This window comes from Anolis carolinensis, chromosome 2, assembly GCF_035594765.1.
Source record: "Anolis carolinensis isolate JA03-04 chromosome 2, rAnoCar3.1.pri, whole genome shotgun sequence".
NCBI classification, from domain to species: Eukaryota; Metazoa; Chordata; class Lepidosauria; order Squamata; family Dactyloidae; genus Anolis; species Anolis carolinensis.
The window spans coordinates 197163348-197270234 of record NC_085842.1 but is presented as its reverse complement, the minus strand read 5'-3'; the positions used below and the strand labels follow the sequence as shown (position 1 = coordinate 197270234).

At 42.1% G+C, this 106887-nt stretch overlaps 2 protein-coding genes across 2 annotated transcripts; both read right to left on the bottom strand.

Moving 5' to 3' along the window:
• Nucleotides 1-8594: 8594 nt before the first annotated feature.
• Nucleotides 8595-63184, bottom strand: il27ra (interleukin 27 receptor subunit alpha). Its single transcript, XM_008103722.3, has 15 exons — nt 63036-63184; nt 57686-57767; nt 42735-42867; nt 39390-39556; nt 36883-37037; nt 35727-35880; nt 27679-27758; nt 23132-23327; nt 19995-20192; nt 18444-18545; nt 16745-16906; nt 15112-15240; nt 11874-11967; nt 11604-11718; nt 8595-9811 (listed from the first exon to the last, which is right to left on the bottom strand). The coding sequence occupies exons 2-15, from the start codon at nt 57750-57752 to the stop codon at nt 9656-9658; spliced, it is 1908 nt and encodes a 635-aa protein (XP_008101929.2). The 5' UTR covers nt 57753-57767; nt 63036-63184; the 3' UTR covers nt 8595-9655.
• Nucleotides 63185-75977: 12793 nt separating this feature from the next.
• Nucleotides 75978-85303, bottom strand: rln3 (relaxin 3). The gene is made up of 2 exons (XM_003216768.4): nt 85031-85303; nt 75978-78944 (listed from the first exon to the last, which is right to left on the bottom strand). The coding sequence occupies exons 1-2, from the start codon at nt 85188-85190 to the stop codon at nt 78688-78690; spliced, it is 417 nt and encodes a 138-aa protein (XP_003216816.1). The 5' UTR covers nt 85191-85303; the 3' UTR covers nt 75978-78687.
• Between the last annotated feature and the right edge of the window lie 21584 nt (nt 85304-106887).

The window sequence follows — 106887 nt, the reverse complement described above, 5'->3', positions numbered from 1 at the left end:
TCCAGACCTGAGATGGTTTAAAGAATGAGTTATTCACCAATACAGTGTGTTAAATATAAGTTGATTTTATAATCATAACATATAAGGGACTACATTACAATAGATGTGTGTGATAATAACACAACTTACCTTGTATTATATTACATACCATACTTTTCCTTTTTTGCTAACAGTGGGAGCTCACCCCGCTCCCCGGATTTGGACTGCTGACCTTTTGGTAAGCAAGTTCAACAGCTCAGCAGGGGCTCAATTTATATTATAGCATTTATATTATGCAGCATTTTACAAATGTTGGTAAGCTTTACAGCAGGGATGGCCTTTCGGATGTTTGACTGCAGCTTCCATAATGCCGCACATTACTTGTATAATTCATATCACCACCACCCCCATCCAATTGACTATAGTCAGGTGAAACCCTTTATCTAAGGGAAATGTGAGAGAAAGATGTGTCTAACAGAGAACAGCCCATTGGAAAGTTCTGCCCAAAACCCCATAAAAATGGAGCACCAAAACAAGATATAGTGATCTTCCCTCCTTGTCAGTGGGACATGTGCAGAGAAAGAGGCAAAAACCTAAACCAGGATTTATGCCAGAAAGAGGTAGTTGATTCGGTTGGGTAGTCAGTTCAATTTGATTCCTTGGAAGAGGAAAACCTGGCATCAAATTCTCACATAGGCACAGACTGAAGTAGTCTGGTAATTTGACAAGAGTGAGATGTGAAACTGATCAGGCCAAGCTTTTGTTCAGTGCCCAGTGAAGCAGAGATATCAGCAGGCTTGCCAATTCTGCAGTGACAACAACTGATTTTCTTTCTTGCTGAGATAGAGAGGCTCTCATCTCATAGACAAAGGAGAGGATGTGACATGTCTCTCTTTAGTCCTGCTGGAAATAGTAAGCACAGACATCCCACAGAAGTTGCCAGACCTCTCCCCCCCACCTTGTTGAATTGAGTCCAACTACTTCTGCACTTTGACTTCAGTTTGCAACAATTGAAATAAGATGAGGATAAACAGGAAAGTGGAAGGAGTAGAAAGAAACTGGAACATTTTAAAATCAACTGAAAAAATGGGATGAAAGAGGATCAAAGAGTGCAGCCCAATGAAAATCAGAGGGCCATACAGATTTCCTCTCTGATTTATTATAGCTGTAACTATTTACATATTAATTTAGCCCAAATTGGTTTAAAAAGGACAAAGACTGCCCTGAGGTTTATAGTCCTTCAAAAAAGACACAACAAAGAAGAAGTGATGACAAAGAAAAAGGAAAACACACGCAAGCAGTGCTAAAGTTACAAACAAGATAGGTTCTGTAGGTTTGTTAAGTTGAATTTGTTTGTAAGTCAGAATAGATACCTTTTCAAAGTATAACTCCAGCCACACACACACACACACACAAAAGCTTGGGTACCTGGCATTGCCCCCGTTATTTGAAAAAAATCAATGTTTGATTGTACAAAATGCATAAGGTTGTGGGTGAATTACAACCGACATCATGCCAGGTTAAGCCTGAGAAACTCCATCAGTACTTAAAAGTTTGTTACGTTGGGCAAGTTTGCTCCGGATGCATCATCGGTGGGGTTCAGTGTTCTCTCTGGCTGTAGGGTAAACTACAACTCCCACTATGGTGAGTCAGTCCCCTCAAACCCCTCCAGTAGGTTGAGTTAGTAGTCATGAGGATTCTGTGTGCCAAGTTTGATCCAGGTCCATCATCTGTGGAGGTGACATTTTTCATGATTGTGGGTGAACTACAACTCCCAGAAGGGAAGGGAAGTTCCCCCAAAACCCCTCCAGTAATCAAATTTCAGTATATCAGGTATGTGTGCCAAGTTTGGTCCAGATCCATCGGTGTTTGGGTTTACAGTGCTCTCTGGATGTAGATGAACTACAACTTCGTCCAGTCAAGGTGAATTTTCCCAAGATATCTCCAGTATGTTTTGCTGGTCACAGGGGCTCCGTGTGCCAAGTTTGGTCCAATTCCATCTTTGGTGGAGTTCAGAGTGCTAATTGATTTCAGGTAAACTATACATCCCAGTACTTACAACTCCAAAATGTCCAGGCCAATTCCCCTCAAAACCCACCAGTATTCAAATTTGGGCATATCAGGTATGCATGCCAAGTTTGGTCCAGATCCATCATTATTTGGGTTCATAGTGTGCTCTGGATGTAGGTGAACGACAGCTCCTATAAATCCCTCCAAAGACCTCCAGTATTTTTTTGTCATGTGGGTTCTGTGTGCCAAGTTAGTTCCAGGTCCATCCTTGGTGGAGTTCAGAGTGCTCTTAGATTGCAGGTAAACTATGCATCCCAGTCCCTACAACTCCTATAAATCATAGTGACCTCTCCCCAAACCTCTCTAGTATGTTCAGTTGCTGATAATTTCCTCTGTTTGTTGTGTGCCATAGAAAAGAGTAGGAAAGGGTTATGGGAGAGGCAGTGGATGGGGTCATTCAAATTCAATGGAGAGAGTCAAAAACACTTGGGATGTCTGTGGTGGAAGAAAAACAGTAAATCTAAGATGAAATTGTCCCCGTATGAAAGCCTTCACTTGGGTGGTGGGCTGTATGGTGTTTGGGGAGGACTTTGGCAGGGCTCTTGGACATGTTTACAGCGCTCTCTACAACCTGCAATGTCATTTGAGGGCTATTGATGTCTCCTGAGTAGTGGGAGCTATAGCTATTTGTGAAAGCGGGAGCTTGTCTTTTTTTTTTTTTTTCGTGTCAGGAGCAACCGGAGTTGCTTCTGGAGTGAGAGAATTGGCCATCTACAAGGACGTTGCCCAGGGGACGCCCGGATGTTTTGATGTTTTACCATCCTTGTGGGAGGCTTCTCTCATGTACCCGCATGGAGCTGGAGCTGAAAGAGGGAGCTCATCAACGCTCTCCCTGGGTGGGATTCGAACCTGGCAGCTTTCAGGTCAGCAACCCAACCTTCAAGTCACAAGGCTTTTATCCCCTAGGCCATCGGAGGCTCCGGGAGCTTGTCTCTGTAAGTGGACACACATACATACATATTTTCACTTTTATTGTATGTATAGAATATAGAAGATATAGACAGCCCCATAGCCAGAGGGGAGGGTTTAAGGTTTCACCCCCAAAACGTGTCAGGTTAAAAAAAAAACTTGATTTACTCATGAATTGGTTAACCAGTGAAAACTCATGAGTAAACCAGTTTTTTTTTTCTCCTAATGCATTTTGGGGGTGGGGTGGGGTGTTTGAAACCTTAAAAAAAAACCCTCAGGCTATGAGCCTGGATATAGATGTATGATGTAGATAGCATAGGAAAAGGTTAACACCCCTGTGCTGTTTGTTCAGATTTCCTATCAGTTTCTGTCCCTGTGATCATTGGATTTAGAAAAATTGGGCTTGTTGTAGAAACAAGAATCAGTGAGAAAGCTTCAGTGGGAGGCCCCTTTTCCCCATTATAACTCTTCCCGGAATGAGTTTCCTTTCTGGTAACTCGGGGAATCCTTGTACATCCAATACTCAATTCTTGCTATTACCTGCATTCTAGAACAAGCTCCACATCTTGTTAGATGCTTCCTTTTGTCATGGAGGGGTCGTGGGTCTGATGCATCAATCACTATCCTAGTACTTTGTCAAGGTACAATTTCTCCTGCCCTCTGAAAAAATAGTTATTGATATGTGATCGTGTAAAGTCATGTATAAATATGTGAGGGGGAAGTCATAGGGAGGAGGGAGGAAGCTTGTTTTCTGCTGCCCTGGAGATTAGGACATGGAACAATGGCTTCAAATCACATGAAAGGAGATTCCACCTGAACATGAGGAAGAACTTCCTCACTGTGAGAGCTGTTCAGCGGTGGAACTCTCTGCCCCGGAGTGTGGCGGAGGCGCCTTCTTTGAAGGCTTTTAAGCAGAGGCTGGATGACCATCTGTTGGGAGTGCTTTGAATGTGATTTTCCTGCTTCTTGGCAGGGGGTTGGACTGGATGGCCCGTGAGGTCTCTTCCAACTCTATGATTCTAAAGTCTGTGAAAAAGTAGTGTATCTACTCAACAAAATACTTTTTTCCCTTAGTTTTAGCTCTCTGAGTTCATGCTTGCCAAGCAACACTGGGAGGTAAATGAGATCACAGCTGCTATTTGAAATGTATTGTGTTCACATGACATTTGGAGGAGAAAGGAGCTATTGCATCGAGTTTGATTTCTGCTTGATGATTTATTTTTTAAAACAATATTTACTTTTTATTTTAGACAGTTGAAAGTTTAATTAAGATGATGGCTCAGTGAGTTAAACTTCTCAGCATATCTATCTATCTATCTATCTATCTATCTATCTATCTATCTATCTATCTATCTATCTATCTATCTATCTATCTATCTATCTGTTATCTCAGGTCTTGGAAACATTACCTACTCCAAAAAGTCCCCAGCATATTCATGAGACATAAGCTTCATTAAAGGGATACTGCTGGGGACTTTTTGGAGTAGGTAATGTTTCCAAGACCTGATGATCCCTCTGGACTGATAACTTCTGAGAATTAGTCTTGGCAGGTGACTTTGCCGCCATCCTCCCTTCCAGTATTTTCTGCTGGTCATGAGAGCTCTGTGTGCCAAGTTTGGTTCAATTCCATCATTGGTGGAGTTCAGAATGCTCTTTGATTGGAGGTGAACTATAAATCCCAGCAACTACAACTTCCAAATGACAAAATCAACCCCCTAACCCCACCAGTATCCAAAGCAGTAATGCAGTCCCCTTTGACAAATATGCTCAGAACAAATTTCTTTAGAGGACTTCAACAAATGAGAAACAGAAAAACAAAAAACCCTGTAGTCAGCCTGTGTCTCCAGCCAGGGATTCATCAAATTCATTACAGTGCTTGCCCTATCTCAGTGATTCACAACCTTCCTAATGCCGCAACCCCTTAATACAGTTCCTCATGTTGTGGTGATCCCACCCCCAACCATAAAATTATTTTCATTACTATAATTTTGCTACTGTTATGAATCGTAATGTAAATATCTGATATGCAGGATATATTTTAATTCACTGGACCAAATTTGACACAAATACCCAATACACCCAAATTTTAATACTGGTGGGGTTGGGAAGGGATTGATTTTGTCATTTGGGAGCTTTTTTCTCCAGGGGTATGTGCTCACTTCCAAAACACCAACCTTGTTCTCATATAACTGAAGAAAAAGATTGCATACATGAAGATAATCTTGCATCAGCTACCTCCATTGTAAAGGTACACAAAATGGCCTTTTGTCTGTCCATTATAGCCCAAAGGAGCCCCGAATCGTGCAGCGCATTAAACCGCTGAGCTGCTGAACTTGCTGACCGAAAGGTTGGTGGTTCAAAATCCAGGGAGCGGAATGAGCTCCCGCGGTTAGCCCCAGCTTCTGCCAACCTAGCAGTTCGAAAACATGCATTTGTGAGTAGATCAATCGGTACTGCTCCGGCGGGAATGTAACCACTCCATGGAGTCATGCCGGCCACATTACCTTGGAGGTGTCTACAGACAACGCTGGCTCTTCGGCCTAGAAATGGAGATGACCACCAACCGCCAAAGTCGGACATAGCTAGACGTAGTAAAAAAAGGTAAAGGTTTCCCTGACGTTAAGTGCAGTCATGTCTGACTCCGGGGGTTGGTGCTCATCTCCATTTCTAAGCTGAAAAGCCGGCCTTGTCCGTAGACACCTCCAAGGTCATGTGGCTGGCATGACTGCATGGAGCGCAGTTACCTTCCCGCCGGAGCAGTACCTATTGATCTACTCACAAATGCATGTTTTCGAACTGCTAGGTTGGCAGAAGCTGGAGCACAGCAGGCGCTCACTCCGCTCCTGGGATCTGAACCTGGGACCTTTTGGTCTGCAAGTTCAGAAGCTCAGTGCTTTAACACACTTTACCACCGGGGCTCCATAGCTAGACGTATTCAGGGGAAAACCTTTACCTTTGCCTATAGCCCAAAGAATGTGATATAGTCATCCCGTTTCCCCCAACAATAAGACGGACCGTGAATTGGCCCTTGGCTTAAGAAGTTTTAGGGTCCCTGTTTTAAGGTCTAATTGCTCAGATAGTGCTGCATTGCCTGTACAGTATTTGTTGTTTTCTTGTTTTTTTAGAAGAAACAAGTTTGTTGACCCACTAAAAGTCTGAAATGTCTAGAACCCTCCTGCCCCCTAGTGGGAAAATTGAGATTGTTGCTACTCTTTTTTTTAAACTTTTTTTATTCTCAAAACCACCACAGTATATGATTAAGGGAGATGGCAGATGTTAGGCACAGTATGAATGTAGGAGAAAAAAAATTCTTTTCTAGCCCCCTCCCCTCAGCTTTTCTAAACTTCAATTTTCCCAAAGTGTGCCATTTTTCCAAATTAATATGTTTTTATTTTCAGTTTACATATTTATAAAAAAACAATGAAACAAATATATATATACATGTATATAAAGAAATAGGTACCTTCTTCCACCAGTGGTGGAAATGTAAAAAAGTTAAAGAATATTGGAACAACATACATAAAGCAACACAAAATTTTTTAAAAGTAAACTTCCCTATGATACCAGGAATGTATCTGTTAGGCATTACAAATGTGAAATTGAATAAAAACCAGGATAAAATGTTCTTCCTTATAGGGACAGCCGCAAGACTTGTTTTAGCTAAAGTCTGGAAGCAAAAAAATATACCTACTATCGAAGACTGGATTATAAAGTTGTTTGATCTAATACAAATGGACAGTTTAACGCAGAAACTAAATGACATCAAGGACAAAACAGATTGGTCTGGTTTCAACGCTTTTATCCGAAACGGAGGAAATACTCTCATAATAGACTTATCTGACGTATGAAATCACTAGAATCGAAAGAAGAAAAACTGGGAAACACAAAGGACAATGACAAACCCATGAAAAGTATTTCCCCACGAGGACAATGGGAAGTCATTTTATATATATACCTTTTTTTTTCTTTTTTTTTCTTCTCGCCCATTTTTTTCTCTTTTTTCTTTTGTTTTGTTTTTCATCTTTTTTTTTCTCCAGCACTTTTCCCTCACTATCCTATATTTATTATGTTTTCCTAGCTTTCTCTGTAACCTCACTTATAACATAATAAAAATTATTATAAAAAACAACAACAATGAAACAAATATATATATACATGTATATATGCATGAGGAGCCCCTGGTGGCACAACGGGTTAGACTGCTGAGCTGTTGAACTTGCTAGCCGAAAGATTGGCGGATTGAATCTGAGGAGCGGGGTGAGCTCCCACTTTTAGCCCCAGCTTCTGCCAACTTAGTTCAAAAACATGCAAATGTGAGTAGATCAATAGGTACCGCTTCGGCAGGATGGGAACAGTGCTTTATACAGTCATACTGTCCACATGACTTTGGAGGTGTTTATGGACAACGCAGCTTCTTCAGCTTAGAATGGAGATGAGCACCAACCTCCAGTGTCGGACTCGACTAAATGCAGAGGAAAGCCAAAATATATGCATGAACCAATACAACACTTCCTAAAATATACAATATTCATAAACGGTTATACTCTCCCCTCCTCCCACCTCTCCCAATTTAATGACTTCCCATCCCGTGGATTGGAGACATTCATATATAATTCTCAAAGTGTGGCATTTCTAAGCCATCCAGAACACTTGTCCATCACTCATTTATTTACTTTCTCCTTATGCCAATCTCAACTATTTATCCAAAAACCATTTGCTACGGTAAGTGCATATACATTCACTTTCCCTCAGTCTTTTCCTTTCTAACAGCAAAATTTAAGTGGCTACAGCTCTGAGCTGCAAAAACAGGAGGAATTTATCTGAATACAAACTATGGAGGTAAAAGCAGAGAAGGCTATGCATCTCCTGTTTAAAGGTCCTATGGACATATGATTACAAAGAGCCTTGATTTGAAATGGCAGGATCCCTTGGACTTTGATAACTGCAGACCAGTCCCCAACTTTCCTTTTTTGGGCAAGGCGATTGTTGTTTTTTATACTAGTGGTTTTATTTTGTTTTGTACTGTGTGTTTATTTTATGCATTTTTTTTAGGCACCTTGTGCCATATGTAAGCCACCCCGGGTCCCTTCGAGGAGATGGAGGCAGGATACAAAAATAAAGTTATTATTATATTGAGACGGCAGTTGCCCTCCAACTCCAGGCAGTCTTGGATGAAACACACTTCCTTGACCCATTTCAAACTGGCTTCAGAGCAAGATTCAAAGTTGAGACTGCTGTGGTTGCTTTAGTGTGGTGGTTCTTGGGCGAAAGATTTATACAAACTGAAGAGAAACCAGAGTATGGTGGTTCTTGACATGTGGGTCCTCAGGTGTTTTGGCCTACAACTCCCAGAAATCCCAGCCAATTTACCAGCATTTATGATTTCTGGGAGTTGAAGGCCAAAACACCTGGGGACCCACTGGTTGAGAACCACTGCCTTCGTGGATGATCTCTGTCTTGACACTGACAAGAGGTGTGTGTTCCTGTTGGTGCTTCTAGACCTCTCAGTGGCTTTTGATACTAGAAGGCTTTCCAGAAGGATACCATGTTCACCCTTATCCAGAGAGCCCCGAGCCCAGCCGACAAATAACCCAGCCGTCAAATGCCATTTTCAAATAACCATCGGATCCCCAAGCTAGTAATAATGAAAGAATAAAACTTTATTTGTACCCCATCTTATCACACCTAGGGGACTTGGGGGGTTCCAGTAAAAAAAGGCAAACATTCTATTACAAACCACAGATAAGTACAATGTTTATTTTGTTAAAAACCTAACAAAACTGTTCATAAATTGTAACAAAATTCTTGGGCAAATGAACCAGACCCAAGTAAATACTGTACATACTCCAAAAAAAAGTTCTCCAAAGAAAGCAAAGTTCCTTCAGTTCTTTCCTAAGTCATAGCTGTGGACCACAACTGTAAAGGCTCTGTTTCTAGCAGCAGCAGCTGGTTCTGTCAGCATATGCAATACAAAGCAGGTTTGAGATGAACCGAGTCACTCCCTATGTAATAGGAATCAATGTTGCCCTCAGGACTTCAGATCAAGACAGAATCTATCACAGGCTCAGCAGGTGTGCTGTATTCCTGAGATCTGCCAAGTTCGCCACATCTATAGCTATTTTGAGGCCACCTTGGGAGCAGCAAATGCAAAATTCCCTCCCAAATCCTAAAGACACAGAAGAGCAGGCATGTGAAGCCTCACATCTTGATGACATTATTCATCCAAATCTCAATTCCATGCATTCCCATTCACATACTGTGTTGTGAGACTTGGTTTTTTTTCTTCCCACAATGGAATGTGTTGTTTTGATGGCAGTTCCCCTCACGTCCAAGGTACACACTTTTCTCCATTGATAACAGTGTGTTTGTGCAATTGTACCCATTTTACCGCTTCACATTTTACAACGTGCACACACTTTCATGTACACGTTATTTCTCCAGAACACTCTGTCAGCCTTGCAAACGTATGACTTGTCAAGGCATGGTACACTCCTTCTTCCAACCCATCTCAGGTGCAAAAGGACGACTTTTGTTAAGACTGCTGGATCCGAAGAATTTTTCCCCATCCCAGGTTTGTAAGGCAAATAAACGATCCTTCATTGGTAGATCAATCTGACCTGCAAAGACAAGCATCTTTTCACACGTGAAATACTATGTTATTGATCTCAAGAGGATGAAGTGTGATTTTCTTCCTTTTTCAAGTCAGTCTCTCTATTTCTTCTGCAGTTGGCATGAAATGTTTCTCATAGCCAGAGTTCACCACAGGAACACGGGATGGAGGTGGTGCCGGCTGAGGGGCTAGTTCCTTTATTTTAATAATATCCATACCCTCAGGAGATTGGTCCAGCGTATCCTGCAAGAAATGGAAGTCGTAAGCAACAGGAAACTATGCCTTTAAAAGCCTGACCTGACCAACACAAATGTAAAAACAAACAACAAGCTAAGGATTTCAGAGCCACACTTTTTCAAAAAGTCAAATCCATAGAATTTAACAACATGCATATGAAACTGAGTAAAAAGAAAGCAAAATTATATTTATTCGTCATTTGCTGATTTCTTTCCAGTCATTTCTGGCAATATGGTGATGCTAAGATGAACCCGATCATGGGCCATTGTGTGACTTGTCTATAATTCTTCTTTAAACATGATTAGATACAGTAAAACTCCCCACACATTATCTACAAATAAAATCCCTTATTATTTATTATAAAATTAATGTATGAACCTTAGGTAAAGGTTTTCCCCTTTAGTCTCGTAATGCCCAACTCTGGCGGGTGGTGCTCGTCTCCATTTCTAAGCTGAAGAGTGGTGTTGTCTGTAGACACCTCCAAGGTCATGTGGTCGGCATGACTGCATGGAGTGCCATTACCTTCCTACCAGAATAGTACCTATTGATCTCACATCTGCATGTTTTCAAACTGCTAGGTTGGCAGAAGCTGGGGCTAATAGCGGGAGCTCACCCCACTCCCCAGATTTGAACTGCTGACCTTTCAGTCCGCAAGTTCAGCGGTTTAACCCACTGTGCCACTGGAGGCTCCTTAAATTGACTCCCAAAAAAGTATGATACCAATTCATTATTGAACTAATTATTGAACCAAATGAAACTAAAGTCACTATGATACTAATTACGGTCAGCCTTCCACATCCAAGGATTCTGCAAGGAGAGAGCAAGCCTGCTGATTGTATAAAGTTTTTTTTTACAAGAAGGAAGAAGATATGGACATATTCCAGCATACACTTGATCTAGGGTTGGGGAAGTTTAGATCGATGAATAGGAACTCTAGTCATTAGGATTTTATTTTTATGCAGTTCTTAGGATCTGTGCTGTGACTCTTAACAAATCCTTCAGACTGTAATATTGAGTCAGTGAAAATCACAAAACATCAACCAAGTCATGGAAGCTATATAAAAAAATGTATGTGTCAGCAAGTGAAGAGCGTTAATGCCAAATGCTATCATATAGGTAGAAAATGAAAATATCTAAAAACCCAGGTGCTATTGCACAGACATGCTATATAATTCAGTTTTGAATTATCTTATGTTACAGTATTTCTCAACCTGTGGGTCCCCAGATGTTTTGGTCTTCAACTCCAAAAAAAAATCCTAACAGATGGTAAACTGGCTGGGATTTCTGGGAGTTGTAGGCCAAAACACCTGGGGACCCACAGGATGAGAACCACTGTAATATGTTGTATTACCTGAGGTTCTACTCACATCAGCTTGTTTACTGGGAAACAGTGGATGCAGTAGAGAGTAAACTCACTTATCAGTGTTGGGTTTCTGAATCATTAATGAAGCAAAATGGGCTCCTCTTTTAAACGGATAAAACTTCCCTGCAGCCCAGGAAGATCCTTAAATACAACTAAACAGGCAACAGAGTAGATATTTGCTTGCAATATTTGCTGGCTGGGCAGAGTTTCATTTTGAGTGGAAGAACCTTTAACCCATCCATGTACTCCCATCAGCTTTAGCCCTCAACATCAATCACGAGGGATCAAAGGATCTTAATTCAAATAAAAATAGGGAGCCACTGGTTTTTCCAACTCCATGGCAGAAGGTCATCTTGTCCAGCTGAATCCAGTAAGGCTATTTTGTGTGTGGAAGGGATGAAACAGGCACAGGTGGGTCAATCAGTGGCTTCTTACCATGGCACGTGTAATGTTCTGTTCATCCATCTTTGAGACAACCATGCTGTGCTCTGGATCTGGAATTCTCTCCCAGCACCATAGAGGTAGGATCTTATGGCAGAAATTAAGGACCCTGCAGAGGAGAAATGGCAGAGAGGAGATGCTGTACATGATCTTTTCAAAAGGGAAGGAGAAGTGGAGGGTACTTATGCCTCCTGAAACTTCAGAATTGCCAGGGATTGAGCTCTCCAACTCAATCCTCTCACCTTTTTCTTTCTTTTTACTTACCATCTGTACTTAGCATACACCACTGCAGCAGCCAGGAAAAACAGAATTCCTATCACCACAGTGATGACCACAATGGTCTGCCAATGGGAGATTGCTGGAAATATTGAAGACAATACTGTGGTTAACCTTTACATTCTTTGACAGTTCTAGAGTTTTACTTCCTCCCTTATAAGAACATAGTTATCAGGGTTGTTGTGTGCTTTCTGGGCTGTATGGCTATGTTCCAGAAGCATTCACTCCTGACGTTTCACCCACATCTATGGCCTCGCAATCTCTGAGGATGCCTGCCATAGGTGTGGGTGAAACGTTAGGAGAGAATGCTTCTGGAACATGGCCATACAGCCCGGAAAGCACACAACACTTCTATGATTCCGGCCATGAAAGCCTTCGACAATACATAGTTATCCTTCGCTCTACCAGGACAAAGTACAGGCTAAGTTTCCCTTATCCGAAATACGTTGGGATCAAAGGTTTTTCAGAATGTTGACTTATTTGTTTTTTTAATACTTGTATTTGCATAGGTAAAAGGTAAAGGTAAAGGTTTTCCCCTACGTTAAGTCCAGTCGTGACCGACTCCAGGGTTTGGTGCTCATCTCCATTTCCAAGCCTAAGAGCCGGCGTTGTCCGCAGACACCTCCAAGGTCATGTGGCCGGCATGACTGCATGGAGCACCGTTACCTTCCCGCCGGAGCGGTACCTATTGATCTACTCACATTTGCATGTTTTCGAACTGCTAGGTTGGCAGGAGCTGGGGCTAACAGCGGGAGCTCATTCCGCTCCCGGGATTTGAACCTGGGACCCTTTGGTCTGCAAGTTCAGCAGCTCAGCGCTTTAACACACTGCGCCACCACCGGGGCCCTGTATTTGCATATATGTGGTGAATGAGGAATGGGGCAAAAGGGAGATAGTTACACATCCAGTCCCTGTTGAGGTTCTATTGTCGCTCCAACATAGGGCACTTCCAGACAGCACTAAATTATGGGTTCCAATGAGGGGCAAAAATTCCCGGGACTTCAGAAGAGGTCCACATACAGGCCCGTTAGTCCCAGGATTCCTGCCTCCATTGTCCACACTTGATGCTTTGTTGCAAGGCTCCCAAGATGACCACTGCAGGACACCTGCCAGAAATTTTGGTGGTTTTTTAAAAAAAAATCTCAAGATTCGGATATGTGAATCGCTGCAAAAGTTTCCATTCCTGGCCACAGAAATTTTGCCCTCGACATATTTAATGAAGTTTCTGGCACACAAATAAAGTTTGCAGAGTAAGAGCACTTCTGCCCAAGTCAGCATGACACAATCACACAGGAACACACACTTTCAAGCCAGGAACAGAACTCTGTTATTATTATTTGACCTTACTTCCTAAGGAGCCTCCTATGGCCTAGGGGATAAAAGCCTCGTGACTTGAAGGTTGGGTTGCTGACCTGAAGGCTGCCAGGTTCGAATCCCACCCGGGGAGAGCGCGGATGAGCTCCCTCTTTTAGCTCCAGCTCCATGTGGGGACATGAGAGAAGCCTCCCACAAGGATGGTAAAACATCAAAACATCCGGGTGTCTCCTGGGCAACGTCCTTGCAGACGGCCAATTCTCTCACTCCAGAAGCAACTCAGGTTTTTCCTGACACGAAAGAAAAAAAAACCTTACTTCCTGGCCATCTGTGCAGACAGATTTGGTTGTGTACTTATGTCATGGAACAACAGATTGCTCTTCCTGGGCATGGCTGTTCCTGATTGCTCTTATTGTGAAAAGATGCACAACTTTGTCTTGGCCAGAGAAACTTTATGATCTACATGTTTAATGAAGTTTCTGGCACAAAAACAAAGTTAATGGGGTAGGGCTACTTCTGTCCAAGTCAGCACTACACAAACAGGAATAAACACTTTCAAGCCAAGGACATCTCCCTGTTGTTCTCTGGCACAAGCACACCACAAAACCCGTCTGCACAGATGGCCATACAACAAGGTCTGAGTAATTATAGTAATTATGACATTCTGTTCTTGGTTTGAAAGTGTCTGTTCCTGTTTCATTGTGTACTACTTAATGTGAAAGTACTTGTTGCACCCCAGGAAGTTTGGTTTTTTTGCCACAAACTTCATTAAACAGGTCGAGGACAAAGTTCCTCTTCTCAGGACAAAGTTTTTGCCTTCTACTCAAGTGTAACCTTCTTTTTAGGAACTGACCAATCAAGAACAAACACCTAAAACCCGGGAACAAACCTTAATAAAAAGTCCCATGATTTCTGATTGCAGGGACATACAGACATGCGGAGATCTGCATTTTTGGCTCACAACCGGGATATTCCCACACCTGAAAATTTCACCTTTTTTGCTGTTTGTAACACCTTCTCCCACGTTTTGAGGGAATGGCGTCTGGCCACCCTCCTGTTCGCTGTGGAAGCTCCTGGGATTAAGATACTGTCTGGACAGGCCCCCAGTCAGAAATTTGATGGGAGATAGGAAAGGAGGGAGTTTGCTGTTGGACTTACACAAATCCCTGGTAGAAGGCAGGCATCAGGGGAGGAAAAAGTTCAAATACATCTGATTGCTACAGATGCATTGAATATTGCAAAGATCCCACTGCCTAGTCATTCCATACTGCACTTGCATCTTTTTTCCAGAATGCCAGCTTTTTACAGGGAATTTTTCTAAGTCCAGCAGCAGAACCCCTTTTCTCCCGTAAAATTTCAGACTGTGGTGGAGTGTCAGCTCATTGAGAAAAAATCCCAGTGGTGGCTGGATGTGTTACAAGCCCCTTTTCCATAAAGGTAGTTGGGCGAGGGGGACAAAAGTTTTCATTTTTGTTTTAGTCTTTCGAGTTTCTGGAAAACTCCACACTTTGCAGAATATTTCGCTGTAATGAAAACCCACCCTAGGACACCAGCCATTAGGTGTCTTCAACCCTAGTGACAGGGCTGTGTAAATCCAGACAGACATCCAAAAGTCTTTATATGAACAAAGTATTAAATCCTACAGCTTGGTCCCAACTACATTGCCGTTGAATGGTGGGTTATTACATTAGTGAATCCCACTGATTTTGATTAAGACTCAAACCAGAACCCCGCATCTTCCATTGCACTTCTTCCCCTACTACTACAAGGACAGGTCTTGCTCCACAATGAGAAATTCCGATCCTAAACCTCTCAAGGTCCTTTCTACTTCTGTGTTTGCTCAGACCGTCTCCTGTCTACAAACACAAACTAAACCTCACATGATTTCAAAATCTCCACCACCCCATCCTACCTGGAGTGTTGAAGTGATGTTTAGGGCTGGGCACTCCTTCTCCAGCAGAGGTAGAGCCTGTCATCCAGAGCTCATAAGCTGCTCCAGGTTTAAGATTGAAAAGCTTATAACTCTTCTCAGTAGCACCAACTGCAGTGAGGAGACAAGAGTGCAGGTTATACAACTGGCATTCACTATCCACTGTCCAAGACTCTCAGCTCGTTTCTCAATAGGGACGAGTGGCAGCAGCAGGGGATTAGCATGGTAAAACACTGTGACAGTGGAATATTATAGTCATTGTGTAGCTTTTATATCTTGTACTAGCTGTGCCCTGCCACGCATTGCTGTGGCCAATTGGAATTGCAGTGAATAGCCTCGCTGCTTGAAAGCTTGACCGTTTTCTACATAGGGTATGCTTGCTAGGCCAGGTTGAATGAGATGGAGTAGCCTCGTGGTTTCCAAAGTCTGGCTTTGAAGCTGCAAGGCTGTTCAGTGTTAATCAAGGTGGGCCACAAAGGGGTTGATATATGTGTGGAATAACGTGCAGTGTGGTAGAAATGCCATTCTCCTTTTATATATATAGATTAAACCAAAAAGTAAACACTATCTATGGCAAGCTGTGGATTTCAAACTAGGGCCCCTTCTACACTACCATGTAATCCAAATAATCAAAGCAGAAAATCCACATTCTCTTCTTTGAACTGGATCATATGAGTCTGCACTGCCATATAATTCAGTTCAAAGCAGATAATCTGGATTTTATATGGCAGCATATAAGGGGCCTAGGTTGTAATTGGATCCTTTCATCTTATAGTGGAGGTGCTGTGGAATGAACAGCTTGTGGTCCTCCAGATGATGTTGATTGAAAATCCCAACCCCCCAATGTTGTTAAACCACCACCTGCAGTAAATCTTGTCAATCAAAAGGCTGACAGTTTGAAGCCCGGGTCAGGATGAGCTCCTGGTTTTTAGTCCAGCTTCTATATAACTAGCGGTTCGAAAGAAAAGTGTGAGTAGCTAAATAGGTACTGCTTAAAAGCAGGGAGGTATTTTAAGGCACCCATAAAGACATGCCAGAAAAATGCCGACTATTCGATCAAGAAGGAAGTTTACGAACAAAAGCTCTTCGGCAGGAGATGGCGTGACCGCAACCCCCCCCCCCCCCCCGGTGGCCAGAACCGAGCATCCCAAGCCTCCAAGATGCCAAAGATGGGAAAAGCCGTGAGACTAGTATAGTGCAGTAGCAGACTTGGAATTATGGATAATTGACGACGGAATTGCCTTGGACTATATTTTCGGATGATGTGATTTTAATATTGAATGTAATGTTTTAAATGTTTAATATGTATTCATTTTAAATTTAATTGAATTAAGTCTCTTTTTTTTGTATTTTAAGGCATCTAATAGTTGCCATATGTAAGCCGCCTTGAGTCCCCTTCGGGGTAGAGAGAAGCGAGGTAGAAATAAGGCAAATAAATAAATAATAAGAGGAGGATAATTCCCTACTCCTGATACAAGTAATTATAAGAAAGGGATCAATGGAGGCCACTCTTGAGGGGACTTGGACCTAGTTCTGGAAAACTGGACCTATTTTGTTCTTTCACCCATCTTCCAATTAATTGCCATTTGGACTTGGAGAGGGAGATGCCACTCACTGGACATGCGAATGACGTTGCCAGAAGAGATATGCTTCAGGTAGAGTGTGTAGTGGGTAATGTTTCCATTACGACTTTCCAAAGGAATTTCCTCCCAGGAGATGAGAGAGGCTGTTGAAGTAATGCTTCTGTCCCGCAGTGCCTGGGGACTAGCTGATGGTGCTAGAAAATGGGAGGAGGAGGAAGAAGAATGAGAGACTGGCATATAAAGGAAGAAGATTGTATGTTTTTATACATGAACAAAGTCTGTTTTATTTCTAGGTCTTGTAACAGAACTTGGAAAAATCCTTTTTGGGGACTTAGTAAAAAATAAATAATAATAATTTTTTATTTATATCCCGCCACCATCTGTCCGAAGGGATTCAGGGCGGCTCACAGAAGCACTTTGAAGTGCCGCATATAAACAAACAGTACATGAACATATAAACAGAACATAATTTTAAAAACGACACCCATAACACACATAAAATCCCATCTGTTAAAATTGTACGATTTCTAAAATGCAGTAGAACCTGCAAATAAAGCTGGCTGCCTGAAATTACAAATCAAAGTGCGGAGTGAAGCAATCAGTGAAACCATGCTGGGAGTTATACTCTAAAATTAAAATTCCCAGGCTCTGAGTGCAAATGGACAGTCTTTAATTTGTGAGACATGCAATCAGAATGACAGAAAACTTTCTGAATAGTACAAGAGTTAGTTGGGAATGAACTGGTTTCGGATAATATTCTCAAAATGGCAATTAAGGCCAAAGGCCTATTGTGTAAAATGTGTACTATAAGCTTAGATTACACATAAGAGAAAATATAACATCGTTAATTTACAGATTTCATTGTCAGAAAATGCAGCAGTTTAGATAACAGTCAGGAACTAGACAAAGAAATGGAAGATAATACTGCTATTAGCTGTAACTAGTCCTGAGGGCTATATATGCTACCTCTCAGCTCAGAGGCAGCAGATATTTCTGTGGCCAGGTCAGTTGTTACTAGGAGCCCCTGGTAGCGCAATGGGTTAAACCCTTGTGCTGGCAGGATTGATGACATGATGGTTGGGTTGCCAGTTCAAATCCAACCCGGAAAAAGCACAGATCAGGTTGAAAACCACTGATTTAGGGTGTATGTCCATCACAGTGTAGAAGCTGGATAGCCATCTGTCAGACGCTGGATGGCCATCTGTCGGAGGTGCTTTGAATGCAATTTCCTGCTTCTCGGCAGGGGGTTGGATTGGATGGCCCATGAGGTCTCTTCCAACTCTATGATTCTATGATTCTATATTCCTTGCAACCCAGACAATAAGAGGAAGAATCTAGGTTGATAGAAAATTGAAAAGTAGCTCCTATGAAACGGGCAGTCTCTTCTCTAGGCTCTGTGTATAGCTGGACAAAATCACAACAATATCCAGTGTGTTCACGCTGTGGTCAGCTGAAGCATGCTGATACAAGTATCACAGAAAGAATAAGGTCCCTGCCTCAGCATGGGATCATCTCAGATCAGTTGGGATAATGGTGCCTAAAGTAAGAGAGCTCTAATGAGATCCCCAATTCCCCTTTTATAAACTAAGATTATGGTCAGACCAAATCTTGAAGATAAGAATGAACACCTCACACTGGGAAGGGATGAGTTCTTGCTAAAATAAGGATGAAACATGGGAATGAGAGCAATCCACTGACAGCCCCAGCTTCCCTTTTGCCCCTTGAGTTTACCTTCTTCCTTGAAATATGCTTGGACAGGAACCGAGGTGCTGCTCCCCTCAGCATACAAAGCGGAAACACGCATGCGATAAGGAATTTTTGGTTTAAAGTCACCTGAGATGGGAAGTAACAAAAATATTATCATTAAGCAACTGGAAGATGTACCACCCATGAACAGCACACTATGGGAAAATCCAAAGCAACTTCTGAGCCATGTTATCCCCAGGATTTAGGTGTTATTTTGTGTTTGCTACCCAAATTCCTTCCCATGCCATATGTAAACTGATAACAAGCCGGCATGCCATGTTTGAGGGTATAAAAGAAAGTGAGGCTCAGGTACCTTGAGCTGAGAACTGTCAAAATATGCCCCACAATATTGATGTTGATGTTGATTGTGGTGGTAATAATAATAATAATAATAATAATAATAATAATAATAATAATAATAATAATATATGAAATCCAGCATGTCTATCTTGTTTGCTGTGTCATAAAATAATAATAATAATAATAATAATAATAATAATAATAATAATAACAACAACAACAACAACAATAATTTAGATATTATTATTATTTGTTATCTGCCCCTCCTCAAGGCTTGAGACAGGGTAGGTAAAGGTAAAAGTGAAGGTTTTCCCCTGACATTAAGTCTAGTCGTGTCCAACTCTGGGGATTGGTGCTCATCTCCATTTCTAAGCCAAACAGCCAACATTGTCCACAGACACCTCCAAGGTCATGTGACCAGCATGACTGCACGGAGCACTGATATTTTCCCGCTGAAACAGTACCTATTGATCTACCTGCATTTGCATGTTTTTGAACTGCTAGGTTAGCAGAAGCTGGGACTAACAGCAGGAGCTCACCCCACGCCTCGGATTCGAACCGCTGACCTTTTGGTCAGCAAGTTGAGCAGCTCAGTGGTTTAACCCACTGCACCACCGGGGCAGGGCACAACATAGTTAAAATACATAGATAAAAACGTAAGACCATCAAAACACATATATTAAAAGACACAGGCCTAGGATTAAGACACATTAAAATTATTCATGCCACTAAATGTAAGTCAAAAGAGGCCTCAAAATGTTCCTGAAATAGGGATTTTTTTATTAAAAAAAACTATGGGAAAACATTTTTTTCTATGTCTTTATTGTTTACTCCTGACCCACTAGTGAAAATGGAGTTTTTCAGGTGAGTAGCATGTTTACAAGCATTCCTCGGCTTTCAAACAAGGAAACAAAAATCAGTCAGCAAGTTCATAAACTCATGGGTTTAACCACCAAATGCAATAAGCATATAGAGCTTTTTGTGAATAACAGCCATGCAGAATTATGAGTACTCAGAAGAGAAGGGGAAGCCTAATACTTTCTCTTCCTCCTTCAAAAATTGCCGACACTGGGATTTTAAGGAACACCTCTATTGATACCAGTGGTAACTTCCTTTTTCTGGAAACAGCAGATTCAGCATGGTTATTTTTACTTTACATTGATACTGTGCATCATTGTGTTAACTGCACTCCTATGTTTGACTTCACCTCTAGTTTGGCCCCTGAATTCCTCTCACCTTTCAGCATGGCACTATTATTTCTGCCAGGCCTGCGGATCCAGTTTATTGGGACTTCCTTGCTGAAGAGCTCTTCTCTCCACTCCACAACATACTCCTCGGGCAGAATCCACTGGGGGCTCGTGCTGATCTCCCACGTCACTTTGAGACCCTGGTCTGGTATGGCCACCACCTGGACATTCTCAGGGCTGGGGTGCTCTAGAAAATAGTAAAAATTGATACAGTAATGTCTTTGAGGTTTAGGTTATCATCCACAGCAACTTGCAATCCATTCCTGTCAAGGGATCCTTCGGGGATGGTGCCAAATGGAGGTGCAGACTCCTTGATCTGCATTGAGGTCACACTGGTTGTTGGGTTGGAAAGTCTTATAGCAGTGTTCTCAATCTGGGGTCCCCAGATGTTTTTGGCCTTCAACTCCTAGAAATCCTAACAGCTGTTAAACTGGCTGGGATTTCTGGGAGTTGTAGGCCAAAAACATCTGGGGACCACAGGTTGAGAACCACTGTCTTATAGGCCTCATCTCTCATTAGCAATTTGTACACAATACAATTTGAATTTATCTTTGTATATTTGTTTTTTTTTTCGTGTCAGGAGCAACCGGAGTTGCTTCTGGAGTGAGAGAATTGGCCGTCTGCAAGGACGTTGCCCAGGGGGCGCCCGGATGTTTTTGATGTTTTACCATCCTTGTGGGAGGCTTCTCTCATGTTCCCGCATGGAGCTGGAGCTGATAGAGGGAGCTCTCCCCTGGTGGGATTCGAACCTGGCAGCCTTCAGGTCAGCAACCCAACCTTCAAGTCACGAAGCTTTTATCCCCTAGGCCACTGGAGGCTCCTGTATATTTGTGAGTTTCAGGTTTCAAAAAAAAACCCATGGATATCTGAAACTTTATATTCTGAGTGTACCTATTTACATAGCATAGAACAGATCTGGAAGGGCCTACTAGAGGGGCCACAAACATATCTGGGGTAACGCATATTTTTGGAATATGGGTGACTAAAACTGTGGATATTGAATCTGAATAAACTGATGCATGATAAATCAATGCTCATGTTGATCCCACTGATTTGACTGATTTGCTGCAAGTAGTTTCAAGCTTTAGTTACCAAAGAAAGAAATAATCAAAGGATGAACGAAGGTAATCAACCATTTCTGTGATTCAATCTTCTCCATCTATCTCTGCTTCTTTCTCTTCTTCTCCATTCAATCCTCAATCCTCTCCATCTTTCTTAGCTTCTTGGTAGTAGGGATGGTTGGTTTGGCCTGGGATTGAATTTCCCAGGAGAAAAGCTCTTACATGGTGGAGTTGTTGCTGTGTGCCTTGAAGTCGTTTCCAACCTAACTGAGTCCCTGGGGATGACTCTACCACAATATTTTTTGGGGCAATATTTGTTCAGAAGAGATTTGCCTTTACAGTGAGTTTCATGGTTGAGTGGGGATTCAAATCCAGGCATCCAGAGTCATACTCCAAAGCTCAAACATTATGGCTATTCTGCTAATCACCGGAGAAAGTTTACCAAACTTTTAGAGAACCTTCTGAGGCCCATGTGAATCAGGGCATATTCTTCTTCCCTTGTGGTCCAGCTCAATGCATTTTGAGATATCTGCACTAGATGTTCAATAATTTCAGTTTTTCAGACTTGGAGAGAGCATTTCAATTATATTTTTGGGGTTTTTGTATGTATTCCGGGCTGTATGGCCATGTTCTAGAAGTATTCTCTCCTGACGTTTCGCCCACATCTATGGCAGGCATCCTCAGAGATTGTGAGGCATGGAGAAACTAGGCAAGAAAAGTAAATATATATCTGTGGAGAGTCCAGGGTGTGAGAAGCTTTCTTTGTCAGTTGGAAGTCAGCGTAAATGTTGCAGTTAATCACCTTTATTAGCATTGGAAAGGTTTGTCTCTTGCCTGGAGGGCATCCTTTGTTCAGAGTCATTAGCTGTCCCTGGAGCTCCTCTGCCCTCAGAGTGTTGCTTCCCATCTACTGTTCTGATTTTTGAGTTTTTTAATACAAGTAGCCAGATTTTGTTCGTTTTCATGGTTTCTTCCTTTCTGTTGAAGTTGTCCACATGCTTGTGGATTTCAATGGCTTCTCTGTGTAGTCTGACATGATAGTTGTTGGAGTGGTCAAGCATTTCTGTGTTCTCAAATAATATACTATGTCCAGGTTGGTTCATCAAGTGCTCTGCTATGGCAGACTTCTCTGGTTGAGTTAGTCTTTGCAATAACTGCATTTTTCAAAACAGTGTACTTTTTATCCTTTATGGCATATCTCTCCACTATAACTCCTGTCTCTGAGATACCCAGGATACACTATAGTGTTCCCTCACTTATCGCTGGGGTCAGGTTCCAGGACCACCCGCAATAAGTGAAAATCCACAAAGTAGGGACACTATATTTATTTTAATATTTATACATTATTTTAGTAGTTATACACTATTTTAAGTCTTTATCAACCAATTGTATGTTGATAAATCGCTTCCTTCTCCTACCGTTGCCGATTGGGCTCCTTTTCTCTCCCTTTGGCTTCTCCTTCCTCCCTTCCTTAGGCTGTAAATTGTATTTTTTTATGATTTATAATAGTCTTTTAGAGATTATTGAAAAACCGCAAAACAGCGAACCCGCGAAAAGTAAACCGAGAAGTAGTGAGGGAACACTGTATTTGGGACTTAAGCAGTCTTTCTCCCCCTCTGCTTCTTCACATCAACAGAAGCTGTTTGAATTCCACTAAGTCCTACATACTACCAAGTCCTTGTCAGGCTGTGCTTGGTGTTAAAGTTTACAAAATCCATCTGTATACATAGGGATCTCCCGTGTATGGATACTATTTCAAGTCGTGGCTCCAAACGACATGAATTTGAGTGGTTGAGTGCCTATTGTAAATTCGGCACATATGCAACTATATGCATGATGGGTGGGGAAAGAAAGAAAGGAGAACAGGAAATAATCTGTCTTGTGAGGAGACAGGAGCTTGGGGAGTATATAGGCAGCTGCACCAATATCTTTCCCTTTTGCAGCAGATTGATTCAGTTTTCAGGAAATGAAGGGATGGAAGAAATGGGCCATAAGGGAAAAAGACAGCATCAGTCTCTAGAAGGAAACACCTATAGCTGTTTCCCCCTGCAGTATCAATCCTTGCCTGTTTGCTCCAAGCTGAGATTGGCTGGCAGTGTCTTCGAAATTGAATTTCGTGCTGTTACCCAGGCATATTCGGCTGTGGGAGGGAGAGTAGCATTGCAGCAATAGTACACCATCTTGGAGACCCTTTTGCTAGCGTCCCGGTAGGTGACTTCGTAGTCAAGGATGTCTCCCCGGGCTACTTCAGGGCCCAGTGCCTGCAAAAGAGATTTAAAGAAGGAAGTTTTAAGAAAGAAATGAGAACTTACAAACCCTGAAGTGTTGCCACTGACAACCACACACTCTTGGCACTGCTAAGGAGGCCTGGACCACATTTCCGACACCCACTGTAAATCAGAGTGGATAAATTGATTAATTCTGTGCCTCTTACAAGCAGCATGACAGGACAACAAATGGGAGAAGGCATCGCTTCTCTTGGCAAGGAAATGCCACAATAACAGCATTTGCATCTGCTTGTCATGCAGCCACTAAAGGCACAAAGCTGGCAAGTGAAAGATAAACACAACACAATATTCATTAAAGCAGCTGCACCTTAAACAGTGGCACTGGGGTTTAAAAACTTTTTCACTGACAATAGCAAGACATATGCTCTTGAGCTAGGATTCAATTTTTTTTTGTGTGTCAGGAGCAACTTGAGAAACTGCAAGTCGCTTCTGGTGTGAGAAAATTGGTCATCCGTAAGGATGTTGCCCAGGGGATGCCCAGATGTTTTAATGTTTTTACTATCCTTGTGGGAGGCTTCTCTCATGTCTACGTACGGAGCTGGAGCTGATAGAGGGAGCTCATCTGCGATCTCCCCGGGTTGGATTCGAAATGGCAACTTTCAAGTCAGCAACCCAACCTTCAAGTTATCAGTCCTGCCAGCTGCTATCCTCTATCAGTCCCTTCTCTCAGCTCCAAGTCTGACTACACACTTCTGAAGAAACAAGAACCTAATTCAACAGGATTTAAGTGGAGTAGTGGTAAAATTCAGCAGTGTGAAAACTCAGATGCCCATTCTCACCATTCCCATGGACAGGTATCCAACAACAGTCTAAAATGCAAGCAAGTGTTTTAATAGACATTAACAACCTTTTCTACCAAGGTCCATCTGTACTATGGAAAAGTCTTTGGTAAAGTTAAGATCTAGACAGCCAGTAGTGTGTAGTGGTTTGAGCGTTAGACTAGGACTCAGGGAGACCAGGGTTTGAATCCCCACTTGGCCACTGAAACCGGGTCACCATGGACAACTTTCTCAGCCTCAGAGAAAGCAAAAGCAAACCCCCTAGGAACCTATCCTGCCACGAAAACCCAGTGATAGCTTTGCCTAGGGTTACCCTAAGTTGGAAATGACTTGAAGGCATACAACACCCCAAAAAGTTGTGTGAGACCAAGCCAGTCTAAGATCCTTTATCAGAGCACTATAGCTCACAACTATATACAGGCAGTCTCCAAGTTACAAACATCCAACCTGCAAACAACTCATAGTTAAAAATGGAGCTGAGACAACAGTAAGCGAGAGAAATCTATCCCTAGGAAGAGAAATTCACTCATGGAAGAATTATCATGGGGAAAAGGTGGCTCCACTGAAGCTTACTTACCAATCCTTGTTTCCACAATGAGCCACATTTTTCAAAATCCAATTATCACAGGGTTAGAAAGTGAGGTGAAATCTTCTGAACAGGGGCTCAAACAGCAAACAAATACCACAAGGCTGTTAACCTATGCTATCTGAAGCTAAAATGTGTGTGTGCGTGTGTGTGTATGTGTATATACATATGTGTGTGTGTGTGTGGCTGGAGTTACACTTTAAAATGTACCTGTTCCAACTTACATACAAATTTAACTTAAGAAGAAACCTACAGAACCTATCTTGTTCGTAACTTGGAGGCAGCATACTTTAGATGGCCATATTGGTTATACAGCAAAAAACAAAATCCAAACTCTACAAAAGAGAAATACCTTTGCCGGACAACCAAAATGCACAAAATATCAAATGCATACTTTCGCATTTGGAAAGTCATTTTATTTGGTGAGTGGTGAAACATGTATTACAAATACTCTGGGCACCGCAATAAACTCTTTTCCATTTTACACAAGGCCAAGCGGCAATTTTCAAGCTTTTCTCACTTTCCATTTTTTCCTCTGCAGTCCAAATGAGAACTGGTTCAAAACATGGTGCTGCCTAAAGCAAGGGAGCAAATCCCTAGCCCTCCAAGTCAAAATGCATAATGGCCAAAGACACATGAAGGAGAAAAAATATATCAGAAGCATCCCCAACAGTAAAAATGTAAGAGTAGGTAGTCATACAACTAGCAATTTGCTACTATTTGGGGAAATCCCTGCAGCTTGAGGTATTGCCCTGTGCAATAGTAGTATTGGCCCTGGTGGCAAGAAAAATAGTTTTGGAGACAAAAAGTGGCAGCTTATGGTCCCCATATCAGTGAGGCAATGAATCCTGTCCACGTTTCTATCCAGTCTTTAAAGGGGCTCCCCAAAGTGCTGATGGCTAGCCCCAAACAGATTCAACACCATGGAAAGCTCTGTTCAGGCTACCCACAACCTGGAGAAGATTCACTGCTCCACTGACATGAAAGCCATAAGCCGTTGCTGCAGAAAAATGCTTACTGGAATGTGCTGTTTGGTACTGAAAACAAAATGCCTCCCTTGTATATCTTTAAGATAACATTATTAAAATATTGATCAAATGTTAATAACTGTACAATAAAATCACCTTATATTGGCCCCACACAGCAATTCAGAATCAAAATACTATGTAACAAAATTTGAAAAAAAATCTGTTCTTGGTTTGAAAGTGTTATTTCCTGTTTAGCTGTGCGATACTTGCTTTGAAAGTCGTCGTTATACTTCAGAAACTTCGTTTTTGTGGCTGCCACAAACTATGCGGCATGACATTCTGCAATACTTGCTGAATTGAACACTATTTGAGCCTTAATATTTGCACTAAAATGTGCGATGCAAGGCATATTTCTTTACATGTTCTTTGCAATATGTTCTTTTTACTTGATCTTTATGAAACAAATTGCATTTATTTAATGAGAGATATTCATTGAACAACTATAGCAAAATGTGCTGTAGGATGTCCCGCAAAAACAAACATTTTGCAGTTATTTATTTATTCATTATGTTTATTTATATCCCACTATATCTCTACATATGGAGACTCAAAGTGGCTCACAACTAAAAACATTTCAATACATCTTAAACTATACAAATATTAAAACAGTATTAAACAACATTAGTACAGTAGAGTCTCACTTATCCAACACTTGCTTATCCAACGTTCTGGATTATCCAACGCATTTTTGTAGTCAATGTTTTGAATATATCGTGATATTTTGGTGCTAAATTCGTAAATACAGTAATTGCTACATAGTATTACTGCGTATTGAACTACTTTTCCTGTCAAATTTGTTGTATAACATGATGTTTTGGTGCTTAATTTGTAAAATCATAACCTAATTTGATGTTTAATAAGCTTTTCCTTAATCCCTCCTTATTATCCAACATATTCGCTTATCCAACATTCTGCCGGCCCATTTATGTTGGATAAGTAAGACTCTACTGTATTCAAATAATCCAGGTTAAAACCATAAAAGCAAATAAAATCACATCACAAAACTTTTTCCTTATTTTTATGATAGAACCAATTAGGAAATGACATGTATAACCCTGGAACAAAAATTGTGTTACATAGTGTAATAAAAGAAGGGCAATGTGCCAACCAAAGGGGAAGTAATACTGGTGACCAGCTGTCTCTATTTTCTGCCAGCACAGCAACTTCTCTTTGTTGCTAGAATCGCCATATCTGCTAACAGTCCTCTCTTTATGTTAACTATCCACAAGCTATACACTCCAAAGCAGGACACAAGAGAGTTTCAATTACCAAGGTAATCTTTAGATTTGTTTCCTTGCACAACAGCCACAATTGTATTCACACAGAGCAGCACCAAGTTCCCATTGATAATTTAGTAAGGGAGTATTGTTGAGTTAACTGCAGAGCTTGGAAATACAGCTTTCTGTGTGTGAGAGAGACCCCCCCCCCCCAGCCAGTAGCCAATGAATATCCTGACAGAGGATTCTGGGAATTGCATTCCAAAAGAGGAACTTTTTCAAACTCTTGAACAACTGCTAACAATTACCCAAACAACAAGGCCACTGGTTTTTGAAGCTATGGTTCTTTCTTATTGTCTATGTCCTAAAAGAACAATGCTTCTTATAAGCCATGCTGAGAGAGATGATCCTTTCAATATTGCTGTAGATCAGTGGTTCTCAACCTGGGGTCCCCAGATGTTTTTGGCCTACAACTCCCAGAAATCCCAGCCAGTTTACCTGTTGTTAGGATTTCTGGGAGTTGAAGGCCAAAAACATCTGGGGACTCCAGATTGAGAACCACTGCTGTAGATTATTCTCTCATTCACATTCTGAGCCAAACCCAAAGGCACTGGACTGATTTGTTCTGCTGCCAATAATAATAATAATTTTATTTTTATACCCCGCCTCCATCTCCCCAGAGGGACTCAGGGTGGCTTACAAATATAAACTTACCTTCCATAGAAGAAGAACACTTGGTTTCCCATTTGGTGAAACGCCAACTTCCCGCCAGACATCTACTTGTCCTAATGGAGCTTAAGGTAACAGAAAAATGTTCAGGTATTAGTGTGAACTAAGAAGTGACAAGAATTGTCCCCAAAGAATATATATACAAGTAAAAATAACAATTAGCACCAAACACAATCTGTTTATTCCATCATCATACTAGAAATATAATGGTGGACTCTCAAGAGAAGGGTTTGATTCCACCTAGTGCTACTCTAAATGGATCTACTGGATCCATTCCAAAGGAATGATAACAGAATCTTGGTGGCTCCAAATACTTCAATAATTTAGTGAAAGCTAATACCTTAGACCAAGGATTGGGAACCTCAGTCTCTGGAGCCATAGCCAGCCCACTAGGGATCCCATTCCAGCTATCTGAATTCCTCAAATAAGTATGCCATCTTCCTTTATTTGGTGTTTTATGGGCTTTCATATGGGATTTCACTCCCCTATGGTCCACTGAATGGGAAATCACTACCCTATGGTCCACTTCATGCAGTGGTTCTCAACCTGTGGATTCCCAAGTGTTTTGGTCTACAACTCCCAGAAATCCCAGCCAGTTTACCAGCTGTTAGGATTTCTGGGAGTTGAAGGCCAAAACATCTGGGGACCCACAGGTTGAGAGCCACTGAGTTAATTGGAATAGTGCTTTAAGCTAAAATGTGCTTATATTCTGCCTTCCACTTATCAATGGTTTGCATCCCAAGAACATCTTTCAAAAAGATGTAAGAAGTTCCCCAACTTCACCTTAGATCAAGGACGGCTAACTGCACAGGATCTAGATGGCAATTCACTCCCAATCTTCCTCTATAGGACACACGCCCTCTTGAGAACATGCCAAAATACCTATTTTTCCTTCATTTATCCTTCAAAAATACTACTAGGAATTACTTCCTATCATTGGTTTGGAAGGTAAATGGGGGAAAATCCAGGTGTTGAGAGGATGAGGGTTCTGCATTTTTTGTGTACTTGGGGAGATTGGGGCATTATCATAAAATTATTTACGCTTGAAAATTACTGTATATACTCGAGTATAAGCCTAGTTTTTCAGCCCTTTTTTAGGGCTGAAAAAGCTCCCCTCGGCTTATACTCGAGTGAGGGTCCTGGCTGGCTTACGTTTGGGTCGGCTTATACTTGAGTATATATGTCAAGGACAGAACGCCACAAGATTCAAAGTAACAGAGTTTATTAGATTACAGAACTCAAAAATGCCCGTAAAACACAAAGGGCCAGGCAGTTTTTGCCTTTAGGAGCAAAAAAGGGGCAAAAGTAAATGTTCAAAAGATAAACCGGATTAAACCGGAGTTTAATCCGGGTAAAAACAAACTGCTTGCTTCAGCCTGGGTATAAACGAAACGAAAGCCAAGGAACAAAAGATACAAAGAATGCAACTAATTGGCAGCAGATTCCTCTCTGCTGCCAACACTGTGCTTAGAGTAACTTGCGTCGCTCCCCCACACACACAGCAGACAGGATCTCCAACACGAGTAAATCAGCCAAGGATTGTAGCAGTTGAGTAGACCAGTTCCGTTCCGTAGATCAAAGCCAGAAGCAGACGTTTGTAGTTTTTCCAAGTCCAAGAAGGGGGGAAGACAAGCCGTGGTCAGTTCAGTCCGAGTTCTCAAAGCAGGAGATGGCGTCCGTCAAGAAGACGACGGAAGGTCAAGCTAATAAGAGTAAGCACAGGTTTGCACAAACAAATGCCCACACAATCCCTCCCGCCGTCTGACCCTGGATTCCAATCAACTTACGTCACAGCACAGGAAAGCACACAAGTCTTCAGGGAAGCGTCCCACACACACACGGATCCCAAGCGTTTGCCCAGATTACCTTGCCCAACGCAATTTGCAATTGCTCCCAAGCCCCATTTTATGCCAGTTACAAATCTTCATCACTGTCAGCTGTCCTCCTTAACCCGGGCGTTTCCTCATCACTTTCCTCGTCAGAGCTGGAACACCTCTGACTACGCCCAACAGCATCTCCAGCTGTGGATCCCGTCCCATCCCTCCAGCTAAACCATGGGTCTAATCCTGAAGGTCCCCATTCATCTTCTGTCCCATCATGGCCAGTGGCACCCACTTCCTCCCTTACCCGAGTCCAATCCATCTCATCCTCCTCTGAGCTAACCAGCCCCTCCTCCATTCTCTCCGTAAACCCTTCGAAAGACTCCTCGTCAGATGGTGCTGCAAATATGTCTCGCAGTCTTTTTCTCTCTCGCTCCTCGAGAGTATCTGACTCTCGAGGAGTCTTACGCCCACGTCTGTCAGTAACAGAGCCATGAGGCTCAATCATAACACTATCCCCTCTCACAAAGGCCTCCTCCCCCGATGGCGGAGAAGTGGCAGTGATACCCTCCGCTATAGCACCACGACGACTAGAGGTATCAAGTTTCAACAGCGAACGATGAAAGACTGGATGGACCTTTAAACTAGACGGTAAACGCAAACGAAACGCAACAGAAGAAATCTTTTTAACGATAGGAAAGGGACCCAAATACCGAGGCGCAAACTTTCCCCCAGCCTGTTTAATATGTTTGGAAGATAACCACACCAAATCCCCTTCTTCCAACTCCTCCCCTGCCTGCCTGTGGCGGTCAGCCTGAGTCTTCTGCGTTGCCTTAGCTTCCAACAGTAAGCGACGGGCAACATCATGCAATGCAGCCATTTCCGAAGAGCGGTACACAGGGTCCGAAGAGACCACATTGGTCGACGGCGCCACACCTCCCCGTGGGTGAAAACCATAAGTTAGCTCAAATGGCGTATGCTGACTAGACGTGTGCACCGCATTGTTGTAAGCAAATTCCGCCACCGGTAACCACTTTACCCAAGCCGTGGGTTGATCTAAACAAAAACAACGCAGATACTGCTCTAAGAGCCCATTAACCCGTTCCGACTGTCCATCCGTTTGCGGATGGAAAGCTGAAGACACGTTTAACTTAGTCCCCAAACACTCATGGAAGTGTTTCCAAAAGCGTGACACAAATTGCGGAGCCCTATCTGAAATAATCACCTCGGGTGCTCCGTGCAAACGATAGATGTGCTTTGTAAATAGTAAGGCCAACGTAGGGGCCGCCGGAATGGTTGAACAAGGAATAAAATGAGCCAGTTTACTAAATAAATCCACCACCACCCAAATACAAGTATAACCCCCAGACTTAGGCAAATCTGAAATAAAATCCATGGAAATGATTTGCCATGGCCTCTCCGGAACAGGTAAAGACGATAACAACCCTCTAGGGCGCCCAACAGGCGTCTTACTCTGCTGACAAACGGCGCAGCTGTCACAAAAGCGCAGAATGTCTTGCCGCATCTTTGGCCACCAGTAGCTCCTGGTGATAAGCTGTACGGTCTTGAACCTGCCAAAGTGCCCAGCCATGGGTTCGTCATGGTGGGCTCTAATCACCTCCAACCTGAGGGTCCCCACTGGTACGTAAACCTGCCCCCTACGCACCAATACCCCGTCTTGATCCTGGAGATGCGGCAGTATGGTACGGTTACCTGCAGAGAGCAGCATCAGTTGCTCCTGAGTCCACACATCATCCTTCTGAGCCTCAAGGATCTGGTCATGTAACCCAAGCTCATTATCTACAACACACAGAGAGGCAGTAGGCAAGATGGTCTGACATACTACCTGCTCATTGGTCTTAAATTCCGGCTTGCGGGATAAAGCATCGGCCCGCAAGTTTGCCTTCCCCTCCACGAACTGCACCTTGAAGTTAAACCTGGAGAAAAACAAAGCCCAGCGGATTTGACGCTGGTTTAACTTCTTTGCTGTTTGCAAGTGCTCTAAGTTCTTGTGATCAGATCTGACCACGATCTGGTGCCGTGCCCCTTCAAGCCAGTGCCGCCACACCTCAAACGCCACCTTAATCGCCAACAACTCCTTCTCCCATATGGTATAGTTCTGCTCGAAGGGTGTTAGTTGCCGCGAGTAAAATCCACAGGGACGCAAGGTCCCTGAGGAATCCTTCTGAGACAATACAGCCCCCAACGCGTAGCTAGAAGCGTCCGCTTCTACCACGAACGGTCTGTCAACATCAGGATGGGTTAGTATGTTGTCCGATTGAAAACTAGACTTTAGTTGTAGAAACGCCTCGTGAGCTTCCCGCCCCCACACAAATGGCTGTTTCTTGCGCAGAAGCTGCGTCAAAGGTACCGTGAGCTTTGCAAAATTCGGAATAAACTCCCGGTAGTAATTAGCGAAACCCAAGAACCTTTGTACATCCTTCTTAGTCTTCAGCTCCTGCCATGAGTTGACGGCGTCAACCTTATGTGGGTCCATTTTAAGTTCCCTACCTGACACTACATGACCTAGGAACTCCACTTCAGGCACATGAAAGACGCACTTGGAAGCCTTGGCGAAAAGCCCATTAGCCCGCAGTCGGTGCAGAACCTGCTTGACATGTTGACGATGTTCTTTCTCGTCCTTAGAAAAAATCAAGATATCATCCAAATAAATCACTAAAAATTGGTCAATTAGGTCCCTGAACACATCGTTCATGAACCTCTGGAATACCGCAGGAGCATTACAAAGCCCAAAAGGCATGACTCGGAACTCGTGGCATCCGAAACACGTGTTAAATGCCGTCTTCCATTCATCCCCTTCCCGTATACGGATTAAGTTATAGGCCCCCCGCAGGTCAAGCTTGGTAAAGACCTTAGCCCCTTGCACCCTTGATAACAGTTCCGAGATTAAAGGCAGCGGGTACCTATCCCGAATGGTGTATTTGTTTAGGATCCGATAATCGCAGACCAACCTAAGTTCCCCAGTCTTTTTGGCTACAAAGAATACCGGTGCCGCAGTTGGAGAACTAGATGGGCGAATAAACCCCTTGGCTAAATTTTCATCTAGAAACTCCCGCAAAGCTTGCCTTTCCGGTACAGTCAAGGCATACAGCCTCCCTGCTGGCAGTTTCGCACCTTCTGCCAACTTGATGGCGCAATCATATGGCCTGTGCGGTGGTAATTTGTCCGCTTCTCTTTTACAAAATACATCAGAGAACTCCCCATACTCAGCAGGCACTCCCTCCATATCAGAATGAGTAACATTTAGAGTGCAACAATCCTGCCTCTTTAAGATCACTTTACGTGTTGCCCAATCTACATGTGGGTTTACTACAGCTAGCCAATCCATCCCCAGGATCACATCATATCTAGGCAAGCTCGTAATATCCCACACAAACGTTCCCGTTACTCCCTGCACCTCCCACGTTACTGCTGAGGTTTCATGGTTAACCACCCCAGTCTCCAGCAGTCTCCCATCTGCTCCTTCCACCCACACGTCGCATGCCTTGCGCACTCTAGGAATGCCATGCTTCTTAGCAAACTCAATATCTACATAGGAGACCGTAGCCCCTGAGTCCAGCAGTGCCAAAGTAGAAACAAGTTCCCTTCCCCCAACAGATAATGTAATGGGTACGAAAACATGCTTCCTCCCCTCAGTTGACTGCTTGAGGAGCCCTAGTGCGTTGGACTCACGTCGCACTAGGGCTGGCCTTTTCCCGAAAGCTGGGAAGGTTTCACATTACAATTTTTGGCAAAATGCCCAGCATTCCCACAGTACAAACACAAGCCCAGCTGCCTCCTACGGCTCTTTTCCTCTGTAGACAGCTTTTTAAAGACCCCAAGCTCCATGGGCTCTTCCCCCATCACCACAGGTGCCCTGGTTACATGCATGGGTGGCGCACACATTGCTTTTGAGTGTTTACGAGCCTCGAACCTTGCGTCTAAACGCAGCACCTTAGCTACTAAGGCGTCCCAGCTTTCAGCCGGCTCCAAGCGTGCTAATTCATCCTGGAGCATATCACTTAACCCGGCAGTAAATAAAAGCATGAATGCATTTTCCCCCCAATCCAGCTGGTGGCGATACAGGTTAAACTTATTTAAGTAATCCAAAACAGTCCCCTTTCCCTGTTTCAACCGATACAGAGCCCACCCAGCGTTCTCCGTGCGGAGAGGATCCCCAAAAGTATCAGTTAACAACTTTTTGAAATTATTCAAATTGTCCTTGACTGGGTCATTTCCCAAAATTAAATTAGTGGCCCATTGTCCTGCGGGACCGGTCAACAAACTCAAAATAAAGGCCACCTTGCTAGTGTCTGTAGGAAAAGCATGAGCACTGAGCTGAGAAAAATAAAGCTCCACTTGTGCCAAAAAGGTTGGCAACTTGCACCTGGTTCCGTCAAAGCGTTCAGGAGTCAAAACATGTCCTTTCACAGCCTGAGCTGTTTGGATAACGGTAAAAGCCGTTTGCAATTGGTCTACTTTGGCCCTTAACTCATCCATCGTCTTCCTGACGGGTTTATTGCTGCAATAAACTTTTTATGGGCGTTGGGCAATCTGTCAAGGACAGAACGCCACAAGATTCAAAGTAACAGAGTTTATTAGATTACAGAACTCAAAAATGCCCGTAAAACACAAAGGGCCAGGCAGTTTTTGCCTTTAGGAGCAAAAAAGGGGCAAAAGTAAATGTTCAAAAGATAAACCGGATTAAACCGGAGTTTAATCCGGGTAAAAACAAACTGCTTGCTTCAGCCTGGGTATAAACGAAACGAAAGCCAAGGAACAAAAGATACAAAGAATGCAACTAATTGGCAGCAGATTCCTCTCTGCTGCCAACACTGTGCTTAGAGTAACTTGCGTCGCTCCCCCACACACACAGCAGACAGGATCTCCAACACGAGTAAATCAGCCAAGGATTGTAGCAGTTGAGTAGACCAGTTCCGTTCCGTAGATCAAAGCCAGAAGCAGACGTTTGTAGTTTTTCCAAGTCCAAGAAGGGGGGAAGACAAGCCGTGGTCAGTTCAGTCCGAGTTCTCAAAGCAGGAGATGGCGTCCGTCAAGAAGACGACGGAAGGTCAAGCTAATAAGAGTAAGCACAGGTTTGCACAAACAAATGCCCACACAATCCCTCCCGCCGTCTGACCCTGGATTCCAATCAACTTACGTCACAGCACAGGAAAGCACACAAGTCTTCAGGGAAGCGTCCCACACACACACGGATCCCAAGCGTTTGCCCAGATTACCTTGCCCAACGCAATTTGCAATTGCTCCCAAGCCCCATTTTATGCCAGTTACAAATCTTCATCACTGTCAGCTGTCCTCCTTAACCCGGGCGTTTCCTCATCACTTTCCTCGTCAGAGCTGGAACACCTCTGACTACGCCCAACAGCATCTCCAGCTGTGGATCCCGTCCCATCCCTCCAGCTAAACCATGGGTCTAATCCTGAAGGTCCCCATTCATCTTCTGTCCCATCATGGCCAGTGGCACCCACTTCCTCCCTTACCCGAGTCCAATCCATCTCATCCTCCTCTGAGCTAACCAGCCCCTCCTCCATTCTCTCCGTAAACCCTTCGAAAGACTCCTCGTCAGATGGTGCTGCAAATATGTCTCGCAGTCTTTTTCTCTCTCGCTCCTCGAGAGTATCTGACTCTCGAGGAGTCTTACGCCCACGTCTGTCAGTAACAGAGCCATGAGGCTCAATCATAACAATATAGGTATTCAGAGTTGGACAGTCTTATCTTATTAAAGTCTTATTATTATCTTAAATTACAGTTTTATATAAATATTCAAAAACATTTAATTACTGATGCCTCAAATAATGCAATTTTATTAATATCTATTTTATTTTTGAAATTGACCTGTAGCTGCTGCATTTCCCACCCTCGTCTTATACTCAAGTCAATAAGTTTTCCCAGTTATCGTGGTAAAATTAGGTTCCTCGGCTTATATTCGGGTCAGCTTATACTCGAGTATATACGGTATTAAAAATCCATTAAAGTGAAGGGACACACACATAGATTACGTTTCAAACCCCCCTCCACACTTTTTTTTAGTTTTACATCAGTGATTGTCAAGTATCTCTCTCAAAATGTAACACATGAATGCAACCAACAAATGTTTTTAAAATATGTACAATCAACTAAGCGTCTGCCATGATATTAATGCATCCCACTCTAATCAAAATGGATTTCTCCTTCTTCCAAGCCAGTACCTACCAGCCTCAGTGGTTCTGAAGACTTGGGGAGAACTCCATTCGCTCCAAAAACCATTTTCCATTTCTGGGGTGCAGCGGATCTCCACCTCGTAGAAAGTGAACGGTTTCAGATCTTCAAGTTCATAGTCCTCCTGGCCTACACTCTCCATCTGAAGCTGGAAAACAAAAAAATAGTTAGCATTGTTATTTTTGTTACATGTAGCCCAACTCTTTAAGTAAGGATTTTTAGCTCAGGAGTCAAGTCACACACAAAACAAAATACTATCATCACTATCATAGGCTATGATTTGTGGCCAAGTATGATTGTCTTACAAGGACAGAGTCTTGGCAATGGGTCCGTAAGTGACTATGAAGACCAGTTCTGGATCCACATGGTCTTTCACATTGAGGACACAGATTTCCAAGTGGAAGGCAGTCATAACAAGGATTTTCTTGACACATTGTGTTGTTGAAGATTTTCATGGCCGGAATCACCGGGTTGCTATGAGTTTTCTGAGCTGTATGGCCATGCTTCAGAAGCATTCTCTCCTGATGTTTCACCCGCATCTATGGCAGGCATCCTCAAAGGTTGTGAGATCTGTTGGAAACTAGGAAAGTGGGTTTATATATCAGTGGAATGTCCAGGGTGGGAGAAAGAACTCTTGCCTGTTTGAGACAAGTGTAAATGTTGCAGTTGATCACCTCGATTAACATTGAATAGCCTTGCAGCTTCAAAGCTTGGCTGCTTCCCCCCGGCAGGAATCAGGATTCCTTCAGGCAGGAAGTAGCCAAGCTTTGAAGCTGCAAGGCTATTCAATGCTAATCAAGGTGATTAATTGTAATATTCACACTTGTCTCAAACAAAGAGTTCTTTCTCCCACCCTGAATATTCCACAGATAAAGAAACTCCACTTGCCTAGTTTCCAACAAATCTCACAACCTCTGAGGATGCCTACCATAGATGTGGGCAAAATGTCAGGAGAGAATGCTTTTGGAACATGGCCATACAGCGTGGAAAACTCACAGCAACCCAGTTTCTTGACAACTTCCTCTTGGCACATTCCTTTCGCCCCATATTCATACCTCTTCAAAATCCATAGCACCGTCTTGTAGCAGCTGATGGGAAGGGAAAACAGGCAAGGCTAAAAGAAAACTTCACTAATGCTCTCACAACTCACATAAGCCCAGTCATGGTCTCTGGATGCTTTGTATCGTAGAGCACAAATGAGAGGGGGATGATCATCAAACTTATGCCATACATCGTTGTTCCATTTCACGTGAGCCCCAGAAGCATCAGGCACTACAGGGTCCAGAACAGGAGGAGGGGGCTTCACTGGAAAAAAAGAGAGAGAGAGACTCAGCCATCAGAAATTGCATCTCTAACCATTTGATTCCATCACCCAATTGAAATGGTTTGGAACAAGCCTAGTGTGTCTTGACTCCACAGTCTGACTCCACACACAGCAAACTTCACAAATGGACATGTGTGTGTTTCGTATTATCACAGGGAAGGATATGCGGGCTTCTCAAGATGCGGTTGAATTGCAATTCTCATCAATCCTAGCCAGTACAACCAATGGTGAGAGATGATGGAAGCAGAGGCTGGAAGAGTTATTTTATAGATTGCAATACCCAATCTTTCCAGGAGTCTTGGAATTATAGTCCAAATAGAGGGAATTCTGAAAGTTATTTTTATATTACCATTTTATTAAGTAAAATACAACGACAGATAATAAAACAAAAAAGGAAATAGTAATATAGGAAACAACACAATGGATGTATGACTCGTAAAACATATAAGTGACCGCAACTAGTAATTACAACCACTTTTGCAAACAAAGGGCCCTTCCAGGCAAACCCTATATCCCAGGATCTGATCCCAAATTTTCTGCTTTAATCTGGATTATATGAGTCCTTACAGCAAGGTAATCTGGGATAAACAGAAAACCTGGGATCAGATCCTGGAATATAGGATCTGTCTGGAAGGGTCCTAACATGACCAAACTGAACACAAACGCGATTTAAAAGTTGACTTCCTCCTTTGTTATCAAACGTGTAAATGATATATAACTTCCTCTTAATGAAATTAAGTACCTTCCTACTTCTTATTAGTAAAGGAAAAAAGTATTTTCAAAACCTGCAAATGTAATACACCAAAACATAACTTCTACACCCCAGGTAATAACTAACAGGGGACCAGGAGGTTGGTACTCTTAGACTGGAGATACTGAGGAATCTGGAAACTGAAACCCGGCTGACCCTGGTTTGTTTGTTTTTTTCGTATCAGGAGCAACCGGAGTTGCTTCTGGAGTGAGAGAATTGGCCGTCTGCAAGGACGTTGCCCAGGGGACGCCCGGATGTTTTGATATTTTTACCATCCTTGTGGGAGGCTTCTCTCATGTCCCCGCATGGAGCTGGAGCTGATAGAGGGAGCTCATCCACACTCTCCCCAGGTGGGATTCGAACCTGGCAGCTTTCAGGTCAGCAACCCAACCTTCAAGTCACTTAGTCCACTACGCCATCTGGGGGCTCCGGCTGACCCTGTTAACCACCTCACAAAGTAAGCCCAGAATTTAAAAGTTACTTTCAATCTTCAGCAAGTTACTGGTTCTTGTGAACAAAGAGAAGAATGCCTAGCAAATTCTCAAATATCAGTATAATTTCTAGTTAAGTGGCGTTTCCAAATTCTTTCGAAACCCAGAATCTCAAAGGTAGCATACAGCATGTAAAATGCAATTTGATGTATTTTGTTCAGTTTAGCCTGATCATGGCATCTAAGGGCCCTTCCACACAGCCATATAACCCAGAATATCAGGACAGAATATCCCACAATATCTGCTTTGAACTGGGATATCTGAGTCCACACTGCCATATATTCCAGTTCAAAGCAGAAAAATGTGGGATTTTATTCAGCTATGTGGAAGGAACCTAGGTAGGAGCTAACACCTCCTAACAATGGATCCCCCCCCAGGAAGGAAGCAGTCAGGCTTTGAAGCTGCAAGGCTATCCATGCTAATCAAGGTGGCCAATTGCAACATTCACACTTGCCTCCAACAGACTTGAGTCCTTTCTCCCACCCTGGACCTTCCACAGATATATAAACCCCACTTGCCTAGTTTCCAACAGACCTCACAATCTCTGAGGATGCCTGCCATAAATGTGGGTGAAACATCAGGAGAGAATGTTTCTGGAACATGGCCATAAAGCCTGGAAAATTCACAGCAACCCAGTGATTCCTGCCATGAAAGCCTTTGACAACACGATCAGAGATGTATCTTTAAAATTCGGATTCATTTAATAATATGAAAAGTTCTATTCCCAGTAATTGTTGTGTTGCCTGTTCTTGAATTTTGTACAAATACAGAAAATTGGTTATTGGTAACATTTGTCCAACCATGAGCTCACCATGGCAACCTAAATTATTGCCTCTGTGGTGTTATTTCCCATAATACTCTGCACTGACACTATAATCAGAGCTCTGCGGGGGGAAAATTACAATTGTGGCTCACAGATATTTCTTTTTAGTAGAGGATCTAGGGCAAGTATAGGACCCCAACACAATCACATCCTAATCCTAGGCCTGCAGAAGTATGGAAGTGTTTTGCGAATGGCAAGTCATATTAGTGTTCATTCTAGGGAATGTCGAGTCCCTTTCCTAAATTACTCTGTGTTTATTTTGGCTAACCTATATTATCCAAGCTGAAGTTCAGCTTCTTGGAAGTTATGGTCCCAGCTTCACTGCTAATTTCCATCCAGACGCTGTAGTCATCCCCCCGTGTGAGATTGTGTTGATCAATGATCAACCAGTTCTGCTTTCTCTGAGACTTCACTAGGTGAGGTTGTCGAGGGTGGCTACATAGAGGGGAAAAACAGAAACAAAGAGATAAAAGATGAGAATAGTCTATTCAAAACTCAGCATTTGCCATTCCCATACTGGGAATTACTTGCGCTTACCGTTCTTTACAAAACCTTTCTGCAAAATCTAAATTCTGTAAATAGTCCATATTACATTAAAAACAAAGTCATGTAAACAGAAATAATGAAACAAGGGAGTATTTAAATAGTGTGATTTGCATGATTGCTGTTATCCTTGAGTCAAAATTTGCTAATTTTGGGATCCAAAGAACTGATATTTTCTTATTTAATGGGAGTAGAGAGGTTATACACATGTATATTTGCTCTAGTGAATATACGTCTGTCTCATTATAGTAAAGATAAAGGTTTCCCCTTGACATTAAGTCTAGTCGTGTCCGATTCTGGGGGTTGGTGCTCATCTTAATTTCTAAGCCGAAGAGCCAATGTTATCCGTAGACACCTCTAAGATCATGTGGCTGGCATGACTGCATGGAGTGCCGTTACCTTCCTGCCGAAGCAGTACCTATTGATCTACTCACATTTGCATTTTTTCGAACTGATAGGTTGGCAGAAGCTGGGGCTAACAGCGGGAGCTCATCCCGTACCATGGATTTGAACCACTGACCCTTCCAGCCAGCAAGTTCTGCAGCTTTATGGTTTAACCCGCTATGCCACTACAGAGCATTATACATATAGACAGACATATGTCCTTGTACAGTATGCACACTCATAAAAGAAACATTTCCAGCAGTGATTGTGTTGGTCATGCAGCAAAACACAACCAAATACAAAATCCACAAAACAGTGATATTTTATTGAGCCAACTAAAAAGCACAAAAACTTGCATGATATATTTTATGCTTTTAGTTGGCATAATAAAGCAATCACTATTTTGTGGATTTAAGACTCATAAAACAGAAAGTGTATTTGGGTGTGTTTGTCTTTGCCATAATACAAAGATGGTGAAACCTAGACACCTGAAATCTATCATTAATACAGTTTGACACCACTTTAACTATAATGAGGCACCAGCATTATTTGGCAGGAAAAGCTACACCTTGTAAAACTGCAACTTCTGGGATTCTATAGCATTGTGCCATGGCAATACTATAAAGTGGTGTCAAACTGTATTAATTCTACAATGTAGATGACCCTAAGTGAACCTTGGGAATTGCACTTCAGGGTTATTTTGTTGGTTAATTGTTGTCTCTTTGCAGTACATCTTCTGTCATTTCAACTTTAGACTTCCCTTACCATCAGAAAGGCAACTCCAGTGAAATTGGTATGTTCATTTCTACAGAGGGAGTTTTGTCAGCTGGCTATGCTGACTTTCTCGTTCTCAACCTATGGGTTCCCAGGTATTTTGACCGACAATTCCCAGAAATCCCAGCCAGTTTGCCAGCTGTTAGGATTTCTGGGAGTTGAGGGCCAAAACATCTGAGGACCCACAGGTTGGGAACTACTGCTCTATAGGATCCCAAATACTTGTCTGCTACAAGGAGGGCTAGGAGGGAGCAGAGAAAAAGGCTGAAAAGCACTTAGGGAGAGGAAGATTTGATCTAAAGAAAAAGAATAGAATGGGGTAGGAAGAAAAAGAACAGAAGAGAAGAGAACAGAGGAGTGGTAGCGACTTAGGAATGTTTAACCTTTGCAAAGCTGAATACTTCTGTTAGGCTATTTCCATTGATTTCATAACCACAACCATTACTCAAACCACAGACTAAAAATGAGGATTTCCAGTGACTGGGATGCATAAGCTTATGTCATTAGAAAGGATCTGCATAACACTTATTATTGACATAATTTCCCTTTAGCGTAAAATTTACTGCCGTGAAAATTGGCCTAAGATTGGCTTGTAAATATCTAGTTCCCTTCCTAATCTAACTGCTCAGATGTCCACTTCTGTGCAGGGGCTCACTTGTGGTTTGTTGGAGATAGCAACCTTCTCAAGCCTCCTCTATCTAATGTATTATTTGTTTATAATGTTTCGTTTACTTGCTGAAGTGTATGTCTTTTTGGTTTGCAGTTTTCTTAGCTCTACATACTTGAGGCAGTGAGAGAGGCTGCAGATCATGTGACTGGTTCAGTGATGGTTTAGAATGCAATTTAAAGAAATGACAGTTGAGGCTTGAGTCTGAGAGTACAGAAGCCAGTGTTAGAAATTAGAAGTCAGTTGAGGCTTGGGTCCCTTGGAACCAGACTGTTAGAGCTGAACAGAGCAATATAGTTATTGTAGGGTCTGTTAAAGACTATAAGTTAAAGATACAAACTGAAATGTTTTTAAAGCTTAATCTAACAAGAAATGTACCTGTATATTTAAATACATGAAGTTGCGAGTAAAACAAACATGTTATTTTAAAGAAGTCTACTTGAATCTTTGTAGGCTGAGAGCATGGAATAGGAACAAGACATTTACCCACCCAGTGATCTTCTATTACCCAATAAACTAAAGGAACACTCATGAAATTCTGCTACCCAATAGGTTATGATCCTAACAGGTCATAACACTTGTGTCGTTAGATAGGATCTGCATAACATTTAAAGGTAAAGGTAAAGGTTTCCCCTGACGTTAAGTCCAGTCGTGACCGACTCTGGGGGTTGGTGCTCATCTCCATTTCTAAGCTGAAGAGCTGGCGTTGTCCATAGACATCTCCAAGGTCATGTGGCCAGCATGACTGCATGGAGCGCCATTACCTTCCCACTGGAGTGGTACCTATTGATCTACTCACATTTGCATGTTTTCGAACTGCTAGGTTGGCAGAAGCTGGGGCTAACAGCGGGTGCTCATTCCGCACCCAGGATTTGAACCTGGGACCTTTTGGTCCGCAAGATCAGCAGCTCAGCGCTTTAACACACTGTGCCACCAGGGGCCCCAGCATAACATTTACATTGCCATAATTGCAATGTAAATTGCATCTGTTTTTAATTGCTTATGTTTTATTCTTTTGTATGATTGTATATTGGCATCAAATTCTGCCAGTTTTGTAAGCCGCCCTGAGTCCCTTCAGGTGAGAAGGGCGGGATAGAAATGATGGAAATAATAAATAAATAAATAATTTCCCCTTAGCAAAGTTAGCCTAAGATTGGCTTGTAAATATCCAGTTATCCTCCAGGATCTAACTGCCCACATGTCCAGTTCTGTACAGGGGCTCACTTGTACATGTGGTTTGCTTACAATTTTAGGCTCTGGTAGTGGAGGACATGGGTGGCATCAACATCTGGATCATTCCGAATGAGCCAGCTGCAGTTCATATCATAGCTGTGTACTGACTGGTAGCATTGCAGAACTATGGAGTCATCTGGATCAACTAGAAAGAGAAAACATAGTCCCAAATTAGTACCCAAACCACAGTTAGTGCAACCATTATGGTCTCCAAATCGTTGGGAAAGACTCAGAACTGACTGAACGTCAACATTCACGTGCTTCTTTTTTACTGCAAGAGATTTGCAAAGTGTGTAAACCTGTAACCCACTCAAAGTTAATTCTGTGTGCTAATGGTCACCTAATGCGTACCTGATGGAGCTGAAGTTTGAATAACAGAATTATGTCATTTGTTGTTGAGAGCAGGGCAGTGCAGAGCACACCACCATGGTGATGTGTAACATATGCCAGACCAGGATAAACAGAAAGAGTGAATGAAAAACTGAATTCTGAAATGAAATCAGTAAGAACTAACCATTTAAAGCAGTGGTTCCCAACCTTTTATTGACCAGTGACCACTTTGACCTGGGATCATTTGACCAAGGATAACTCTCCAACATTAGTACCAAAAGGGTTACGAATCAGTTTTTGGTCAACTTTAGATTCGGTTTGGTTATTTGGGGTGCTGAATCATAGAATCATAGAATAGTAGAGTTGGAAGAGACCTCATGGGCCATCCAGTCCAACCCCCTGCTAAGAAGCAGGAAATCGCATTCAAAGCACCCCCGACAGGTGGCCATCCAGCCTCTGCTTAAAAGCCTCCAAAGAAGGAGCCTCCACCACGGCCCCGGGGAGAGAGTTCCACTGTCGAACAGCTCTCACAGTGAGGAAGTTCTTCCTGATGTTCAGGTGGAATCTCCTTTCCTGTAGTTTGAAGCCATTGTTCCGTGTCCTAGTCTGCAGGGCAGCAGAAAACAAGCTTGCTCCCTCCTCCCTATGACTTCCCTTCACGTATTTGTACATGGCTATCATGTCTCCTCTCAGCCTTCTCTTCTGCAGGCTAAACATGCCCAGCTCTTTAAGCCGCTCCTCATAGGGCTTGTTCTCCAGACCCTTAATCATTTTAGTCGCCCTCCTCTGGACGCTTTCCAGCTTGTCAACATCTCCCTTCAACTGTGGTGCCCAAAATTGGACACAGTATTCCAGGTGTGGTCTGACCAAGGCAGAATAGAGGGGGAGCATAACTTCCCTGGATCTAGACGCTATACAACTATTCATGCTGGCCAGAATCCCATTGGCTTTTTTAGCAGCCGCATCACATTGTTGGCTCATGTTTAACTTGTTGTCCACAAGGACTCCAAGGTCTTTTTCGCACACACTGCTGTCAAGCCAGGCGTCCCCCATTCTGTATCTTTGATTTCCGTTTTTTCTGCCGAAGTGAAGTATCTTGCATTTGTCCCTGTTGAACTTCATTTTGTTAGTTTCGGCCCATCTCTCTAGTCTGTCAAGATCGTTTTGAATTCTGCTCCTGTCTTCTGGAGTGTTAGCTATCCCTCCCAGTTTTGTGTCGTCTGCAAACTTGATGATCATGCCTTCTAACCCTTCGTCTAAGTCGTTAATAAAGATGTTGAACAGAATCGGGCCCAGGACAGAGCCCTGCGGCACTCCACTTGTCACTTCTTTCCATGATGAAGACGACGCATTGGTGAGCACCCTTTGGGTTCGTTCGCTTAGCCAATTACAGATCCACCTAACCGTAGTTTTGTCTAGCCCACATTTTACTAGTTTGTTTGCCAGAAGGTCGTGGGGGACTTTCTCGAAGGCCTTACTGAAATCCAGGTAGGCTACATCCACAGCATTCCCTGTATCGACCCAACTCGTAACTCTATCGAAAAAAGAGATCAGATTAGTCTGGCATGACTTGTTTTTGGTAAATCCGTGTTGACTATTAGCAATGACCACATTTGTTTCTAAGTGTTCGCAGACCACTTCCTTAATGATCTTTTCCAGAATTTTGCCTGGTATTGATGTGAGGCTGACCGGACGGTAATTGTTTGGGTCGTTCTTTTTTCCTTTCTTGAAGATAGGGACCATATTCGCCCTCCTCCAATCTGCTGGGACTTCTCCCGTTCTCCAAGAACTCTCGAAGATAATTGCCAGTGGTTCTGAAATAACTTCCGCTAGTTCCTTCAGTACTCTTGGATGTAGCTGATCTGGCCCTGGGGACTTGAATTCGTTTAGAGTGGCCAGGTGTTCCTGGACAACGTGTCTCCCTATTTGGGGTTGGATTTCCCCCAATCCTTCGTCCATTCCATGTTGCTGAGGTTGAAGATGGCTTTCTTTTTGTGAGAAGACCGAGGCAAAGAAGGCATTAAGTAGTTCTGCTTTTTCCCTGTCCCCTGTCACCATCACCCCATCCTCTCCTTGCAATGGCCCTATCGCCTCCTTTTTCTTCCTTTTTCTACCAACGTAAGCAAAAAAGCCTTTTTTGTTGTTTTTTATGTCCCTGGCAAGCCTGAGCTCATTTTGCGCTTTAGCCTTGCAAACCTTTTCCCTACAGGTGTTGGCTATACGTTTGAATTCTTCTTTGGTGATTTCTCCCCTTTTCTACTTCTTGTGCATGTCACTTTTGAGCTTTAGCTCAGTTAGAAGTTCTTTGGACATCCATTCTGGCTTCTTTGCACTTGTCTTATTTTTCTTCTTTGTTGGCACTGTTTGCATTTGCGCCTTGAGTATTTCACTTTTGAAAAACTCCCATCCATCCTTAACTTCCTTGTTTTTTAATATCGGCGTCCATGGAATGCCGCTCAGTAATTCCTTCATTTTTTGGAAGTCAGCTCTCTTAAAGTCCAGAATGCGTGTTTGACTTGTCTTAGTTTCAGCATTCCTTTGTATTGCAAACTGCAGGAGCACATGGTCACTTGCCCCTAAGGATCCAACCACTTCAACTGTATTGATCAGGTCTTCCACATTTGTTAAGATTAGATCAAGAGTTGCTGATCCCCTTGTTGCCTCTTCTACCTTCTGGACCAGGGGTCCCCAAACTAAGGCCCGGGGGCCGGATGCGGCCCTCCAAGGTCATTTACCTGGCCCCTGCCCTCAGTTTTATAATATAATATTTTTATATCATTTTAAATAATCTATATATATAAAAGAGTGATGGAATCCTGGCGACCGACAAAACAACAAAACTAAAGGCCCCCCAACCCCGAAAACTGACAGCACAACCCCTCATCCACACCTCTAGGTTGATACAAAAAAAAGAAAAGAAAAAGAAAGTCCTAATTAGAGGGAGAGGAATAATTGTTTTTATCCAATTGCTGCCAGTTAGAAGGCTAAGCTCTGCCCACTCCTAGCAACCCACTCAGCCCAGGGGAAAGGCAGAATTAGGCCTCGCTTAGGCCTCTTCCACACTGCCTATAAAATACATAGACCCCCTCTGCCCTCACCACTTTCACAGTACACAAACAACCAAATGCATACTAAACATAAAGACAACCATACAACAGACATTCAATACAACTACTACCTCAACAATTTCTCACCAACACCACCAGACAATGCCACAGCAACGCGTGGCCAGGCACAGCTAGTATACTATATTGTATATACATATAATATTGATAATAATATTATAATGTTATACAATATAATACTAATAATAATACCATATAATAATATTAATTATATGTTATATATTACATATAATATTACAGTATAGTGGTATAGTTCAATGTAGTAATATATAATGCTAATATTGTGCTATGCTAATAATATAATATATTGTATGTACATACAGCTGCTCTGAGTCCCCTTCAGGGTGAGAAGGGCAGGATATAAATGTAATAAATAAATGTAGTAAATGAATAAATAAATAATTTTAGACTTAGGCTCACCTAAAGTCTGAAATGACTTGAAGGCACACAACAACAACAATCCTAATGAACCTGACTATCTCATTGGCCAGAAGCAGGCCCACACTTCCCATTGAAATCCTGATAGGTTTATGTTGTTTACAATTGTTTTCATTTTTAAATATTGTATTGTTCTTTCATTGTTGTTGTTGTTTTGCACTACGAATAAGACATGTGCAGTGTGCACAGGAATTTGTTCATTTTTTTTTCAAATGATAATTCGGCCCCTCCACAGTCTGAAAGATTGTGGACTGGCCCTCTGCTTTAAAAGTTTGGGGACCCCTGTTCTGGACCATAAAATTATCTGCAAGGCAAGTGAGGAATTTGTTGGACTTTGTACTCTTGGCTGAGTTTGTTTTCCAGCAGATATCGGGATAATTGAAATCGCCCATGACTACTATATCTCTTCTTTGTGCCTGTTTGGTCAGCTGTTGACAGAAGGCTTCATCAAGTCCTTCATCCTGACTCGGAGGTCTGTAGTAGACACCCACAACAAGATCTTTTTGAGTCCTGGTTCCCTTGATTCTTATCCAGATGCTTTCAAGCTGGTTTCCCGGATTACAGTCTTGCATTTCTTCTGCAACGTAACTGTTTTTGACATATAAAGCTACTCCCCCTCCTCTCCCCTTTGTTCTATTTCTGTGAAAGAGGTTATAGCCCTCAATGGTTAAATTCCAGTGATGGGAGTCATCCCACCAGGTTTCAGTGATGCCTATGACATCGTATGTGTGGTGCTGTGCTAGGAGTTGGAGTTCGTCTTGCTTATTTCCCATGCTCTGAGCATTAGTGTAAAGACATGTAAGCCCCTGTGACCTCCCCTCGAACTGTTTATTTGGGATTATTTTGCTCTCTGTACTTGGTCCTTGCTGTGTTTGTGCAGCCCTCCGTTTAGCCTTTTGGCGGTTCCCTGTGGTCATGGGTAATATAATGTTCGCCAGGCTGTTGTTCCCCTCCCCCAGTGGATCTAGTTTAAAGTGCGCCTGATGAGGTTTGTGAGTCTGTGTGCAAAAAGATGTTTTCCTACTTGTGTGAGATGCACCCCATCGCTTGCCAGTAGTCCATCCTCTTGGAAGAGTAGATCATGGTCAAGGAAGCCAAAATGCTCCTCTTGACACCATTTTCTGAGCCAGTTATTGACCTGTACTATTTTTCCGGCCCTTGTAGAGCCGTGTCCTACAACGGGAGGAGGGATGAAAAGATCACATGTACATTATACAGTTTTAGCTTTGTTCCCAGAGCTCGAAAATCATTTGTGATCTTTTGAAAAGTATGCCTAGCGGTGTCATTGGTACCTACATGAATCAACATAAGGTGGGGAGGTGATGGGGCTTTAGGAGCCTGCTGAGCCTCTGAGTGATATGGTGTATTTTTGCCCCCGGGAGGCAGCATGTTTCTCGAGCCATCCCATCCGGTCTGGAAATGATGGCTTCCGTTCCTCTAAGGAGGGAGTCACCTACTACCAAGACCTGTTTCCTTTGAGGATTGTGCAAGACAGTGTGTATGTCCCCTGAAGAGTGTTCCTGTTGAAGTGAATCATGTAGATGTAAAATGTTGTCTTCCTCCTCAACATCCCCAGTGCATTCATCAATGACAATCCATTGAGATACATCCGAGAGCCCATTACTCTCCCAAGGATGTTCCTGTTGCTCCTGGTCTATGATTGGGGATGGAGCATTTGCATGATTACATAAGTGTGACTGTGGTGATGCACTGTCCCCGTCAGGGCTATCCCCTGCGCATTGATCCAGGGTGGTCCACTGAGTGGTATCTAAGAAACTGTGGTCCTCCACAAGATGTGTTTCCTGATTGTATGTTAATGATGTAAGAATTTCAAATCTGTTGTGTAAATGCAGCTGAGCAGAGGAGTTCTGCGGAGGCTGCCTGGTCCTGCATCTCCTTCTATGGGTGACCTCCTTCCAAGCCTGAGGGTTGTCTACCTTCAGAAAGATTCAGAAAACTGTATTGGATAAACCACATCAGCTCTCGTTTCTGATACAGAACATACACCATCCAGTAGTCGCCATCTGCTTGCCCACAGAAAACCATATTTAATAATCTTAGGCTGATATGGTCTAACCAATACAATTTTCTGAATCAGCACACCAAATAACCCCAAGAACAGGCCTAAAAACACAGACACCAAGGCGCTCCCGCTTCTAGGCACCACATGGAATGGCTCCACTCAGGGGGAGGGAGGAGAAGGAAAAGCAACAGTCAGGAGGGTTGTTGTCATGCCTTTCATGGTTAGTCAACATTTACCCTCCCGACATCCCCATTGCCTTGGCACTATAAGAGGGTTTTGCGAGACCAGTCACTCTCGGTGCAACAGTGTAGTAACTGTGAGGTCGTTGACCATATTTATTTCTTGGGGACCACCGGTGATTCACAGACCAGACCACAGGTTGGGAAGCACTGATTTAAAGTATGAGTGAGCGTGGGGAGTATTTGGCCCATCGAGTGCTTTTGACTATGGATGGCCATCTGTCAGGGGTGCGTTGAATGTGATTTTCCTGCTTCTTGGCAGGAAGTTGGACTGGATGGCCCGTGAGGTCTCTTCCAACTCTATGATTCTATGATTCAAACAAGCTCAGGCAGCAAATCTCCTTCACTCCATCCTGCCTCCCTTTCCCAACTCTCAGCTGAGCATATTTAATAATAATAATAATAATAATAATAATAATAATAATAATCTGCCAACTGCAAAAGGCCACCCTACTGGGATCTGCATGCATCATCCGAAAATACATCACACAGTCCTAGACACTTGGGAAGTGTTCGACTTGTGATTTTGTGATACGAAATCCAGCATGTCTATCTTGTTTGCTGTGTCATAATAAAATAATAATAATAATAATAATAATAATAATAATAATAATAATAATAATAATAAACTTTATTTGTATTCCACCCTATCACCCTGATGGGACTCAGGGCGGATTCCAACATAAAATGGCAAACATTCAAACATTCAAACAAATACTGAACATAAAAATCCCAGAGAAACCCCACATATAAAAATAACATTAAAACCTTGCATCAATTTAAAGTCTAACATCAATAAATTAAACCTAACATCAATAAAGTAAACTACATGTAGTCAAACAAAATTATATAAAAATTATATAAAAATCCAAACAAACAATTCAACTGTTCCACAACTGCATGCTCCCTCCAATTCCACATAACTCTCTTATCTTAACCTCCAATGACCAACTCACTTATCTTAACCTCCCATCCCCCAACCCTTTCAAACACAGACTCCAAACATATGTTTCATTACACCACAAAGAGAAAGGGAAATGAGAGTTAATGTGTTCCAGATAAGTCCCTCGATTAATTGCTATCCTTTTCTCCAAGAATTTGTTCTGAGATATGCTGTAGGATCTTGAGCAAATGTTCACAGTGGCTCTTAAAAAATGATTTGAAAGGGGAAGCGACAAAGCTGATGCAGCAGCAACTACGTACAGATATCACACCGGGCTTCTTTCAGTCTTGTGGTTGTGCAAGGGTGTCTAGTCTGACTGTCGGCCCTCCTCCCGGAACACACTTCGGATGCTAATATAATCGGCAGATCAACCAAGTCTTAAAGGCGTTAATGAAGTTTTATTTCCCTTAATGTCTTTTTTTTAAAAAAAAGAGTGTGGTGTGAGAGAGGGGAAAGTGATGATCAGATCCCCCAGTTCGGGTAGGACTACATGTAAGGTAAAGGTAAAGGTTTGCCCTGATGTTAAGTCCAGTCATGTCTGACTCTGAGTGTTGGTGCTCATCTCCATTTCTAAGCCAAAGAGCCCGCATTGTCCGTAGACACCTCCAAGGTCATGTGGCCGGCATGACTGCATGGAGTGCCGTTACCTTCTCGCTGGAGCGGTACCTATTGATCTACTCACATTTGCATATTTTCAAACTGCTAGGTTGGCAGGAGCTGGGGCTAACAGCGGGCACTCATTCCTCTCCCGGGATTTGAACCTAGGACCTTTTGGTCCGTAAGTTCAGCAGCTCAGCGCTTTAACACACTTCGCCACCGGGGCTCCCTGGACTACATGTAAAGGAGCATTTAAAACTCAAGTTACACCCTCTATACATTATTTCTTTGTTTGATGTGGTAGACTACAGCAAGCAGGGTTGGGCTCAAAGTACTTCATTCCCTGAGGTGACCAAAAAGATGTCATTTTATTCTTCAAATCCCAAATGCTGATCAGGATGACAGCAGAAATTGATTCCAACCCTAGCAAGGGTTGAATCCACCCCTGTGCCTGAATGCAGCAAGCTACCCGAGGACCAAATGAAGCACACGCCGCATATGTGGTTTTGTTTTCCAACACCTCACTATTGCTCTCCAGTACCCAAAACATAATGGTAGATCCAGTCCTGTTATTATCAGTACACATGTGACCTTTGCCTCTCACAATACTCTAAAGATGCATCTACAATGTAGAATGAATGCAGTTTGACAATGCTTTAACTGCTATGTCTCAACACTATGAATTCCTGGGAATTGTGGTTTGTTGAGACACCAGAACAAATAGGTAGAGAAAGCACAAGATGTTATAAAAATACAATTCCCATGGTTTCATACCACTGAGGTATGACAAGTAAAGTGGTGTCAGACTGCATTCATTCTAAGATGGAAATGCAGCCTAAGATGCCTGGCAGCACCTTCTCAATCCTACAAGGCAGCTAGAAATGGAATCATCATAGCTCACTGCCTCTATAAGAGCCCCCAGTGGTGTAATGGGTTAAACCCTTGTGCTGGCAGGACTGCTGAGTGACAGGTCAGTGGTTCAAATCCAGAGAGCAGATGAGCTCCCTCTGTCAGCTCCAGCTCCCCATGCGAGGACAGAGAGAAGCCTCCCATAAGGATGGTAAAACATCAAACATCCGGGCGTCCCCTGAGCAACGTCCTTGCTGATGGCCAATTCTCTCACACCAGAAGTGACTTGCAGTTTCTCAAGTCGCTCCTGACACGAAAAAAAAACCTGCCTCTATTCCCAACATGGATAGAAGATCTAAAAGGAGAGGATGGGTAAAACTGCTGAGAAAACTAGGAAAATTAACAAGACCAAACCTCTATTATCCCTTTCCTCCAGAATAGATCATGCACCAGGGTACCCAAGGCAGTTTCCCAAATGAAACCTTGTTCTGCGGCTTGAAACAGATCTAGAGACACAGCAGTATCCTGAAATGCCTGAAATGCACCTCTTCCTACAGCAGAGCTTTCCAAACATTTCATGTTGGTGACACACTTTTTAGACATACATCATTTCGCGACATAGTAATTCAGTTTTACTAGCAAACAGGTGGTTAAACCAAAACCTTATAAGAGATACAGACACATCCATAAATTGTAGTAATGGGGGGGGGGGAGTGACTTGAAAAACTCCAAGTCGCTTCTGGTGTGAGAGAATTGGCAGCCTGGAAGGACGTTGCCCAAGGGATGCCCGTATCAGAATCATAGAGTTGGCAGAGACCCCATGGACCACCCAGTCCAACCCCCTGCCAAGAAGCAGGAAATCGCATTCAAAGCACCCCTGAAAGATGGCCATCCAGCTTCTGCTTAAAAGCCTCCAAAGAAGGAGCCTCCACCACACTCCAGGGGTGTTTTGATGTTTTTACCATCCTTGTGGAAGGATTCTCTCCTATCTCCACATGGAGCTGGAGCTGATAGAGGGAGCTCATCTGTGCTCTCCCCGGGTTGGATTCGAACCAGCAACCTTCAGGTCAACAACCCAACCTTCAAGTCAGCAGTCCTGTTGGCACAGGGGTCTAACCCACTGCGCCACCGCAGTGAAGCATATGATGACATGACAGATCTCATGAAAATCTTTCATTTATATATTGAAAAAATACCGCATATGATTTGTACGATAATAACACAACATTTCCAAGATTTTTTGTCATTCATGAGTAACAATATATAAATATGTGCATTTTTTTTAAAGTGTAACACCAATAAAGTAACTATTTGCCATTTTACTGAGATGTATGAGGTTGATAGAATGAACACAGCTTTTGAATATTTGGTGGAATGACAGATAAAAAGATTTGCATTTTGTCATCAAGCATTTTAAAGCTTCCACATCTCACTAGTATTGCTTATTTCACAGAGGTTCCGAGGTTTATTGTTACATTAGTGTGACAAATGCAAAATCCAGACAAAATGGTATAGAACTCCTGTGCAATTCGCTCACATAACCAGAACCTTCCCAAAACAATGTTGGCACAACTGCGGGAAAACTGGGACATACACCCACATGTGGTAGGATTGTGAAAAAATACAAAAGTTCCATAAAATGATTAAAAAGGAAATGGAGGAGCTATTAGGGATAAAAACAGATTGGAACAAGAGACAATTTGTGCTCCAGAAAATTGAAGGCGAAGGGGGATCTAAAGAATGGGAGGGATTAATAAATTACATGTTAGATGCAATTAAAGTCTCAGTCACTTTAGGCTGGAAGGACCAAAAGAAATGGGACACAAAAACATGGTATAAATATTTAGCTGACGACCTTCTTCAAGACTACATTAGCAAAAGAAAAAGTTACTACAGGATGGGCCAAATCAGAAAGTCATGGGAGGCAAAATGGAAAGGCTTAATTTACAGAATAAAAGGGAAAGATAAATATAAAGAATCACAATAAATACATCAAAATTTGTAAACTGTTCCTAGGGAAGGGAGGGGAGGAGCAAGAGGGGGGATAATGTAAACATATGTTACCAATGGAAAATGTTTTGAATGTTTGTATAATTTTGTGTAGCACTATTTACAATAATTTTGAAAATAATAAAAAACATTTCTAAAAAAACCCATTAGTGTGACATATACTGAAGCCAACACACTAACATGTCGCAATACACAGTTTAGAAAACTCTGACCTACAGGATAGACGTAACTGGATGGATGCCCAGAAGAGCCTTCTGCAGGAACGGCCTAACACACAACTCATTCAAAACCTCTCCCTCCCACCAGTTGAAGCAGCATTAACTGTTTCTAGGACCTCACAGACTTCTCTCCCTTCACTAGAAAGAAATGTTAAAATAAGCAAGTGGTAAGCCATACTACTTGATACCACTTTCTTGTATTTCCTCTTTATACAGTTCTGAGAAGTTTTAAGAACTGTCTCAGAGTCTGTACTCGACGTCTTGCTGTCTTTCTCACCACAGTCCCCAACCAACCAGGAGTCCCAAACTTCTCCACTTCCTTCCTCCCAACACCACAGAGCTCTTATTGTTCCTAGGTCTACAGACCATCCATTTTGCTGTAACCCAACTTTCTCACTTTTTTACTTCTTGGGAGCAATGACCAACCTCGATAAAATAGTGAAGATCAGAGACATCACATTGGCAACAAAGGTCTGCATAGTTAAAGCAATGGTAGTAACCTAAGGATGAGAAAGCTGGACCATAAGGAAGGCTGAGCGAAGGAAGATAGATGCTTTTGAACGTGGTGTTAGAGGAAGATTATGAGAGTGCCTTGGACCGCAAGAAGATCCAACCAGTCCAGGAAATAATGCTCGACTGCTCACTGGATGGAAGGATATTACATGCAAAGATGAAGTACTTTGGCCACATAATGAGAAGGCAGAAAAGCTTGGACAAGATAATGGTGCTGGGGGAAATGGAAGAAAAAGGAAGGGGAGCCAACCAAGGGCAAGATGGATGGCTGGTAACTGGTTTGACTTTGAAGGAGCTGGAGGTGGCAATGGCCAACAAGGAGCTCTGGCGTGGGCTGGTCTGTGAGGTCACGAAGAGTCGGAAGCAACTGAACAAATAAACAACAAAAAACTTTCTCACGGGCCCTTTCAAATTTTTACCCTCATTACCTAGTCTTTCCTCAGATACTTACTTCACACTTAGTTGCTGACTTAGCCACACTTCACATACTTAAAAACTATACCCTCTCCGGGCCTTCCCACTCCATTAGCCTCATTGCTTTGCATAGATCTTATGTCCTTCTTAATTTTCTGGGACCTTTTCCCATGTGGCTTTACAGTCCGTGGTCTAATTCAAACCACCTATAGGTGAGAATCATGCATTTGGCAGAGGATGCTGGGATTGCTGTTGGAAAAATATCATCCTGTACTGCTTAAGTCTCTATGGTTAGGTAGGAAGCCTAGAAAAGAGTTAGGGACACCTTCCCCAGTTCTATGCATGCTCTGATTAGGCTTTACTATTGTTTCCTCCTTCCTGTCCTATTTAGGTCAACCCACCCTTTGATGCCTTAGAAATGTGATCTCTCCTAGGGTTGACGTAACTTCCCAATTTGGCCTTTGGAATGTTTATGGCCCTAGAGAAGAAGCGACCCACGAGGTTTGGTCGCCATTCCATCTTTCTGCTTTGTTCCATTTTGTCCCCTCTTCTAGTCAAGATGTAGACCTTTGTTATTTTAATCCATCTATGTGTATTAGAACAGATTAGATTAGATCGTTAGCTCCAAACCTTTTCTATCCTTTTCTATCCATCAATGGATTTCTTTTTACCTCAATAAATGCTTTTAAACTTTAAAGCTAACTTTGCGTTCCTTTGCCTTCCTGAAGACACAGAGGCCTTCCAAAACTCACACCTCGTAAGTCTCACTGCTGCATAGGAAGAAATGCTTCCATTTACTCTGCAATTTTAATGGGAATTTACCTCATAAAGGGCGTGATTTGAGCTTTGGCGGCTCATCAATTCCCAACAATTGCAAGTTTCAGCAGCTATAGACAGCACATCAATAGTGAGGAATGCTGGAGGTTGCTATGGGGCATAAAGGGGATGAGGCATGTTGACTTCATATCAATCTATATTCTAGTGTTGCTTTCCATTAGGAGGAAACATTGGGCAACAAGATTTACACCGATCGCTGATGAAGACTGTTAACAGAAATGTGTCTGGCTTCTGATTAAATAGATGCAACTTTGGGTTATCTTTTTCCTTTCAACTAATAATTTATTTCCTATGGACCTTCTTTCCTACTGTTATTTATAATATAGGCTCTGCAGTGTTAGTTTGAACAATTGGTTATTTTAGTGATTCGTTAAACACACCCACACATACACATAACATTTATATCCTTAATTTTTGTTCATCTTAGGGCATCTGGAGGGCCACAGGCTTCCCATCTCACTCAACAGATCTATCATAATTATTTTTAATTTCTCTTACAACAAGCTTAGAAGAAGCTTAGGACCCTTCCACACAGCCATATAACCCAGAATAGCAAGACACAATAACCCACAATATTTGCTTTGAACTGGACTATATGAGTCCACACTGCCATATATTGCAGTTCAAAGGAGGTAATGTGGGATTTTATTCAGCTGTGTGGAAGGGGCCTTAGGATCATTTTGTTCAATGCCTCTTATACCAGCTTAAGTGATATACATTCACTTATGCAGGTTGGCTATCTTTTATCCAGAATTCTGAAATTGTGCAAATGGCTGAAATTGCAACAGCTTTGCTTTCTGATGTCTCCATGCACACAAACATTGTTTCATGCACAAAACTATTAAATATGTTAGATATACAATTAGCTTTAGGCTATGTGGATAAAGTATACACCAGTTTCTCACTATTTCTTGTATTCTAGGACTCAACAGATTTTAGGATAGAGCCATGGTACTGGTTACATACTAGTAGGACTGTAGCCAAGCAAGGGGGGGGGTAGGGTTTCAACCCCCTCTGAAATTTTTCAGGTTTATAAAAATCGGTTTACTCATGAATTTTAACTGGTTAACCAAATCCCCATGAGTGTCCACTGAAGTTTATTGATGGAGCCTGATTTCTAAATTATTTGGCATTATGGAACTACTCTTCATAATTCGCTAAAAAAAGTTTCAAACCCCCCCCCCCCCCCCGCCCTGAAATTTTTTTTTGGCATACAATTCATTTATTTATTTACACTATTTATGTTCCACCCTTCTCACCCCGAGGGGGACTCAGGGCAGATCACAATACATGGCAAATATTCAATGCCATTAGACATACGACATATAGACAAAGACAGAGGCAAAGACACAGAGGCAATTTAACATTTCGAGTTGGCTTCATGAGGGTATGCTCGATTCTGGCCACAGGGGGAGCTGCTGCTTCATCATCCATTGTGACACTAAGTCCTTGATGGAGTACTTTCTCATTCTTCCACACGCTACTGGACGATTTTATGGTGTCGTAAATTAGTTAAATTAGTCTCCCCGCATCAAGTGGTACCTAAATTTCCTACTTGATAGATGCAACTATCTTTCGGGTTGTTTAGGACAACAACGAGCTAGGCTATTTTAATGGTCGGGTGCTCAATCTGACCCGGGCTGGCTCGAACTCATGACCTCTCGGTCAGTGGTAATTTATTGCAGCTGGCAACAGCCCGCCCCTCTAGTGTCTAGCGTCAGGTCTAGAAATATATCCTCCAGGTTCTGAACTTCATATGCCACTAGATCCTCCAAGCCCATGACTCCACTGAGAATGAAAATTCTGGACAGTTCTAAGGAGACACAGATTCAAATCTCAATTTGCCCATGAAGCTTACTGGGTGACCTGTAATAGTAAAAGCTCACTTATTGACCTTCAGTTAATTGGAATATCTCAAACTAATCTATCTCACAGGACTGATATGAAGTCAAAGATAAGACATGCTGGCATTCGTTCATGTGTATTATCTCATGCTCCTTGGAAGAAGCGCTGGGAAATAAAAATTAAGAAGAAATATACAACATGTTTTGATATTTTCCAAAAAGGGCATGAATCTCAGCCATTGAGTAAGCAAGCCCTCGTCGACTACTACAATACACAGATTTCAAAGCAGTCAAAATGCTTTCCCTGGTCCCAGTCATGTTGCTGTGGCACATGGTGTATACACCTACAATCTTGGAATTATCAACTGGGTAGAAAACAAACATTCCTTATTATCAGGAAAGGAAAAGGGCCAAAAATCATAGATATACTTGGCAGTGACCAGATGTGTGTGAAATACCAGAGCAGTACATGGAACCAGTTCCCATGCAGCTGCGGGAATCTACCAGTCTGTAGCCCAAAGCTCAGCAACAGAATATGGGACAGAGATCCTTTCGGGCGAAGTGATGAATGCTGATCCCTTACCTTCTTCCAAGCCGAAAACTTTCAATGCTAGAAGCAACAACCATGCCATACTCAGTTTATTTCCCATGGTGCCTACAATGTCCTGCATGAAAAGACAGAGAGGGTTAGAACAAAGGATAATGCCAAATAACATTGAATTCCATGCCCATATGTTCATTATATTGCCACTGATATCTTATAGGACAGTACTGGGGAATTTTACCAACCAGCTCCCCTTTGGCCATCAACTCAGTACAGTACTGAAACTGGGCTTGGCTTAAGGCTACTGACTTCTTTGCTGATGCTCAACTTTCAACTCTATTCTTCCTGGGCTTTAGTGGGGACTTTAGTGTTTTTGTTTTGTTTTCAGATTTTATTTTTTATTTTTATTCTTTTTATTTTTTGTGGAGACCTCCTAATTTGCTTACTGGCTCGTGTTTATCATTGATGACTGGGCTTAGCGAAATATACTATTTAATTGATGAGTCTCCACAATAATTGTAATCGGTTTTGAATGTTTTTAATACTTAATATTGATTTATGTCTCATTTCTGGACATTGTTGTGCTTTATGTGATTTTTTTCTTGTATTTTATGTTAAATGTGCTTTGGTTTGTATTGTATTATGTTGTGAGTCGCTTTGGGCCTGGTTAGGAAGAAAAGCGGGATATAAATAAATATTTATTATTATTATTATTATTTTACAAAAACACAGTATGACACAACAAACGAGATGTATATGCTGGATTTCGTATCACAAGATCACAAGTCGAACACTTCCCAAGCGTTTAGGACTGTGTGATGTATTTTCGGATGATGCACACAGATCCAAGTAAGGAGGCCTTTTGCAGTTGACAGATCATGATTTTGTCAATGTTTATTGTTTTCAAGTGCAGGCTGAGATCTTTTGGCATGGCACCCAGTGTGCCGATTACCACTGGGACCACCTGTATTATTATTATTATTATTATTATTATTATTATTATTATTATTATTAGATTGACAATCTCCACTGAATTCAACCCTGATACAGTGAGATCAATGTAATGTGGAGGCTCAAGTTGAAAACTCTATTCAGTGTTCAGAGGTTGTCCTTGGGCCAATCACCTCTCAGTCTGATCACTTCACATGTTTTGCGAATGAATCAAGTGGAGAGAATATACGGCTGTGTGGAAGGGCCCAGACCAACCCTGGGCTTGTCACACTCTCTTAGCCTCAAAGGAAAGGCAACGAATAAACAGTGTGCCATGAAAATCTCATGATAGGATCACCTAAGAATCGGCATCAGTCTGAGATAACTTGAGAGCACATAGCAAAAACAATTCTAGATGGGCAGAAGAAAACTCCTGAAAGGAAGGGCAACTGTTTCAGAGCAATCTTACTAGTACTGCTCTATATTGTAGGTATCACATTAACCTGACTCACTTCCTTTACTTTCTGTGACCCTTCTACAATTACGTCACCAACCAACAACATACATTTTGAGAAACATACACAGACAGTTTTATCTGTGTCTGCATTCCCCAGTTTATCTCACTTTGGGCTTCTCTGATTGTAACAAATGCTTCCTGGGCAGGGAAAATAAACACAATTACAGTAGAGTCTCACTTATCCAACATAAATGGGCCAGCAGAACGTTGGATAAGCGAATATGTTGGATAATAAGAAGAGATTAAGGAAAAGCCTATTAAACATTAGGTTATGATTTTAAAAATTAAGCACCAAAACATCATGTTCTACAACAAATTTGACAGAAAAAGTAGTTCAATACGCAGTAATGCTATGTAGTAATTACTGTATTTACGAATTTAGCACCAAAATATCACAATATATTGAAAACTTTGACTACAAAAATGCTTGGATAATCCAGAACATTGGATAAGCGAGTGTTGGATAAGTGAGACTCTACTGTATCTTTAAACTATTGATAGTTAAAATCATACATAGGTAAAAATAACGTCCAGTCAGTCAAAGGGTTAGGAAATAAAAGTAAGAGATAACATATAAACATAATTTTGTAAGTGGGAAGACACGTCTGTTATGTCTGTAGTGGTACTTATTAGGCTATAGTTATCTATGTTGTATGCTGTCAATTTATGTTTAGTTTGTTGTTTGTATATTGCTATACTCATTAAGACTATATTGAAGTCCTGTATACAAGCAGTCCCTGAGATACAAACATCTGACTTACAAATGACTCATAGTTAAGAACGGGGATGAGACAACAGGAAGTGAGAGAAATCTACCCCCTGGAAGGGAAATTCACTCCCAAAAGAGTTATAATGGGGAAAAGGTGTCTTAACTGAAGCTTTGTCACCAATCCTTGTTTCCACACCATGCCAATTTTTTCAGAATACAATGATCACAGGGACAGAAAGTGAAGGGAAATCTTCTGAAGAGGGGCACAGACAGCAAAACAAACACCGGGGAGGGGTGTTAACCCTTCCTATACTATCCAAACCTTTTATATATATGTATATGGATGAAGCTATACTTTAAAAATATGCCTGTTTTGACTTACATACAAATTTAAACTTAAAAACAAACCTACAAAACCTATCTTGTTCAATTTACAATTCCCACCACCACCAGGAGATTTTTTTTTACAGAGGTCCCTTCCACACAGCCAAATAAAATCTCCCATTTTCTGCTTTGAACTGGAATAAATGGCAGTGTGGACTCAGGTAAGCCAGTTCAAAGCAGATATTGTGGGATTTTCTGCCTTGATATTCTGGGTTATATTGCTGTGTGGAAGGGCACTGAGTCTCCTTTGCCAGGTAATCTGGGATAAGAAGATAGTCTGGGATAAATAAATAATCTGGGATCAGATCCTGGGATATAAGGACTATGTAGGGCCTGGGGGCCCTTCCAAACAGCCCTATATCCCAGAATATCAAGATAGAAAATCCCACAATATCTGTTTTGAACTGGTTTATCTGTCTACAATGACATATATTCCAGTTCAAATCAGAAAATGTGTGATTTTATTCAGCTGTGTCGAAGGGGCCTGAGTTTCCACTGAAAGCCAATCCGGGAGATGCAGAGAATCTAGGATCTGATCCTGGGATACGAGAAATGTGTAGAAGGGGCCTGGGTCTCCTCTGACAGGTAATCTGGGATAAGGAGATAATCTGCGGTCGGATCCTGGGATATAGAAGGGGTCGAAGGGACCATGAACTGGCCCTCAGTTTAAAAAGTTTGAGGATCCCTGGGGTAGATGCAGCCCAAAGCCATGTATCCTACTGTGTTTTCTCCTGCATCCACTCTCCTTCTCAGGTCCAATTTAGCTCTCAAAGGCAGGATCTACACTGCCCTATATCCCAGGATCTGAACCAAGAGTATCTGCTTTGAATTAAATTATATGAGCCTACACTGACAAATAATCTGAGATAAGGGTTAGAAGACATGATAATCAAGTTTGCAGACGACACCAAACTGGGAGGGATAACCGATACTTCAGAAGACAGGAGCAGAATTGAAAACAATCTTAACATATTAGAGAAGTGGTTCTCAACCTGGGGTCCCCAGATGTTTTTGGCCTTCAACTCCCAGAAATCCTAACAGCTGGTAAACTGGCTGGGATTTCTGGGAGTTGTAGGCCAAAAACATCTGGGGACCCCAGGTTGAGAACCACTGGATTAGGGAGATAGGCTGAAACCAGCAAAACGAAGTTCAACAGGGACAAATGCAAGATACTCCACTTAAGCAGAAAAAATGAAATGCAAAGATATACGTAGAATGGAGGATGCCAGTCTCAACAGCAGCTCGGCGGCAAAAAAAGCCAATGGGATTTTGGCCTGCATAAATAGGAGTATAGTGTCTAGATTAGGCTGTTAGGAATTGTGGGAGTTGAAGTCCAAAACATCTGGAGGACTGAAGTTTGCCCATGCCTGGTCTAGATCCAGGGATGTCATGCTGTCCCTCTATTCTGCCTTGGTCAGACCACATCTGGAATCACACTGGGTCCAATTGTGGGTACCCCAGTTTAAGGGAGATGGTTTTTTTTGTTTTGTTTTTTCATGTCAGGAGCAACTTGAGTCACTCTGGAGTGAGAGAATTGGCCGTCTGCAGGACGTTGCCCAGGGAATGCCTGGATATTTTGATGTTTTTACCATTCTTGTGGGAGGTTTCTCTCATGTCCCTGCATGGAGATGGAGCTGATAGGGGGAGCTCATCCGCACTCTCCCCGGGTGGGATTCGAACCTGGCACCTTTCAGGTCAGCAACCCAACCTTCAAGTCACGAGGCTTTAGTCCACTACGCCATCGGGGGCTCCTAGGGAGATGCTGACAAGCTGGAATGTGTCTGGAGGGGGGGGCGACTAAAATTATCAAGGATCTGGAGAACAAGCCCTATGAGGAGCAGCTGAAAGAGCTGGGCATATTTAGCCTGCAGAAGAGAAGGAGATATGATGAGGGCCATGGATAAATATGTGAGGGGAAGTCATAGGGAGGAGGGAGCAAGCTTATTTTTTTGCTGCTCTGGAGACTAGGACGCAGAACAATGGTTTTAAGCTACACCAGTGGTTATCAACCTGTGGGTCCCCAGATGTTTTTGGCCTACAACTCCCAGAAATCCCAGCCAGTTTACCAGTTACAGTAGAGTCTCACTTATCCAACATAAATGGGCCGGCAGAACGTTGTATAAGCAAATATGTTGGATAATAAGGAGGGATTAAGGAAAACCTATTAAACATCAAATTAGGTTATGATTTTACAAATTAAGCACCAAAACATCATGTTATACAACAAATTTGACAGAAAAAGTAGTTCCATGCGAAATAATACAATGTAGTAATTACTGTGTTTACGAATTTAGCACCAAAATATCACAATTTATTGAAAACATCGACTACAAAAATGCATTGGATAATCCAGAACGTTAGATAAGCGAGTGTTGGATAAGTGAGACTCTACTGTATTAGGATTTCTGGGAGTTGAAGGCCAAAACATCTGGGGACCCCAGGTAGGAAAAACTGAACTACAGGAAAGGAGATTCCACCTGAACATTAGGAAGAACTTCCTAACTGTGAAGCTGTTCAGCAGCGGAACTCTCTGCCCCAGAGTGTGGTGGAGGCTCCCTCTTTGGAGGCCTTTAAGCAGAGGCTGGATGGCCTTCTGTTGGGGATGCTTTGAATGCGATTTTCCTGCTTCTTGGCTGAATGGGGTTGGATTGGATGACCCACGAGGTCTCTTCCAACTCTATGATTCAATGAAGGAGATAATCTGGGAACAGATCCTGGGACATAGGGCAGTGTAGATCCACCCAAAGAGAGAGAGAGAGAGAGCCATCCTGCCTGACCGAAAACTAGAGCTTGAAGAGGTTCCTGGGACCAGCTTCTCCAGGCTTTGGAGAAGCCTTTCCCGCACTTACCCTGCCGAGGGTCTCAAGAGGAACCAGCGACGCCTCTCTCTGGGCTCCCAAATCCGGGACGGAGAGAAGGAGGAGGAAAATAGGAGGCAGGCACGGATCCGCCCTGCCTCTGGCGATGACTGCTTCCCACCAGCGCCCTCTGTTATCTCCCCGCCCTCTCTTTCTGCAGCCAAACCAACTTTCACAAGCACCCTAACCTTTTATTCTGCCTTTAAATAAATAAATAAAGTGTGGGGCGAGCTCCAAAGGAAGCGCAAAAAACACGGGTGAGTCATCCTTGCAGGGAGACTTCCCCCTTTGGCCCACGCGCGGGTGGCGGGAAGGGGAGGGGAGGCCAGTTTTGGGTCCAGGTGACTTCCTGGCCCTGAAAAAAAAGGGGGGGAGGGCAGGGGAAAAGGCATCCACACTGCAGAAGAGATGCGCTTTGACGCTGCTTTCCATGCAATGGCTGGGATGCTGTGGCATCCCGGAAGTTGCAGGGTTTTGTTTTGTTTTTTTACAAGGCCTTCGCCTGCTCGGTTCATGCAAATGAACTGCAGAATGAATGAATGCAGCCTGACTTGATTGCTGGGGCTCAATGCTATGGGCTCTTGCTGCACAGTCGTTTAGTCTTCTCTGACTCTTTGTGACCTCATGGACCAGTCCACGCCAGAGCTCCCTGTCAGCCATCACCGCTCCCAGTTCCTTCAAGATCAAGCCAATCACTTCCAAGGATACCGTCCATCCATCTTGCCCTTGGTCGGCCTCTCTTCCTTTTTCCTTCCATTTTCCCCAGCATCCTGGTCTTTTCCAAGCTTTCCTGTCTCCTCATGATGTGGCCAAAATACTTCAGCTTTGCATCTAATATCCTTCCCTCCAATGAGCAGCCGGGCACTATTTCCTGGAGGATGGACTGGTTGGATCTTCTTGCAGTCCAAGGCACTCTCAGGATTTTCCTCCAGCACCAGAGTTCAAATGTGTCTATCTTCCTTCACTCAGCCTTCCTTATCGTCCAGCTCTCACATCCATAGGTTACTATGGGGAATACCATTGCTTTCACTATGCGGGCCTTCGTTGCCAGTGTGATGCCTCTGCTCTTCACTATTTTGTCAAGGTTGGCCATTGCTCTCCTCCCAAGAAGTAAACGTCTTCTGATTTACTGGCTGCAGTCTGCATCTGCAGTGATCTTCGCGCCTAGAAATATAAAGTCTGTCACTGCCTCCATGTTTTCTCCCTCTATTTGCCAGTTATCAATGGGTGTAGTTGCCATGATCTTGGTTTTCTTGACGTTTAACTGCAACCCAGCTTTTGCACTTTCTTCTTTCACCTTGGTGATAAGGCTCCTCAGCTCCTCCTCGCTTTCGGCCATCAGAGTGGTATCATCTGCATACCTAAGGTTGTTAATGTTTCTTCCAGCAATTTTAACTCTGGCCTTGGATTCCTCAAGCCTCACACGTTGCATGATGTGTTCTGCGTACAAGTTGAATAGGGAGGGTGAAAGTATGCAGCCCTGCCGCACTCCTTTCCCAATCTTGAACCAGTCTGTTGTTCCATGGTCTGTTCTTACTGTGGCTACTTGGTCTTTATACAGATTTCTCAGGAGACAGACAAGGTGACTTGGTATCCCCATACCACCAAGAACATGCCACAGTTTGTTATGGTCCACACAGTCGAAGGCTTTAGAATAGTCAATAAAGCAGAAGTAGATGTTTTTCTGAAACTCCCTGGCTTCCTCCGTTATCCAGCGGATATTGGCAATTTGGTCTCTTGTTCCTCTGCCTTTTCTGAACCCAGCTTGGACATCTGGCAGCTCTCGCTCCATGTATTGCTGAAGTCTGCCTTGCAGGAGCTTGAGCATTACCTTACTGGCATGGGAAATAAGGGCCACTGTATGGAAGTTTGAGCATTCTTTAGCATATCCCTTTTTTGGTAGGGGGATATAAATTGATTTTTCCCAATCTGGTGGCCAATCTTGTGTTTTCCATATTTTCAAAGAATCATAGAGTTAGAAGAGACCGCATGGGCCATCTAGTCCAACCCCCTGCCATGCAGGAAAAGCACAAACTACCACTGACAGATGTCCTCTGTTTAAGTTTCCAAGGAAGGCGCTTCCACCAGACTCTGAGGCAGAGAGTTCCACTTCTAAACAGCTCTTACAGTCAGGAAGTTCTTTCTAATCTAATGTTCAGGTGGAATCTCCTTTTCCTGGAATTCGAACCCATTGTTCCGAGTCCTAGGGCCCTTTCACACAGCCATATAACCCAGAATATCATAGTAGATAATTCACAGTATATACTTTGAACTGGTCCATGAGGTCACAAAGAGTCGGAAACGACTATGTGAATGACTATTTGACTGGGCAGATTTGGAAACTGTAATCCAAGCTCTGAAGGGAGACAGAGGGCTCTTCCACGTAGCCATATAACCCCAGAATATCAAGACAGAAAATTCCACAAAATCTGCCTTGAACTGGGTTATCTGAGTCCACACTGCTGTACATTCCGGTTCAAAGCAGAAAATGTGGGATTTTATACAGCTATGTGGAAGTGTTATCGAACACAGATTCAAGTTAATAAAATTTTAACTGCAGCTTATCTTTAAATCAGTGGTTCTCAACCTTCCTAATGCCGCGACTCCTTAATATAGTTCCTCATGTTGTGGTGACCCCAAAGCATACAATTGTTTTTGTTGCTACAGTGTTTCCTCACTACTTCGCAGTTAGCTTTTCGTGCCCTCGCTGTTTTAATGTTTTTAAATAAACACTAAAATAATAGTATAAATCATAAAATAATATTATAAATCCTCTTTCTACTTCCTTCCTAAGGAGAAGCCTAAGGAAGGAAGGAAGAAGCCGAAGGGAGAGAAAAGGAGGCTGAAGCAGCTTTGTTTTTGCCTCACAAGGCATGTGCGTGCTTGAGAGGCGAGGAGGGGACAGAGACGCTACTTTCCAGTGAGATTGTAAACAACACAAATGTAGCATCTCTACGCGGATTTTCACTTTTCGCGGGTGGTCCTGGAACATAACCCCAGTGATAAGTGAGGATACACTGTACTTCATAACAGTAATTTTGCTACTATTATGAATCATAATATAAATATCTGATATGCAGGATGTATTTTCATTCACTGGACCAAATTTGACACAAATACCCAATACGCCCAAATTTGAACACTGGTGGGGTTGGGATGGGGATGGATTTTGTCATTTGGAACCTGGAGTTGCTGGGATTTAGAGTTCACCTACAATCAAAGAGCATTCTGAACTTCACCAACGATGGAATTGAACCACACTGTCTTGGCATACAGAACTCCTATGACCAACAGAAAGTACTGGAAGGTTTTGGTGGGCATTGATCTTGAGTTTTGGAGTTGTAGTTCACCTGCATCCAGAGAACACTGTGGACTCAAACAATGATGAATCTGGATCAAACTTGGCAGGAATACTCAATATGCCTAAATGTGAACACTAGTGGAGTTTGGGGAAAATAGACCTTGACATTTGGGAGTTGTAGTTGCTGGGATTTATAGTTTGCCTACAATCAAAGAGCCCCTTGAACCCCACCAATGATAGAATTGGGCCAAATTTTTCACACAGAACTCCCATGACTAACAAAAAATACTGATCTTTGGCACCCCCCTGAATCCCGCCTTGCAACCCCCCCCCGCCCCCCCCCCCCCGGGATCCCGACCCCCAGGTTGAGAAACGCTACTTAAATTAATTAATTCTGTAGACGTCTGGAGGTTCAGAGGAGCCCAGTAGCAGCTCACAGTGCCCAGGGTACTATTTGGACCAATTTCCCCTTTTTTATTAATTGTATTGACTAACAGCACTCCATGCAGTGATGCCGGCCACATGACCTAGGAGGTGTCTACGGACAACGCCGGCTCTTTGGCTTAGAAATGAAGATGAGCACCAACCTCAAGAGTCGTACATGAGTAGACTTGATGTCAGGAGAAAACCTTTACCTTTACCTACAGTGAGGCCAATGTAATGTGGAGGCTCAAGTTGTTTTTTCAAGTTGAAAATTCAGGGTTCAGAGGTTGCCCTTAGGCCAGTCATCTCTCAGTCTGATCCACTTCACATGTTTTGAGAATGAATCAAGACCATCCCCCCCCCTTTTTTTTTGATTAATTATATTGTCTAGCGGCGCTCCATGCAGTCATGCCAGCCACATGACCTAGGAGGTGTCTACAGACAACGACGGCTCTCCAGCTTAGAAATGTAGGTGAGCACCAACCCCCAGAATCGAACATGACTAGACAATGTCAAGGGGAAATGTTTAGCTTTATATTGTCTTTTACCCTTTAATAAACTGAGTTACCCTTAGCTTTTGCTTTTATGCCTCTTCTTTCACCTCTCTGAGTCCTTTTCCTTTCACTTCCACATTTCCCAACCAGGCCAGTGGTTGTCTGGGCCATTTGGCCCATGGCCCTCCACAGCCTCTGAAATCATTCTCAGTCTTCTCCCCTTCCCCAAACCAACTCTTCATTAGTCTCCCCGCACCCCTTTGCCACTCTCCAGCCACCATAGAAGCCCCAATGTCCACAAGGACCTTATTTCTCCTTATTTCTTCCTTTTGCCTTTATCTTCCATCCCACTTGTCCTCAATTAATCTTTGTCCCACTAACCCATTATCTACGTTAACCTCCCGCACGGATACCAGGACTTACCCAGTTTTGGGGTTTCCCTCAGTATCCTCCTCTCCTGACTTTCAGGAAAAAACTCAAGACATGGCCTTGGGACCAAGCTTTTGATAAGTACTTGGAGCAGTGTAATATGTAACTATGAAACAATGTGATTGACAAATGGAACGGCCTAGATTATGTTTTGGATGGCGTGATTTTAATTGATGTTATTAATTATTGGTTTTAATTGCAATTTTTATTTGATATATGTGTGTAAGGCATCAATTTGCTGCCTGTTGTAATGTCAACCTTTTTTTGACCAGAGACCACTCTCCAACAGCTGCAACAAATCACTCTGACCAAGAGGTCATGAGTTCGAGGCCAGCTGGGAACCTGCGTTTGTCTCTGTCTCTGTTCTATGTTAAGGCATTGAATGTTTGTCGTCCTGAGTCCCCTTCAGGGTGAGAAGGGAGGAATATAAATACTGTAAATAAATAAATAAATAAATAAATAAACATTAGTACCAAAAGGGTTATGAATCAGTTTTTGGCCAACCTTAGATTCAATTTATTTGGGGTGCTGATTCAGAAAATTACATTTGGATAGACCACATCAGCTCTAGTTTCTGATACAGAACATATGCCATCCAGTAGTCACCATCTGCTCACCCACAGAAAACCATATTGAATGATCAAGAGCTGATGTGGTCTATCCAATGCAATTTTCTGAATCAGCACCCTAAATAACCCCAGGAATAGGCCTAAAAATGAAGACACCAAGAAAAAAGTTTTTTTGGTTGGGCTGTTTTTGTTTCTTTGGTTGGGTATGGATTCTGTTAACGTTTGTGTAAAAAAAAGAGGTTGAGAAAAATACAAAAAACAGAGTGCGAGACTCAAACTGTCCCTAACAGTTTTAATAATAACAACAACAACAACAACAACAACAACAACAACAACAACAGGGCTGCTTTCCCATTACAACTCATGTGTTTGGCAATAGGAGCGAAGAAGAAGAAGAAGAAGAGGAAGAAGAAGAAGAAGAAGAACAACAACAACAACAACAACAGGGCTGCTTTCCCATTACAACTCATGTGTTTGGCAATAGGAGCGAAGAAGAAGAAGAAAGAAGAAGAAGAAGAAGAAGAAGAAGAAGAAGAAGAAGAAGAAGAAGAAGAAGAAGAAGAAGAAGAAGGAGGAGGAGAAGAAGAAGAAGAAGAAGAAGAAGAAGAACAACAACAACAACAACAACAACAACAACAACAACAACAACAACAACATGCCCTGGCAGAATATGTAAAGCAAAGTGAAGAACCTGCTTTGATTGAAGTCAAAAATCAGAAACTCCTCAAAACACAGCAGACAAAAAACCAGTACAAGAAAACCACACTACAAACTAGAGCTGACAGCTGGCACAACAAAACATTGCATGGAAAGTTCCTTGACAAAACTGAAGGAAAAGCTGATAAGGGGAAGACCTGGCTCTGGCTCACAAATGGGACACTGAAGAAGGAGACAGAAGGCCCGATCCTTTTAGCCCAGGAGCAAGCCATCAGAACAAATGCAATTAAGGCCAAGATCGAAAAATCAGCTGATGACCCAAAATGCAGACTGTGCAAGGAAACCGACGAAACCATTGATCATCTCCTCAGCTGCTGTAAGAAAATTGCACTGACAGACTACAAACAGAGGCACAACTATGTGGCCCAGATGATTCATTGGAACTTATGCCTCAAGTACCACCTCCCAGCAGCAAAGAACTGGTGGATCAGAAACCTGCAAAAGTATTGGAAAATGAGCACGCAAAGATACTGTGGGACTTCCGAATCCAGACTGACAAAATTCTGGAACACAACACACCAGACATCACAGTTGTGGAAAAGAAAAAGGTTTGGATCATTGACGTTAGTGATGGGTGGGGGAAAAGAAGTTCAATCTGGAGTTTCCACTTCAGTCACCAAAATGTCACAGCTCACCGTCAAGCTGTGAATGACTTCCTGTATAGCACACACCACCAGATAAGAATAACAAGTAAAACCATGCCAGGTGGGACTCAAGCAACAACAAGAAATAAAATTATATAATAATAATAATAATAATAATAATAATAATAATAATAATAATGCAGTAAAAGCAAAATTAGAGCACCCCTAACAGATGGTCAGGGGCCCCTGGTGGCACAGTGTGTTAAAGCGCTGAGCTGCTGAACTTGCGGACCAAAAGGTCCCAGGTTCAAATCCCGGGAGCGGAATGAGCGCCCGCTGTTAGCCCCAGCTCCTACCAACCTAGCAGTTCGAAAACATGCAAATGTGAGTAGATCAAAAGGTACTGCTCCAGCGGGAAGGTAATGGCACTCCATGCAGTCATGTCAGCCACATGACCTTCGAGGTGTCTATGGACAACGCCGGCTCTTCGGTTTAGAAATGGAGATGAGCACCAACCACCAGAGTCGGTCACGACTGGACTTAACATCAGGGGAAACCTTTACCTTTACCTTTACCTTTAACAGATGATCATCCAGACTTTGTAGTAATAATAATAGTAATAGGAGCAACCTCAGAAGCCATCCAGTCCAATTCCCTTCTGCCATACAGGAAAAGTGAGCCCCCGATGGCACAACAGGTTAAACCGCTTTGCTGCTGAATTTGCTGACTGAAAGGTTGGCGGGTTGAATCTGGGGAGCAGGTTTAGGTCCTGCTGTTAGCTCCAGCTTCTGCCAACCTAGCCGTTTAAAAACATGCAAATGTGAGTAGATCAATAGGTACCGCTCTGGTGGAAAGGTAACAGCCCTCCATGCAGTCATGCTGACCATATCACCTTGGAGATGTCTGCTCTTCGGCTTAGAAATAGGGATGAGCACCAACCCCCAGAGTCGGACACGACTAGACTTAACGTCGGGGGAAAACCTTTACCTTTAACTATACAGGAATAGCACAATCAAAGCAGTGGGAGGAAAATAGGGTTTTGGAAGCAAGCAAAGCAAGGCAGAAAGGATCTGGGCAGCAAGGAAAGTAAGGAAAAAGGCTTTTGGTGGCAAGGGATGTGGGGGGAAAGGCTTTTGGCAACAAGGGAGGTGGGGGGAAGAGTAGGAAAGAGGATGGAAAACTTGGAGGGGAAGAAGTATGCTTTGTGGTGCTCCAAGGCCTCCGCGGAGCACACTTTAAGAACCACTGCTTTATAGAAAGGCAATGGCCAACCACTTCTATGTGTTCATTCCTCAACTCGAGAAGCCCTATGAAATTCACAGTGTATGCAGGCGCTTTCAAACCACTGTTGATGCATGATGACACCCATGAATCTCATAGTGGCTTAAGGTAAAGGTTTCCCCTGACGTTAAGTCCAGTCATGTCTGACTCTGGGGGTTGGTGCTCATCTCCATTTCTAAGCTGAAGAGCCGACATTGTCCGTAGACACCTCCAAGGTCATGTGGCTGGCATGACTGCCTGGAACGCCGTTACCTTCCTGCCGGAGCGGTACCTATTGATCTACTCACATTGGCATGTTTTCGAACTGCTAGGTTGGCAGAAGCTGGAGCTAACACCCTCCTGGGGTTTGAACCTGGGACCTTTCGGTGGCTTATTGGGCAAGAAATCCTCAGGGATCATTTTGCAAGTTCCCTCCTATTGAAATAGAAAGATTTAAAATGGCCGTGGATAGTGAGAACCGAGCTGCGGATAGTGGAACCTGAGACATGGATACCGAGACTCGATACGCGGTAACCACTACCTGCGACAGGCTGCCCTGTAGGTCCGTGCTCCTGGCGAGATGAAGAAGCCAATATTACAGAATAAATCTCACCAAGTAGAAGAAGAAGCCACTCAGCTTATTCAATCAGCTGAAAGTGAGGCCAGCTCATGGTTATCAGCCAAAGTAAGCTGAGATCCAATTACAGTGAAAAACAGACATTTTTATACAGTTTATAAAACTTTGGAATTCCCACTCCCGCTGAGCTGGACCCGGCCAAGATCATCACAAGTGTGCCTTGAGAGAGAGTAGAGTCACATAACAAGAGTGTTACAGACACAGATAGTAAAACTCAGATGTCTCACTTCTTTAATGCAAAGCATGTGGGAGGGGGCACATTTGTAGTGGAAATGTGTAGAGTGTGGGGAGATGGTACTTATCTAAATTTGCCTGCTTGCTATTTTTTCCACAAAGAAGCACCTTGCCGCTTTCTGAGAGCTGTGAATCAACCACAGAGCTGATTTTCTCACCTTCAGACCTCTAGAATAGGCTTCTGATGTCAACATCTGGCTTCTTAGAGGTGAAGGTAAAGTGGTTGATAGGGGAAGTGGCCATTTTTCTCCTCCCACCCAGACTCTTATTGTTTTATGGTGAAGAAACTGGCCGTTTGGCTTTGATTTGTGTAGAAGTGGGGCAGACAACCTTTAGCTTTGCAAGATCTACAGGCAGTCCCCAAGTTACAAACAAGATAGGTTCTGTAGGTTTGTTCGTAAGTTGAATTTGTGTTCCAAGTCGGAACAGGTATATTTTTAAAGGGTGACTCCAGCCAAAACTTAGCTTTTGATAGCATATGGAAGGGTGAACACCCCTGTGGTGTTTATTTTGCTGGCTGTGCCCCTCACTTTCTGCCCCTGGCTTGTTGTGGAAACAAGGATGGGTAATAAAGCTTCAGTAGAGACCCCTTTCCCCCAAGTTGGAGTGAATTTCCCTCCCGAGGGGTAGATTTCTCTCACTTCCAGTTGTCTCACCCCCGTTCTTAACTCTGAGTCATTTGTAAGTTGGATGTTTGTAACTTTGAGATTGCCTGTACTTTGTTTTTAACTGATATTCTGAGATCCACCAGTTGGGAGTCATGTATAAAAACATGCAACCAAACTGAAAGAAAATATACACTCTGAGTAAAACGAATGCAATTCAACATCACTTTAATTGTCATGACTCAATACTATGGAATCCTGGGATTTATAGTTTGGTGAAACAGGAATGATATTTGACAGAGAAGGCTAAAGACTTTGTGAAACTACAACTCCCAGGGCTCCATCATTGAGCCATGGCAGTTAAAGTGTTGTCAAACTGCACTGATCTATGGATAAATAAATCTAGATTTTTGAGCCAATTTTGTGACTAAAATTTCTAGATTTAAACATGCATATATACAGCAATCTTCTGTCTCAGTTAGACCCCTTCTAAACTGCCATATAAAATCCAGATTATCTGCTTTGAACTGGATTATATGGCAGTATGGACTCATATAATCCTGTTCAAAACAGATAATGTGGATTACTGTATAGACTCGAGTATAAGCCTAGTTTTCCAGCCCTTTTTTAAGACTGAAAAAGCTCCCCTCGGCTTATACTCGGGTGAGGGTCCTGGCTGGCTTATATTTGGGTCAGTTTATACTCGAAAATATATGGTACATTTATTATTTTTCTCTATTATTGTTGTTACTATTACATTTATTTTACTCTATTTTTATTATTAATACATTTATTATTTCACTCTGATCTTATTGTTATATTTATTATTTTACTCTATTTATTACTACATGTATTATTTTCCTGTATTTATTATTATTATTATTATTATTATTATTATTATTATTATTATTATTATTACATGTATTATTTTACTCTATTATTATTAAAAGGATACATAAGCACATTTACATTGAAGAAGATGAGAATAATGATTTAATCAGCTGGACAATCTTACCTTAAATTAGAGCTTTATGTAAATATTCAAAAATATTTAACCTACTGATGCCTCAATTAATGTAATTTTATTGGTATCTGTTTTTATTTCTGAAATTTACCACTCTCAGCTTATACTGGACTTAATGTTTTCCCAGTTTTTTGTGGTAATATTAGGTGCCTCAGCTTATATTCGGGTCGGTTTATACTCCAGTATATACGGTATCTGATTTGATAATCTGGATTATGTGGCAGTGCAGAAGGGGCCTCAAAATAGTGCCAGTTAAAGTGACCTCAGACTACATTAATTTAAGACTATAAGCAGCTGTCAATTCTTACACAAAGGAATCAATTCCTAGCTATCTCAACATTTATTCTGATCACGAACTGTACATCTTTTCAGCCCCATGTGGCCCTTTGACAGGTATAGCGTGCATCTTGGGAACCACATTAATCCCCTGGCACACTCAGTTGGAAAAAAAACCCTTTAAATAAATAAAAATGCCCTACATGGAGCCATACAAAGCACACAAATTTAGAAAATACACCCTCAAAACAGAGAAGGAGATGACCAGATATGACATGTTATCACATCCAGTTGCCTAAAATGTCAGCTGGGACAACATTCGGGCCCCATCAATACTGCCATATATTGCAGTTTGAAATTACATTATATGCTCACTGCAGACTCATGTAATGCAGTTTAACTGCATTAAACTGCATTATTTAATTCTACATTGATCATATAATGCATTATATGGCATTGTATGGTGGGGCTTCAGTCACTTTCCAGAGCATTAGAGGAGCCAAAAATTGGGTGGTCCAGCTTCTCCATGCTCACCAGTGATTTAAAATTAATGTAGATTAGAGAAAATAAGAGTTATTTTCTTGCTGGGTCTTCATTGGATCAGAAATCCTTGCTGATCTATTCCAAATCACCCAGGACTAAGCATTAGAGTCAGATCTATGTACCTTACTGCCTATTCGGGAATTGTTCAGGACCCCTTCTGCACTGCCCTATATCCAAGGATCTGATCCCAGATTATCTGATTATTCCAGATTATCTGGTGGTGTAGAAGGTATTGGGATTTCCTACACATTGTGATGCACTAGTCCAGTTGACCATGTCCATTTTGAAGTTCTGGTCATTGGCACTTTGAACCTGTTGATGGAGCATTGAACTGGATTTTAATTTTTGTGATTGTTTTAGTAGAATTGTGTGTTCTTGCTTTATGATGTTTACTATGTTTAACTTTGTTGTATGATTTCCTTTTGACAACTGATTGTTTTGCTTTATGTTGGAAACTGCCCTGAGTCCTCTCAAAGAGATGGGGCAGTATATAAATAATAATAATAATAATAATAATAATAATAATAATAATAATAATAGTTGTTGTTGTTGACACAAAGACATAGTATGATATAGCAAACGAGATCTATATGCTGGATTTTGTATCACAAAATCACAAGGCGAACACTTCCCAAGTGTCTAGGACTGTGTGATGTTTTTTCGGATGATGCATGCAGATCCCAGTAAGGTGGCCTTTTGCAGTTGACAGATCATAATTTTGTCAATGTTTATTGTTTCCAAATGCCGGCTGAGATCTTTTGGCACGGCACCCAGTGTGCCGATTACCACTGGGACCACCTGTACTGGTTTATGCCAGAGCCTTTGCAGTTCAATCTTGAGATCCTGATAGCGGCTGAGTTTTTCCTGTTGTTTTTTGTCAATCTGACTGTCACCTGGTATGGCAACATCAATAATCCAAACTTTTTTTCTTTTCCTCAACAGTGAGTTCTGGTGCTTTGTGTTCCAGAACTTTGTCAGTCTGGATTCGGAAGTCCCACAGTATTTTTGCATGCTCATTTTCCACTACCTTTGCATGTTTGTGTTCCCACCAGTTCTTTACTGCTGGCAGGTGGTACTTGTGACATAGATTCCAATGAATCATTTGAATTATTATTATTATTATTATTATTATTATTATTATTATTATTATTATTACACTTTATTTTAATTTAGAGGATACCTTTTACAAAGAAAACATACAGTACTGTTTTGGAAAAGTTATTTGTAGATTACTACTCATCCTGCAATTTTTGGCTTTCTTCCTGTGTTCTAGAAAGCCCTTCTATACAGCCATATAATACAGAATATCAAGGCAGGTAATCCACAATATCTGCTTTGAACTGGGTTATCTGAGTCCACACTGCTATATAACCCAATTAAAAGTTGATAATGTGAGATTTTATACAGCTGTGTGGAAGGGGCCAGATTTGTTTTGTGTGAGAAGAGAAGTATCCAGGTTAGTTTCGAAATGTATTTCAGGAAACTATGTTGTGACATTTCTTGTTTTCAGCCTTGTAACATCAATACTAGCATGCAGCAAAGATCTGAATGTTGTACAATGCTAGAGTCTAGGATTTGAATCCTTGCTCAGCTGCAGAAACTCAATGAATGATCTTGGGCAAATCACATTTTGTCATCCTCAGAGGAAGGCAAAGGACCCCCTCCCCAAAAAGAATGCACATCCTGCCTTGAAAAACTCTTGAAAGGACTACCTTAAAGTTGCTATAAGTTGGAAACAACTTGAAGGTGTGAAACAACTACACTGCTAAGAAAACCCACCTTGAGATGACATTCTCATCCCCTTGTAGCACTGAGTCAATAAGTTCATCTCATGATATTATTTCATTTAATCTTTTTTATTTCAGCATTGACACAGGGTCAGTCTCAAAGAAAACAGGCATTGTCTTCCACCAGGAACAAACTCATGAGCAGAGAGGCAACAACTCAAACGTGGTTTCTTGCAATACCATCCTCTGGTTCAGGTCAAAGCCTACCTTTACATCCATAAGGGAAGATATGAGAAACAACAGCCAAAATTCATTATGCTTTCCCATAAAGCAGTTTGGTATCCAACTGGGGGAGATTTCTTGGTCCTCCTGTTGTTGCTTCTATTACAAGGGTGAGCAAAATGCATATACATGTGTCCCTGCAAGGAGGTTTTAGCAGCCTTTACTTGTTCTAGGCTCCCTCAGACAAAAATAAGAAAGGGAAGGTATTAGGACCCTGCCACATTGTGCAGTTATAACACATTGATACCACTTTACATTTCTGCATGCATCCTGTGAAATCCTGGTTTTTGCAGTTTGGTGAGGCATTAAAGATCTCTGGCAGAAAATACCTGGTTAAACTGTAAATTCCAGATGATGTTTCTATGGCAGCTCAAAGAGAATCACAACACTATAATTATGTAGTGTAAATGGGTCTTGTAAATATGCTGCAGGATGCATACCTTTTTAAAAAATCTCAACCTGGAGTGTTTTCCTTTTTTTCATGTTTTCAGGGACTCCATCAAGCCCCCAAATGGTCTTCAGTGGTAAAGAAAACTGGCTCCCAAGTTGGCCATCACTGTTACAATGGTGATAGAAAAACAAACTTATATTTGCCAAGGACCGTGCAAAATGTACAGGAGGCTGGAAGATATACATCTGTCATCAGGCTGTCATTGGGACTGTAATTAAAATGCTCACTAATTGTGAAAGAGCCACTCATACAAGGAGGTGCAAAGAACTTCACCAGCATAGCTTGTGGTGAAAAAATGTATCTGTTTGAGGGCCCATCCAGACAGTACCTTTATCCCAGTAGCTCCCACAGCAATCAGGAGGGTGGCCAGATGCCATCCCCTGTAAACCCGGAAGCAATCGCTACAAAAGGCAAAAAAACGAGAGATTTCCAGGTGCTGGAATATCGCGGTTTTTAGCTGAATATCTGGATCTTCACATGTCTGTATGTCCCCGCAATCAGAAATTACAGAATTTTTTATCTGGGTTTGTTCCTGGATTTTAGATGTTTGTTCCTGGTTGGCCAGTTCCTAAAAAGAAGGTGACACTTGAGTAGAAGGCAAAAACTTTGTCCTGGGAAGAGGAACTTTGTCCTTCACCTGTTTAATGAAGTTTGTGGCAGAAAAATGAAGTTCCTGGGGTACAACAAGTACTTTCACATTAAGTAGTACACAATGAAACAGGAACAGACACTTTCAAACCAGGAACAGAATGTCATAATTACTGTAATTAGTCAGGCCTTACTGTATGGCTGTCTGTGCAGACAGGTTTCGTGGTGTACTTGTGCCAGGGAACAACAGGATGATGTTTCTGGGTTATACATGTCTGTTCCTCATTGAGTGTATTTTGACAGCATGGGTACAGTTTAGTAAATGGCAAAAATGTACTACTGGCTGTTGGGACATGGATATGCTGGAGAGGAATGTAAATACTGAGAGCCAAGGTCATGCAGGTGGGTAATAGAAACAGCCATGTATAACCCAGGAACAGCACCATATTGTTCAATTCCACAAGTACACAACCAAATCTGTCTGGAGAGATGGCCATGCAGCCAGGCTCTAAAAAGTGTCAATAATGCCAAAGTTCTGTTCCTGGCTTGAAAGTGTGTGTTCCTGTTTCATTATGCAATGCTGACTTGGGCAATAGTGGTCCTACCCCATGAGGTTTATTTGTGTGGCAGATACCTCAAGAAATGTTTGGAGGGCACAGTTTTTCTGGCCAGGACAAAAAAACGGGACTTTTGCAGAGATCTGCATATCCATATATTCGCATCCCGGGGCTTTTCTAAAAAAGCTGCCGAGGTTTCCAGTGGAAGTTCTGCGTCGGCCATCTTGGGAGCATCTAAATCTCAGAACAAAGCAGCAAGTCTGGACAACGGAGACAGAAATCCCAGGACTAACAGGTCCGTATATGGACCTCTTCTGAAATCCTGGGATTTTTTTGCCCCTGTTTAAACCTCTGATTTAGTGCTGTCTGGAAGCGCCCTGAGTTCTATCTTGCTGAAAGAAGTGGATGGATGGATAGAGATGTTGTTCATCAGCTGTGCTTACATATTACCATACAATCATCTAGGCTCACTGATGAGGAATTGCTAAAGTGGAGATACTCTCAATCCCAACCATTGCTAAAGTGGGATTGACAATATTGCCCCCAATAAAAGAATTCTGTCCCTTTTCAAATGATCTATTTCTTCAAACAGCAAACTTCTAGCATGGCAAAAATTAGGTGTGAAAATGGTTCACACCTACTTTTTTCTTTTTGTTACATTTGTATCCCCTTGGGTTACTTTGCATGCCACTTTTCTTTGGATGCCTAAATGTTCAGCTGGCGATTTAAACTGCAATACTAGAAATTTGAGGAATGAGTAAAAGTATTGATTTGCAAGGCAAGGTTCTTATTTTGGGGTGGGAGACAATGCCCTCATTTTGTCACTGCTGCCTAATTACACCCCTGCTCACAAATATTTACATGTACTTCCCTTTTTGTGAAGTTCACTTACACATAAGACATACACACATACATATGTATATACAAACGCAAACTGCTGTTTTAGCACAGGGAGCTGATTTCACTCTTGCTGCAACCCCACTTGCAGCAGGCATTGCTCAGTCCAGCCATAACATCTCGGGACCCACGATCCAAAGCCCAGATTTCTTCTGGGGAACTCTGGGTCTGTTGACCTCGCCAGCTCCCATAATAGTCTGATGGCTCCTTCAAGGGGACACGGACTGGATCCCATTCATTGGAGGATGAAGTTGCAATGAAGGTTTCTGCAGAATCCCCTCCAGGGAGGGCAGCAAGGTTTCCTGCGATTAGAGAGTAACATGGAAAATAGTGGGGTTATCAATATAGCATTCCTACTGTTCTGCTACTATTTCTTGTGTAATGGTTTTCTTTTGCTGCTGTCACAATATCGCAAAGTGAAGGAAAGTCTAATGAGAATACACCATTGCAGAGTTGTAAAAAAAAAAAGATAAACCACAGAGCTTATTCACTGAGTAAGGTGAACAGAAGTGCAGTGAAGTGTGAAAGTGATGCATCCAATAGCACAATGTTTCCATTTGCTTATATCGGGAATTCTTAAACCTTTTCCACCTGCGACTCCTTTCCACCCAAGAAATTATATGTGATCCCAAGTATATCTATATCTATACACATAATAAAAGTGAAACTACAGTAGAGTCTCACTTATCCAACATAAATGGGCTGGCAGAATGTTGGATAAGCGAATATGTTGGATAATAAGGAGGGATTAAGGAAAAGCCTATTACACATCAAATTAGGTTATGATTTTACAAATTAAGCACCAAAACATCATGTTATACAACAAATCTGACAGAAAAGGTAGTTCAATAAACAGTAATGCTATGTAGTAATTACTGTATTTACGAATTTAGCACCAAAATATCACGATGTATTGAAAACATTGACTACAAAAATGCGTTGGATAATCCAGAACGTTGGATAAGCGAGTGTTGGATAAGTGAGACTCTACTGTATATATGTATGTGTGTGGCTATTTGTGGAAGGCTCCCACTTCTGATGAAGGTGTATTGGGAAAATATAATACTTGTATTGGAAACTATATATTGAATGTAATCATATTAGAAATAGAAATAGGAAAAATGTAATCACAAGCTGATGGTGTTCATATAGCCCCAAAATACACTCTGCTCAGCAAATAACCATCTCCGCATAAGCAGAGACCAAAAGTTCACCCTAAGTGCCAGACACATATGTTAAGTGTCAACAAGACTAGATAAGCTAATGGACAAAAGCCAAATTAAGGCTTTTTGGGATGTCAAGATAAGACCTGGCGCCATGTAGGAGTACTAAATGACTCTCTCTGACAAGCTAAGGTAGGGGGGAATTCCTTAATTAATGGATCCTGAGAGCTTAGATGGGAATTCCTTAGATAAGGCCTAATGGAGGGTCAGAGGTCTTGAAAGTAGTCTATATTTTAGGAAAATGCAAAAGTAGCTTTTAGTAAAGTGCACAGTAAGACTTTTTTTTGACACTAATTGGTGATGGATAATGCCTCTATTATGTAAATAGATGAAGGCAAAAATAGTATATAAGAACCTGTGTTTCTTTGTTCTGTACCCTTTTTTCCTGGAGACAGGAGGGTCCATATTCTCTCTGGCCACTGAGAATAAACGTCTTTTTTCTACAGCCACCGGAACACTCTTTGTCTCATTACCTCAAACCTTTGTCTGCCATTTCACTTCCAGAAATAGTATAGCTCCCACTACTCAGAAGATACCAAGGGCCCTCCCTCCAATGACATTGCAGGTTATAGAGAGCGCTGTAAACATGTCTAAGAGCCCTGCCAATGTCCTCCACAAACACCATACTGCCCACCACCCAAGTGAAGGCTTTCGTACGGGGACAGTTTCATCCTAGATGTTCTGTTTTTTCTCCACCACAGACATCCCAGTGTTTCTTACTCTCTCCATTGGTTTGGAATTTGCACGACCCTGCCCACTGTCTCTCCCATAACCCTTTCCTATTCTTTTCTATGGCACACAGGAAACAGAAGAATTGATCAGCAACAGAACATACTAGAGAGAGAGGTTTGGGGAGAATTCACCATGATTTATAGGAGTTGTGGGAACTGGGATGTATAGTTCACCTGCAATATAAGAGCACTCTGAACTCCACCAACGATGGACCTGGAACTAACTTGGCACACAGAAACCCCATGACCAACAAAAAATAGTTGCGATCTTTAGAGGGACTTATAGGAGTTGTCGTTCACCTACATCTAGAGCGCACTATGAACCCAAACAATGATGGATCTGGACCAAACTTGGCATGCATACCTGATATGCCCAAATTTGAATACTGGTGGGTATTGAGTGGAATCAGCCTGGACATTTTGAAGTTGTAGATACTGGGATGTATAGTTCACCTGCAATCAATGAGCACTCTGAACTCCACCAAAGGTGGAATTGGATCAAACTTGGCACACATACCTGATATGCCGATATTTGATTACTGGAGGGTTTGGGGGGAAACTGACCTTCCTTTCTGGGAGTTATAGTTCACCCACAACCAGGGAAACTGTGGCCTCCTCCGATGATGGGCCTGGATCAAACTTGGCACACAGAACCCCCATGACTAACTCAACCTACTGAAGAGGTTTGAGGGGACTGACTCACCATAGTGGGAGTTGTAGTTTACCCTACAGCCAGAGAGCACACTGAACCCTACTGATGATGCATCTAGAAGAGCAAACTTGCCCAACATAACAAATTTTAAGTACTGCTGGGCTAACCTGGCATGTCAGTTGTAGTTAATCCACAACCTTATGCATTTTGTACAATTAAAACATTGACTTTTTTAAATAGCCTAGGCAATGCCAGGTACCCAAGCTAGTAGGTATATAAAATAGGTATAAAAACCAAACATTTACTGATAATATTCTCCTTTAAGAAACAACTGAAAACTTGGATGTTTAGGTTGGCCTTTGGTGAGACAGTCACTGGATGACCAGCCTCAATTGGTATTATAATGCTATCCTGAATCTTATTAGGTCCTTTCTATTTGGGTATTTTAATCTGATGGTGCAATTTTTATATTGCTGCTGCAGTTCCTACACTTATGAAGTCGACTGAATTGTACTTGGTGGTTGATTGATTTTATTACCATTGTATTACCTTTCATTTTATTGTCTTACTGTGTTTTATCTTTTGTATATTGTGCAATGTATTTATGCTGTTGTTTTTGTAAATTATGTTGATCGGGCTCTGCCCCATGTGAGCCGCCCCGAGTCCTTGTGGAGAGATGGTGGCGGGGTATAAATAAAGTTTTTATTATTATTATTATTTTATTATGACACAGCAAACAAGATAGATATGCTGGATTTCATATCACAAAATCACAAGTAGAACACTTCCCAAGTGTCTAGGACTGTTTGATTTATGATTATTATTATTATTATTGTGTGATGATGATGATGATGATGATGATTATTATTATTATTAATTAACCAAATATAATTTAATAAAAATTATGTTAAAAATCTACATTGTTGCTAAAATTTGTGTAAATAGTTGACATTCAGAAACTTTTTACTGTTGCCAAATATTTCAGACTCCAACATTGAAGTAAAGGAACCCCATTTGGGGTCGGGACCCACAGTTTAATAACCAGTGCTGTAATGCATCTTAATGGTAACTTTCAGGGAAACATCCTATAGATCAGTTGTTCTCAACTTGTGAGTCCCCAGACATTTTGGCCTTCAACTCCCAGAAATCCTAACAGCTGGTAAACTGGCTGGGATTTCTGGGAGTTGTTGGCCAAAACACCTGGGGACCCACAGGTTGAGAACCACTGCTATAGAATCACCTGCAGGACCTAGAAAATGCCTGGAGAAACCATTTCCCCCCAACCACAGGTAAGTGAAACTGATGATATGAGTTCTGTGGTTATGGAGTTCTTTCTGTATGTAGGCAAGTAGGCTAAATTAAATTGTCCTTACCCCTCCCATTTTATATTGCTTTGGGAACAGAACCTTTAGCTATGATTTCTGTTTTAATTTCCAATGAGAAAAATATGTTCTCATTTCCTTGTATGTGTTTGGTTGCTACTTAATGATATTATCAGGGGCTGTTCCTAAGTTTCAGGTTTTGGTCTAGAAACATCATGGCATTGAACAATCCTGAACTGGCAACCCTATGACTCAGATTAATACAATGTGACAATTATGAAGATGTGAGGCATCTAATTCTTCCCCTTAATATTGGAGGGAGAGGGCACAGTTGCCCAAATTAGGTAAAGGCCACTGTCAGGACCCCTCATACAGTACTATTTATCTACAGCAGTGGTTCCCAACCTTTTTTTTGACCATGGCCCACTTGACTAGGGACTACTTTGACCAGGGACCACTTTGACCAGGAACCACTTTCCAACACTAGTATCAAAAGGGTTACGAATCAGTTTTTGGTCAACTTTAGATTCAGTTTGGTTATTTGTGGTGCTGATTCAGAAAATTGCATTGGATAGACTACATCAGCTCTAGTTTCTGATACAGAACATATGCTATGCAGTGGTTGCCATCTGATCGCTCACAAAAAACCATATTTAATAATCTAGAGCTGATGTGGTCTATCCAATGCAATGTTCAGCTCTGCAGAAAGGAGTGGAAATAAAATTAAATAAATAAATAAAGAGGAAGGAGGTTCATGGATCGGATTTTTATTCGCATGGCCTACTGCTGGGCCATGGCCCACAGGCTGAGAACCACTGATCTACAGAATATAGTGGCATCAGGGCTAGAGAATGTACAGCTCTCTAGGACATGGATTCTGTTCCTATCATCCCTCATTTATCTTTCAATATGCTACAGGGATGGTAAACATTGCAGTCCAACAACACCTAGAAAACCATTTTTTTCTGATAGATTACCACCCTGTGGCTATAACCAACATCAGCATAGAATAAAGATCTGTAACCAATATAAACTACGCCAGCACTATGCAGCTTCTACGCAGAGTAGCAACATTGCAAAATATATGTCAATGGGTGGGTGCCAGATATGGAAAGGCAGATGCTGAGAATAGGAGATTATGCAGATTTTGGAAAGATTCCGTTGTGGGGTTACAAGTTCCTGAATCCCTTAGGCCAGCATTTATCAACCTGGGGATTGAACCCCTGGAGGGGTTACAAGGGGGGTTTCAGTGGGGTCGCCAAAGACCATCAGAAAATACATATTTCTTATGGTCTTTGGAACACAATTTCCTCCAGTATTTTCTATTGGTCATGGGGGTTCTGTGTGGGAAGTTTGGCCCAATTCTATCGTTGGTGGGGTTCAAGGGACTCTTTGATTGTAGATGAACTATAAACCTCAACAACTATAAATGTCAAGGTCTATTTTCCCCAAACTCCACCAGTATTCACATTTGGGCATATTGAGTATTTGTGCCAGATGCATCATTGTTTGAGTCCACAGTGCTCTTTGGATGTAGGAGAACTCCAACTCCAAAACTCAAGGTCAATTATTACCAAACCCTTCCAGTATTTGCTGTTGGCCATGGGAGTTCTGTGTCCGAAGTTTGGTTCAATTCCATTGTTGGTGGAGTTCAGAATGCTCTTTGATTGTAGGTTAATTATAAAATCCCAGCAACTACAGCTCCCAAATGACAAAATCATTCTCCCCGCAACCCAACCAGTATTGAAATTTGGGCGTATCGGCTGTTTGTACCAAATTTGGTCCAGTTAATGAAAATACATCCTGCATGCCAGATATTTACATTACGATTCATAGCAGTAGCAGTTATGAAGTAGTAGCGAAAATAATTTTATGGTTGGGGTCATCACAACATAATAAAGTGTATTAAGAGGTTGCAGCATTTGGAAGGTTGAGAACCACTGCCTTATGCAGTATGGTTCAAGACCGTGCTAAACTGAGCAAAAAAGTACACTTTTCCAATCTCTGATGCTAGCACACAGGGTTTCACGTTTTTGGTTTTGTTGCCCATTGCACACATGCAATTGTACAACATAAAATTGCAGTGTAAAGTTGTAACATGCAAATTGATTTGGCAAATGCCATGAGAAAGCACAGTGTGCAGCATCGCTGTATGCACAACTCTGCTTCCCTCACTGTCAGAATATATTGCTTGTTGGCATATTTTTTTTAACAATTTTTGCATGTTTAGGTCACTAACCGGCCAATAAGGATATGACCATGAGGGCTTCTGTCTTTTATAACTTCTCAGCTAGAGAAGAAGTTGGAAAGGTTATATTTTTAAACTACAATTTCCAAACCCGTCTGACCAACATGACCACAATGTGTGGGAGATCCTGGGATTTGTACCCCAAATAGGCAATTTCCCAAGCTGTGAACTAGACCCAGCTCCCCAGCCACCCCCTTGCAAATGCCACTCACCTGCCCGTCTCCAGCGAGATCCCCCGCAGGTGAAGATAACCGCTCGGATGAACTCTCTGCCACACAGTTTCACACCGTAAGGGGGTGTCCTGGCCTCACTCCCCAACCTCATCTCCAAGAGCAGCACCCCCAGGACTAAAGCCAAGAGAAACTTGTGCATGGCTAGACACAAGCAAGATTGGAAGGTAAAGGTCTGCAGGCACAAAGCTCCCGTTAGCCTGCTGCTTCACTCTGTGAGTCTTCTTTATAGCAACCAGATCTATGCACAAAGTAGGCAAGGATGTCCATCCACGTTATCTACCCAATTATCAGCAAAGAACAGGTGAAGACCTTTCTTGGACACTGGCGGTGGGGGTGGAGGGCAGTGATTCTTGCGTCGACTGTGCCTACTAGTCAGAGATAACCTTTTGCTTATTATCATCATAACGGGTAAAGAATCATTACCTGGCCTTTCACAGAGTACACGTTGAAAAGCCAGGTGCATCGAGACAGAGATGTGGAAAAGCAAATGCTGCGAATAAACAATGACGCAGAGCTTGGAAAAGTTTATTTTGTGAGCTATGACTTCCTAAATCTCTCAGACAACTCTTGAGAGCTCAAATCCTTTAAAAAGGGAACCTTCCCAATCCCTGCTCCTGCTGTTCCAGAAGGCTTCGTGTTATGAGTCATGTTGGGAGCTGGGTTTCGTTTGTTCTCTCACTAACAGGATTGACGTTCTGGAAGTTGTCACCCGAAAAAGTAACTTTTCCCATTCGGGACATGACTATTGCAAAACTGCTGGTACTTTCAAAACTTCCACATCATTATATCTACCCTTTAGCCACTTTATGTTACACCAAGCCAGCACAAGTAGGTAAATTGCCTTCTTCTTATTTGTGCTTTTTTATACTAGTACTAGTTGGTGGGCAGGAAAAGAGATTTAAAGATGGGCTTAAAGCCAACCTTAAAAACTGTGGCATAGACACTGAGAACTGGGAAGCCCTGGCCCTTGAGCTCTCTAATTGGAAGTCAGTTGTGACCAGCAGTGCTGCGGAGTTCGAAGAGGCACGAATGGAGGGCTTAAGGGAGAAACATGCCAAGAGGAAGTAGTGTCAAGCCAATCCTGACCGGGACTGCCTTCCACCTGGAAACCAATGCCCTCACTGCAGGAGAATATGCGGGTCAATAATAGGTCAAAGAATAGGTCAAGAATATCAAGTGCTGGAAGTGTGGGAAAAGAGATGGTACCTATCTACATATGTGGTGGTCCTGTGAAAAAATAAAACCCTATTGGAGAGAGATACATAACAAGTGTCAGAAGATTCTAAAAATAAAAATTCCTTTAGTTCCAGAATACTTCCTATTGGGGATGTCCAATAGCAGCCAGAATAGTGCTTGCCAGACTATGGAAACAAAAAGCAATACCAAATAAAGAGGATTGGATAAAGAAAATATGGGATATAATGAATATGGACCATTTAACCTTTCTACTATCAAGAACACATAATAAACCAAAGACGATAACAGACTGGACGCCGGTAAAGGATTGGATGAAGAACGAAAAAATTTAAATACTGATATAACGCCAAATAACAGACCGAGACAAATCAACTATCGAAGACCGAAAAAGCAGTAAAGATGGAAAACAACAGATGAAAACATCATCTGATAAGACACCATTATAGAGAAGAAGGGACGTCAAGAAAAAATAAGACTCCCCACCCCTCACCCCTTTTCCCACCCCTTTTCTCCCCTTTTTCCTATCTTTGTTCTTTTTTTTCTCTCTTTCTCCTTTTCTTTCCATTTCCGCTTTGTGCAAATCCTTCCCTCCCCCCCCCCCCCCCCCCCAAATCCACTACGGTGGTTTTTCCTTTTAACTATTTTATGTATGCAACACTCAATAAAAAAAATTTAAAATAAGATTAGGTCTCTTCAGCCACCTCCAAGACCCCACAACTGGAAGACCATTGTCCTCGGCCTACGAGGGATCGCCTAACAGAACTAACACTAGCACACTATGTGCCCTTGTTTACATTGGGGTTGGAGACGTACCATAATAGTCCTTCAGATGGCAGACTTCAGTTCCTATCAGTCCTAATCATATATATAAGTATTATTACAGTTAAATAACCAACACCAATTTATTTGTTTAATCCTTGCTCATTCATTGGTGTTACTAACAATAGGAAAAGACCTAAAAATCAGAAACAAGTATTCACTGGATAAATAAATGGATGGATGAATAAATACAGATAACAAGTAATGTATAAGTCGGATAAAAGACGTAGAAAACAAATAAATGAATGTATATCTGTATAAACAGGTCTGGCCCAGCTTAACTGTCCAAATGGATCTCCCCCTATGACCCACCCCAGAGATTAAGATCATCCAGGGAGGCCCTTCTCTTGGTCCCGTCTTCTTCGCAGGCATGACTGATGTGAACAAGAGACAGGATCTTCTCAGTGGTGGCCCCTCGGCAATGGAACTCCCTCCCCAGCGACATTAGATCAGCTCCCTCCCTCTTAGCCTTTAGAAGAAAGGTTAAAACTTGGCTGTGGGATCAGGCTTTCAGTGCAATGACAGCTTTGGAATATATGGAACGACTATGGAAAGGCCTGGTCTATGACTATGGATTGCATGATTTTTATGTATTGTAATGTTTTCAAATGTTTAATATGTCTGATTTTAATCTAATTTAATTTTAGTTTTTAAATTGTATATGTTTTAAAACATGGAATAATTGCCTCTGTGTAAGCCACCTTGAGTCCCCTGAAGGGTAGAGAAAGGCGGGGTATAAATAGAGTAAATAAATAAATAAATAAATAAATAAATGGGGGCCCTGGTGGCACAGTGTGTTAAAGCGCTGAGCTGCTGAACTTGCAAACCGAAAGGTGCCAGGTTCAAATCTTGGGAGCGGAATGAGCGCCCGCTGTTAGCCCCAGCTCCTGCCAACCTAGCAGTTCGAAAACATGCAAATGTGAGTAGATCAATAGGTACCGCTCCGGCAGGAAGGTAACGGCTCTCCATGCAGTCATGCCAGCCATATGACCTTGGAGGTGTCTGCGGACAACGCCGGCTCTTCAGCTTAGAAATGAAGATTAGCATTAACCTCCAGAGTCAGTCATGACTGGACTTAACGTCAGGGGAAACCTTTACCTTTACCTTTACTTAAATAATCCATCAAGCCAATTCCACCAAAATTAAGATTTTGCACCACAATATGTCTTCTTATCTGTCTGTCTGTCTGTCTGTCTGTCTGTCTCTCTCTCTCTCTCTCTCTATCTATCTATCTATCTATCTATTTGCCTATCTGTCTGCAATCAGACAGTCCAAATCTACTATCCAATTATTTTGATTACAATTCTGGAATACATTATAGTTTCAGAACTTCTTCAGGAATCATCTTGGATAGACAACTGCCAAACGCGATTATCCCACTATATAACAAAATAATAATAATAATAATAATAATAATAATAATAATAATAATAACTTTATTCTTATACCCCGCCCCATCTCCCCGAAGGGACTCGGGGCGGCTTACATGGGCCATGCCCGGACATAACAATATAAAATCAAACAATGCAATAAAACAAATCAATCAACAATAAAAACAATAATATTGATAAAAACAGTCATAAAAAGTCAGCATACAAAATAGGTATTAAAAACATGAGTTGAATTCACGGATCTGGGCCAAAGCGCAAAATATGTCAAAATGGCAAAACAGCTGTAACCAAGGGGTTCATCTGGTGCTTCTCCTCACCCTTGGTAATAAAAAAGCAACCATAACAAACAAACTGAATAACTAACAACCTGTTGCCATTTCTTGACTTCAAAATCTTCTGCCTGCCTAGTGATAAGTTTGACGCTGAGCATTCAATGTGTACTTGGACCCTTTTACAACAATAACATAACGATTCCACTTAAATTGCCATGGCAACATCCTATGAAATCATTGGATCGCCACTCTAGGGAGATGTTATTAGAATTCTCAACCTGAGAGCATCTCCAGTAGCTTACCAAGCTACAGATCCCAAGATGTAATTATGTAGTAGGAATGGGCCTTGGATCCAAAACTTTTGGAGATTTTGCTCTTTGGTATGGGTCTGGGATCCCCAAAAGAATGAGGTGGACAACAAAAATACCACCCGAACTCCCCAAAAATACATTGAATGCAGCTTACAAGCAAAGTCTCTTGTTCTGTTCCCACTAAATCAAATTGGAGCTGTGCTGTTGTGCAAACCCTATTCATTTCAATGGCTTGAATGCAGCAGAAATTTCTGGTGGTCTCTGGGTTAGAGCTGCTTTCCTCCAGTTTAACTGCTCTCAGTGGCAGTTCCAAATCACTCTTTGTCCCCACATCAAGCCTGCATCTACATGCACCCCGTCCTTTTTCCTAGGCATCTTTTTCCTTGGTTAAACTGACAGCAGAAGCATCACTGAACTTTTCTTATCTCCCTGAATTCTGTCTTTTCCGCCTGGTGGAGATAAAAGGCCTTGCTTCTCTGCCCTGTGATAAGAAACCCAGCGCCTCTCCTGCATTTGGCAAATGCCACCATCCAGGCCTGCTGCAAGAAAGAGATAAACTTTGGCCCAAGTGCTAGCAGGCGAGCTTGCCCTCCGTCGAATGATAAGTGTAACATTTCAAACAAAAGAGCCGCTCCTCGCCTCCGCTTCTGCTCTCTCTTCTCTCTCTGCTCAGGCAAATGACATATCCTGAAGTTTCTACTTAATTGGGCCAGGGCCTTTGGAGATTGGTGCAAACCATGAAAGCTTCAGTACCTGATTAAAAAAAAAAAAACGGAGAGAAGGAACTGTAGAAAGAAGTGGAAGGAAGATAAATTGATCAGTGGTGATTAATCATGAGGTCTAAATGGGGGGGGGGGGGGTGTTCAGGTTGAAAGGCAGTACAGTGGACTCGGAATCTGCATCCACGGATTCAGATATCCACTGCTTGGTAATTTAAAAAAATCCAAAAAGCAGATCTTGATTTTGCCATTAAAAAAAAAAGGAACACCATCTTACTACATACCGGTAATTGTATATAATGGGACTTAAGCATCCACAGATTTGGTACCCAGAGTTGGTCCTGGAACCAAACCCCAGTGGATATCGAGGGTCTACTGTACATTTGTTGTTGTTTATTCATTCAGTTGCTTCCGACTCTTCATGACCTCATGGACCAGCCCACGCCAGAGCTCCCTGTTGGCTGTGGCCATCCCCAGCTCCTTCAAGGTCAAGCTAGTCACTTCAAGGATACAATCAATTACTTATTTATTTTATTTATTTATGGTATTTTTACCTCGCTTTTCTCAACCCTGGAGGGGACCAAAGGGGGCTTCACAACATGAGAATAATTCAATGCATTTAAAAAACAGAGTGCAAAAACAACAACTTAAATAAAATAAAATATTAAAATACAATTAAAAACAGTTAAAACATTTAATGTGTTGTCGAAGGCTTTCATGGCTGGGATCACAGGGTTGTTGTATGTCTTTCGGGCTGTGTGGCCATGTTCCAGAAGTATTCTCTCCTGACGTTTCGCCCACATCTATGGCAGGCATCCTCATAGGTTGTGAACAACAACAACAAAGTTCAATGTTTTAACTCTGTTCCATCCTGCCCTTGGTCGGCCCCTCTTCCTTTTTCTTTCCATTTTCCCCAGCATCATTCTTTTCTCCAAGCTTTCCTGTCTTCTCATTATGTGGCCAAAGTATTTCATCTTTGCCTCTAATATCCTTCCCTCCAGTGAACAGCTGCACGTTATTTCCTGGAGTATGGACTGGTTGGATCTTCTTGCAGTCCAAGGCACTCTCAGGATTTTCCTCCAACACCACAGTTCAAATGCGTCTGTCTTCCTTTGCTCAGCCTTCCTTATGATCCAGCTCTTGCATCCATAGATTACTAGGAGAAATACCATTGCTTTGACTATGCGGACCTTCATTGCCAGTGTGATTTCTTTACTCTTCATTATTTTATCAAGGTTCGTCATGGCTTTCCTCCCAAGATGTAAACGTCTTCTGATTTGCTGGCTGCAGTCTGTGTCTGCAGTAATCTTTACGCCTAGAAATACAAAGTCTGTCACTGCCTACTGTACTACCCCTCCATTTATTTCTGAACATTTATAATTGGAGAAGAAAGCAGGAGGGGCTACAGATTTCATGCTTCACTTGAAAGCTTCCAGCAAAATAAGTGTGATGGTAGCTGAACAGAGAGGACATCTGGAATTAGTTGAGCCAACAATGTGATGCAGCGGCTCAAAAAGCCAATGGGATTTTGGCCTGCATAAATAGGAGTCTAGTGTCTAGATTCAGGTAAGTCATGCTTCCTTGGTCAGACCACACCTGGAATCACCTGTGACCAATACTGGGCATCGCAATTCAAGGGAGATGTTAAGCTGGAATGTGTCCAGAGGAGGGCAACTAAAATGATCAAGGTCTGAAGAACAAGCCCTATGAGGAACGGGTTAAAGAGCTGGGCATGTTTAGCCTGCAGAAGGGAAGGCTGAGAGGAAACATGATGAGAGCCACGTATAAATATGTGAGGGGAAGTCATAGGGAGGAGGGAGCAAGCTTGTTTTCTGCTGTCCTGGAGACTAGGATGCGGAACAATAGCTTCAAATTGCAGGAAAGGAGATTCCACCTGAACATTAGGAAGAACTTCCTCACTGTGAGAGCTGTTCAGCAGTGGAACTCTCTGCCTTGGAGTGTGGTGGAGGCTCCTTCTTTGGAGGTTTTTAAACAGAGGCTGGATGGCTATCTGTTGGGGGTGTGTTGAATGCAATTTCATAGAATCATAGAATAGTAGAGTTGGAAGAGACCTCATGGACCATCCAGTCCAACCCCCTGCCAAGAAGCAGGAAATCACATTCAAAGCACCCCCGACAGATGGCCATCCAGCCTCTGTTTAAAAGCTTCCAAAGAAGGAGCCTCCACCACAGTCCGGGGGAGAGAGTTCCACTGCCGAACAGCCGTCACAGTGAGGAAGTTCTTCCTGATGTTCAGGTGGAATCTCCTTTCTTGGCAGGAGGTTGGACTGGACAGCCATGAGGTCTCTTCCAACTATGATGCTATGATTCTAATGTGCCCTTTGGTCTGAATCAGAGGTTAAAATGTGGGAAGGTCCTTCAAGGCAACTGTATAGTAACTTCTGGCACAAGTAATTCATTTCGGTAGGACCAAAGTCCTTATTTTTAATATGACCACAGTTTTCTATTTCAGGAACATATTCCCCACACATATGGAGGCTGTTCAGGGCAGCTTACATTGTAAAATTAAAGTAAAATATAATTAAAACAAATTTTAGTACAAAACCTAAAAAGACATTGCAATAATATTAAAACATCTTTAAATTTAATTTTAGCCACCCCACATTGAAGCAAATGCTTGAACAGGCTAAAACTGTGCAAAATTACCTAATAATTATAATAGTAACATATTTACTTCTTGCTTGTGTTGCACATGCTCAGCTGTTGTCTCTCTCTAGCACAGTGGTTTTCAACCTGTGGGTCCCCAGATGTTTTGGCTGTCAACTCCCAGAAATCCTAACAGCTGGAAAACTGGATGGGATTTCTGGGAGTTGTAGGCCAAAACACCTGGGGACCCACAGATTGAAAACCACTGCTAGCACCAAAAAGGGATGGAAATGGGTTTTTAAACCCAGGAGCCGAGTTCTAGGGAAACCTGAGGAAGGTAGTGGAAGAATGACTTTCCACTTCTGGGTTTCCAAAGGCAAAGTAGTTGTGGCTGAAGAAAGACGGAGGGACCAATGCGTGATTGCAAATGAATTAAAAAATATTGGGAAGTAAGGTCCTTCGTATTTGTTCAATAATAAATAAGACAGAATCACTTGTTTCCAGACAAATACAAAATCTGCATGTCTGCTCAAAATTATGGAGTCAGATTTTTTTTAACCTGCAAGAACACCTCTCTAGGAATCTTTAGGTCCTCCAACATGGCCCTATGGTCAACATCTTCTGAAAGATGAAGTAGAATTGCATTGGATGACCTGCAATTAAGAAGTGTACTAGAGAAGCGTTCTCTCTAGGAATCTCTACTCTACCAAACACTTGACCTGGTTCAATGTAATGAAGTGGTAGTAGGTCCTTCAGTGTGACACTGTGGTCAACCTCCATTGAGACTTGCTGGAGGACCTAGACACTATATATGAGATATTCATTGAAAAACAATAGCAAAATGTGCAACGGAATGTCTTGGAAAAGCAAAGTTTAATACACTTTTTCCATGTTTTACAACAGAACCTATTAGGAAATGACATTTATAACCCAGGAAAAAAACATGTTATATAGTGTTATTCATCCCACCTACCATGTTAATCAAAACTGAACTTATACCCTCTGCGTGGAAGCATAGAATGTGGGACCATAGGCTCTTATTTGCACATCTGGCTAGCATGGCCATCTGTAAAATGTTTTTTTGCTCCAGATGTTAAAATGATTATTCACATGACTAAACAGGAAATCACAAGTTGTGACTAACAACTACGTTAATCATTGCACTAGGGAATGAACAAAGACAGCATAAACATATGATTTCATTTATGATTTTGAAATCCAGGCTGAAAATGTCAGACTCTGGGAAGCATTTTAAAATGTGTAAACATTACCTCTTGGTTTAGAGGATTTGGTTTGCACTACAAATGGAAAAGCTAAGCTATTAAACGTATGCTACTGTCAAAGAGGTTTATTAGGAAATGCTTGGTCAGTATTAATTACGTTAACACTGGAGGCAAGTTATTAAATCTCTGAACTTCCATAGCAACTTCTGGAGAGCTGTGCTAAGCCACTTTCAGAAATATGTCTTGCAGAACATGGTTTGAAAGAGACCCGTTGTAAACTTTCAAACTGCTATGGTTCCCACAAACTAATAATGTACGGTATGTACAATAATAACTTTAATGTAAAATTCTGTATATTTTGTTATTTGTAAAATGGCTAATCTAAATGAGAATAACAATACCAGGAACATAGTGTTTCAGATCTCAATGTGTTCCAACAGTCCAGGTCTCACTCAAAGATGTTTTGTCTGTGATAAGCCCTGGTGAAATTGAGTAGTGTAGCTAGGAGAACAGGATAGCATTTAGCCATTACTAACCTTGCTCAAGATGCTTCTTTTCACACTTAAAAGCTGAAATTCTTGGACTGAGTTAGCATAATCGTCAATATTTCACAAACAACAACAGGTACACAATGTGGTAAAGTAACATCAAAGTGTGGTAAAGATGTTAATAGGAAGGGACAGACAAGCTGGGAGAGACTGCTGCTTTTGCCTATTCTTACAGGGAAAGACAAGATTCTCCCCTTCCTTTCCACTGAGTTAATTGGAAGTAAATACATTTGCATGTTTAATTAATTAATTAATTAATGTGCAGTATTTAAATTCCGCCCGTCTCACCCTGAAGGGGACTCAGGGTGGACCACAATGCACATATAAATGGCAAACATTCAATGCCATTATTAGACATACAACTCATACGGACAGACAGTAGAAGTAATTTAACATTTTCCAGCTTCCAGCTTCATGAGGTTATGCTCAATTCTGGCCACAGGGGGAGCTGCTACTTCATCCACTATGAGACCGAGTCCTTTTGATCGTAGTACTTCCTCCTTGCTCTTCGCTCGCCAGCAGTTTTATGGTGTCATAAATTAAATTAAATTAAATTAACTTCCCTGCATTAAGCAGTCCCTAAATTGAGAACCACTGGGCTACACAAACCTGTAGAACTATCCATAGCAACTAAAATCATCCTCAGCCCTAGGCAACTATATGCAATTTACACCTTCTTAGAGCCTACCTCTTATTAATGCTTGTGCACAATATGTAAGTACGGCCTTACAGTTAGGACATAAGGACAGCTGAAGGTGAATAGACCTGAGACCGGGTCTAGAGTCCAAGAGACAAGCGCTGGTGCGGACGAGCCTCAATTGGGGAGTCAGGGTTGGTTCCCTTATATCTGGATCAAGTTGGCACCAGTTAATGATTTCTGGAGTCCACGAGAGAGGCCCTCGGGTGAACCCAGCTTCATGCGAAATGCACTCAATTATTGAGTTGCCTAGGTTGTGGAGTTTTCTTCTCTGGATAATATCTTCACAAAGCTGGGCAAGTACCTATTGAGGATGCTTTAGCTCAGACATGGGTAAATTTCAGCCCTCCAGGTGTTTTGGACTTCCACAATTCCTAACAGCTTGAAAGATTTTGTGTAGGAGCCCCATAAAATAAAATGCTCAATTTTGTGTTTTTCCTCATCTGTTTGCAATAAAGAAAAGAAATCAGTCACAGTCCTCCTCTTTGCAGTTTCCGTGACTGGTATTAGGGAGGGGCAAACCTCTCTCTCCTCTATCTTGATTTGAACCTGCCTTCTGATGCTGATGTATCTGAGAAATGTAGTTTTAAAGCAGGCATATGGTGCCTCAGTTACTATTGGGGACACTTCAGGGGCTGCTATCTCCCTCATTTTTAAAGCTCTTGGGGTAAAACTTGCTATAATGATAGTACACATTTATCACTCTTTGCCTATCAAGTTTTATAATCTACAAATTTGTTGGGAATTTTCAAAGTTTTTAAAAACATTTTTTAAAGACTACAAAAGCGATCTCCGCCTCTGCCTCCACCTCCATCAGCCCTGATGGTCTGAGAGGCTGCCAACAGGTTTGGCTTCACCTCTCAGCAGGGCTTGGTCACAGCTACATCCGAAGACATCCGAGACATAAGAAACGAAGGCACCTTTTGATTCAAATTCTTAATTGGAGGGCGGCAGTGAGCAGGTGAGTCGGAACAAGCTTCAAAAGTGCTAAACTTCCGAAGTAGATCTGAATTCAAAGAAATTCAGAATCAAACACACAACCCTAGTTAATATGGAATCGTTACTATAACTGTGTCCGGCCATCCCTCCACTTTTGTGGCGGTTATGTGCACAGCTTCCCCACAAAAGTGGGAAAACAGTTCATAACTGGAGCTGCAGCAGACTTGGGGGGTGGTGTTGGCCTTGAACATCACTTCATTTACTGCTCAGAAGCTCTGTTCCTCTTCCTGTGTGGCAGAAGTCTCCTTTTACCAGGGCAAAGAAGAAAAGATCATTTTCTTCGTGAAGTGTGATAATGTACCAAGAGGAGGTTTTTATTTATATGTAAGTGGAAAAGTGCCAAGGAAGTCCAATACAGTCATAATGGACTTCAAAATAAAGGAAGCATCTCTTATTTGAGAGAACCAATAAAAGGAAGTCAAAAGAGGAAAGTCAAGAGGGTTAGGTCCCGCCAAAACATTGCAGTTTCTCGAGTCGCTCCTGACACACACACACACACAAATATCAAGCCCAGAGAAATTGTGACTAGGTGTCAGCTTTGACTGGTTCAACAGTGATAAACCTTTCTTGGACCCTAACCTGGCTGCAGTAGTCCATGCACTGGTAATTTCCTAGACTACTTCATCAGACTCTTTGTTGGGCTTTCCTTGAAGACTGAAACCACAGCAAGTGAAAAATGTGGCAGCTACACTTCTTAGTGGGATTCCATTCTGAAGGAATTCCACTAGCTGTCAGTATGTTTCCATTCTGAGTGTAGAAAGCTGGAAATAATGTTTAAAACCTTAAACAGCTTGGAATATCAGTGTGAAGGGAACACTTCTATTTATTACTGCTTGAAAATTGAAATTGGTTGGAGAGGACATCCGTTATGTCACATCAGTATGGATAATACAGAATGGGAAGACATTGCATTATTTGAATTTTGATGGGTCCCAATCAAGACACACAGAGATGAGCGCAAAGTCAGAGGTTTCATTTGTTTTTCTGTTGATCACAGAAGGATGCCAGGGGAGAATCCCAGATCCGACATGCCTCTTTTTACAGACACCGGCATTTTAGACATTTAATGTAACAGGCACTGTTATGCTTGGTATGGATTACAATCTGTTGTCTCATTGGTTTGATGTACATCCTTTACTGTCATGTTTGCAGCTTGTGACTGGCAGATCATGTATGGCAGAAACTTTAATAAAGCTGTGTCTGAGTCCGTCCCCTTTCTGCTGGGAGGGGTTTTCCAGGTAGGGAAATAGGTGCTGGTTTGTGAACATTGGTGACAGTGATTGCTATCAAAGTGGAGTGGCCCTTAGATACTGGAATGTTCTAGTCCCCTTAATGAAATAATGGGGAACAGAACTGCAGTGATGAGTTTTTGGGTCACTTTGGGCAGGGCTTTAGCTCAGGAAGTTAATCACCAAGCTGCAATAAATCTTGCCAAACAGAAGGTTGAGAATTCGAAGCCTGGGTCAGGGGGAGCTCCTGACCTTTAGCCCAGCTTCTGCCTACCTAGCAACAAATGTAAGTAGATAAATAGGAACAGCATTAAAGCAGGGAGGTATTTAGGCTTGCCATTTCATCAGAAAAAGGGAGGAAGTTTATGAAGAAGAAAGCTCTTCGGCAGGGAGATGGATTGACGGCACCCTCTGGAGGCTGGAACCGAACACAGCATTCAAAGATGCCAAAATATGGGAAAGTCTATATATACCTCTATCTGTTGTCTGTCTTGCCATTGTTATAACCGGGCATTGAATGTTTGCCGTGTATGTGTTCTGTGATCTGCCCTGAGTCTCCTTCGGCGTGAGAAGGGCGGAATATAAATACTGTAAATAACTAAATAAATAAGTTATCTTTTTCTTCTTAGGCGATCCCTCGTAGTTCGAGGACGATTGTCTTCCATCTTTTTTGGAAGACGCCTGTGCATGATTTTTTTTTTAATGTGTGGAGGTCGGTGCACGGCCGGTCAACACACAGTCTTCACAGATTGAGGTCCCAGCAGTGGTGTGATTAACACAACGAGAGTGGTTTCTCAGTCTGTTGCAGCCTTCTTCCGCCTTTACAGCCGTTGTAACATGTACCATGTTATCCTCTGCCTGCTCCGCCGTTGAGGTCTTTGGGTCTTTGGATTGTTCTTGGTCTGGATCCTCCCTGTGGCCACTCCTGGGAGTGCATGACTCCAGTGGTTGTGCCCTCAGGTTCATTGGAACACGCAAGCCCCCTCACCACGTCAAGGTGACAATCCATCGAGTTATATGCTTGGATGATCAGCTCCCAAGTATTTGATTATTGGCATTGCAATCTATTATTTGACCCAGTGGCTTGGCTGAAGAGGAAATTCCTATGCTTCCCTGGTGACACATGTCTATTGTGTTTCAGTGGAAAGAGGGAAAAGCAGGCAAGTCTCTTCTGCAGGGGTGATTCCTACTTCTTCCACCTGAGTCCTGTTCTCGGGACCCCAACATTTTGGGGTCAGAATACAATGAGAGACGCCATATTCTGCAGGTGGTACCTGTATTGTAGAATCCCCTTATACTGGGAGTCTGTTTGGCACCATAGTTAGAATCATTTCAGCACCAATTTAAAATCAAGCTTTGAATTAAAGTCTTTGAACCAAGCTGATTTTATCCAGACTGCATGAATTTTACATGTACAGAATTTAAGATTATTTTAACCAGTTTTAAACAAAAACATAATTTTGTTGATTTTAAAGTTTTCTAATTAGTTATTTTTAAGTTCATTTTATTGTAAGTTTTATCTTCAGACAAAGGGCAGTCTACAAATATTTTAAGAAATAACACTATGTAACGTGATTTTTTTCCATAGGTTATACATTTCATTTCCTAATTGGTTGTATAATAAAAATATTGAAAACATTTATTAAACTGCAAAAACTTTTGCTTTTGCAGGACATCCTGAAGCACATTTTTTCTATAGTTTTTCAATGAATATCTGATAGAGTCTCAACCAATTCAACAAAGTTTGTGGCAGCCACAAAAAGGAAGTTTCTGGAGTATAACAACTACTTCAAAGTAAGTACTGCACAATTAAACAGGAAATAACACTTTGAAACCAGGAACAGAAAAAAAAATTCAAATTTTGTTACATAATTATAAAAAATACCTCTCCTCTCTTGTTCACTTATTTCTTTACATTAAATCCCTTAAACCAATGGCAAATTTTGCCTGTCTGCAGGAGATGTACATCTTTCTCCCCTGAAAAGCAGATAACTGGTTAAGATAATTTGCTGTCCTGTGGCTTTGAGTTGTTTCTAACTTATGCTGTTTGTTCAGAGGGGGTTTGCCCTTGAAGCTTAGATAACACCTTTGCATTAATAGAAGAATCTCCCATACTATAGTTGCTTGCGAGTTAACCTCTGTGGACCTTGCCTTCCCTAAGCTTTTAAGTCCTATGCTCAAGGCTACAATGAAGCTCATGACAGCATGGGAGAGGCGAAGCAGTGAACATTCATCCCCAGCTGAATAATTCCTCCATCAGGAATTGAACTGAAAAGTAATTTCTGTCTTTGTTGTTGATCAAACTTCACTCAGACAGTCAGAGAGACCTCATGCATTCAGAGTGTTGGCTGGGGAACCATTGGGGGATGCCTGTATATAAAAGTCAAAACATGTTATGTATGTGGGTTGGTTAGTTGACCACAAAGGTTCCTACATGGCTTGCTGGATCTGGACAAAATTTGACAAAGATGCTATTATCAAACCTAAAATAATTAAGGTGTTTAACAAGAAAAAAAACCCCATGCACCTCTTTCGGGCCGAGTGCAGAAGGAATGAAAAGGAATAAGACAAATTAGCTGTGGCTAGGTGAAATGGCCCTCTGTGATATCATGGGGGGAAAGGGAGTGAAGCAAACTGTCTGCTGTTAGGTGACATGTGCATGAGAGGAAGAGAAGGAAATAAAGACAAAAAGAAAGTGATATCGAGAAATTGGACACCAATTATGGATTATTACCTGCGGCTGCATTGGAAAACATAGCCAGCCACATGGTCATTTCTAACCTTTCTATCAAATTCCTTGGAGATTCCCCAGAAAATAATAATAATAATAATTAATTTTGCTGTGCCAAAAGATCTCAGCCAGCATTTGGAAACAATAGACATTGACAAAATCACGATCTGCCAACTGCAAAAGGCCTCCCTACTGGGATCTGCACGCATCATCCGAAAATACATCACACAGTCCTAGACACTTGGGAAGTGTTCGACTTGTGATTTTGTGATACGAAATCCAGCATATCTATCTTGTTTGCTGTGTCATAATAAAATAATAATAATATTTCATTCTCACCTCTCCTCATGATTCGAGGTGGGTTACAGAACAATTAAAACACATACACACTGCAAAAACACCACAAATACACATATTAAAACGTACCTCTATAAAAACCAACACACCAAAACAGATCTCAATAAAATACATATTATTTTATACCACAAAACAGAGATTATACAAAGGACATGCATTTAAAATTCATGCTTAAAGAATGTCATGAGCTCACCTTGCCTTTGGCTAACTCTCACCCAGGGAAAAACACCATAATCCCAACACAATTAATTAGGAAGGAGAGAGATATACAATGACTTTGAATCAAAGCCTTTTGGGTGTCCTTTATCTAGCATATTATTCGGGTTACTCTGGGGAATGTTCCCTTTTCCCAGACCTCTGTACAGGCTCCCTGCAGAAAGGTCTATCGACTAACCAACACCTGAGAGCACCTTATTGTGTGTTGATATTAACCCTATTGTGTTAACCAGAGGCAACCTATTAAGCACATCATGGATTCATTTCCCAGTACCACACTGCATTCCTTTCTGTTTGTGCCCCTCTCAGAGGTGGACCATTAAACAAGCTGACACTTCAAATGCTCTCATGACAGTTTATTGAATTTCCTGCCATATGAAGTGTCAATCAGTGAAGCCATTCAACATAGATCCTATCTGGATGGTTTTTCAGCCAACCAGGAGCTGGCATAGGTTTCTTAAATAGCTGTCAGATGAAATAAAAATGTTCTGTATTTTCAATTGTGTTATGTCAGTACTTTGGAGTGCATTCTCCACTGACATCCTCTCTGGCCATTGAGAACAAACCTTTGCTTTTGCCTTCTACCCTAATTTGGACTTCTGTAAAGTGAGACGGGCTGCAGGCCTTGTACCCATGGTTTCAGCAGAGCTAAAATCGCTCAACAAAAGGAAAGAGGAAAGAAGGAAAGAGGAAGAAGGGAAAAGGAGGAAGGGAAGGAAGAGAAAAGGAGGGGGAAATGGTATGAGGGGAGAGGAAAAAGAGAAAGAAGGGAAGAGAAAGGAAGGGATAAAGGGAGGGAGGGAAGAAAGAAAAAGGGAAGAGAAAGGAAAGAAAGAAAAATGGGAAAGTGTCTTAGGAAAAGCAAGAGAAGGAAGGAAGGAAGGAAGGAAGGAAGGAAGGAAGGAAGGAAGGAAGGAAGAAAGAAAGAAAGAAAGAAAGAAAGAAAGAAAGAAAGAAAGAAAGAAAGAAAGAAAGAAAGAAAGAAAAGGAAGGAGAGAGAGGTGGTGCATGAGGGAAATGGAGGAAGGAAAGACAGAGCCACAAAGAACATGCATGCCTAGAAAACACCAGTTTTATACTCTAGTGCAGGGGTCCCCAAACTAAGGCCCGGGGGCCAGATGCGGCCCACCGAAGCCATTTATCCGGCCCCCATGGCACAAGGGGGGTTGACTAAATGACCCAAGGGTTCTCTTCTTCTCTTACAAACATTATTATTATTATTATTATTATTATTATTATTATTATTATTAACATTAAGGCTGGGTGACCATTTGTCAGGGGTGCTTTGCTTGTGCTTTTGGTCCGCAGAGGCAGAAGGGGGTTGGACAAAATGGCCCAAGGGGTCTCTTCCAACCCTCTTTATTATTATTATTATTATTATTATTATTATTATTATTATTATTAGCATTGAGGCTGGGTGGCCATCTGTCAGGGGTGCTTTGCTTGTGCTTTCGGTGCACAAAGGCAGAAGGGGATTGGACTCAATGGCCCAAAGGGTCTCTTCCAACCCTCTTTTTTATTATTATTGCTGTTATTATTGCTGTTATTATTACTGTTGTTATTATTATTATTATTATTATTATTATTATTATTATTATTAGCATTGAGGCTGGGTGGCCATCTGTCAGGGGTGCTTTGCTTGTGCTTTGCTTTGCTGCACAAAGGCAGAAGGGGATTGGACTCAATGGCCCAAAGGGTCTCTTCCAACCCTCTTTTTATTATTATTGCTGTTATTATTATTATTATTATTATTATTATTATTATTATTATTATTATTATTATTGCTCCGTGGTCGACTATAGTCCGGCCCTCCAATGGTCCGAAGGATTGTGAACTGGCCCCCTGTTTAAAAAGTTTGGGGACCCCTGCTCTAGTGTAAATGCAAAATCAAAGCGAGAAAACTATCTAAGGTGACTTTTCATGCAGGCTCTGAGAACCACAGGAACCCGAGGCGTCATGGATCTGAATCTTACCAAGTTGTGAGGAGGTTAGCAGCAAGGAGACAGCTCTGGGCTTCCCTCAGTTGGCGATGGCAGAAAAGTGAAACAAATACATGCTTGTAGTTGCTGTGGTTGTCCTCAATGCAGACTGTGGAGCGGACTGCCTGCGGTGTGCCTTTTGTGTGGTCTTCTGCCTCTTCAGAAATCTTTAAATAGTAGTGGGAAAACTATGTTTGGGAGTGCTTTCGTTGTGTGTTTCTGCATTGCAGAAGAGAGTTGGCCTAGATGGCTCTTGTGGTCCCTTCCAACTCTATGATGTCATTCAAATTAACACTGTAGAACTTAATTTCTGCTACTCCAGAAAACAATGGATTCCAATGGCCGATCTACAACAAATCCCATAGGATACAAGAGACAGTGAGCCAGGTTAAAACTACTGCTTTCCATGAGATCCTATTGTTCTGCACCAAACCCCATAGGATACAAGAGACAGTGAGCCAGGTTAAAATCATTGCTGATGGAAATCTTTTGATGGTTTTGAAACTTTTGAAGGTTCCCACCCCATCTGTTTTTCAGTTGTAAACATGGGAGTACATTTCTGCCTCTTTTCAGCTCTTTAACATGTGATGAGCTCAGTGCCACTCCATGCTTGAAGAGGCTGAAATGTCCTACAACTGGGAAATTTCTCAATGTGATAAGGTGTTTATAGTATTGTATCTCAGGGTGCTTCCAGACAAATCACAGATTTAATAGATAGAACAAAAAAAATCTGGGATCTGAGAGCAGGTCTGCATACAGACCTGTAGGTCACGGGATTTCTGCCTCCAATGTTTGCATTTGCAGCTTTGTACTGGGATTTAGAAGCCTGAAAGATGGCTGTGGGACATTCACCAGAAATTGCAGCAGTTTTTTAAAAAACGTCCAAATTCGCTGATGCGAATATGTGCATCGTTCATATGACTTTTGTTCCCAGGTTATACATGGTAGTTCCTCATTCCTTCAATCAAAAAAATTATTTATTTATTTACCGCTCTTTTATCCCGCCTTTTCAACCTCAGAGGGGACTCAAGGCAGCTTCACAACATAGGCAATGCCTTTAAAAACATAGTACAATAAAAACAACCGCACCATTAAAACAATTAAAAGCATTTGAATCCATACAAGTTAAATCACGTGATCCATAGGCATAGTCCGGAGCCGTTCCATAATTCAATTACATATTTTTTGTATCTAATTATTGCACTAGATTTTTGAAGGCTTGGTCAAAGAGCCACATCTTCACTTTTTTGCAGAAAGTCAGGAAGGGGGGAGCTGATCTAATCTTTCTGGGGAGGGAGTTCCATCACCGAGAAGGCCCTGTCTCTTGTCCCCGCCAATCGCACCTGCAAAGAAGGCGGAGCCAAGAGCAAGGGCTCTTCATATGATCTTAAATTCCAAGATGGTTCATAGAGGTTTCATGTTCGGACAAGTAAGCTGGGCCAGAACTGTTTAGGGCTTTATAGGCTAAAGCCAGCACTTTGAATTGTGTTCAGCAGCAAATTGGCAGCCAGTAGAGCTGGCACAACGGGGGGGGGGGGGGGGGTTGTATGCTCCACGTACACAGTTCTGGTGATCAATCTGGCTGCTGCTCGTTGGACCAGTTGCAGCTTCCGAACACTCTTCAAAGGTAACCCTAAGGCAGGAATGAAGGGGTAGGAGGAAATGGCCATATAAGGAGGTACGAGCAGGCCAGGAACACAGCCGATGGGATATCACATGATTTCCCCGAAATCATGTGTTTTGAGAGAAACGAAAGTAATGAAATGTAATACTGCACCACAAATATGCACCAATGGTTTGATATGTGGGCGGTCGTAAACTGAACCCACTGAATTGTATAAATAGACACTTGACCCTGTCTGCGGGGTTCTCCCTTTTCAGCATCTAGTTGTGCGTGGGATGAACCTCTGCAGCTGCAGGAACTTTAGTAAACTGCTTTCTTTGGAAAAAACTCCAGTTGTCTGTCTCCTACTTCCACTGCGTCCGCACAGACACACGACAAGCCGAGAAGAGGGGAAGTCTGGTTTCCGCTACATTTTCTGGTGACCCCGACGTGATTCCACAATAAGACGGGCCAGGAGATCGGAGACGGATCCCGTTGGCGGGACGGTCCCAACTCGGCGGTGGGGGCCAGAGGCAACTACCGTGAGACGAGAAGGGGCCCCTGAATATTGTAAGACCGGCTGCGGTACTTGCCTCTGATGCCAACGCCGGCCGACGGTGGGAGCCGCAACGACAGCGAGGTTCCAAAGAAACCAGCCAGGAGGAAAAGGATCCAGGGAAAAGTCCAGGGGCGAAGGTTGGTCCGACGTCTACAGCAATCTGGCAAGTATAGTGGTTAAATGAGACACTAAGGGAACACAGTTACCAGCGCCGGGAGGGACACACAAAGGTTCCCAGGGAGGTATAAAGGGGTTCTGTCTTGTGATTCCTGACACACACCGTTGAGTGTCCAGGTGCCCAGTCCAAGGCAGTCCCCTCTATTAGGCAGGATGGGAGGCAGTGGGTTCAAATCCACCACCCCATTACAGTGTATGTTAGACAATTTCGGCTCAGTTGCAAGTAGAGCCGTAGAAGGAATTCCCCAGAGAACAAGACTTGTGAGGGTGCCCCAAGACCAAGTCGTGCAGGGCTCATGAGGAGTCAAAACTCCCGGGGAAAGGAAAAAAAAAACAAAAAACAAAAACAAACCTGTTTGATTTCTTTGTCATGTGTGGGGAATAATGAGTTTCAAGTTCTGCATGTTTCGTGGTAATATTGAAGTGAAAATGAAAAATGAGTCTATAGATTTACACAAAAAATGTTGAGCACAAATATCTAGAAATGTTTTATTACGGTTGAAAAAATCTGATTCGAAGAGGGTCTGTCTGTGTTAGTTTGCTTTTGCTGACAAGCTGCAGAGAGGCGAGAAAAAGGGAGGGAGGCTGTTAAAGTGGTGTTGAGGCTCAGAAAGTTTTCCTTGTTATTTCTGAGGAACAAAGGCTGTTTTCTTAAAAAGTTTTCCTTTGCACCTGGGCCTCATGCCAAAAAGATAGTGGGAAAATCTTGGCAGACAGTCCAAGGTAAAAACGATAAGTCTGTTAGAATGTTTCTTCCCTGTCATTCTGGTTAAACTCAGGCGAAATGCCCAGAGAAAGATAATGGAATTCCAGTGGACAGCCAAGGTCAATGAAAGCCGCTGTGAACTAGTGAAGTTTTAAAAATGTAATGTGAATTTAATATGAAAAAAAAGAAGAAAGAAAATGATGATGTAAATGTGTATATATATATATATATATATATATATATATTGGGGTTCTGTCTTTCACCTGGATCTTAAATCCTTGCTTTGGACTTGTTTTGGGACAACTGGGTGAGAATGTTTCATGAGCTGAGAGAGAGTGTGTGACTTTATCTAAACAACTAACCACTAATCAGAATTCCTGTGGACCTTGTGTGAATGAGATGTATGTGTTGAATTCAAAATGCATAAAGAGTTATAAACAATGTTAGTAGATTTGTTCAGAAGCAATTCGGAAGCTGTAGATATTTTTTTGGGGGGAAAAAATGGTCTTAGGCTTGAAAAAAAAATCCTTGTTTTGAAAGAACAATGCTTCAGTGTTTTTAGAGAACATGGTGATACAACAGATAAGAGCTGGACATCTGCCCAGAAATTGAATCTCAAGAAGAAGAAAAAAAATGAGCCTGAACAAGTGTACTTTTGAAAACTCAAGCCTCTGTGGGCTACTCCCCCTTTTTCTGTTCTACAGGCTGTTTAAACCCCTTACAGGTTATAGGGAAATGTTGGAGGTTCTTTTTTGCAGCACTTTGGAATTCAGGTGATCTTGGTGAGTCAAGAAGAAGGAGAAGGAATGTGAATGAATGTTTTGGAAAGGAGATGGATGCTGAAGGGAGAGGACAAGGAGAGGAGTTATTGGTTGTAGAGACTTTGTATGGAAAACTGTCACAAGTTGGCAGTGCAAAAAAAAAATTATTTTTGAAAAAAATTGACCCCATATTCCTGACACAGAAGGATTAAGAACTGACATTGATTTTTAAATTTTTGATTGACATTTTATTCAAAAAGGGAGCTAGTGCCCAAGTGATAAAAAGTTATCCTTTTGAGAACCAAAGACATGATATAATTGGCTACGTCTCATGTTGCTTCATAATAATTTTGTGAGATTTGGATTCTGGACTTTGTGATTTTGGCCCAACTCTTTCTAAAGGTTACGGAAAGGGAGGACTAGGACTTTTGTAAACGGGACATTAGATCATGCAAATAGGGGCATTTTTCCATCGCCCCCAGCCTGGATTTTGCCAGATTTGAGAAGCGGCAGGAGGCTTTTCAACGTGTGTTACTAACAAATTTTGATCTGTTCAACGAGTCGGTGTAAAAGGGGAATTGAGTAAGTTTAACACTGCAGCAGGACTGGAGTGGAAGATTGCATTGCAGCAAGTGGATAGACGATTGTTAAATCGTTTGCGGAAAAGAAAAGAAAAAGATGTGGAGAAGAAAGATTTTGTTGGATTTCAAGACAGATGAGTGTGTTGTCAAAGGCA

Excerpts from the sequence above, each read along its gene's own strand:
- il27ra (XM_008103722.3), bottom strand. The coding sequence starts at position 57,752 with ATGGGAAATAAACTGAGTATGGCATGGTTGTTGCTTCTAGCATTGAAA. Across the intron at positions 35,881-36,882 it reads GAGACCATGACTGGGCTTAT|CTTCAGATGGAGAGTGTAGG; the intron begins GTGAGTTGTGAG and ends TTTGTTTTCCAG. Across the intron at positions 20,193-23,131 it reads TCTCAGCTTGGAGCAAACAG|AGCACCCCAGCCCTGAGAAT; the intron begins GCAAGGATTGAT and ends ACTATTTTCTAG.
- rln3 (XM_003216768.4), bottom strand. The coding sequence starts at position 85,190 with ATGCACAAGTTTCTCTTGGCTTTAGTCCTGGGGGTGCTGCTCTTGGAG. Across the intron at positions 78,945-85,030 it reads ATCTCGCTGGAGACGGGCAG|GAAACCTTGCTGCCCTCCCT; the intron begins GTGAGTGGCATT and ends CTCTAATCGCAG.